General features: G+C 41.6%; 1 protein-coding gene across 1 annotated transcript; it reads left to right on the top strand.

Moving 5' to 3' along the window:
• The first annotated feature begins 22,529 nt into the window (after positions 1-22,529).
• On the top strand, positions 22,530-111,003 carry LOC122759970 (protocadherin-16-like). The gene is made up of 21 exons (XM_044015003.1): positions 22,530-22,598; positions 29,520-31,340; positions 89,190-89,378; positions 90,076-90,307; positions 90,424-90,660; positions 91,722-92,750; positions 93,592-93,779; positions 94,203-94,299; positions 94,566-94,723; positions 96,131-96,977; positions 99,796-100,035; positions 100,971-101,096; positions 101,180-101,389; positions 101,661-102,527; positions 102,611-102,724; positions 103,277-103,488; positions 103,825-103,976; positions 104,513-104,643; positions 104,926-105,212; positions 105,795-105,936; positions 106,683-111,003. Exons 2-21 carry the CDS (start codon positions 29,541-29,543, stop codon positions 109,268-109,270), a joined length of 9,846 nt encoding a protein of 3,281 aa, XP_043870938.1. The 5' UTR covers positions 22,530-22,598; positions 29,520-29,540; the 3' UTR covers positions 109,271-111,003.
• The last annotated feature ends 22,327 nt before the right edge of the window (positions 111,004-133,330 follow it).

Consider the following 133,330-nt stretch of genomic DNA (forward strand, 5'->3'; position numbering starts at 1 on the left):
CCAAAGTCTTCTTTTCCACAGCTGAAGTCAGTTTACCGTGCCCGTTTTCACCACAGCGCACCACAGGCCCTTCTGTGAGGTTGCTGTGCTTCCGTTGTGCGCCTCTCACAGGCTCTCCTGCCCTCCTCACAATAACACTGTAGTCAGCACTGCTGGAGGATCAAAGATCAGCCACCCCACGCCTAACAAACAGCTAGACACTTGGCCCATCAGAAACATCTGGGAGTGGTTGGTTGCAGCTGTCGGTGCATGTCCACACCCCTGAAACAATCAGGACTCGGGCCAGATGTGGAGATCATCTCACGTAAGGTACAGATGTTTCTGCTCCTCAGAGCCGTTCACCACAAGAAGAAGTAGGATGCTTCTGAAGTCCTATTAAATTTAGACTGTTTGCGCTGCGCCCAGATTGGGCTTGGTGCCTCGGGACATGCCACCAGCTTGTGGGTTGTCACCATTCAGCAAACTAAATGAAAACAGCACTGCTTGTGAAAATGCTTATGAAAAACAGTGCAAAACAATTTTTTTGTTTTTAGCCCAATGGATTATTGTCGACCACTAAATATCACCTAGTCTGACCCCACTGATGGTATTGAAGCAGGAATAGTTTTCTTTTCTTTGTATGTTTTACATAATAAGCACATAAGTTAGAGTTTCGCAAAAGATGTTGCCAAAATTATTGATTCCCGCTGGAGTAAATTTACGTTTACCACAGGACACTCCACAACATCGCAGCAAACTCGGTGTCAAAATCCCAGCAGCTGTGACTCTGGTGTGTGCGGAATGGAAAGAAATGCGCAGAAAAGTAAAAGTAACAAAACCACAACACAACAACGCTTATGTCGAGCAGTTAAAAGCACTTTATTTTCTAAAACAACAGGCTTTAATGTGACATGTTCCACAAAATGTGTCACTGACGTGGAGATTTCTCACCCTGTTTGGTTTTCACAATTGCTACTTTCATTTTTTTTTTTTATCTGTTTGTTAACAGAGACACAAACGTTGCTGTAAATCTTCTAGAATTAGCCACAAGACTATTTTACATCTGTAATCTAACAGAGAAACTGTATAATGGATATAAATGCTTGAAAATATTTAAGAAAAAACAAGACTATTAATGTTAATGGAAAATAATTCAGTCTTAGAGTCTCATAATACAAGACATACAACGAGGTATATGGACCAAAAAGACAATGTTGTGCTGCAGATACTACTACAAATACTACTGTGTATCTTCCTATCATAATAAATGTGATAAAAGGATAATAAGTAATAACAATGATACATTTGTTAAAGTAATGCATTAAAACAACACATAAAAAACACAATTTATGCATTAAAAGTGGTTTGAAGTAAGTACTAACAAAGAAATAACATTAAACAGTAGAATGAGCAGCAGAATAGCAAATGTGAGGACTGATAATGGAGAGCAAAAGAAGGTCAGCACAGAAAGACCAGAGTGCATCTGAGTTTTGGTGCCGAAATAAATGAGTGTCTTATGAGCGCCAACAATCGCTGGGATGGATTCACCTTAAGAGTGTGCACTCTTTTTGGCTGCTCAACAACACTTAATCTCCACACAGGTCTCAAATTCTAGGTCACAAGTCCAATCTTAATAATCTGAGGATGAAAGTCAACAGTCAGCTTTCCAGCATTCATGCTGTAGGATAGTTTACTGATTGAATATACTATAAATGACTAAAATTACTTTAAAATAAAAACTGGTTTCCGTAGCCATAGAATAAGACATTTTCTTTACGCAAAAACCTTGTTAGCTGCCATCTTTTGGTGTATGCGCAGAACGCTAAGTCCGACTCCAGTCCGACTATAAGCTTATACATCCAGGAGTAATCAGACTATGAATTGCATTATCCAGGTATGTTAGTCCGACTAAGACTAGCTCGATTTTAGTCGGACTAACGTGTTTACGTGACATAAAGAAAACCAAATTATTGTCTTAGTCTAAAGACTAAAATATGACTTAATATACACAGCATGTTAACACACTGATCGGTTTGTATTTTGAAGAAAGAGCTTACTATACAAGGATAATTGTCTCTGTCCATCTAAAACCATTGCTTGAACCAATAAAGGACAAAGAGTGAAAGGCACAGAGTGAATAGAGTTGTCAAAGTGTGTAAACATTCTTTTTTGATATGTGAAGGTCACCATAGTTTCCTGATCTGATGCATTAGAGAGGGAGACAGATTAACAGGGAGACCTTTCAAAAAATGTAAGTAAAAAGGGCAGAGTAATCATACTTATGGTCACTGATGTTGCTGAGTTATATGTACTTTAAAAGCTTGTATCTAATGTCATGGAGGAACATTGCAAAATGATGAATATTTAATGAAGGACCATGGGATCCAAGGACTTGCTTGCATCTTAATACAATACAGTAAGTGATTACTTTAATTTAAAAGTATGTTATTATCTCAAACAACAGGCTTTAATGTGAAATGTGTCACTGATTTTGAAATTTTACTCAAGGGTTCAACATTTTCACCCTTGTTTTTTTTTTTTTTTTAGCATATTAAGATGGTTGCTACTTTCATTTTGTCTTTTTTTTTATCTGTTTGTTAAATGAGACACAGACAATGGTATAAACCTTCTAGAATTAGCCAACAGACCATTTTACATCTGTAATCTAGAGATTTAACTGAGCAATAGAGAAACTGTTTGATGGAGATAAATGCTTGATGTAAATGCAAAAACGATATATCTGTGACAGGAACATACAATATAAAGTTGTGATGCAATTATGTTAAAGCTAAATTAATATTAAATTAAGGAACATGGGATTGCATCTCGATACAATACAGTAGGTGTTTATCTTTGGCCCACAGTCGACCATGAAGTTTCAGTGTTAGCCCTCCAAGGGAAATAAAGTTTTGGTAACCCTGTATTAGAAGTTACACAATTCGCACGGTCCACCAAACTTACATAAAGCAAGGACAGAGGCTCAGGTGTGTGTGTGTGTGTGTGTGAATGAAAGAAAATCCACTCTCCCCCTCTTACAAGGCAGTGATCCATTAAAATGATTTTGAACCTGTTATCGTTGTGTTACTGTTGCTTTAACTTTAAGGCAAAATTGAGTGGACTCGTGTAATCCTCTTTTGCTCTTGCTCAGTGAATGAATACACTGTTGCCCTTGTGTTGACACTTTGGTGAGCCGAGCAGAAATACGTGTATAATCAGACGTATGTATATCATAAAGTTTTCACAGCGTGTGTCCAATGAGCAATGGACACTGACCTTAAGTGCTTGTGGCTTTTTTTTAATCCGTGTCCACTCCTGGACGCGACACGCTGAAATCAGCTGCGGACATGTAAAGTTAATGATATGGAGATACTGTACATGGAGAGTGATTGCAGAGATGACATATTAATGCACTGAATGTGATGCTAATACCAGACCTGAGATGGTCTGGAGGGAGTCTTCCGCTCCTGCAGGCTCCCTGTGGTGATTAGAAAAACACTTTGGTGGATATTACAGGCTGTTATTCTTTCCCTCTGCTGTCTCTGCCTGTTCCCTCTCTCCACACACCATTAAAAAACAACATCTTTGGCCCAGACTCGCTGCATGTGCACAACGTCGGATGCAAAGTTTAGTGAGGCACCCTCACCGCGACCCTGTCCACCCCCGTCCTCCCCCGTCCTCATGAATGAATTGGTTTTGTTCTGCACATCAAAGGGAGGTCTTCTGTTTATACTGGCATTAACTTTTTGTATATATCTTGCCCTCAAGGTTTTCCCTGCAGCGCATGATGAGCTAAAGCCCTCTCGTAGTATCTGACACATCAATGCCCGTCTTACGCATTTGTTTTTTGGTCCAGAACTAGATGAACTCTTCCTGTATGTCTGCCACTACTTTTGTGGTCTCTCCGTCATCATCAGTCTGTCCTCCAGCTGCCTGGTGGGCTTCAAAGACGCTTAATGTGGAACGATGCCATGTACCCGGAGGCTTTTAAATGTCACAGGATGACTACCTGTCATGAGAGGAGGTCACTGCATGTTATTCCTGCCCATATTGGGTTCTTATAGATAGGGCATATTGTCACAGAACAGTCAGTGAGAGCAGGTAGGAGGACAGTTACAGGTTTTCTTTTTTCACAGTCAGCAGATATAGAAATAGCAGCGCTGCTTGACAGTGATGCGTGTAGGAGACTTTTCTGGAGACAAGTTTTAATTATCAGTCCATCATCTAATTTAGATGTAAAAGCATTTCACTTCACACTGTTATCACGATAAGCATTTTCAACTGAGCTGATATTCATACATTTCATAATAAATATCCTTGTGTCGAAGTTTAAAGAATCCTCCAAAACGTAGTTTTAGACGTTTCTTATGAACAAAAAAAAACCAAATGACTGTTAAACATGATATCTTGGTCTATATTGAACTTTTGTAACATTATGATTAACAAGTAATGTAAATATTGAATTATTTGAATTGTAGTATCTCTTTTATTTTGATATAGTGTCAAATTCCCTTCCAGGTCATATGTCTGCCTTTTTCTTCCCAAAACAAAAACCTGGCCTAATCCTATACTTGTGCGGATCACATTTTCCATATAACTGCACACTACTGCAGTGCATCCAGTCTTTATTTCATTACTTGCTTTAAAAGTGACAGCAAATGTTGACTGTAGATCCTCATCCAGTATGTGGGTCTGGACTGTGGTGTCTTGGTTGGGTAACGGGCATGGGGGCAAATTAAGTGTTTCTTGGCAGGTTTTTCGGGTGAAGACCACACAGCAGACTCAGCTGCAGGGTCACATCTTTTTAGTAGACGATCCAGCATAAGGAGAGGGAGGAAGCTGGTAGGGGAAAGGATGTTGCCACAAGGGTAGAAAAAAACCCTCCAAATTGGATAAATGGATAAAACTCCTGTACAATAACACGTCAAGCAAATTTTGTTTATAATGTTGAAATTAGTGAATAAGCACAAGCTTTTAGTCTTATTCTTCTCACCGGGCTATTGTGTGTCTCTTAATTAATGTTTTTACTAATATAATTTATGTGACAATTAAAAACACACATTACTTCGTTCAAAGCCCATTTAAAGAGATGTTGAGAGACGTTAAAAGGAATGCAGTGAAAACTAAAGTCTGTGATTTGTTAACTCAGTTGAACCTTTTTAAGCAAAGAATGGGACAAACAAAGGTTGTTCAGTGTTCAGTGTTTTCACTGACAAATTAAATTCTTTTCATAAAACATGAATTGAGAAATCAGTGCTTGCGACACACTAAATTAAACTAAAAAAAAACGAAGTTGGGACACAGCCAAGTTTACCAGCGACTCACAATGAATTTCTTTTTTTTTTTGACAATTTTGAAACCGTAGATAATAATTGTTGCATTTGCACACAGGAAATGAATGTAAACTCATGCAGAATGAGACCAGGCCATAGAAAAGTTCTGATGGGAGCATGAAACATGTTCCACCGAATTTCCAAAACAAGCATCTGCATACCTGCATGTAAGTATAGAATTCAATCAGGTTTTGGGCTCAGCCAATGCTATGCTTCCAACTGTGTGCCCCAGTGCACAAAGCAAGGAGCATAAAAACATGGTTTGACGAGGTTTTTGTGTGGAAAAACTTGACTTGCCCGGCACAGGGCCCTGACCTCAACTCCATTGAGAACTTTTTGGGATGAACTGGAACAGAGATTGTGAGCCAGGCCTCCTCGTCCAACGTCAGTGCCTGACCTCATAAATGCTCTACAGAATGGGCACAAATTCCCATAGAAACACTTCAATAGGTGCTCTGTTCAATGTCAAGAGTTTTCCAAATTTCTCCAACCAATGTGGCCATGTTCATCACGGTGATATGATAAAAAAAAAAACACACCTGAGGGCTTGGGGTTCACTCAAATTCATTTTCCCTGCTTGGCCATTACACATCAACATTTCCCCTGACTATCTGCATCTTTTCTAAATATATCATAATTGCAAAAGACCTCAAGTCTTTACTCTGACTGACTATTCTCTTAATTAAAAGGATTAAATCTTTTTCTCCAGGTTCCTCCCACAAGTCCAAAAACAAACAGGTTAATTAGACACTCTAAATTGACTGTAGGTGAAAATGTGAGAGTGGTTGTTTGTCTCTATGTTTGCCCTGCAATTGAGGGGCAACTTGTCCAGGGTATACCCCGTCTTTCGCTCTGTGCTCTTGCATTAGCATTTAGGCATTTAGCAGATGCTTTTATACAAAGAGACTTACAATGAAATTGGATATTGAACGGTGGCTCTGGTGCCCCCCCCGTGACCCTCATGTGAAGGGTAAAGTGGTAGATTGAATGAACCTCATGGATGCTGCATTTGTACCCAATTTTAACCAGTTACCAATTAACCTTATAATTGTGGAACCAGCGTTACTACGGTCGTCATTTCGAAATCAGTTTTGTCAGTCAAAACAAGTCGTTTAACAATTTCCATATTTGACTTTTTATTGCATTTTCCAAAAGTGTCTCAACTTTTCTGTAAGTGGGATTTATAGTAAAAAAAACACCATAAAGAATGGAAGCATAAACAAAAGGCTTATCTCCACTGTGGTCCCCTGGAATAACACCACAAGATAAAAACACAAAACAACAAGAAGGCAGCAACCTAAGGACAATACATCAACATATAAATAGCAGATTATGGGGTAGTTCTGTTACCGCTTATGTTTTTTTGGTCATAAAGCATAAGTGTCAGAAACCTTAAGTTAAAAGAGTTAGGCTTAACTCCCTTTTGTGCCTAAGGATATACTAAACTACTGTTTGTAGGCGACCTTCAAATTGCCCATATTTTATAATAAAAGAATGACCTTAGTGACATGCAGAAGCCATGGGCTCTCTCTCTCTCCCCCCATGCATCCTGAAATCATCCCACCCTTCTTTGATCATACAATTACTTTATCTCCTTTATCTCTGACGACAGCCTCACCATTTGTTAATTATTACAGGCGTTGGCTCTGGGTTCTTGATCCGATGAGTCAGAGAGAGAAAAAAGGCTCCCTGTGCTTCAGGAAGAGGATTTATGTTCGAAACCTCAACTAACCATCAAAGGCTGAAAGTGGGATGTGGTTATTGACTAAAACTGAGGCTATGAAATTATTATTTTCATCATTAAAATGATTATGTTGGTGTATTTATGTGTAATTTCTGACGTGAAGCGCTATGTATTTTTAGTCAGCAGCCGCTTTATAGAGTGCGACTGATTATAGTGTTTGTGCAAACCAAAGCACATATGGCTCGGCATCATAGCTGCTCCTACATGAACATCTGTGCGTGACTAACTCTGAAACATGACATGCTGATGTCAGATCTTCCCATGGGCCACTTATATGTTAGATTTACTCCCGATTACTTCTATACTCCATCCCTCTGACTGAGCGTGCTCCGGAAATTCTATAGGCTTTACTACTCAGCTTTGTTCCCAAACTCTTGACAAACATTTATCATGTCTCCCGACATTTTACACAACAGGCCGTGTTGCATGCAATAGCAGTTTTCACTCGAGTGATTTAAAGTCACAGATCATAACTGACCAGCTGTCGAAACGTCAGAAAATGGCCGTTCATGGTCACAGCTGTGCGTCGTGGCCTTTGATGTCACTGTATTTTTTGAGATTCTCACAGAATAAATGTGAGATTCCGGCTCTGAACAGCTGAGCCCGGCTGAAGCTAAGGAACGAGTCTTTATAATTTAAAGACATTGTCTCAAGGTCAAACACTAACAGAGACGCTGACAACTGACATCTGAAAAAAAAAAAACCCTACAAACCTACAAAACATCCAGTGTTGTTGTTGCATATCAGTAATTTGGTATTAGCCATTATACGTTTATATTTTATGTTTTTTGCATTGTCCTCTAAGTAACTAAGAGTTAATCATCAAAGAGGATTCTGTTAAAGGGATAGTTCATGTTTTTTTTTTAGTGCGAGGTACTGGATTGTGCGGTTACACGCATGTTAACAGTCCGATATTAGTCGGACTAAGACAATAATTCAGTTTTCTTTTTCAGTGTAAACAAATCGAGCTTAGTCTTAGTCAGACTATTCATAATCTGATTACTCCTGCGTGTATGCTCTTAGTCGGACTGGGCATTCTGCGCACGCACCAAAAATTCTGCCAATCTTGCAATCTGGCAATCTTGGCTGAAATAGGGCGAAATGATAATAATAATGATACTTTTCTAGTATTTCTATCTAGCATCACTGGGCTCTTGACATCATTTTCTATTACCTCCTGTGGTCTTTTTATTGGAGGATCAAGAAGGTTACATTTACAGGAGGTATAACGGTTCTCCATTTTCATTTTATATTAAACAAATACAAAATTATACAACCCCACCCCCAAAAAATAAATATATATATATATATACACATATATATATACATATATACATATATATATATACATTTATACATACATATATATATATATATATATATATATATATATATATATATATATATATATATATATATATATGTGGGTGGAGTGGCTCAGTGGTTAAGACCCTCCCTTGTGTACCAAAGACATCATGGTTGCAAGTTCGATTCCCACCCTAATTGTACTTGATTCCATTGTAAGTCGCTTTGGATAAAAGCGCCTGTTAAATGACATGTGTGTAATATATATATATATATATATATATATATATATATATATATATATATATATATATATAAAAAATTTGAGGATGACCGTGGTGTATTTTTGAGGACAGCAGCTATGTAGGCTCACTGTAACTTCTGTGTTGACGTCGCGCTCATGACTCTTTCAGTGACGACACTCTCTGACCAATCAGTGGCCGGCAGTCTGTTGACGTCACAATTATAGTTTGAATCTTGCCAGAGCAGGCACCAAAAAAGCACCAGGTACTATCACTAATGGAAAATGACAAAAAACAAGTCAAATCGATTCGAGCCGAGTCGTGCTAGAACCGTATAATGGAAAAGCTCCATCAGCAAGACATCTGAACTTGCTGATGGAGGCAAGGCGGTGTTGCCTGTGTGACATGATAAACAAAATCTTGATTTTATCTATGAAATTTAGTGCAGGGAGAAAGAAAGCAGCTTACAAAGTTCAGTTTTCTGCCAGAAAAAGTTGACTCACAGTGAGGGAAAAAAGCAGAGAACATATTCTTAAGGTATCAGAGACCAAAGCAGAATTGTATTGTATTGGGTGAGCAGACATGTTATCACTGCGAGTGAGTGTCTGTGTGCTTGTATTCTGTTTGATGCTGTGAGGAAACTATTGAGTGTTTTTTTTTTTTTAGAATTTCACCTGCCCCCTTTCGAGTTCTAACATCCCTCTCAAACCTCAATGTAAGAAATACATCAAGTGATTGCTGAATGTTTATTATACTTTTTTTTTAATCAAAAAGGATTCACGTTCGTCTTCAAGACGTAATCCTGTGAACACATGTGTATTTTAGATTTATGGAATATGCATTACTGAAAATTTATGATGGCCAGAGGATGAGCAGACGTGCAGTGAGTTTATTGGACCGTAGAGAGGATGTTGACTCTACCAGGCTGGAGAGAATTAAAACAAAAGAAACCCTGAGGATATGCGGGCTATTAGGACCGACACACTTCAAATAGCCGCTGTTGCTTTCCATCAACCAGACAAGAACTTTTATTAGTAAAGTTGCATGTTGTAGCTGAATATCCCTCACCCTCCCCTTCAAGTATGCTGGAGAATCTATAGCCTTTGTTTATCATTAAAACTCATGGTTTATATGTTGAATTTATAGTTTAATGGTGATTTTGAGAATTTAAGGCCCTACCACACTTAAAGGAACACTTCACCGATTTGCATTTAGCTTTGCATTACTTGAATAGGGGTAGTATTTTTGAAAAATTGTGCTTCCAAACCTCAGTTTCCCCAGAATCGAGAAATATCTTCTTTTCTTTGTTACATGCCCACCACTGCCACATGGTACGAGGCTTGAAACTGCAACGCTAATTCCACACTTTTTAGACCCACTCGTAGGGGGGCGGGACCTCATTCCCAGAATGTAAACAGTGTCCGCCATCTTTGCTAACAGTTACGCTAACAGGACCAGATGTCACTGGTGGGCACAAAACAAAGAAAAGAAGGAAGATATTTCTCAACTCAGGGAAAATTGAGGTTGGGAATACTACCCCTATTCTAGTAATACAAAGCTAAATGCAAATCGGTGAAGTCAGTCATCATCATCATCTCACCGCTTTATCCTCAACCAGAGGGTCGCGGGGGGTGCTGTGCCAATCTCAACTACATCGGGCGATAGGCGGGGTACACCCTGGACAGTTCGCCAGTCCATCGCAGGGCCACACACAGCTAGAGACAAACAAACATTCACTCTCACACTCACTCCTACGGTCAATTTAGAGTGTCCAATTCACCTAATCCCCACATTGCATGTTTTTGGACTGTGGGAGGAAGCCGGAGAACCCGGAGAACCCGGAGGGAACCCGGGCACACACGGGGAGAACATGCAAACTCCATGTAGAAAGACCCTTGTTCCAACCGGGGCTCGAACCCGGGTCTTCTCGCTGCAAGGCGAGAGTGCTAACCACTATACCACCGTGTGGCCCCCAAATCGGTGAAGTATTCCCTTAAATTGAACGAAAACATAAACTAAACGCTGTGTGTGCAAACTTATACAATCACAGAAACAGAGACAGAATGAAAAAAGCACTCACTCATCTTCTACCGCTTTATCTTCCTACACAAGGGTCGCGGGGGGGGTGCTGGTGCCAATCCCAGCTGATGTAGAGTGAAAGCGACGTAGACTGGACAGATCACCAGTCCATCACAGGGCCACATAAGGAACCAGGAGAAAACCCACGTGCTGAACAAATCCAGGGGAAAGAAAATAAACGTTATTAAGCAAACAGACCAAACAATCTCCAAACACATGAGGAGAATGATGACGATGTCATCCAAGATAGTGACAGTGAAGGCCAGCGCAAGACAGAGGTGGGACTCTGACATCATTGTTTTCCCAAGGTAGCATATTGGTTGGATCCCAGCCTTTTGGGCTCCAAAACACAGTTTCACTGTGGATGAAATACCAAGACGATACGCTACAAAACAGGTGATACACTGCGTCCAGTGACTTTCGCGGCGGCCCAGTGTAGCGATATAGGCCGTAAAAAGTGCCAAACTGATAGCGTATACGATATCACAGTACGGAGAATGCTCATAATTACAAAAGTCTTGTAGTTGCACACATCAAAAGAAAGATCTCTCGCTGTGTCAAAAGCCAAGGTGAGAGTTAGAAACAGACACTGAAGTGGCCTGCTTTTTTTTGGTTCTGATTTCAATATTATTTTCAGGGCAACAATATAGCCTTTATATGATGTAGTGTAAAAGGCAGCAGTGTTACTAAGCCACGAAGCTTCACAAAAACATAGGAACAAGATGAAGAAACCATCAAAAGGTACGCGCATGATTCAATAAAAACAGCTTTAATGAAAATTGTGAGGCAATCTTGTTTTGTGAATTGCACTCTTTCAAAATGTATAAAATGATAAGACTATCGTGCCTCCCGCTGTGGTTTTGATTAGCTTTAAAATGAAAGATAGTGAACTCTAAGTGCGCCGCTGTATGTTTTCGGTTTGCTAATGCGCTGCACGCAAGAAGCTGTTTTGTGTTTGCGTCCCCCCATAAGGAACTGTTTACCATTTCTGACCATTGAGCCCTGTTTCTTGTTATGTAAATGTTTGCTCATGAGCATGACCATATGGATCACGTGACCCTCGGACAGAGTGTCGGTGAAGTCAGGAGCCTCGGGCGGGGCGGGGGGGTCACCGGGGGTGCTGCTCTTTCCTTTACCTCAACATACACAACTGGCGACACAGCATTCCGCACACACATGTATCTTTTTAAGAAGGATAACCGCCGTGCAAAACAAATAAATCCTCCTTCTCTGTGCACCAGCGTTGCTCAGAGGATCCACGGCAACCTGCAGTTCATACGGAGCATAATGAGACCGACACTTCTTGACAATTAGGTTTGCTTTCCCACATTGACTGAGTTGATTATATACATACAATCATAATTATGTTTGTTTTTCTGTGCCCTCAACTGCGTCGTCATGGGCTACAAATCATTATTTACTCTTCAATATTTATACTGATTTGTCAGTGTTCTGACACTGATTGACAAGTTCAGTGGAAATTATAAAATGAGACCATTTTATTTTTGACTCTTTCCTCTCCTGCTGCCATAATACGGGAGTATAATTTATTGGTGATAGGAGGGCGTGGGTCATTTATGTTTCCTGTGGAACTGACTGAAAGCGTCGCATGTGCCAAAGAAAACGTTCACTGCAGCAGAATCACGGTGCAGGAGGAAAATACTTTCCAGTGTTTTATATTATTTCAGTTTATCCCGTCACTACATGTGCATGTTTTGAATGTGCACTTTCTTTCTTTTTTTTTTTATAGCAACACTGGCTGTGATCTGCCCGTGTGGTAACAAAACAAGAGTTCAGTAACGCTGCCGTGGTGATGAGAGGCAGGAATTCAGCAGCGCTGCCATGTCCTGACCCTGATGGTGATTGTTCATCTCAGTGCCAAAGCTTATTGCTATGGTGTGCTTTAAAATCACAAAGTATGCAGAGTCAAAAGTTTCTCAAGTGACAGCACTGTGAAGTCAGGAGAAAACGCGATTAAAGAGGGTTTTTTTTTTTTCTTTTCCTCAAAAAGAAGTTTGTGCTTGAACAATTTAATTGTGTTGGGAATTCCAGGACATCCCTCTGAATGCTGGGAATTCCTTTCCTCAAACAATATAATGCATTCCAGGGGAATAAAGGTGATCTCCATCAGAATAAGTCCGACTCCCTACAATGTCTGAGGAATTTCGTCCTGTGGGAGAACGACATGTTGGATTGTGTGATTGATAGTGTATTAATCAGAAGCCATTCAGGGTGAAGAGCCCCAAAGGTTTTGATTTTTGCTGAAGTGGGAGTCATTGTTAGACGTCAGACTGCCTTTTAACAGGGTGAGGACCTGGACCAGATCTGATTCAGAGGCAATTGAGTTTCAAAAATGATAATATACTAACATATTTGTTTCTTTTTTTTAAACTATACATTTGGATTTGTTGTCATGGAGTCAGCTTTCAATTAAAATAGCAGAACACGTTTATTTCATATTTTAAAAAAAAACAAACTCTGTGGCTTTCCATATACAAGTTCACATATATGGTCACACTTAGTCAAGTTAAATCACTTTATTTGTCAAGTTGGCTGATTTGTTTTGATCTTACAGACAACACAGACGTTGAAAGAGTGATATACCTTGATTTTTGGTTGATTTAATAAGCCTATTTTTGATGACAATGTGCCTTCAGGTCATGGGATTAAAATACATTTCAGTGTGGTTATTCAGCATGTTGTATCCATTTTCCAATTCCGAGGACAAACAGAGTAAATCCTTGTGAAATACACAACACATTACAGTTCTATACGTCCTTAGCCTTAGAAGGGGTTAAGCAGGCATCTGGTACCTTTTTCCTATCAAGGGCTATTCCAGTTTTTTTAACGTCCTTTGAGGGCTGTTATAAATAATTGAACACATATCACACTAACCTTTCTAATGCGAGGGCTGGGAATGCATCTCTTTGCTGAGGCGTCTGATGTCAGGTGGTGGTGATGATGATGAAGATGATGATGCTACTGGCAGCTGCTTTTCAAGGCTCGGGTCAGGCCCTCGTGAGTGGAGTTCCTTCCAAGAGTCCTGGAGCATTATGACTTCAGAATGTGGGAAATCTCCGGACGCACAGTTTACAGCAGAGGGAGGTTTGTCCTGTTGAACTCTGACCTCATCGCTGCTTTGCAGCTGATGATGACAATTGTCACGCACATTTTTTTTTTATTGCCATCATCATTCAAACGTCATAGCAGGCTTTTGTTCTTGCAGTGTGGGAAAATTACAATGTTTGAACACACTTCTGACATAGACCCCTTTCTGGCTTGGTATTTGGAGCCGGACTGAGTGATCGGATTATATTTGGACAGGTCTAAATGTCACTAATGCATTCTGAGCGTGATCCGATCAGATCTGATCACTTTTGTAGGGATGCATTTGGGCACATTATTGAGCACATACGTGAACGGTCTGCAGAATCTTTACGCCTCTTTTGCACTAAAATGATCAGCTATAGCAAGGATTTTTAAACCAGGGAAAAGCTGTTAAAAAAAGGCAACAAAATGAGCCAGAAGACAAAAAAACAACTGCATATCGTCCATGAAACATAGCGGCACCGAAAATGACAAAACTATTGTAGATGAAGAACAAATTAGCACGCTCAGTTGAGAAGAATGGAAGAATATGGTGAAACCCAGGATTTTACAGGCTTTTTGACCAGTGGGAACGCGTTATTAGAGATGCATCTGACACACTCTTTTGTTTCTACTCAACAGTGTCATACGTACATTTACTTATCATTAACACTGATCAACACAGGAACACTAAAACTTTCCTTACCTCTCCTCCGGTCTCCTCTCCCCTGTGGCTCACCTGGCCTCGTTGTTACACCTGCAGCAAATTACGAATCAAGTTCCCTTGAAAGGCTCCAGCTCTTGATCCACGTGTCCCTTTCTTAGTGGTAACTCTCCTGGCTCCTCAGTATTTCCACGTGGTCTCTCTCTATAGAGATTCTGAAAGCACCCTGCCCCGCTGTGCCAACCTCTGCCATTGTTTGACTTCACCTGTGTGCCATTCATCGCAGGGATCTGCAATAAATAAAAAAAACACACACACAAACCAATCAGCCGGCCTCTGTCTGCTTTTGTGCTTGAACGTGAACTATAGCCCCCCTGACAATTTCATGTTGCAGCAGCGTGTGTGGGGCTTGTGGTTCCTGCCAACCGAAAAAGGAAGTCAGTGTGTATTTGAATACAGCAAAAATAAAACCAGATTTGCTCTCATGTGGCCACAGGAGTCGCATATTGGATGTACTTTAATGCCATGGGTGTTGAACAGTTTTACTGTTATTTTCTTACTTGTAATCCGTAATCTGACTAATATCAGGTCTGATTGGTGGACTACTGGTGCTCCTCTTCCTTCTGGATTCTACTTTATACAAGAGTATTTGACATGAATATCATTCAGTTTAGCTGTCAGTGTCCACCTCTGCTGCATGTCTTTATCACCTTTCCACTTCTTCACTGTGACCATGATCCTTGTCAGCGATTTTCACACTTTTTTTTGTACTATTTGCTGTATTTTCTTCATCCAGACCATGACCTGACAGGCAGTACAGAACCACCCCAAAGAACATGTCAATCTACAGTAGTTCACATTGTTTTTCTTCTGTGCCTTACTGGATTCTCTTGTGGGCTGGAAGCCAAAAGCTCCCCATCCTTTGCTCACCCAAATCTCTACTTTGTGTTGATGTAGTACTCTATCCACTTTATCCTCACAACTCTGTGTTACACATTAAAAAACACACGAGTGGAGAACCTGAAGCTGGCCAGTGTAAATCCAGTTCAGTGGAGGCATCGCATGCGAGTGACAAACACTGGCAGAGCAGTCAGGGTCGTTGTTAGCACAGCCCAATTTATGTAGGCACACATTCACAGCTGGGACGAGCTGACATCAAACACAGCTTTCCTTGAGCGTCTGCGAATGAAAACATCGAGGAACAGCGTGATCCTGCCAAATTTAGCTCCTGGGTGCGATTCTGCACACAAACACTGGTGTTTTGTAAGTTTGATCTCTTATTTGTGCCGTCTGTTCTAATGTAGACCATGAGAGTGCAGTTTATAATCAACAGAGTGCAGTTGTAAAACAACGTAATCACTTAAAACGATCCATGATTGTTCACGGGGAGGTTTAACCCGGCAGCGGCAGAGTGACGCAAACACTCACACGTGGGGTCAAGTCAACGTTCATTTGAAGATGCCGATAATCCACCTGATCTGAAGCAGAGATTTCATCGTGACTTTCATCAGGATCCTCAACTGTACATACTCATTTTATACAACCACACTGAATGCAGATTATGAATATCAGGTTGTTTGAAACCGAATAACTTGGTGGAACGTGATTTCAAGGTTGAATTGGAGGTTTTTTTTTTGTTTTTGTTTTACATGAAAGAGTCAGGGAGCAGTAGAAACACTAAACAGAAATCTATAAAAGATCTTTTACGTCATGATTAAACAGAAGATGACAAAGAGCTGGTACTCCCACAGGTTTTTTTTTTTCTTACCAAATGAAAACCACATGTGCACTCAATATCTAATATCCTTCAGACAGGGCCGTGCACAGTTGGACAGTAGATGCATGCGAGTACACGTGCGCAGTTTTTTCTAAGTGCTCAAAGTGCAATCTAATAAAAGTCTATCAAACTCCATCACTTTTAATTGGATTCAAATGGAGTGTGCGGAGAAAATAATGTCTTCTTTTTAGGGAGCGTTCAGTAAACCAAAGCTCACCAGGTTTTCTGGTTAGTTTTTTTGTCCCAGAAAAAGTCTCCTGCTTGAGCACATGCACCCCCGCCCCCCCACCTCACTGCCCCAGGTATCCTTCACTGTTAACCTTGAAAAACACTGTGTTCGCTGTGTTTTAAACAACGGTTTGGGCAGAAACGCGGAACGAAAACATTGACCCGGCGCCTCCACAAAAGGTACAAAAGTGAGTATGTCGAGAAATGAAATAGGCCTGGTCACAACATGTCAACGTCGAAGCTTTATTATGAAACGAATCAGAAAAATGCGTAGTTTGCGGCGCATGAAACGCGCTCTCAAGTTTGCCTCGTCGACGTGATAAATAAGAGAGAAACGCTTTATTTATGCAAGTATTTTAAAGCATGTTGTGAATCAGGGCAGCGGGGGTGAGATCATGCTTTTGTTTCTGTAACTCTGTTTTCCATGTTTTGATAAAATTCAGATTTATTCATTTAGATGTCCTTTTCCTCGTTACCTGGAGGCACGCTGGCAAATGCAAACAATGAGAACCTCGTGAGTGAAATAAACACAAGGCAGACCTCGGCGATCTCTGGGTCAAGTGCTGTATGAGTATATGGCAAGAAACATCACATGGAAATCACGAGGACAGTCTTTACGACCCGTAAACGTAGATACAGCTGAACCTCATTCAGCTTCTCGCTATTAATATTGCATGCAACATGCAGCTTAGATGGTTGTGGACCTCGTCGTCTGTGGTGCAAAGCTACATTTATAGTGTTGTTTTTAGAGACCGTGCCTCACATACAGAGTTAATCTTTATTCTACTACATTGTCTGTATCAGGTTGCATCCACTTTTTCTTCCGTCACTATGAACTCCTCTGTCACACATATGAACTCAACTTAAACATGAGCTGTTTATTATTCCTCATTTGGACTCTCAGCGAGACTGGAGGAGCCAAACTCTGTGGCTTTCCCCCTCTAATCCATGTCAAATGTCACCAAAATAGCCATCACAGAAAAATCACCGAGACCGCAACCTTGTGATGTGGAGAGCGTCCGACCTCAAAGAAGGATTACAGAATTATCCACCATTACTGCACCTTGTCTTTTTTTTTAATTCAGGACTCACAGGAGCCAAGATGATTTCAACCATGACTGACCTCAGTGGATTCTGTTAATTGGACAGTTTTGTGTATAGAAACAAATCCTGAAAAATTAATTGAAATAGTAAACCTGGGTAAAACTACTAAGAACACGTACATTTTAAAGTGATTACACACTTCTACACATGTGTAGTATGTGTTCAATTCCTGCCGATAAACCCTCTCTAACTGTTACACACACTGGACTGGATTTGGAAAGCAAAAAAGTCCAAGTTGTGCTTTTTTTGTGGAACAAATGCAATGATGCCAAACGAGCAACAGATGCCCCTCTGATGTTTTGATGCAATTTATCCACAGTACAATACCTAATCTAGTTGTTGTTGAAAAAAAAAACTGTAAATCAATGCATCAGTTTGGAATTTATCTTTTTTATTTTTTTATCTTTTATCTTTTTAAACCAGACCGGACAGTTCTGTGAAGTGTACATTTGGTTTGATAAGAATTCTGTCAGGTGCAGGATATTTGAACATCTACTGTCCTGTCCATGCGGTGAAAAACGAAGAAAAACAAATGGGAAAAGGTGCAAAAAAATGTATCTTGATAAGACAGGATTTATCATTTGTTTTGCTTGATACAATACGGTGACAGACTACACAGATAGAGGGACTGTATGTCCCAAATCGAGTTGAAGAAAATAAACAAAAACGTAAAAAAACAGCACTTTGTCATATGTTAACTCACATATATTTTATTTTTGAGGGTATTTTTTGGGAAATTTCATTTCATTTCATGCATCCTGCAAACAAGGCAGCAATAGTTTCAGTGCTGCAGATTAACTCAAGGTCTCCTTGATGCTCTGCTCTCGCTGCACCAATAACACAACAGCAGAGTTTTTATAATTAGCTACGTTTCTCTCCGTCTTTCGCCAGAACATGTGCCATTAAGGGGCTGATACTGCATGTGATATGGAGGCTGTAGGCTATTCTGAGTAATAAATTGCTGTCATTTGATTGTGTGCGTGGTTTGTAGTGTGTGTGTGTGTGTGTGTGTGCGTGTGTGTGCATGCGAGTCTGCCTCCTCTGCTTCTGCTGTCAGAGTTATAATGAGTAGCTGCCAGCGCTGGAACTCATTGCACTTGGTGATACAGCACTTCACAGAGTGAGAGTTTGGAGACATACGGTAACTGGGTTGCTTGGTGGGAAAAAAAGAAAAAAAAAAGATAAGCCAGCATAAATGTGGAATTGTGGTAGTGATGATTGACCAATCAACTTTCAACCCACTCCCTGAAAAGTTTTATTTTACTTACTTGGCACTAACAGGCTGATACAACCATCTGTCTGACATACGCACTCACTGGCCACTATATTAGGTACACAGGAAACCTAATAAAGCTGCTGTAGAACATCCGTTCCAAGGTCACATTATGACACTACAGCAGATTAGATATTTGGATTAACATGCAGTTTAACTGGTGTACCTAATAAAGTGGCTGCTGAGTGTCTCTTTTTTGTTACTACATCACTATTTGACAGTGCTTCACTCGTCAATCTTAAAACAACAGAGATTATGATACTTGTGGAATACACAGGACAACACTTTAGTAGGTAAAAATAAGTGATGAATAAGTGCGTCTGGGTTACTACAGTGGTCTTCACATACCAGAAGCTGTTCTCCTCAGGCTGCTGTAGAAACATAGCGGGGCAAGATGACGGCGCCTGTAAAGCAAGGCACTTGCTTTACATGGAAAAGGAAAACAAACACATTTTATCGTATATTTCTGCCAATAAACCTGCTAAAAGTTGCACATTTGACCTTTTGAACACATGTACCTCATAAAGTGGCCGGGCTGACTGTCACTAATGAATCCACCAGTGCTGAGTCACTATATGAAATAATAAAACAATAAGCCAGCAATTTAATTAACACAAGATGATTAATGCATGCATGAAAACAGTTCCTCGATAAATAAGAAAAAAGGCCTCCTGTGTCGTTATTGTCTTGTTTATACAACCCGAATGCAAAGTGACAAGCATTTTTCAAATACCTCTCAGAGCTTGCAGTGGTGGACATGAGAAGTGAAGCAGGGTTACGGAGCAATCCAGCACCATTAGACATAAAAGCAGTGTGCCTCTTGGGGCATAAGTGGAGATGTAGGCTATATGCTTCACAGAGTGTGAGGTAAAGTTGGGGCCACTGCCTCTTATTTCTAGTCTTAGATGAAAAATATCCCCCGGAGGGTTCTTTATTCCGAACATCTAAAGGCAAACACAGTCTGCGAAATAGCTATGGGCCTCCTTACGATGCCGAGGTTTTGTTGAGCGTGTTTGGTTAATATATTTTAAGTAGGTGGAGGTAAAATGAGCCGCACTACATCACCTGAGAGCTATAAAGTGGAAAGTGATGATAGTTCATGTATATTTTTGAGAATAAAACAAAGCCCTGAGTGCATGCTGATACAATTAATAAGCCCACTTGAAGGAAATCCGAACCTGTTGGTTAATAAAGCGCTAACATAACTTTACATTTAATGCATTTATGGCGCAAACCACTCAAATCCCTGCCTACAATTGTAATAAATCAGCTTTGAATGACCATCATATTTGACTCAATGCACATTTAATATTTACATTTAAACATGTTCTTGTAATATCTATGTGCTATCATAGAATGGTGTCAAAAGTCTGTTTATGTGTGAATTCTTTACAAAAAAACCCACACATTCTCTAATTATTTCACAAGATACAGTATAATATGTGGAATGTAAGCACTAAAATTGTGTAATTATTGTGTGGTAGTGTTACATGTTCAGCATACGTTTGGAAGGTTTTCACTCCCTGAGCGAGTTCTCTGTAGGTTCTAAAAGGTCTGATCTGTATTTATAGTCCCTTTTTGTGTCTCTTTTATATTTTTTTGTGTCTCTTTTATATTTTATAAATTGTTACATCCTTCATGATGGGTAAAAAAATAAATTGTTCACGAAATAAGTCAGTGGCCTTGGTGGAGGTTTCAAGTTCAAGCTCAGAATGATCTGTATTATGCCAGTGGGGAATTTTTGTTCAACAACAGCCGCAGAAACACTCATATTTCAGTCGCAGTCATAACATAATAATTGTTCAACAGAAAAATTGAGGCAGGGACAAATAAATGCTCCTTTGTGCAGGTGGAATCTGTGGCCAAACACTAGCAACTTGTTTAAAATCAGTTGAATTTGCCCTGAACCTTCTGTAAGCACCAAGCTTGTTTCTTGCGGTTTGCAAAATGTGATCCACAAAAGACGACAAACCAGAACAGAAGGTGAGGATGCGTTTAATAAAACGGGTCAACATTGAAACAGGAAACTACATTGACTGTTTTGTTGCGTCCACAGCGTCCACGTCATGGTCTAAGGAATTGGTGCAGAGATATTTATTCTGCTGCAGCGTTCCAGCGGCGACGCCACCTCACTGAGTGCTTCTCGCGTCTGTTCATTTTGTTAACCTTGATATATTTTTATACACTGGCACAGAACTTAACTTTGTTTGATTATCGTAACAAACGTCTTCAAATCAGTCAACGTAGATAATCATCATGACAAAATAAAGACCGATCGCTGCTGAGTGAACGTTAAAGAGGTTTTTAAACTTTTTTTATGGGCAGAAAACTACAAATAACTGTTAAACACGGTTTGGTGCACATTAACAAGATAGACACAAATGAATAATATAAGATATATTGAATATTGAAAAGCCATTATTTACAACAAGCCAGTGCAACAATAGAGCTATAGTGCAAACTGTTGGAAAGAAAATAACAACAGTAGTCCAATATGAAAACTGCGACCTGTCTTAAACAGCATTGACCTTCTGTTCCATTACACTTTACAATATTTTAGTACAGTATCTGTTATTGAATTATTGCCCAATTCTACTTCTTTTATTTATATACATTTAGATTTGTATATGTTTCATTAAGATATGTTTCTTTTATTATGTATTGTTAGGTTTGTAAGTAATGCTGTAAATCTGGTTAAGAGTGAGCACATGAGCAGCTGGAACCAACCCAAGGTGTTGTTGGGGGTAAACGACATGAAATCACAGCCGGGGCGAGATGATGAAGATAAAAGTGATGATGAATTATTATTATTTTTTTAACACTCCTGGTCTCTATCTTCTTCTCTTTCCTCTTGTTTTGAATAATGTTTTGTTCGTAACCCGCTGAACTTGTTTCTGTACATGTTCTCTCCTAATTTTTCTGCTGTGCAGGGGTTTTCGTGGAGTTTGAGGGTCTAAGGGTCACATGGGCAACATAAGGCTTCCTTACGGTCAATTGGAAACTCTAAATCAACCATAGGTGTGGTTGTGAGAGTGGGTGGTCATTTGTATATGCACGTGGCCCTGTGATGTTCTCACAAATCAGTTGGCAAAAGGTATTTGGACACATTTTCTATTCAAAAATATGCATGGGATTAATTTCTAAAAACAACCCCCATGGTGAATCATCCATCCCCCTTTTTCAAGTGCTGCTGGTCTACACTACAATTCCCCTTCGTGCAGATTGGTGGCACCAAAGTTCAGCAATAATCTGAGGCTTCTCTGCTGCAGATCTGCTGTGGCTCCTTGTGGCAGCAGCAGCGGGATCGGGGGAGCAGGAGGTTGTTGCTCTCCGTCACGTGTTGAATAAATTAGATCTGGAGGTGGGGGACGTCCAGGCAGCCAGTTCTCAGCTCTGCCCCACACTGTTTGATTTCAGTCAGCGGTGTGTGCTGCGGCGGTGCGTGCGTGCTCGTGTGTGTAGTCTCCGTTAGACAAACAGCGGACGCCGATAAGTTGATAACGTCCAGAGGAAAAGAGGACGATTGAGGGGGGAGTTTTTTAAAGTTTGACTGAAAAAAAGTGACTGGAAAGAGTTCAGCACTGCAGGACAATTATTCACTGCGTGCAACAGGAGAGTGATTTCCACAATCACGGGAGGACAGAGCTCCACGTGATTTTCCCTTTTCTTTTTTAAATTGAAGTTGTGAGATGGATGTTAATTCCACTTCGGACTTTATCTTCACAAGGGAATAACACGGAGGCAGTGAGAAGTCTCTTATAACGCAGAGCAGAGGAGCAGATGAATGTGAGTATCTCTCATCCACAGCGCGAGGAAGACGTCCATCACTGCTTTACTTCTCCACTCCTCCAGTGTTTCTGCAGCAGTGGACTCCTGCATGCGTAACTTGCCGTTTCTTTTGCATGTCCAGACTTCCCTGTGGCGCGATAATGGACAAGCCATGTTTCAGCCTGAATAATAAATACTTCATTGCTTTATAAGAACCAACCATATCAAATACGCGTATTTCCAGAGTTTCGTAGCTGTCATTCCGACGAAGTCAAGCGCATTCAATGTAACAGCGTGTGTGTTTTGCGCAATTAACACTGCACACAACTCAAATCCTTTGACTTTGAAGAGCCAGATATTTTAATTGCATGTCATGTCGCACTTTTTTTTTAACCCCCCCCCTCTGAGACATTCTTCTTATTCTACCTATGGAGTTATTGTGTCGTCCACTGCTCTGTCTTCCCCTCTCTGCTTGAACGCATACCTCACCGTTTATACCGCTCTCCTCGTCGCACACTTCATCCTGTGTTCGTCCGCCTCAATTAATACATTTATTAAGTCTCCCTGGGGTTCCATCACGGCGCACTTTAGTTGTGAATGCGATGGTTGCCATGGTGAAGCTGCGTAATTACGCGGCTGCCTCCCTTCCTTTTCTCTTGACTTCAGACACAACACGGGGCGCAGACTCCTCCTTTCTCCTTCTCTTCTCACCACCAACTCTCACACAGTTTGAACGGGGTCCTGCTTTTATGCCACTTATACAGTTTATTGTAAATGCTGCTTTTACTCTGGCACATTGAGTTGGTCAATAACAGCACTTTGCAGTGTTAAAGGTTACACTAATGGTGTCAGTTTAACACCATTTCCAATAATATACTCTGGCATATTGTTAAACTGTTAACTCTAAGTGTTTGAGTTATACTAAATAAAAGTAGAATTTAAAGTTGCAGTGTGTAATGTCTGATCATTTTTGTTGTTAAACTCAAAATGGGCTCAGACAAGCAACTTTCAGAACAGACTGAGGGAGCGTTGATGTGTATACAGCGGCAGCACAGGGACAGACAAGGACAGGAAGTGACCTGAACGACTTGTCTTTTGAGTTTTTTGTGTTTTCAGTTTTTTACTCAAACCTGTTATGTCGCTGTCTCACTTTACTAGTGCATCACTTCCTGTGTGCAGTGTGGAAACGCCACCAGGCGACATGCGATCAACATCGTGTGATCTCATTTCAATAATTAGTCGTTTAAATTATTCGAAAATGATGCACTTTTATTTGAACACGTTTCCAGAGTTTATTTGATTCTAGACTGGCTGCAACATTTGCTATGTACATACCATTGATTTTTGGGCCACAAGGAAGTGGTTAGCACTGCTGCCTTGGGGCAAGAAGGTCCAGGTTCGTGACCAGTTGTTCCCGTGTAGAATTTGCATGTTCTCCCCGTGTGCGTGTGAGTTTTCTCCACGCACAGAGATTGACTGGATAATCTAAATTGATCGTAGGTGTAAATGTGTGTGTTTGCCCCCTGCAATGGACTGGTGACCCTTTTTCTTGCCCTATGTCATCTGGGATTGGCTCCAGCTCCCCTTGACCCTCACATGGAGAATAAAGCAACAAATGAAGACCACTGCTATTTTTAAAATGAAATTGTCAGAGTTTATCCAGTCACTTATCCTTAAATCCTTTTCGTGCATCCACTTCCCACCTGCTTTGTTTTTCTCGGCCATTTTTAAATGTTTGTGATCATTTCCCCCCTTCAAGTTTCTCATGTGCAAAAACATTTCTCTAATCCGTACCATTCCTCAAACTCTGGGTTTAGTTAAAATGTACAAGTCACAGAGAAAACAAACAAACAAAAAAGCAGCATGGATGGCTTGAACCTAAAAAAAAAAAAAAAAAAAAACGGGCCACCCCAGCTTTTATATGATTCCAAGGATTATGTCATAAACCCTCTGCGCAGTGCATGAAGTAATCATTTCACCAGTCTTGTCTTTGTAGCTCGCATATGCTGTTGATGAAGCTTGTGTTCCAGACTCCTAAAAAGGCATGAAAAACAAAAGATGTGGTTCTTCCAGGATGGCCACAGCAGCACCACCCAGACAAAGAGGATCTTGTTGCCTAACATTTACGGCAGTTTTCCTCATTATGCTGAAGTGTCATCATCAGTAACAACTTAAGTAGCTCATCAATAACGACTTGCGTTGTGTTTTCTTTTTCGCGAGCGACTCTGTCAACTAAAAATACAAAGCATCTATGTCTTTTGTGGACACCCGGGTGTTTTTGTAAAAACCTTGTCATCTTTCAGAAACACATGCGTAACTGCTCACATATGAACTTCGACCTTGGTTGTTGTAATGTTGTCCAAACACTCCTTCGCACCCCGGCTACTGTAACTTGATGCACATGTGTTTTCAATGATGCAACCGCTTGTATTGGAAACACAATATCACATGGCGTCATCTTCAAAGACACAAGGTGTACATGTGTTTTTTTGTTTTGTTTTTTTTTTTAAATCTGGAACATCTTAGACAAACAGCTGAACTAACCCATGCTGCTCTTGTTGTGGGAAACAGATCGTCCTTCTTGACGCAAACTCTCAGCAGCCTTAAGCTCACTGTGAAAAAGTAGCCAGTGTGTTTTCCCAATATCGCGTTGTTATGGCCGGGGATCGCGTGCGTATCTGAGGCCTGTAATGGCTTTTCCTGGCCTTTTCTCTTTTTTTTTCCCCCTCAACATGCCCTGGGACCAAAGTTTCAAAGACTAATGCAGAGCACAGAAACGTGGCACTTGGGAGAGGCAATAGTCTGGCAAACATTCAGAGCTTTTTTTCATTTGCTTTGTGCTAAGCCTGTCATCCTCATGTCCAGTCAATCTGCAGTTTTGTCTGTGGTTTCCATTATGGCTCCATTGAGCCTCAGGCAGCCTGGCATGTTTCTGAAACCACAGAAGTTTTCTTTGAGTTAACTGGAATCATGACATGGAATTAGAAGCTCATTTTACGTCGTCTGTCACTACAGTCGTCCCCGTTGGCCTGTTGTTGGTGAAAATGGTTTGATTGTGTTTATTAAAGTTGTGCAGCTGATACTTCAGGGATCAGGTTTTTGATTGATTGGGATAGATTTTAGAGCGTTATTTAGGCCGTATCTCTGTAGTCTGACACTGTGGCGAGGCGAGGAAAGAGGGCGAGCGACTATCTCAAATATCGTGCATGTTTGTTGTCTAAGATATTAGCTCAAGATAAGTATTTGACGTTGATTCAGTGTGAAGGCAGTTCCCAATATGTGTCCTCTCAGATGAAATTACATGACTTGGCTAGTGTGTTGTGTAGAAAATCCACTAAATTAATTGTGATATCCAACATTTTTTTCACTGTACATTGTCATAAATCGTATTTCCGCTTGATTAGAGGTTTGACATCCTCATATGTAATGTGTGTTTCTGCTCAGGGAGAGGGGCGGCCATGTTTGTTCAGATGTACTGTCTATTGTAGGTTTTTTTTTCCCGAACCAAAGGCCAGCTTGTTTTCATAGTGGAGGTAAAAAAAGGACAAAATACTACTTCAGAGGAAGAATAAAATGTAATATATTTTCAGCTCTTAAGAAAAAAACTGTTGCCAAACATGATGTCGAACACAGTGGGGAGGTACTGAAATGCGCCCCTGATGTTCCCAGCATTCACTGCTGCCATGGGTTTTTTTACGCTGATTCCAGTCATGCTAGCAAAGTGCCCGGCAAGATATCCAGTGTAGTCAAACAGAGGTTCCATTCTGCATGTAAATACTTGAAACCTTGGATTTTTCTTGCTTCAGGGGATTCAAAAGAAACCAGGTCAAGCCATCATTATTAATAACAACGAGGTGAACACTGTGTGTTATTCACAAATGCACAGGTTGTAGAAAAAGAAACTGCATGCAATTGAATATTTGACCGTCCTCGCTGAAGGTACACGGGGCTAATCCTCCAGGGACTTACATCATCTTAACAAAAAAACTCTCCACCAATGTTTAACTACCAGTGGGAGGGACTCACCGTGATCTAGGACAATGATGCAAGGAAAACATCTGAATCCAAGCCACAATGGAATTGGCTTACTAAATACAACAGCTTTCAACCATCAGCGGCTATTCTGAACATTTTTTTTTTCCCTTCAGATTACTTTCCCTGAAGCTCCATGCACGAATAGGTTATTGGCTTTTATATCCTGACTACTAACTGGCCTCAAACTTTCAGTCATTAACTCTTCGTGGTAGATGTCTGGGTAGGTGAGAGACAGTTTTTATAGATTTGGTGACAGTGTTAGCTTTGATGTGGTGAAATTTCCCTTTCACTTGCAACCAAATCTTTTTAAACCATATGTCCCTCTCAACCTGGTATTGTGCAATTAGCCCCGCTGAGTGCGTCTGCTATGTCCATTAGGCTGCGCAGCTCTGCAGAGGTCCTCCACTGTAGCTCAACCAGAGAGTGCATTATTTCAGTTGTGGCATTTGGACTGAGATCTTGGCCTTGAGAGTTGTTCTTTGTGCTTTGGAGTGAGATTTGTAAACGTCCACCCCCAGTCTCGCAGAAATAAGAAAATTAATACTGAGATGGAAAGTGCTGTTAAGATGTTTTATGCTTTTACTGATGTGCTTCAGTTTCAGCTGAGCGCAGGAATCAGAAAGCAACCCACCGACATACAGTAAGCAAGTGACTTTAAAGTCATACCACAAGTTGTAGAGTCTCTGTTGAATGCAGCAAATTGATACAGACCTATATTTTTTGTTCCTTGCTGTGAAACTACCAACAAATGCTGCATTGTTAATGCAAATATCTCATTAGCCAATTACCTGACAGCAAGTCAATGCATTTAGGCGCATGGACATGGTCATGACAACCTGCTATAGTTCGAACTGAGCATCAGAATGATGAAGAAAGGTGTCAGACAGTCTGGTCTGTGTATTTCAGAAAATGCTGATATACAGGGATTTTCACTCATCTCCAGGGTTTACAGAGAAGGGTCTGAAGAAGAGAAAACATCCAGTGAGCGGCAGTGATGGTCAGAAGACAATGGTTGGACTGATCCAAAATGAAAATCCCTGAAAAGTGTCCTGTGTACCCAATAAAGTGTCTACACGAGCTCACACCTGCTGTCCGCAGTACCTCGTCTACTAAAGTACCTCGACAGTTTTGAAGTTTAAAAATGCTGCTGGCTCAATTTTTGCTTTGAAAACTCTGGGGCTGTGTCGTAGTCTAGACAGACAATTACAATTACTCTATATGACGCAATTATCCTCGTTCATTTCCTGATTGCTTCTTATCGGCCTGGATCCAACTATCAGCTGTGTGAACAAAAAAAAGCTCCATTAACGCTCAGGTTCAGTTTGACTGTTCTAATAAAATAAATCTCTGCTCTGACTAAAAACTCAGTGAACAACTGAGAGGAGGAAAAAAACCATGTGCATGCCCAGTGTTCATTAATGGTAAATGATACATGTGTTGATACGTGTTAGAGTGGACGCAGACGATACGGATCCGTAACATTCATCTGGACGCAGATCATATCTGAGACTGTAATTTTCAAATTAAAGTAAAGTAGTATGGATGGCTGTAGCCGACGCTAACAACAGTGATTTCTCACCCTAAGTCAAATTCATTAAAGTCAGTATCTTGGGTGTTGGGCTTTGAATCACAGCAGAGTGAAATTAGCTTTGGAATCTTGTGCGCTCATGGCCACCGTCCAGCGGACCTCAATTACAATGCTGCGGAGCCAGAAAAAAGGGAGAGAGGTAGACTGCACGGAGCCCTTCAACTCCGCTGCACAAGTCTCACCCAAGCATGCTGTCACCAGTGAGACAGAGACACACACATCTCCACACTGCATCCAGGGGCACATGAGAGGCATTTACTGCACACACACACACACAGGCAGGCACAGATGTTTGGTGAACGCTTCAATGTAGTTTCCATCTCAGCCACCGGGGGGAGCCTTGAAGAACTTTCAGTAAAAACTTAATGTGTTTCTGTGTTTATTAACTCTAAATAATTAAAGCTGAAATATGTTGCCAGTAAGTCATAATGGTAGTTAGGAATTAAATAAAATATTAGACACAACCACACACAATTGCAAGCCTCCGTTTAATGAAAATGACACAATAACTTTATGTGCCAGACACTTGGTGGTTTTGGATGATTCCACAGATGGTGACAGTGTTGTTGAACAAGTTCCACATTGCTGTACTGTGTTTCTCTGTTTCAATTACAGCGCCTCTGCAGTTGAATTGATTGTTCCATAGCCAGAGTGTGTCTTGTGTTTATGTAACACCCTTGCCACGTTTAAAAATCAATATTTGAATATTATTTTCCTCTGGATTTAATATTCACATCTCTTAATTCTCACAAGTATTGGAAGATGGATATGTTTTCTTGGGGAGAGTAAAATATTTTTAAAGGTTATTTGAGGAGTGTTTGAAAGCTGCTCATTCCAGGAGGGCTAAATGTAGTAGCAGCATGAATAAATATTAAAGCCAGGACTCTGCCTCCCACGTTTTCATGACAAAGTACTGCTTTTGGTTAAAACACCAGGTAGGCTGACAAAAGTGATCCCCGCACCTTTATAACTGGAGCTGAATTGCATCAGTCAAAGACTCCCTGTCTGAAGCAGTGCGCTACAGCCTGTGGTTTCGATGTTTCTTTAGCAAAGGGGAGCTTTCTGGTATGAAGGAGAGACAAGGTGTTGACTTATTAGGTGAACTTAGAGGTGTTGGAAAAAGTTACATGCAGGGCCTATTGTATGCACTGCGGTTTGGAGGGGAGCCCATAAAACATATGGGAAACTATTTGAGGCATATTCTTATATTTCTTAAACTAACTTACTGTGTACACAGAAATAATATACCTTTTCTTCATTTCTGCTGTTGTCAGGTTTTGACATTGCTCAGCTTTTACTTCTTTGTGTGTTTCCAGGTTTAAATAGAAGGAGCCAACATGAAGACAGCTGCCAAGGGTTTCGGGAAATCTGTGATGGACCCTTCGCATTGTGAGGGTTGGTGGAACAGAAGGATAGTGCTCATGCTGTATGTGGCCTTGGAGCTTGTAACAGTCCATTCGACCGTTGTCCTCGGGACCCTTGAGCTACAGCTAGATGAAGAACAACCAGCCGGCACCATTGTGGGTGATATCAGTGCTGGACTTCCTCCGGGCATCACAGCATCTTTGTACTTCATCTCAGACCACGAGGGAACAGGTGTTGGCACAGATTTGGACATAGATGAGAGCACGGGCATTATTAAAACTGCCAAGGTTCTTGACAGGGAAGTGAGGGATCGATACAACTTCATTGCCGTCACTATGACGGGGGTGACCGTGGAGGTGACCATCAAGGTGAATGACATAAACGACCATGCCCCAATGTTCTCAAGAAAGCGTGCAATGTTTAAGATCCCCGAGCAGACAGCCATCGGAACTAGGTTTTCTCTTGACCCGGCTGTGGATGCAGATAAAGGCCTGTTTACTACACAGGGTTATCTTATAAAAGATGGAAATGTTGGCCAGACCTTCACCTTGGAAACCAGGAGGGGAAGCAATGGCGTTCTCTATCTGGACCTGGTGGTCAATGCCATTCTAGATAGAGAGAAAAGATCTACTTACACATTGTCCTTGGAGGCCTTTGATGGCGGTTCACCTAAAAGGACTGATCAGATGACATTAGATATTACTGTGCAAGACATTAATGACAACGCTCCTGTTTTTAATCAGAGCCGCTACCATGCCATAATATCTGAGAACCTCCAACCGGGAAGCAACATCCTGCAGGTGTTCGCCACAGATGCTGATGAAGGTGACAATGGGATGGTGCTGTACGAGATCAACAGGAGACAAAGTGACCCTGACCGCTATTTTGTCGTTGACTCTCGAACGGGCGTCATCACACTCAATAAACCACTGGACTTTGAGATGAGGAGAGTCCATGAGTTGGTGGTGCAGGCGCAAGACAATGCAACGCAGCCAGAAGTGACCAATGCCTTTGTCACCATCCATGTCAGAGACTACAATGACAACCAGCCCACGATGACCATCATCTTTCTTAGTGAGGACGGATCACCTAGAATCTCAGAGGGTGCTCAACCAGGTCAGTACGTAGCCAGGATCTCAGTCACTGACCCAGACTATGGAGAGTATGCCAATGTCAACGTTTCGCTAGAGGGAGGGGATGGAAAGTTTGGTCTGACCACAAAGGATAGTATTATCTATCTGATGTGTGTGGACCAGATTCTGGACCGTGAGGAAAGAGACACATATGAGCTGAGAGTGATGGCGACAGACTCGGGGACCCCTCCCCTCAGAGCCGAGTCCTCCTTCATCATCCAGGTGATGGACGTCAATGACAACCCTCCTCTGTTCGACCAGCCAGTGTACAGACAAGTCATACCTGAAGTTGTGTTTCCGGGGAGTTTCGTGTTACAAGTGACAGCTCGAGACAAAGACCAGGGGCCAAATGGGGACATTAACTACAGCATATTGCAAGGCCAAGGCGCATACTCAAGCTGGTTCACTATAGACGCCATCACAGGGATTATCACCACTCTGTCCCAGCTGGATTATGAAAAGAACCCCAATCCGAGTATAACTGTGGTAGCCAGAGATGGTGGGAAACCACCACTGTCCTCCACTGCTGTGGTTAACATTGTGCTGCAGGATATAAATGACAATGAGCCCGTCTTTGAGAGAAACTTCTACAACGTCTCCATCAAGGAGAACACCATTCCAGGGACCTGCATTCTTGAGGTAGGACATTTTCTTACAGCTTTATTTAATTAGGAGTGTGCGCATTTATTTAGTAAACACACACCTACACTTAAAATCTGAGCTCATGCAAGAGTCTCAACTCGGCTTAGGGTCAGCTGTGAGGAGAATAATAATTGGAAAAGTATTAGACAAATAATGGTGGAATTTGTCAGACTTTGCTGATTCCTTTCATTCTTTTATGAAGAGTTGTTTTAATGGTTAAAGTTATTTAAATTGGACGGCCTTGGTGAGGATTTACCTGTGTTTTTCAGCCAAGATGATCTCCTCTTTGGCTGTCCTGCCTTTCACCTCTCAAAAGGTTGCCAGGGCAACAGAGGCAGTGCAAAGTCCTCTGTCAGCCAAGGCACAAAGGGCTTTTTCACATATTTGCAGCCAGAGACAAATTCAGGGCTTTATCTAAAGAAATAGATGTCACTTCACTCTCAAAAGGCATCCTAATTAGGCTAGTTGAGCGTGAGAAAAAAATAGCTATAGAAGACAAGATGAATTAAAGTTTGGACAAATTACAACAGCCCCCCCTCCCAGTGACTGCAGGCTGACTTTTTCATTAAAACATTGTTTTCTTAAGTTGTTCTATCAAAAAGACAGCGCTCACAAAAAGACGGCTCATCAGCTAAGTCATTAAGTAATTTCTAATCTATTCAGTTCAGTTTCATTTGTGTTGCGCCAAATGACAACATACTACAAGTCGCTGAGTTTTTTTGAAATTCTTTTTACAGTTAAAGAGGTTCTAACAAATTCTATTTCACAAGCGCCTGCAGGATCAAGGAGTTGGATACAGAGTGCAGTCCAAACAGAGGGCCCAGCAGACAGGATCTTGGCCCTGGTTTTAGCCTTGGGAGAGGGAGGGGTGAAGAGAGATGTAGGCTTACACTGTGACTCCTGGCTTGAATGCAGAAAAAGAAGCCACAGCTTCTTATAGGAGGTCCTTATTACACTGTAAATCATAGGAAGCATGCAGATAAAGAAAAAAAGACAACTGTACTGAAACTGATTCCTGAATTTGCAAAGCAAAGCAGAGGAGAATTAAAAAAAACAATGTATGACCTGGAAAACCATAAAGCTCTGTTATCACTCTTTTCCAATGTCAGTCGAAGTTCATGTTCTGGGAAAATGAAAATACGTGTTTTGTTTTTCTTTCAAACTAGACACGGTCAGAATTTCGTCTTTCTTTTCTATTGCATTACTACCTGCGTTCAAACAGCTCTCCCAGTATGACATGCTCGATCGGTGACCTCACACGGTCAAAGGCTGGAGTAACTCTTTAAAGCCACTGCTCTCATGGCCTGACTGGATGCTGCAGTGCTTTGGCGAGGCATGTGAGAACAGACTGCTCTTACTCAGGGTGCCAGCTCTACATCCAAACATCTCAGCAAGACATCTGATGTCTGCCTTTTTTTCCCCCTATAGTTGAAATTCCCAATTCCCCACCACATACAAAAGTGTCCAAAAACCATTACAATAGCAGTGTTGTCAACATGACTTCAAATGTTTGAAGTGTCTCGATTAATTTTTTGTGAAATCTCTGTACGTCACAGCAAAACAATTTGTGGATATTCTTATGCAGTCAGTCATGTGTTTGCACACACTGATTAGTCACATTAAATGTGTGTGTGTGTGTGTGCTAAAAATAATGACTGAAGCATATTAACACCAATCTGTAATCCAATATGTGAGATTCTGCAAAGAAAATAGGTCATCGTTGAGAGTGAATCAAATACGCCATGAAAAGCCTGATTTGAAGCACCAAATAACTCCGTTGTGGCCAGTGTTTCGTGAGCCATTACCAACTCTAGTCTCCATTAATACTTTTCAAGCCATGACCAACTTTTAAAAGTTGTCTGGATCATGTAGTGACCACATTTTTCTCACGCTGTTTTATATCTCTGTTTGCCGCTAGTTGAAAGCATGCATTCACTCTGCCGGCACACTTTCTGCCAGTCTGTGTTTATGGCTGACGTCTTGTTAGAATAAAATCATTATTTCAAGGTCATTTAATGTGGTCATTAGACTCAGGGGCTTTTGATTTTTGACATGGAGGAAGAGGCATGATATAAAATGTCATTAGGGATAATGAGGCACATCAGCCAGCCTTAATATCTCCACGGCGTTTAAAGCAATGCCTGGCTGTGTTGGCTTTGGGAATCATTTGCAGATTATTCTCCTGTGTGGTATTTCACTTATGAATTAATGTATCTTTCCAGTGGGTCATGTCAGAATCCCACATTGGGGAATAATTTACACCTCATATCGCTGTGGCTTCGGTTGGTTTGGAGGGTGTCTGTGCTAAGAATTGTCCCTCTGTCTGTTTTTTTTTTTGGGGGGGGGTTGTTCTGGCTCCAGCAGAAAGGAGAGGGGGTCTCCAGGCAGCTGAGGGGGAAATGAGCCCTGACAAGCACTGGCGTGAGCGGCGGAGGCGACATTAGCAGGGGGGCTTCCTTCTCTGTCTGTTGGTCTTTCCCTCTCCAAATTCTTATCTGATTTCTCTTCCTTTCTTATTAACTGAGTGAGAGGAGAGGCCGGACCTAATTTTTAAACCCCCAACATGTTCATGACAGAATGGACCACTTGTCATCACTGCAGCCACTTAAAAAACATGAGACCAACGCTTGATTGCCACAAGTCAAGGGGGTGTTACTCGTGCTTTTGCATTTATCTGTTGCTTTGCCACCCAAAGTGCTGCCTGCCTCCCTGTCTCGTGACTTTTTGAATAATCACTTCCTTTGACCCCCCCCAACAAAAATAGAAAAAAAAGGTGTAAAGGTTCCTATTACAGCCCAGTAGATTAACATGACGTGCGACAAAACTTAGTGTTCGCAATTGTACTAAATTTAATTTCTCAAAGTCAGACTAACACACTCAGATAATGTGATTGGTAGTTGAATTACTCAGTGACCTCACTCAAACTGGCCTAGGTGCTATGCACATGCTCCAACCCGTGGACCGAGAAAGAAACATCTGAGGGGAAAAACGTGGGAAAAATACAAGCCGGTACATTTTGGACTTATGGGGAGACCGAATTTATGCTCTGTCGACTTAAAAACTTTAATATTTTGAGGTAGCGCAACATGCTAACAACTGGCTGCTAGCGAAAGTGGAAACTGGCTAATACTAGGAAGCTGAAAGGGGTCGTAGCAGCATTTAGCATAGTTGTCACACATTCACTAAATGGATTCCCTGCTAGTGATTGTCTACTGCTTCAATGACAGTTTAAAGGCGTAGTTGAGCTACAACCATATCTCGATTTAACTGTGTGTGGAAAAGAGGCTAAGCTACGTCCACACGACTACATTTTCATTTATAATGCATCATTTCTGTTCTATGCCTGCAGTGCATTCTACCCTGTTGTTTTAGCGCCCCAAACACGCTGCTGGCTCTGTTTTAGTTTTCAAACTTTGGGGCTACTGCGTTTTTACTTTCAGTCATCAGTGTCATTACTTTGATTTTTCACTATCACTATTGTTTCAACAACAACAACAACACAGGCCTGGTCACGTGATGTGCATTTTTAGCTATATATATATGAACACAGATCACTTCTCCATATGACAATGTTGTTTTTGAAAGAAAAAAAAAAGCATGACTATGGATGAGGCCTTAGTCTAGATGATCGTGGTCTTTTAAGTAGGGTAACGTACTGTACAGCACCACTCCAACACGTTCATTATTTCACTGGAATCTTTAAAGGCAGCCTAGTTGAAAGAGGTACCTCACTGAAAGTTGTACCCTCAGTCACTTCCTGCCGACATAAAAGCAACCAGTCTATGGGAGAAAAAAAGAATGCTAACAATTGCATAGGAGAGAACATATGAATGATTAAAAGAAAGTGTTTTTTTTAACGCTAGATTTTCCACCGTCTATTAGACTGACCACCTACTTGTATCCACCAGGCAGATACTAACAACACTTATTCCATTACCTTGTGTCATGTGTCCTTGAGCATGTGTTACCAGATGAAACAGGCTACTGTGGGGAGATTCTTTTTTAGAAAGCCTTGTTTTTCCCGTAAGCGCTGTCTTTTATTGTTTTATGTTACAGCTCATTTGTAATTCCCTGGAGAATGGACTAATTGTTTCTTGTTAAAAAAAGGAGTATTCTCTCACAGTAAATTGAAAAAGTTGACAACATGGTATGAGGGATTATGGAGTTAATTATTTTCTGGTTTATTCAAACTAGGATCCTCATTTAAAGAAATGCAGTATTTATGTTTTGTAGCCCTCTGCTCCTCCCAAGAAAGTTTCTTCTTTCAGGCTTTTAACAGATTCTCTTCGATGGCAGCCTAATTTCCCAGACGTTCTCTGTGTAGTGCATTAAATAGCTCATTTATACCCAAAGTGAGTCTTTGCAGAATAGTCCTCTATAATGTAATGATTTCTCTGAGTGAGGAGGACACCTGATCTCCTCTCCTCATTTCCAGTTTTGACTCGCTGTAATGAACTTTTCTAACTTTTCAAGCAAATAATCCAAATGAGACTTCAACAGCTAAGAGAGAGTAACTCTGAAGATGAGTAAAAGTGCCAGTTTCAGAGTGATATTTTGGTACAAAATGCCATGCAATCAATTCTAACCAGACATTTTTTCTGGGAATGGTTTGTGTGAAATGAAATGTTCACTTGTCTGTTTTAATACCATACCAGTCTGGCTCCTCATGAGACTGGTTTTAGCTTGAGGGGGAACTGACTCTGCCTTTGCTTTCCTCTGTTTCTTTTTCCCTCTTGCTAACTACCAAGCTTCACTGTGGCTCTGCGGTGTAGTAACAGTATTTTTGGAGGATGGTAAAATTGCAGGAAACTGGATGTGCTACTTAATGTTTTTGCAAATTTAATACTTCCTCAAACACTTACTCCTGGGCCTAGCAGGGGCACTGATGCGAACATAAACACCGATGTTCATCTGGATAGAATGTGGGTGTTCAGGTCAAAGTTGCTGGGCTTGAGACAGCTGAACACATTTTATTGTGCCCTGCCACCCCTTAGCAAATCCACTGCCTCATTCTTTCCAACAACAAGTGAAGAGGAGAAAGGGGTGTTGAAACCAGACCTCGGTATTTGAACACCAAACTGTAAATTTGAGTGTGTGTTACATTCATGGAGAACTAAAAAAGTTACAGCCGCATTTGTTCTGGGGCTGCAACTAAACTGTGGTTAATTATTTAATTGTGGGGAAAATATTTTTGAAAGAGCTTCAAATAAAAACGGCAAATCAAATCTTTATGCCCCTGCACCCTCAGCAGCAGGAGACATGGTGGTCAACAAATTAACATTACTATGACCTTACACAACACACATTTGTTTTTACCTAAGTAAAATAACTCAGGAACATCAGAAGGGGATTTACAATATACAAGCATTTACTTGGATTCACGGATGAACTGTTTAGATTTGGGTAAAACTTTATTTTAGGCCCTTTTGAACACTAATTCCCTTTTAACTCAGAAAGTACAATTTATATGAGTCGTTCTAGTTTGTCCAAAAAATATTGATATAATCAAATGTAACATTATATCCATCTACTGCTTCATTCTCCACATGAGGGTTGTGGTGATATGTATGATATATATGATATATATAAATACATATATGTATATATATATGATTTACATCCTTTTGTCATCAGCTGCTCAGGCCTGTATAAAACTGTTGCCGTGATCTAAGTTGCTTTCTATCGTGAGTGCTGAGGTAAAGCACTCCAGTGTTTATATGACTTCAGGGTGACTGTAAAAGGTCAGTGCAAGCTGTGATGCAGCCACGCAGAGTGTTGACTGTTGAGCAAAAGTTGTGCGAGATAAAAGCCTGCTGGAGGGGTTTCCTGCCCACATCTGTCAGGGATTGAAGATGGGCTTATGTAGCTCTCCTGTGGGACAAGAAGTTTCATTACTGTTTGTCTGCTTGACTGTCTGCTGCAGGTGAGGCTGCTTCCAAGTTGTTTATGAAAGAGTGCAAGTCCAGTTAAAGTGGAGAGAGAAAAACGAAAGAAAACAATTGAGTCTCCACAGGGACAGCTGTGACTCAGCAGCTGGATCCAGCTGTTGGTCTCTCCTCAGACTCTGTGGGGTGGCTTCTCTCTCACTCATTCTGTCTCTGTATTTCCGCTTCGTCTCTAACCTTGTTCCTCCAGCTTTCTTATCTTTTCCCTCCTTTCTGCCGAGTCCCCTATGTGATCCAATTACACCTCATCACTTCCTCGTTTCCCCGCCGAGTGGTGACATATGGATCGAAGCAGGTGAAAGCAACACATCAGCCTGTCTGGGGGATGCTCCCAGTGTCCCTGCAGACGGAAATGAACTTCCTTTCGGGTCCCAGTCAGACCAGGCCCTGGCTTAACCAATTTGATGATGCAAGAACAGTGTTGGTTTAAATTACCAGCAGAGTGAAGTCAGGCTGCAGGTGCTTTCTGACACACTGCCACAGTGTTTTTATTCATGCTCAAGAGGAGCGCTTTTGCTTAACTCATAGAGACACATATTCACTTTGCCTTCCCCGCTCCTGCGAGACAACTGAGTGGGGCCAAGAGCGTTGACCGAATACTTGCTGTGACGAGGGCTGCCAGGCCTTCTGTTCTCACATCCTGTGGTCGCCCTGCACATGTGCAAGTTGCAGTTGGCGCTGCTACACAAGCTGGGCATCAGGAAGCATCATCTGCTCGCGATACTCCTTCTTTTCCAAAGCAAATCTGTGCTAAATCATTCGTCCAGTCCCCTGCTGTCCATCAGTAGGCACCAGACTGGAAAGCAGACGCTCAATGACGACTTGCCAGGTAGAAAAAAAACTGTAACCAGAGAAGTTGATGTCAAATGAACAGCAACATATCTGTATTTTTTGGTTTCATGTTGAAGTACAGGTATTGATGGATTCTCCGTTACCAACATGTCAAAATTGTATTCATGACATAAGTACTTCTTCCTAGAACAGCATGCTCTATATATACACAGCCTTAGAATATCTTAACCACTGAGCAAATCATCTCCATATCCACAACTTTACTGTTACAAGGAATGCATCGCTTTCGCCTGCCAGCAACCTCAGCACCCCCTTTTTTCGCTCCAGCCTCTCCACTGCACCGACTGCCAGATGAACTAACGACTAAGAAGAATGTTACAGAGCCCAGCGAGCGCATGGAAAGACTGGTGCATTCAGTTACCGAGCATGTGGTCACATCATTCTATTTCTGCTCTCAATTAGCGTAGATCAATGTTGGTTTACTACCAGGTCTCATTAGGTCTGTGGAGGTAGTGGAGCATGGGGATTAGTCAGTCCCTCAGATCCTCATGTGAGAAATAGGCGGCAGAAATAGTTTAGGGAAAACAGCGGTGAAAAACAAATGCAAAATACAAACAAGTCCAGAGGTAAGGATTCCCAAGCCAAAGCTACTTGTGTGTGGTCAGGAAAATGTGGGAGCTAAACTGAGGCTTCACAAGCAGGATGTTTTGCAGATGCTTGTTAGCAGTAATGATGCTGTGAAAGCTCTGAGCTTCTGTGCGGACCAAATTAGCACTGAGGGCTAAGCATTGAACCTCAGAACATTTTTTGCTATAAATGTGACCAGGGATGTTGTGCGTCTTTCCCCTCTTGTACTTACTCTTTAATTAGATGATTTTTGGCTTTTTTTTTTTTTTTTACATGCATTTTAATTTAAAGTTCTTTTGCATCTGCTTTGTTTGCAAATACTATTATTTTTATGTTTGAACTCCTTGTTGTGCTTAAAGCTGAAATACTGTATATTGGCCCCTTATTAACCTCACTTTCACTCACTTTCATTTATTTCATGGCCACCAGGATGCTTCTTTTTTTTTCCAACAGGCAAATCATGACTTAATTTAAGTCACAAAGAACTGCATTATTCTGTATCCAAAACAATAACAAATGTATTGTTTTTCATGCAGGGATTTGCATGATGTCACAACACATTTCCAGCCTGCATACCTGTAACCTCAAGGGACACAGAAGTTGCTTGTTGATTGGGAAATATAAGTTTTCAAGTGAAATGACTCAATATCTTAGTACTCATATAAGCCCCATTTTCACCAATGGCACCAATCAGTTTAATTTGGTATGCCACACATTTATTTGCACAATAACTGATCTGTACCATCCCACTTTTTGGCATCCTTCTGTTAGGGCAGGGGTGTCAAACATACGGCCCGGGGGCCAGAACCGGCCCGCCAGAGGGTCCAATCCGGCCCACAGGATGAATTTGTTAAAATTTCACACTACGATTACAATCTAAATCTCTTCCAGATACCTGTGACTAAATGTTTGTGCCTTTATAGAGCCAGTGTGATGTGTAAATAGTACATTTGGGCACGATATTGTTGAAATTTCACTTATATTTCTCAAGAAACTTAATGTCTGGTAAAAATATCCTTCATTAAATGAATATTGAAAAAAAGAAAAAAAAAAGGAGTTCTTGTTGTTCATAGGTTATTATGCTATTATTTTACTATTTTTACAGGTCCGGCCCACTTGAGATCAAATTGTGCTGTATGTGGCCCCTGAACAAAAATGAGTTTGACACCCCTGTGTTAGGGGGTATATAGTTTCAGTGTTGTGGCACCGAAAGTAAAGAACTATACCCACTGCAGTCTGATGATTGATTGACAGGGGGACCAGCGATGGGAATAGAAAAACGACACAGGTTTTTAAATACTAGTATAGTACCGGTACCTGTTGCATTCCTTATCCAGACTTTAATGAGCGGCTACTCTGTATTGCATTGTTCTACATAGTCATTACACCTATCGTCATCCTGCCTACGCATCCCGTGGTGGAAATACAAGCCACATCGGGGTTTACTGTTTCAAACTGTACTGGTTGAAAATGCAGCAATCCGGGCTCAAATCTGAAGTAAAGTACGTCGCTTTTTGAAGCCTCGTAGGACTGAGAGAAAAAAAAAAAATAGCAAGAAGGAGTGAACAACAAACCATATGGAGAGGGAGGTTTTTGGGGAGAGACGCTCCACTTTTACATTGCGGTTAGCCAACTTTGTCTGTCTTGGCTTCAGACAGAGCGGCACCCAGGCCTGCTTCAACCAGACTCCCAGTCTGTGTATAACTGTTGCTCCTCGGTGGTCCACCCTCACACTGTTGGTTGCATATCTTAAAACCTTTACCACATCGACCAGAAACGCCCCTTCTGTCATGAAGCCATCTGTTATGCCTTATCTATTCTAAGGTAACGTATCCACCCTGCTGATTAAATGAAATGAGTAGACAACGGAGTCGTCTCTGAGTACTTGGAGGTTATTAACAATTTGGGGGGGGGAACTAATTACCGCAGGGTTATGTACCTCATCAATAAAGCTAATTTGGTGTGGTGCTGCAGAGTTTATGTTGAGAGTGGTGTGCCGCTTCTTTTAAACCAGGGTGTTGAAAGGCCAAATCTTTGTTTAGATTGTCGTGTTGCTGTGAAGAGCCCAGAGGCAGCGTGGGGACCAGTGGGACTCCGCAGTAATTAGGCAGAGCGAGTATGCAGGAGTGCAGGACTCGAGATGTGTGATGTGGTATCAGAGCAGGGTGAACACAAAGCCAGGGACTGGGGTATGTGTATGTGTGCATGTCTCGGTTCAGACAGGGTGGAAGAAATTCTCTAATCAGTGCTCTGGGTTCCTCCCAGGTTGCCTCACAAATGCATCTTGTGGGATCCCTAGTATCAACACGGGATTTGAAGGAGCAAGGGAGTTTATAGAGCAGATAGGATTTTGTCTCCTCACAGATAAACTAAAATAATGCACATCAGTGCTCTCCACCACCATTCCATTACAGCACAAGGTTAATGTTGGACACACAGCCAATCTGATCTAATCGGGCCAGGACCATATTGAGTTGCAGCACCGTGGAAAGTTTACTGAAGATTACTGACCTTACATTTCTGTTTTTTACTCTGAATGTCACGTGCACACTGTGCAGAGGCCCACTTTCACTCTCTCAGCTGAAGGTGATCGCCCTCGGAGGATGCATGAAGAAATACTTCATGTGTAAGTGCCCAGAAAAAGTGCGGACAGTCTTCAGCCGCCTAAGCAAAGTCATCTCATTGCTCACATCGACGCAGACACGGAGCCGGTCAGTGCAGTAGCCGGGATAATGGAGAAACAAGTTGTTGATGCTTTCAACAAGCCAATGCATCATTGCCAGGGCTGAAATCCTCCAGACATCTGGTTTAAGGAGTCTTCTCCAGTCAAACCTGGCTGTGTCTTTAGAGAGGATCCCTGGAAATGATGCACAATATATTTCCTCAGATCTGCGATGGAACTACAAAAGCATCAAATCCCAGTTGCATTTCTGTCTGGTGCTACAGAATACTGTAGTATTTCCCCTTTGAACATGCATCGTATTGGATCCACCTGCTCTCCTGTACGCACACGCGAGCCTTTTAATCACCTGTTCTCAGTGCGTCGGCAATAGCAGGACACTTTACTTTTTTTGTGTCAGTGCTGAGGAGTTGTGTAGTGTAGCGCCGTATTGTCCTGCAGTGGGCGGTAATACTCACATGCAATCTCCCTGGACTCTGGGGGTGTGCAGATGTGAATGATCTTCGCTTGCTGACCTGTGCAGATCTTTGATTCCATGCCCGGAGAGAACTAAAGAGTCACCTGCTGCCAATTTTTACTATCAACAACTCATTGCTTACAGGCCCTGATTAGCCCAGACAGCGGATATGGTGATTAATGTAGCAATTTACCTTTCTGTATGTGAAGTCACGGCATGCTGGAATAACATAAGCCTATTCAAGCATCTGCCTCAAACTGAAGAGGAGAGGAGGAAAAGTAAGGCTACATACATGTTTTTGAATCCATCTTGTGTCTTACTCACTGTTTCCAATACAACCAACGTCTACCACGTCTGGCAGCAGAGCAGGTTTTGCTACATGGTTTTTTTTTTGTTTAAAGACCAGAGTAAACCTAAGCTGGGTTCACACTGCATGGTTTTCAGTCCAATTATCCAGTCACCAATGAGTTTTGCAGCTTTCAGACAAATGGAATCTGTAGCCGTCAGTTGCTCTGCATGAACTCATCAAAAAAAAGCAATGAAGGAGCCTCTTCATCTCCATCAGAGAGACAACGGAGGAGAAGGAGCAATACAATATTGAGAAAAAAACATGGGAAGATCAGCATGGTGTAAAGGGCCGTCCCTTTTAAGATAACCCAATTTTAAGACGACGCAATTTACCCACAGATGAGAACATGCTCTGGGAGTGCACAGATGTCCTTCTCACACACAGATATTTATGAGCCAGTTGCAGTTACTTGGTGCACCCCATGTCTCTCAAACAAAGCATTGGGATGCTACCTGCAGAGAGAGGAGCCTCCCTCGTGTAGGCTTGCGTCACACAGTTTGTACAAGTCCTTCTTGTCCCTCTGTCTTACAGTATGATACTGTAGGAAACCTTACGAGTGCCCTCTGATGGAACCTAAGGGGTTCTACTACTACAATTGGACAATGAGACGGCAGCATGAAGTCCTAACATGGAGTGAAGGAGGCAGAAAGCTTAGAGACTTTTTTTTTTTTATCCATTTTGGGCCCGTGAAACAAAGCATGCATTTTCAAGGAAAAGGGAGTAATAGGGAGATAGCAAAGAAATAGTCACCTGGAGAAGGATCATGTAGTCTGTGACCAAGTTTGCGATCGTACAACTTTTAAAATTTGCGTAGTGTCACTATTCTTACAGACACTTTCCCAGCCCATCAGGAATGCAAATGGTCGCAATTTTCAATCACAGTCTGCTGCTCCTGTGTCACCAGACAATTCCGACAAGCATTTTGTAAGTAGGATGCGGGCAGTTTCATCATGACTGGTTTTACAAAACCTTTGATTAAAAATAAATACTGCTTTGAGCCCTGCTGGAAAGCAGGGAGTGATTTTAAAATTGGTCTTGACAATATCTCAGGTGCCTTGAGGACTATAGATGTGTAGCCTCCAAACAGAATATTTGATACGAAACCTGAGAGATATTGTCTTTTATTATATAAACCGTACATGCAGCCATTCTCATTTCATTCAATAGAAATGTCACTTATTGGTGTGAAATTTTAAATGCCAATTTAAACGTTGCAACTTATCACCAGGCATTTCATTTAAAGTAAATTGAGTCTTTGAGGCTTTAGTTGACACAGTCTGACGCACTGTCAGTCACTCTTGCTTCCAATAATGATCATGTACAGACTACAGTGGAGCTGTGCAGGGAAAGACAAGAAAATAGTCAGGCTTCTTTTTTGGCTTTAAACCTCAGCCACTGAGGTGCTCTTCCTCTGTCACTATCCCTGTCATCGTTGCTACTGCACCATTTTTTATTGATGCTCCTTCCCTTGCATGGGTCTTTATTTTTCACCTCAGTCATACTTATTCTACCATCTAACAGGCTTTCTGGTGTCTGCACAGTTTTTATTTTTTTATTTTATTATTACCTCTGAGTCATCGGGTAATAATTCTAAAAGTGCCCATGTAACCCTTCTGCGTTACCAAGAGCAAAGTTTTCTCCTCCACAAAACCGCATTTTAGATCAGTTCAAATTTCCTAAAGCCTCAGTTTCCACCACTTGTATATTTCTGAAAGGAGGGCCCGCTCTGAGCCTCTCTCCCTCCTGCCGTTCTGTAAACGACTTGTAAACAGGCTGTTTAAGTGTGAAGTCGCCCTATGCCCTGCTGCTTCCGATCTTTATTCATCACACTAACTCGCACACACACGGACGTATAGTGAATGTTTTGCTAAAGAGCGGGGGGGAAGGGCAGCGTTGCTGTTGTGGGACGGGGCCCAGAGAAGCTCAACAGAATGTTTTTTCAGCCTTAAAACATAATAGACAGAGACTCTTTCAGCTGCTCATTAAACGGGACGTTTTGGACGTTTTAAATGAGGGAAGAAACTTGAGGAAAAGTGAAATGTGAAGATGCCTCCTTCTAACCGAAGTTGAAAAAAAGAACAAGAAGAAGACGGACTTGCACTCTTTTGACGTCCGACTAGAGAAAGTGGAAAATTATGGCAACACATGCGGCGCTCAGGAGGAGGATGAGTGAGACAGAAAGCAGACGATGAGAGGGGAAAGGAGGCAATTTACCTCATGCCGTGTGTGTGCAGAAGTGGCTTGTAGTTGAAGCTTGAGCGTTGCTTTGTTACCATGGTGATATTGAGAAACAAGGGAAAGAGGAGAGTGGTGTAAACAAGAAACCCCATTGATTTCACGGGCAAATCATCATCTCAGAGTGCCTGCTATTCTGGTACAATTACGATGCTGCATTTGTGAACTAGGGCAGCCCTGAAATGAATGCTGAATGCTCTGTTATCAAACAGCAGGAAGAAACTTCCTGAAACTTCCGGTTTTGTTTGTTCAAAGTATGCTGGACTGAGCTGTATACCTTCTTGAAGAGGCCATGTAACCTTTTTTTTTTTTTTTTTAAGCTGCCACTCTATCTGCACGTCCTCGAGGTCTGCAGAACATGCAGCAAGTTTGTTTGGAGATAGGAACGTCACGATCTCTTGGCTTAAGAAGGTACATTTATTTCAGCGTATAAACACGTAGAATAAACTGCACTGGAGAATCGGGGGTAGCGGAGGACTTGCTGTGTTTATTCAGCACGCCTCCCCACAAACCCTAACCCACCCACACTTGCACATTGTCGGTGGCTGGGCCTCAGCATCTGTCATGAAACAAGACATGAGCGAGACTTCACAGGACCTCCTCTCTCCCAAGCTCTGCTCGGAGGTCTTTGTCCCTGCTTTTTGTCTCACTGCCTGGACTGCCTGGACTTCCTGCCCCCTACAGCTCTCCTGGGTTCTGATAACAGATCGAGGGGCATCCTTGTAATGAAGTGCCAGCGTGACTAGATTCAATTTGTCCCTCTTTTTCCACTTGGGAGAGAAGAGCTATCAGTTTAAAAAACACTTCCCTCCAGAAACAGACTTATCCCACACCTACATCCCCTCGCTGCCTGCAGTTGCCAGACTACTGCTGATGTTTGGCCTTTATCTCCCTCAGTTTAACCATGTGTAGAAACCAACACACAGCAGTTATCTCAGACCAGACAAAGCCTATGTGGGAAATAATGTAAACACTCAAGGAGGGAATGAGTTTATCTGTTAAAATAGTTACAATTATTATGCGATTGTGGGTGGTGTTACAAAGGTACATTTCACTAGATAGATGCACGCGAGACACTTCCAAGAAACTTTAAAGAAACTCCCTTCTGCTGCAGTTGGACTGACAAAAGTAAATAATAAACTAAATAATAAATGTAGTGCAGTTAAAAATTCAGACGTTTTACTGGAGGAAAGAGAGAAATAAAGTATGTCACAGTTTGCGTTCTAGCGTGTTCTTTTTCCCACTCTGGGAAGGTCGGACAAAGCTGCAGGATTTGGCTGGTGTTTGTGCAGTAAGTGAAGGGTGCATCGCGATGAGGCCAAAGCACACAAGCTGAAAAGATGTTTGGCTCAGGCCGACAAGAGACAATGCCACAATTGCAGTGCATGGAAACTCAGGGACCGGTGGGATCTGAAAGCAGTCCATGACTTAATTGACCTAATTGGTCCCTGTGTATGTGTGTGTGCTCGTGATTGACTTGAAGTCATAATATTGCTCCGCTAATCACATGATATGACAGTACAAGTAGTAAGATGGCGGCTTACTGAAAGAGTCAATTAAGTCATGCTGATACAAGGCACCTGACACACTTCAGCAGCACTGTAGAAACAAGACACCCTTGCAGCCTTAATTCAGTGTTTGTGTATAATTTATGGATATTACTTTTAGCCTTCCAGTTGCTACAGTGGAGACAGATCGGGTTTTTAACTGTGAGTGAGTACATGTATGAATTATTCAATGAATATGTCTTCTTCATGTTCCTTTTACAACTGCACACATTCTACTACCTCGGTTTTTGAGTGCCAGCAATGTAGACGTTTTAAAACCTTGCTGGCTCCAGTTTAGGCTGAAAAGTTTCAAACAACTACATTGCGGTTACTCACGTTTACCTGTCCACATGGCAGAGTAGTGGTTAATCAGTTTGATTAATTGGACATTCCAAATTGACCATGAGAGTGACCACTGTCCGGGAAGTACCCACCCTTCGCACTGTGTCAACTGGGATCGGCACCTACAGCGGCCCCCACGACCCTCACTGATAAATGAATTGTCTAATGAAAAAAACCCTGCCCTGATTTTTCACCATTGTTTCTCGTTAATAGTAATTTCTGAAACTAAGCAGTCTGCAAACTGCAGAGAAAGGAATCAGGCATATACCTTTGGCATATACCTTTTTAGGTTTTATACTTCCACTGACACAGAGTTGAAATAGTTGCCTGGACACTTCCTGTGAGTGAGTTCCAAAAGGTGTTGAATCGAGAGGAAGTGGACTTGGCTGCACCTGATTTAATGCCTTTGGATCTCTCTGAAGCCTCAATGAATGAGAATCTCCACAGATGTCTCGCTGAGCTCTTCGGGAGGAACACCCTCCCTCAGTGTGGTGCAGGAGTTTGAACAGATAGCCAGGAAAATTGAAGACTACAGGAACTCAACCAAGTCCACTTCCTCCTGATTTATTGCCTTTGGACATTTAAGTGTTGAGCTGTCTCCTTGTAAATGCATATTACCCTCAAAATAGTTTGCATCAACTTTCTTTATTGACATGTGCTTACAATCATGACAAGTATACCCTTAAAGGTTGATACAGCCATGTTGTATTTGACCTTTTCTGTACATTTTATGATTTCAAAACTGCCATGAAAAACAGGAATATGGCTTGGACACTTAATGTGGGCTCCCTTATCTAGCAGTAGCAAGGTGACCTTGCAGAATGAGTTACACCTGTTCGGAGGGTGTAATTTCGTCTTGCATCTCTGTTTTGGAACAATTGGACAGATTGGAGCAGGATCTTGCGCTGTCCACATCCTGGTTTGGCTTGGACTCTGCCTGAGGGGAAATGTGGAATGATCTCCTTTAGGTCACTGGCCGTGGTTGTGGGAGTATGTGTACGAAGTACTTCCAAAACTGTCCCAGTGGATATTTTGTGTAACTGTGGCCTACAGCGAGTTGGCTTTGTAACTTCCAGACCTTTGCAAGGCCATTTTAACCACGTAGGTCATTTTGTTATTTTCTACTGCGCTTCCTCTCATCTGTAGGAGCAGCTCTACCATCAAGAGCACTCTCGCTTTGTTGAAACTGGCACTTTAAATGATGATGTATTACAAACGATATTGAAGTGGTTTTCCTTGAAGTGAGTTCACGTTTTCGCCACGGTTCTGTGCATCAGCGTGAATAAGGATTTAACAATAAGTTCTTTGACAACAAATCACGTAGAGTTCAAAATTGTGCTGACAGTTTGCATATGCGTGCCACACAGTGTGATGTCGCCCCCCCCCATTCATTTATATATGACTTGGAAATCAGTCATACGCTTGAAACAATCCACCGCAGCAAACATGTCTGGATTCATTTAGTCAAAGTCACACTGTTGTTTCATGGTAATGAACTGAGTGCAGATCAATGTGAAAACAAGGGAAACAATGGAAAATAACGGAAACCAATGGAGGCGTGGAACAAGGGGAAAACACATTAAAACACATAATTGAAAGCAGCTTTGTTTTTTAAAACGTGTGGTCATGTTTCCATCCGTCCGTATGTTCGTCCATCCATCAGTCATACTGTGTATGCTTTGAGGTTCCCAAGCCCCAGCTGATATTTGTCAAAATGTGAGGACTTCCTGGACAGGTCACCACTCCATCACAGAGCTGATGTTTGGAGACAAACGACCTGTGATGTACATGAGACTATGGCTTCTTTCACACCAAAATGAGTGGGTGTACCCATTGCCAGTGGTTTTGACATCACAAATGAAATGAGTCACAGGAAGAGGAAAACAACAATGATGACACCAAGGAGCTCAGTGCCATTATCTATTTTGTATATTTTAATCCGGTCCTTATTGCAAATATTCATGGCAATTTACATTTTCATGGCTGGAAGATGAATGTGAGTGATAGCATTGAACCAGAAATGACACTGGAATTTGCATCACTGCCATAAATGAAGCTGGTCTATTCCCATCAGAGCTGAAAATGTTTAAAACAGAGTCATTTGACCAGGGAGTGAATGCCAAAGAAACACATTTTGTCAAAAAACCCACCAATAGATACTGATCCTTTGAAGCCAGCAAAGGATGTCAAGATTTCATTCCTGTCCACTTATCCTCTGGAACATAGCCTTCTTTGCTCTTGGAGGGTTGGTCTGTATGAGTCATCACATTTTGGGATTTTTACGAGGGTGAGTCTTTCTTTCTTTCACGAGCTCTCCTAACTGGCAAACAACTGTGGTATTTCGATATTACATCTGCTTTATTAGTGCTTGTGCCTTCTCTGAAGTTCATCACTGGTTTACTGGTTTGTGTAATGAGCCTCGTTAAAGCAGCACTAGTGGTGATCTCTCCACTGCTCAGAGGGGTTAGTTGGAGGATTTGGTGTGGTCTCCCCTGGTTTTGGGAGGTGGGGTGAAAAAGGGATTAGAGGTGTGACATCAGACTGGAAAGAGTTGCATGAGACGCTCACATAACTGCTGTTCATACTGGACAGTAGGTTAGTTTCCAATCCCTGCTTAATCTAAGGAGTCTTCAGATGTGGGCACAGAAGGAAGCCAGTGGAAAGGAACACTGTGGTGGTGGTATGTTCTGTGGATGACAGAGAGGAAATTGGTTGCTCTTACAGCACCAAACTAATTCAAGGTTTTCAAATCCTTTTTCGGCTCACCAGAGAAATCTTTATTATATAACCCTGCCGCCTTTGTTCTCCATTGTGTAGCATGCTGGATTTACAAAAACAAAGAACATAAGGGAAACAGTCTTTTCATGTAAAGCACAGTGTCAGACGAGATTGATGGATCAACCATTTCCCCATATTCATGCTATTATGTAAATGTAAATTATTCAAATTAATTCAACTCGGCTGGGGCAGCTCATAGAATACTTTGTGTCAAGCTCTTTTTTTTGAGATACAGAGCTCATTTAGCTATGGTTGTTAGCAAAGTGATGGGTGATGCTGAGAGAGAAAAGCAGATTGGATCTAAATAAATCAAATAATTCCTTTATTTCCTGCCAGGGATCTACTGACACGTATGAAAGTGTTCAAGAAGTTTGCATAGTTCCAGACCTTTCAAGATGTTTGGGATAATTGTGTCTGTGCCCCAATTTTTCACCTTCACACGACACAACAAAACATACTGTAGTTACTGTTTGTGCCAAAGCTAGACTTCTGCTAACCGGTCCTAATTAAGGCTTTATTTACAAGTACATTAGTATCCTTGTCTCAGTGTTTCTTTTAACCCGGAGTGCTAATGTGAGGCGAGGGTCCCTTTACAAGACCAGTCTAGACCCTTTTCACTCCGTGCACCCGCTGTTGCCAAGCTGTTGAAAAGTTCTGGAGGAATTGCCACAATGTGCTTGTATAGAATGGCTTATGGCACAAACACGGCACTGTCTCCACAGACTCCTGGGACTGTTGGTGTTGGACAGCTGCTTTATAATGGTAAACTCCTTCCCTTGGAGCTGGGGACCCCCTGCTAACTTTGCCAGCATAACCACATTGTACGTGAATTGACTCAACATGTTGGATTAGCTGGTTAAATACAGTGATCCTTTCCCTCACGAGTACAATCCTGACATTTAGGGTATTTAGATTAGCAACAAAGACTGTTAAGTCTTTCTCAGGGCCTGCTTTTCTTATGTGTTCTTGGCCCAGTGTGAGGAAGAAGGCAACCAGCATGTTAATTATTGTTTCTCAGAGAAATATATTTAAGTTGTTGCGATTATAGGAAGACAAAATATAGACACTAGCAGTTAGCTACTAGTCATGGTCAACTCCATTCCACCAAAATAATTCAGTTTGAATGGGAAAATCAGCCAAATTCTCTTGATTTATAACCATTTGGAGTTAATGGTCTCAATCACTAGTCAGGTCTTTTTTTATATATAAAAGTATGTCAATTTTATAAATTATATTACGAATTAGAGCAAAATACACCAACAAAACACGACAAATATGAACGGACATCAGTGTGAGTGACTGCTAGTATTGTTGAAACATTGAGGATTCAAAACAGGACCCATTTATTTATACAGTCTATAGAGAAAACATGACAAAGTTGACAATGTCTGTCTCGGTTACAATGCCTCTGCTCTAGATGCAACAACATGGTTTTGTGCATAAAGGTTAAAGCACTTTGAATATATATACACTGCTTGGATACTGCCAAACCAGTGACAGGGAGCTCTGACCGTTTTTGGCAAGTGTCTGCGCAAAAATAAATACTGCAAGAAAGTAAGGGAAGGAAAAAGGCAAGTGAAAATTGGGATCCAAACCAGAAACCAAGTCGTGTAGGTTGTTTCATTTTCCTCTGTCAAGCATACAGGCTGAAACACTTCAACACCATAGAAGAAGCAGCGGTGAAGAGATAGACAGAGAATGCAAAAGTGGAGGGTTTAAAGAAATAAACCAAGAGAGGACTGAGTAGGGGAGAAGGAAAAAAAGAGAAAGCGAGAAAATGGAATAAAAATAGGCTCATGATGGAGCATGGTGTCTTGATGAGGCAGCCCACTAACCTCAGAGGCGCCACACTCCCTGACTTATCCCAGTCGAGTGAAAAAAGGAGGGGCCACACCACAGATCTTTCTGGTTGCCAAGGCTCCAGCGCCAGGCCGACTCTCTCTTTCTGTCTGGTCGTGGGGGGGCCAGGCATCTGAGACTTTGAAAGGCAAGCAAAAGGGGCTGCCCCACTTTCTTGATGATACAGCTTCAGAGCGGGAGCAGGAACGAGCTCCCAGCCGTGCAGGTATCACTTCAGAGCTGCAGAATTCTTTTCTCTACTCTGTGTGTGTGTGTGTGGGGGACTGTAGAGATGGTTGTGTTGGTTTAGAAAAGTTACTGACTCAGTGTGGGAGCTGGTTGCTACTGAGACAGAAGCCTGACATTTGAACTGCCCAGGCAGTATGACTGCATGTGGCAGTGTAGGTCACATCAATCACAGCAAGGAGGGAACTGATGGAGCAGACATGAACCTGGCAGGAGGTCACTGACCTGGGAGTAAAATATCGTGCTTCTTGTCGTCTTGAGAGAAATGAGACTCTTTGATCAATTTAATTGTTGGGAAAATTTGGAAAGTTTAATTATATTCCCATTATTTTGACAATTAGATGTGGATTTCAGCCACGCAGAGGTCATTCGACGTCTGACGCGGCGAGATATTGTCCAATTTTAGACCAGTTTTAACGAAGGCAGGCAGGTAAATCTTCACTGGAGTCATCTGGGAAATTTTGATGCACAAAAAAGGGAAGAAAATGATAGTCAGCTCAACATGGCAGCTCTACTGGATATTCAGTGAAAAAATATTTTCATAACTTGTTTGAAATCTTACACATTAAGTGGATTACAGAGTTTCTACACATATTATTTTCCTCACTTGAAAAAAAAAAGAGGAACATCTGGATTACATTAGTTGTGTCTTATGAAGACCATTGTTCTTCTTTCGATTTGTTACAAAATAGTGTATATAGAATGTGGAGAAAATGTATTTCATTGTTGGCTCCACCCCCCCCACACTTTTTGCATCCTACCCTTGTGAGGCATGTACAGTATACTGTAATTAGCCGGCCAAGAATCCAAACCTACATTTTCCAAAGCCACTGAGGTTCAAAATGTGCTGAATGGTTACATTGCTGAGTTACCCTATATCGAGATTTTGTAAGTTGAGTCTTCCTTTTGTTACCAAGATTACAGAGTGATCTCACCATTGATCTCTAGATCGCTTCCTCTTTTCTTTTATAGAACAAAGATGAAATGTTGAGATACAGAAGGATTTCATGTTAAATATCTATTATTCTCTTAGATTGAGCTGTTCTTGTGTGATAGCCTTAAATAGGGCCAAAGAACAAACACAAAATAAAACCTTAACACTGAATTAAGTAAGTAGTATTAGTAATACTGGAAGTCAAGGCAAGTCACTTTATGAAAATGGACAAAAAAAAACAACTCAACTGTGTCTTGGTTTTCCATGTCATGATGATATCTGCAAGATAGTCCACAATAATTAGTTTCTTTTACTCTAATTCTCGGAGGAATAAATGGAAGCCAGCAGTAAGTTTACTGTCAGTTTGTTAAATACCTTTCCAAACGGTTCACTTTAAAGTCATTCCATGACAGTTTTTTTTGGCAAAAGAAGCCAAAGTGTATACTTTAATTACAAATGATCATTGTCAGTCCATTTGGAGCAAATTTATTGATAATTTATACCCATGTTCTTCATGTAGTGCGATCGCTTTCTCTCTCTGTCCCCTGGGACAGTGCAGAATTATGGCTTTATTCAAAACTGCCCAGTTTGCACTCTGAGACCTTTTCATCTGGTAGCAATCTCCCGTGAGCAGTTTCAGCCACCAAAAGCCCAATACATCAGCCACTGTCATGAGCCGCAATGAAATGTGAAAGCGAGTGTAAACGCACAGGCATAATGTTCCTCTTTAAAATGGAAAATATCATTTTTAACTTCATTTTGTGCATAATTACGTTTAAGGAAATGAATTCAAATTGGCCCGTGTTTATTTTAAGACGAACACCGTGCCCTAAATGAGACACGTTTTCACAGATTTTGAAGCCTGCAGCCTGCTCATTACTCTTAATATAACAATAGGATTATGGTTACAATGATTTCACTTATACAAAACAGATTGGTCTTAATTGGTTCCTCTTTCATGTTTCATGAGACTGTCACCGCAGCGTGTTTAGGTTTAATGTGGAAAATGAGCAGCAGATTGTGTAAGAGTGGAGAAAAGGTGCTGTGTGCATGCAGTACCAGTGATTATTGCCATACACATACACATGTATTCTTTCTAGAGAGTAGACCATGTCCCCACCCCCCCCTTTATGAACTCCTCCAAAAATCCTCATATATTCACCTGCGTTGGGTAACTGGTTCCGTGCTTTCCAATTCAAATTGTCTCCAGCCTCTGGACAGTTGTTTGCAAGCAGAACGGGTCATAGAAGGACACGACCGCCTTTAGCTGTCTTCCACACAAAACAACAAATCATATCCGCTCGATTCTAAGGAGTAAGACACGGGATAAAGGTAATATTAACTGTCTGTCTCAACAGCAGTGTAAAGGCATGCAGCCTCCTCTCTCCCGCCCCGAGCGTCGGCCAGTGCTGCAGTGCATCCCCCTACGAAGGTCAACGCAGGGCTGCGTCGTGGGATTATGGGATGCAGGATGTCTGCCTTTACTAGACTGAGGGAAGGAAATGAGAGGTGTCTAAACAAAGCCAGTTAAAATGAGTCAGGCACAAAATGAACACATCTCTCTTTCCATTCAGTCGTGGCTAAAGATAAGACGCATCGATAAGACACGTGAGTTACGCCAAAGACCAGAGAGAGCGACGATCGTGGAAGATCACAGCTGTCGGAAACGCAGCCGTCTTCTTTCAACATCATAGGATGTCTCCTGTGTAGGAACGAGGGCTGCAGGGGGAATCCAGGCTCAATGTCAGACTACACTCAAGCAAAAAAAGTCTTCTCGCTGTATGCCAGTATATGGCACTGCAGTTTCAAATGTCTGATAACTTTTTTTTTTGGATTGAGGCATTCAGAAAGTATCGAGACAATAAGAGACGAGATGCAGGCTCGGTCTGTTTCTTGACCTGCAGCTGCAAGCATTTATCACTGCATCAACAAGATGTGCGCGCGTCAGGGAGGATGCTGGGTATTCTACAATTCTGCCCCAAGTGTGTTTTTATTTGTTGCTTTGCAATAAATCTCTACATGCGTGAGGATCCAGCCTAATCTGTTGTTTACGCATGATTTGTTTTTTAACAAAGCGAACACTGGTGTCCAGTATAGGATGCATTTGCATCAGGTTTAATTTATACTTTGTATTGTCATGCAAACCGAAATGTTAAAGAAACTGCTGTGTCATGTGATCCGCTGCACTGGCAAAAATCCCTTTTTCAGGTTGCTTTAGAACTGTATTTGGACGCTGACAACCATATCGGTCTTTCACTACTTGGACAAAGATAAATGCTGAAATTGCAAATAATAAACAAAACAAAAAAAAACCCTGACTGATTATGCATATGTTTAGTCAGTTTTTTCACATGCAAAAATGTGCCCGCCTTGTACAATATGCTGACGGAATTGATTGACCTGTTTTGGCTCCTTTTTGTGTTCTCGTTGTAGCTGTGAGTGGTTTCATCAGGGTGAAGTGAGGCCCAGTGAGTAGCCAGCAGTAAGCAGCTGCTTCTCATCTCTCTACAAGCATGTGTGTTATGGCTCTGCAATGATTGGGTTTCACGTAACCTCCTTGTATCTCCTGAGCCCTTTTGAGACGGTGCTATAGACACTGACTGTTTCATTATTGCGCCGCGGACGTCGCCGCACTTTGAAGAAAAGCTCATGGCGGAATGGATTTGAAATGCAAATCTTGCTGTTACTCGAGTCTCCCGTCACCCGAGCGTGAAATGTGATGTCACAAACGCGCCAGAAACAAAAAAACGGGTTGGAGGAAAAAACAACAACAACAACAACACAATGGAGCTCAATGAAAGTGTTACAGTCATTACCGTTTTTGTATCTTCCACTTTTGGCCCCACATTCAAACTCAACGGCGAGTCGACGGTTTTTAGGTCCTGATATAATGAAATAGGATGCAATCAAGAAATTAAAGGAATGTTCAAAACATTCAACCAGAAATGGTGCCAGAATTTGCATCGTTGCCAAAGTTAAGCACGTGAAATTAACAAATTAACTGAGGTTTATCTTGTTATGTGGAATAAACGCCGCATAAACAACACACATTTCATAAATTGATTTGTTTCCCCGGCTGCACGTGTTGAATTGGACTGTTGTATATCGCAACGTAATCCTGCAGAACTAAACAGACATCTTTTCCAATCTTGCATGTCAGGATCACTTCATGAATTTCAAATGCAATTCAAAAGTTCAACTAAAGCCCACAGGAAACATGGGTTTGTGAACTTTCGTGTATAAATTCACCACATTTGGACAGCAACCTCTCCACCACCGGTCAACATGACATGCTCATCATCATTTGTAGTGATCCAGGATCCCTAAATCCTCTACCCCCCCTTTCTCTCTTGTCAAGGGTCACTCCCTCGGATATAAACCCTGGTCTCATTCCAGACCTGGTCTTGTATCCGTTTCTCTGTTTTGTAAGCCGGCCCTCGCCACGGCTCCTCTACTTCCCGCGTCCTGAGCGACGGTCCTTAGGTTGTTTGTGAAATGGAAGTAGCGCGGGACTCCTTTGGGACGTAACGGAGAAGGGAAGGTCTGGAGCCCCCTCACCTCTGTGTTTCTGCAGAGTCCCCAGTGGCTCGGTGAACACTGGGCCTGCTCTCATGTTCTTCAGGCTTCTTGCGTGTGTTTGTCTTAAAAAGAAAATGTCTTTACGTTTGTGTGCGTGAGGGTGGACTTTTTTTAAAAAACTTTTTTTGCATCAGCAGTAGACGTCAGCTTGAGTTAGTCCAGTGTTCTGCCAAGGTTTGGCTAGACTGGAGAACAATATTTTTCCTAGATTGCCCTGGAGTGCCACTAGCCAAAATGAAGAGATGCTGCCGTTTGAGCTTCTGCCCACTCCTGTAGTTTCTCTGCTTGATCCTTCCATGTCTTTTTTTTGCTCCACCCCTGTAACACATTGCAATGTGCATATATTTTTGGAATAAATCAAATAATTACAGTTGGACTGTGCCAGGCTTTCATTCTCACTTTAGCCCTTTAACAGTGAGCTGCCGCATTGAGGTTTGCATATCCTTATCTGCAGGATGCACCGGGCCCACAGCAGGAATAAAGTCAAAGTGATGGGTGGTGCATTTACCGTCTGTAAGATCTCCAAGAATATTTCTGCGGTATCACTTGTAATTCATTTCAGTTGTCCTTTGTGCAGTTTCTCGTATTACACCCCCATTCCCATCCTGGAGCAGGCTTTTTTGAGCTCATTAGATGTTGCTGTAGATTTTATTTTCTGGGGGAAAAAAACGAGTGTCCATTTATAACAATAAACTAAACATTTTCTTGGATGACACATGAAGCAATGCTTCACTAAAAGGGAAATTAGCCAGTTTAATTTGCTTTAAATGGAAGATAAAGGATGTCCCACATTCCTCTCCAAGGCATTGAATCCATATCATGGGAAACCAGAGAATTTAATTTTGGTATTGCTGGTTTGAATGAATGACGACTTTTGGTTTTGAAGTGAAGGGTCGCTCAGTCATATTGTGCTATGAAATCCAACTATTTGTCTCTTGTAGTGACATCTAATGGTGAGACTGCAGATTGCAACAAAGGGGCGACTCCTCCTCTCATCCCTCCTCTTTTACAAGATCAGAAAGTATGGAAACACTATTTCAAAACTCTTCCTCCTTATTGTAGCAGTAGGTTTCTGCTTCAACATGCTATTCAGTCTGCTGTAGAAACATGGAAGCTTCGTAAAGCAAGGCTTAACACCTTTGCATAAAGTACATATAGTGTAAAAGCCACTAATATTATTCAAGAATAGTACTTTCCGCCAATGAACCCTCCTAAATATAACACACTGGACCTTTACAGCTGCATGTGAGAAAGTGTCACGGGGAGCCATGCACCGAGTGTCCTTGTCAAGGAGGTTTTTCTAAGCAGCTGTCTCAGGCCAGTATTGCACGATGCCGAGACGGGAGTATCCTTGACCAGGCTGCGACAAGAGTGGCACACTTGAGTTGCCAGCTTTAGCATAAATTCCATCAACTCCCACATGTTGCACGTCAGCTGCACTAATCTGATGCTGACAGTTGTAAAAATAAGTCTGTTAGATGTCGCCCTCCCTTTCGCTGACTTGTTCTACAGGAGTCTCTTGGCCTAATCCCACAGTTGTTCCGCTGATTGAAAACAAATGCATCCTTCATCACCGCTGTCCTTAAAACCAACATTCCGATAAAACCTGATTGATCTATGAAAAACATTTCAGCATGTGGAAGCACTGTGAAAATAGAGCAGATGGTAAGAAGAGACAAAATATGTATGTGTGTTTTTCGCATGATAATAAAAGTGCATGAATCAGTTGTTGTAGTATGAATATGAATCAAATAAATGCATTCTGTTCTGGCCACAGATCAGTGGGATGGCTAAAGACTAGTTCATGCTCAATGATGCATACGTGGTAAAGGATGAAACCTTCACTCCATATTCAGCATTTATGTTTTCTGTATTTGTTCATGTCCTCTGAACCAAAAAGACAAATTGGACCGGTGCACTGTAAATCATGTAGGAGCAGTACATGATTTACATTGTAACATTTCAAAAGAACATTTAGACTCAAGACTTAAAAAACAAACAGCCTAGAAGTGCAACAGGCTGTTTAAAGTAATTCTGAAGTTGTCCAGCAGGGTTTGCTGAGGACAGAATCGCTGTCCTCTTTGCTCACTAGACGAAGACATCTTTTTTGTTTTTCAATGAGGATGGAGGACACAAACCAGCTAAAGTGTCGACCTCAAGGCCAATTTATGGGTCAGGGTTCACAGGGTCATGGCCGACAGAAACCTCAGCAACTCAGCAGGACTTGAAACACTACTCAAACGTGTGACAATGATGATTCTCTGTCAAATCAAGTTTCTTCAAATAGGAAAAGTAAAACACTGAGTCGGCCTCTTCCTTGGTCTTCCACCTCTGCTGTTCCACTTTTCCCCCTTTTCATCTGGGTTTCCAGAGATCTGTTATAGCCATCAGTCCGGGGAGGCCCGTAGCTCTTTGTCTGAAGACATACGTCAAACTGTTAGCAGGGTATGGTCTATTGGCACATAACATCACGTAGAGAATTGAAGCATGTGCGGGCTTCAAAAGAGAACGCCGCTAAAAGCTGACAGATAAAGTGAGCAGAGTGCATAAGCCAAAAGCCTTGGAGAATCTTTGTCTCCGCTATGACAGTCAGAAAACCTTCAATATTAATTAGTCATTCTCAGAATTAATTGCATTTTGCTTTTTAATCCTTAGTGTGTAAAACAATTCAGATGATACTTAGAAGAATATAATGTAAGAGAAAACAAGGAGCATGAGCAAGCCTGAATTTCTTAGGGGCCTTCAGTCCTTTGTGACTTTGAGACCATCCCATCCCAAAACTCAGTGATTCACAGTGTCGCTGTGCTCAGAATACAGAGAAAAGTAAAACTACATTGACTTCTTGATAAAATAGCTTGGAAAACAAGTCAGCTGGATCACCATTCGGGGCTGTTTTGACAGACCGTGGTGGCTTTAAGCAAAGTTAGACACAGGAAGTCACCACTGAAAGGGAAGATGGCAAATGAATTGACTGACCCAAAGGCAGGCTGGGACGTCCAAATGACTCTACCAGGAACAGAGTCGGGAGGGAGAGGTCAAGATGTTACTATAAAACCGATTTGACCTTTGGAATTATGCTCTTTATAACACAACACGCAGTATCTGTGAAATCCACTCACTCGCAATACCTGCTGTCCACATATAGCGGTGTTTTGAGAGAAAACAGAGACACATGAAAGGAGGTTTTCATTCCTGTATTTTTCGTCCGGAGTCAGTGGCATGAAGCATTAAATAAAATCTTGACATACTGCAGTGAATTAAGGTGACGTTTGAGCCTGGGCTTTGTGTGTTTATGTATGGCTGGATTGTTTTTTTCCCCGTTGCTTCCTCCGCTGGTTCCAGAGCCACATCCTCTGCCCTGGCTCCATTTGGCACCACACACTGTTGTGTCGCTGGTCATGTCAAGCGGCAAGTCTACCAAAGTCGTCCAGAAGCCAGGCCTGGAACCGTGAGAAAAGACGGCTATGTGATTGGATTACCTTTTGAGCGCCACGTTGCTTAATTAATGAAAATGACCTGGGGGCACAGAGTGAAGCCATTGTCTGCACAGTGACAAATTCCCTGCCCATCAGCAGTATTTTAACAGGATTTCACAAAGTACGCCAGGCGTTCTTAATTTGTTGGCGTGGAGCAGTACAGACAGGCCTTGGCAGTCGAAATGTTGTCTTTCATTTGTTTTGCTGTTGGGGAAAGCAGTTCAATTCAGGAGGTTCCCAAAAAAATAAAAAGGATGAAATGAATTTTTAGAAGCAAATAGCAGGTTTTGACTTTTGCTAAGCCGTGGCAAAGCTTTTTCTCCTGCTTTAGTTCAAACTTAAGGGCATAACATTTATTCATAAATGCACAGCCATTATGTGACAGTGAATGGTTGTTTTTCTGGCCCTGCGATGGACTGGCGAAACTGTCCAACGTGTACCTCGCCTGTCGCCCCGTGTCAGCGGGGAGTCCACACAGTGCTTCTTAAGTCTATTAGATACACAAAACTTTTTCTGGTTATCAGTGTTGGGTTGTTTTTTTTTCTTGTGTCACAACATTGCTCTAGTAAAGCAAGACAGCAACAAATGGGTTGATTATGTCAAAAAATACCCATGAAATGGACTCTTCTGATTAAACACCTTGTTAGGGAGGCGAATACACTGCTTGGATCCAAATGCACAGTTTTTATTGTCCTCTTGAAAAGACAAACAAAATCAAAACCACAAAAAAAGAAGCACAAAAAACCAGAACAATACTTGGCAGTAGAGCTACTAAGCAAAAAGCAAAACAGACTTGGACACTGACGTTATCCCTGCAAGCATAAAAGGCACACTGGCACGTGACAGAGGGACTGGGGACACTATATAGGGAAGAGGGCAGGTGCGAGTGATTACTGAAGGATCACCAGGTGAAGTGCATGAGGGAATCAGGGGAGATGTGTCAAGACAGGTGAAGAAACAACGCGACAGGAAGACATGAACGTTTACCAAAATAAAAGGGGAAGTGAAAATCAACCCGACACAAAAAGTGACGTGAACTTAACGTGACTTTAAACCTAAACGAACACAAGAACTGACTCAGCAAGACAAAACACTAACAGATCTGACGTCTCGTGACACACCTTGAGATTTAGCAGGTTGTCATGTGAAGTTGCTGGCAGTGGTTTAGTAGTTACTCCACGACAGGGAGCTGTAACACTGAAGCAATAATTAAAATTTCCGGAGAGTCCAGTGTGTAAGAATTAGTGACATCTAACGGTGACACTCTATAGTGCGTCAAACGGAGAACTCACCCACTTATTTTCCCACTTCTGCACGTCAGGGAACTACTGAAAGAATGTAAACACTATTTGACATTTCCTCCTTATTTGTTGATTCTGTTAATGCGTCAGATTGACTTGGTTGGAGCCGTTCTTCTTTTGTTTGTGTAGTACACTGGCTGCTCTGTCTGTTGCGGCTGCTGTACAAGCATGGCGCCACAAAACGATGGCTTAAAGCGTAACATTTTTTCTACTTTCAACAGATTACACACTTATATAAACATACTTGGGGGTAGTAACTTGAGTTTCTGCTAATAAACTGTCCTAAATGTGACACAGTGGAACTGTAAGCCAGCGTGCAACTCACACCTGCAGCTTATAGCCCGCATGCTTCAATGCATTCATTGCGCACTTGAACAGTAGCTTTGGTTTACTTGGACAATGTGTGAGTCCTTCCCTCTTCCCATCCTCCCTTCACTCTTCCGTCCTTTAACTTTCTTTTAAAGGGGGCGGACGTAAAAGTGGGCCGGTGTTACGAGGGTGACGACCCCGCGGGGTCTTCTGAGAGGTTCAGCAGAACCAATGTGACCAGATTACTTTTGCATTCCTCAGTGGTGAACGGCTCTCTGGAAACTATTACCTGGAATTACCTCAAATCAAAGACTTCTTCCTATTATCTTTGCAGGATCAGTCAAAGCACACCAGTCTGTGACTTGGAATAACACACACTGCACATCCGTTCCCTTGACAACCACATCATGTTTTAGTTAAATTTGTCAGTCTTTTTTTTTTTGCAATAATCCATAGCGCTGAAAGCTTTTGCGGCAGCAATTTATCGGCCGTGATTATTTTTTATGCAACATATGTTAAAGTCGTTAATTAAAAATACTAAATGTACTCACCGGTTGTCATGATGGCGTATATGAAGTACTTCTCGTATATAGCTGTACTGGGAAAACTTAAACAATAGCGCCACACATGCATGCGGACTGCCGAGTTCCACACCTGTCAATCTCCCCAACCTCATGTTTCAATCACTGCTAACACCTACTGACAGCGGCTAAATATTGCAGATGGCTCACTCTCTCATCATGTCGCTGAAGATGTGTCGGACACAGTGGCGTGCTCTGTGTCTGGAGCCTGTAGAGGACAGGCCGACTCCTGTGAACTAAGGCTTTGGTCCAACAGGACAAAGACAGGCTTATTTCAAAGAGATGGCCGTGTCAAGTCCTCAGCAAGCGTAGTAGACAGTTCCTCCAATTAAAAAAAGTGCTCATTAAATTATGATTGTGGTTACTAAGTTTCTCACACTTCTTTTCAAGAGAAAATGCACCAGATATAACAAACACTTGGAACTGAAGATTGGCCCTTGTGTTTCACAAATGTAAAGCATAGACGGGCTACACTTAACACAACACTCGCTGTGGCCGTGCCTCTAATGGGCCTCCTAATATGTAGGCATATGCTTTAAGTTCCTCTTTGATGTTTTCAAATCTCATCTGAAATTTGGTAAGGCATGAAAACTGCTTCTTTCTTCTCAGTGGTTTTTCCACCAGGGTCTTTTGTTGTTTTTTCTCCCTACACCCCCCCACTCCCCTCTTCCACAAGTGTTCATGGTTTCAAATTTCTCCAGGACTTACAAAGATCTGGAAATCTCTGAGCTTTCGAACGCTTTAAGGACATTGAGTTCACATGCTCTGAGATAAGAGGTTTTTCTTCGGGGTCATTTCTGTGGACCTTTTCTTCACAGCTTGATTTTTGTTATATTTTAATTTTTTGTTTTTTTGTTTTTCCTCAAAGTTCCGGCAATGGATTGAACGGAGTCAAATTTTGGCAATGACAAGAGGAAAAGTAATAAATCTATTAGATTCCCCCACATGAATTCATTTTGACTATTTTGTTGGCTTTTGAAAGTCCTCGTTTTTGGACTGGTGTTGAAGTCCTGAGCTACTTAAAGCTGGGCCCCTCTCTTTAGGGAGGCGAACAACAGCTCAAAGACAAATGATCTACTCACTTCCATAGTAGTACAACCAGGGATCCTGGGCAAATTGCCCATCCATGTGAGTTTCTGTTTTTCTGAGTGCAAGCTCGTTTCATAAGATGTCTTCGTGTGAGAAGGATTTTAAACTTGATAAAGGCCTGGAGCTTAGCCTGTATGCAAGAAAAGTGAACTTTTCACTTTATATAAGTTGATACTAAGAGAGTGAAACAATATGCGGCTAATTCGCCATCTTGCTTCCATTGTTTCGTCCTCTTTATCTGACTTTAAAATAAGTCAGCATAAAAACAGGAATAGTCTTTAATTTCCCCTTTGATTAGATTGGCGGGGCGCTCCGTTCCCTCTTTGGTCTCCCTCCAGTAGGTTTGTTTGATAGGAAAGGTCCTAATCCTCCTGAATAATGGGGTCTGCTGAGGGGGTGGGGGGGGTCTTATGAGAACATATGGTCACAAAGTGTGTGGTTCCTGGGTCATGCCTGGCAGTTTTTAACAGGATCACTAGAGCAAAGAAAAATGTGCATACATCTCAATATGTTTTTTTGCAAAGCGTGACTTTTAACTTTTAACAACATTATGTACCTTGAAGGATTCTTTAACACGTTTTTTGCCCCCCGTATGTAAAGTAATGCGGTTGTACGAACAGTCCAGTGGCTCTTTGAGGGAGAGGCTGCAGCTCCAACTGCACCCTTCTCTGTTGAAATGCGTCGTCAGGACAAGGTGTGAAAATAAGTTTTTTTACTACAGGAACTCCACAGTCTGTGTCCAACACTATCAAGATGGGAGTAGTGAATGGGTTTAATTCCCCCGGTGGTCATTTTTAACTCACACCACACTCGGAGTGGGAAGAGCACGTTAAGCCCGAGCAATGACCCACTGTTTAAAATGTTCATCATAAAAACGTCAGCCAGGGGAAAAGCATTTATCATTAGATTCCCGCAGGAAAACACATTAGAAACAAAGTGGGTTAAGAATCTGGAAGGATGGATGGATGCAGTCTCACACTTTTTTAGGGTTTAAACCTACTCGTAGCCACCTGATGTCCTGGTCTAATCACAACAAGTGGCACAGGCATTACATTTAACAGCCGCTCTAACCCAAGTGTGAAACTGGGTTGGAAGTGTTTTAATGAGCTGAAAACATTTAGGTATTTAAAAACTCGACATGCATCGGAGGAGAGAATTCGGATGACGGCAATTGTGTGAATGTGTTGTTACGGTCTTTACATCTAGAACCTGGTTTTCCACCTCAGAATGTTGCCAAAGTGAGACTGAGGTCATTTACTCAGTTTTGCGGTGGTGCTGTGAAACATGTAATCTGTCTGTAGTAGTCTTTTAAAACGTGCAATTGGAAGGCAATCTACGTCACACGATACCTGATAGCACGCTGTGCATGCCTTGATGTGTATTTAACGCTTATTTAAGGAGAACAGAAAGGAATTTTGGATGGATTTAATTAACTATGATCTTGGGACTTGGAACTAAAGCTGAAAAGGAAAAAAAAAATAAAAAAAATCACCAACACGACTTAGATAAACACGAAAGATAACATTTGAGTAAAAAGGACAGATAAGGTAAGCACACAGATTTTGATTTTACCATGAAAATTGCCAGTCATGGGTAGATGGATGAATAGATAGTTGTGTAAAACACCCCTCAGCTATACAGAGAAGACAAAAACATTATCAATTCAACTCTAGATAAACAACAAAAAATATCAATATCAAAAAAAAAAAGATAAAATAACAACAAAATGACAACAAAGACTTGTTTCATTTGTGCCGATGCCAAATGTAACCAGAAGTCTGGATGGAGGTGAAATTAAAAACAAGTTCTGTGATGATTCATTTAACCTTCTGCTCTGTAAAGAATGTTCTTATCCTAACAAGCTCTCAGACTCACAGTTACATGCTTTTAATATACAAGATCAATGCTGATGTGTCGCCGTTTAATCTTACTGCCGTGTCACGGTCGCTTGAACATAAACACTTGTCACGGCTAATGTGACTCTGTCACTGGTTTCCAAATAGAGCCAACCTAAATATTGCTGTTGAATGTAAACTCTGTCTATCTGTGATCACGGACGTAATCCTCGCCAGGCCGTCTGATTAGCAAGACCCTGAAATAAATACACGTTGCCTTCTGTGTGTCCAATATGGTGTCCGACATAGTGTTTTAATGAAATGCCACTTTTGCGAGCTGCAGTTTACTTTCGGGTCGGATTCAGACTTCCACTTGTTGGAAGTGGCACGGCTGCTGTTTGTTTGTTTGTGTGTTGTGCTGTTTTTAGCCTTGTTTTGCAGTTTGGCCTGCGTGTGCCATCACGGTTTCTTTTTTTGAACCAAAAGAGACCATGTTTGAATGAGAGGGCGAAGCCGAGGAAGAACCAAGCTGTGGGTGTTATTGGGAGCGTAAGGACCAAGGATCAGGTCACAATGCGTGACGTGACATCCTCTGCCAGTCACAGCATATCCACCCCCTAATATCCACCCTGCTTTAATGTGTGTTTATCTGTAAATGTGATCATAATTTATAAAATGGACACCATATAAAAAAAAACATTCAGTATTTCTACATCATGACGAATCCCGAGTAAACATGACACATAATGAAGTGCACTATCTTTGCAAAAGTGATTGTTCAGTTGTGTTGATTTCACGCCATTAAGCGCCATCAGAGCTGATCGTGTGGCCGCCTCCAGCTCCCTTTCAGAAGACCTCTGAAAGTGACCTCTGAAATGCATTTCATCATTTTAATCAAGTCAAGCATGACCCAAATGATTTTCTAAATCAACTTCTTACAAAAAAAAAATCATACAAAAGGGATTCAAAGTGCTGGAAAGTCTTTATTTTTTACCATGGTTACAGTTCCCTAAACATTTTTCTCCATCCAAACCCACCCACAGTACCTGACATCTGAACTATACAGTACATAGAATAATTGCAATTAGACACACATTCAATTTAGAATATAGAATTATATGAAAATATCATCAGTTCTGCTCATATCACAGGTACCACTGTTCACGGCTACATGTCTAAGGTAAGGATGGATAACAGGCCACACACTTGGATGCGTGCTGCCCACTCATTTCCCCCCGCTGCGCCGTGTTCATTGCTAATATTCTCATTAAGGCTGATGGAACAGCCGCCCAACATGTTTTCACAGCCGCTGAGTGACATCATCACATTTTAAAAGCACCTCATAAACACACGATCCCTGACTGAGGTCGGGGTCTGGGAAAGCTTAACTGCCCTTCACCGTCTGTAGTCATTGTCCCCGGAGTGACAGTCATCCAAAAGCATGAATGAGTGATGAATGCACCTGGAAAAAAAAAACAAAAAAACATGAAGTTGAGTAGATTATATCCATATTTAAACATCTGTGCTATATGAACTGTAGTTTCCCAATATGAATTACTAATGAGGAGTAAAGTTGAATTATCCGCTAATTAAAAATGTACTGGAATGTCCATAATGAATCCTTTTCTTCTCTTTTTTTTTACAAAAGGGAAAAAAAAGCGTCAGTGAAATAAAAGCATAAAAATAACAAAAAAACAGTAGGTCTTTGGTCAGTCATCGTCGATTCATTATTCATCACAAAAGTCCAACAGGGCTGTTTGTTAAATGTTCAAACGAAAGCCTTTGAACCGTCTCTCAAACGCAGAGAGCTGTGGTCTCAACAGTGAAGACATAACTGTTTCCTGCTCAATGGTGGAAAACGTGCTGTTAATCATGCCCAAGCACTTTAAACAGCTTGTTACACCGGCGCTGATGTCCTCCGTTGATTATTCGTCACTGATTGAAGCTTTTGGGTGATGGCCAATGGGTAGTTCATATGAATTTCGCAATAAAATCAAATTAATTAAAGTTGATGAATTCAATCTACTTTAAACCTGATTATTTGTGTTACAGCAGGGATTTGACAGGCAATGTAATTGTTTCACATGTTAATATCCTGTACTGAACATAAATCAAATTAAAGGTAATGCTTGTGTTGTATTATGTAATTACACACACGAGAAACACAGAAAGGGCCGATACTTTATTTTCCTTTAGAGTTGATTACCGTATTTTCACTGCAGTGTATTGAGCTCAGACAAACAGCTGTATATCGAGAAACATCGAGAAACATCAGGATCTATCTCATCTATTGATCCACAGCCAAAACAGATTGGGAAATTATCTATAAACCAGAAACGTGATGCAGCATCACTGGTGGTGACTTGAATTCACTTGTTTTCGGAGTAGCAGCAGTTCTCTTTTACACGACATAATATTCCGGGTAAGCTCATTCCTCAGTCGTGCAAATGTTTTACTAGTTCCCTTCTCCTTCGAACAGTTTGCCCTCTGAAATGAGACGTAATCCCTTTAAGGATTGGTTGATCTTCTTATCGGTTCTTACTGCACACACAGAGCCAGTTTCTCCTGCGTAGAAATCTGTCATGTGACATCTGCATATTTAATCCATCGAATCAGCTTAAGTTGCACCAGTGAGGCAAAGTTTGAGTGATCCCATGACTTGCCAATAATCCAGATTCCCCCATCTGCTATTGGCCTTTTTGGATAACAATATGTTTTCTTTGTGCCGTTTGCCCCCCTTTTTAAGCTATTAACACTAAAGCAGCCCACAGCGTTGGGTTTCTTTATGTAAGCCTCACCTAATCCATCATTACCCCACAGCCATTTATTGAAATGTTGGCAAGCGCTGTATGTGGTCCTGCTTGATTAGTGAATGCAGTCTTTTCACATTTTGGACTTTCCAGTGCATCTGCGGTACACATGTAGGCAAAAACCATTAACCTTTATTTACCTTTTGCAATGACTCATGTAATATCGTTTTTTTTATCCTCTTCCATGTGTCTGATCGTGCTGCTCTATCAAAGCCAAACCCCTGCACAGCAGCCAGAGTTAAAGACACTTTCTTGAGATGCTTAGACTGTTTGTAGATGAAGGAAATGGACTCCAGTGTGCTGATGTAATCTGTTTAAGGGAAGGAAAACAGTGTGTAGTTGTTGGTGAATGAGCTCGGCAAGGGCTCGGGCCTCAGAGGAAACTGGGAACAGGGGGGTGGAGGATTAGAGTGTTTTCTTTTTTTTCTTTTTTTTTCTTTGACTTTGGCTTTACTTTTCCCCCCAGTTTCTTTCCCATTCTAAAAAAAATAAGAAGAAAAAAGAAGGTTTTCCTCGGGTCTCATTACATTTCTGGTTTGATGCAAACACAAAGGCAGATCCCGACTCAGGTTTTTACAAAAGAAGAGAAAATATCAACACGAAGATCCAGGAAAGAGCCTCAGACTGAATCTGTAAGCGTGCGGTCGCCTAATGGTCATGCATTATCTCGAGCGGCGTTGGTATTCTTTTATGTGGCTTTAATTTTTTCCAATCCCAGTGCTTCCTATAAAGAGAAGGCATCAGCAGTTTTTTTTTTTTTTTTTTTTAAACCACAATAGATTTCAAAACCATAGTATTGCTGCTTTGCTGTCATGTGGGCAAGAGGCTCATATGAGATTTGATGATTCCCAACTGAAAGCTTGAATATCTCAGGCTATATACGCGATACGTGATTCAACACAGAGATTTACTGCATCGTTTTGATGAGGACAGTTGTTTTATGTGGGCCTTATTCACACACTGAGTGTGTCACCTTGAAAATCACTATACATGTACGTTTAAACGTTCCTCTGTACTCAATATTTCACAATAAAAGCCTTGTGGGAAAAAACTCCCTACCTAAAGCTGCAGTTTGTAACAGGGAACTAAAGTACAGATGTGTTTTGTTTGGGACTTTTTCGACATTGACTCTGTGCTGAAAGATATTTGTCCATTGTCTATTTTTCTGTGAACCACGCACACAAACAGCTCACGGCAAAAATAGGTGAAAGTTTTATCCTGGAGAGGATCGGCGCGGCCCTGCTGGAGACCTGCGTCCCACACGAGTCTCACGCGGGCAGCGCTGACTTTTCTTTTTTTACATGTGTTGCCTATATGAAAAGCAAGACATTGTGCGGGCGCCCACTCATCCAGTGTGGCCCCCAGCCTTTGGATTATTAGCACCACAGTGGAGTCGTGAACTCCATTTGTTTCACCCGGTGCATTTTCTCTCCCAGTGTCGGTGCTCAGCCGGCTTACATTCGTCTTCTTCTCGAAACCGACCCGCGCTCTCGCACAGTAGTGGTTCCCTCCTCAACCTCAGTATGAAACGAAATTATTTCTAGAAACGCTGACCCACCAAATGAAAAATAATGCCCCCTCCCCGTTTTTCTTTTTAAAAAAAGGTGGGAGAAAGAGTCCTGTACACACACACACACACACACACACAAACACTTTATCTTTCCTTGTCATGAATGGAAAAACACTGCTGTGGTTTACTTTCCATCAGAATCAAGTCTGTCTGCTGTTTATTTATTCATTTTTTTATTTGGTTTATTGTTTTCATTTTTAATATTTCAGCACTTCTGCCTTTGTTTGGCTGAGCTGCTCTGTTCATCCACTAAACCCACTAAAGCAGTGACCCTGGGGCAGCCTCACTGTGTGTTCCTCTTGGCTGTTCTCCACCAGAAACACAAGACAGGAGTGGATGGGTCTTTTTTTGTTTTTGACAGCTTATCCTCCCTATTACAGGACGTGGATAGCTCAGTAGTACTTGTCATTAAATAGCCCACATCACGTCTCTTTGATCTGCTCCATGTCTGTGTCCTCGCTCGCTGCAGTGTCTCCGCTCTGCTGCCCTCATGACCCCTCTCCCTGAATTATACCAGGGCTCTGCCGCGTTCCCCCACGCGAGGATCTATCTACAATATACTGAGATATACATTCTACACGTTGACGTCAGGGATAGGCCTGCGCGGCCAAGTGCAGCCTCCGCTTGAGCCGTTTCCCATGCCATGCAGGTGCTGAGAGAAACATGTTCCAATTTCTGTTGACGGAAAGACCTCACGATGATGTATCCGCGGTCGGAATAGAAGCAAAAGCACATGTGTATGAGAGGAAAACATGTATGATCGTCGTTAGCTTCGAAGCGTGTTATTATAGGAAGAAAGGCACAGTTTGAAATAACAGCTTCAGAATCGTTTGGATGGGACTTGAAATAAGAGCGTGGCATCTTTTCTTTCCCTCTCAGCGGCCTGTATGTACTACATGCATATATGTGTGTGACTTAAAGATGTTCTCTGTTTGGTAGCGTTTATAAAGACGCAGCTGTAGCACGACGCCGTATAAGGCTCCTGTGCAATGTCAACCCCCCTGACGAGTGTTGCTAATGCGACTTCTTGTGATGGATGTGTTTCATGCAGAGGTGCTGATTATGATGCAGCAGCCTTGGAGAAAGTTATTCATATCATGGGAGGTGAACCAAACACAGGAAGGCTAAAAAGTGAAGGTATAAGTGTAGTTATATTGGATGTGCAAGCTGTGGGTGTTGCATAGAAATCACACACAGCTTGACTTTCTATTGTTTGGGTGATAGAATGATATAAATGTTGTCTTTAAAGTCAGGTTTTAAGGGTCTAGTGTCATTTTCTATTCTGCAATTTGACTACAGCATCCGTGTTGACATTATAATGACACATTTCAGCCACAAAGTTGTCAGTTTCTGCTTTAATGATCAGTCAGTGAATCAAAATGCAAAAAAAAAAAAAAGAATCAGGCCCAGAAAGTTCAGTGTAATGCTGAATTAAAGGGTCAGTTTAAAAGACCTCCCGTGTGATTTGATTGATTATTCCATTTTCATGTCTTGCACATAAGTGCCCGACGCTCCCGAGTTTACAAGACACCAAAAGTGAGGTTGCTGCAGTCATCCATCAACAAATCATTTCATTATTACATCGTTTGCCATCAAGAAAAAAACCCAGAAATTCTGTTTTCTTTCCCAGGAAAATCCAATCTGTTATAACGAAGCTTCCTTCACCTAATAACTGGGTTATTAATTCACTCTTTGCACTGCTTTTTATTCAGTTTCTTACTCCACATGTGGTGTTCACCACAGTGTCACTTAAAATCTGAGTCAAAATCCAAACATGTCTCATATCAATAGCGATGCAAAACTGGAGCTCATGAAAGAAATGAAAACCTTTGTATCGCAGTTCTTTTCATATTCTCTTTTTATAAAATAACCGCAGTGCAGCCAGAGCTGGTAGGTCATGTAGTTCTCTGCAAACAAAAGAACACCAGAACACTCTCTCAATCAGCCTTCTTTTCCCTGCTGCACAGACGGGACAGTGGTCTCTGACTGTTGTTGTGTCTGTTCGGTCAGTCAGTCCTTCCACTGCGAGACACATTCCACTCTGTCTCATAAATCTCCCCCAGGAATCAACCTTTGATTCATCTCCACCATTGTCACCGGGGTCTTGAGTCAAAGCGTCCAGCGGAGAGTCACAGAGGTTAGCGCTCAGGGTTACACAGCAGGCCATGATACATTAACCCATTCAGTGCCCGCGAAATGTCCACTAACGCTGCTTTAATGGCCTCATTTGTTTTACTTATTAAAGGCGTGTTTGAAAGACTCATATCCAAGACGATAAATAAGTTTGTCAACCAAACAACAGCACAGGGACTAATGTTGAGGAATGAGCTTGTTAACCACACACGGGGCCAGGTGGCTGTGGCAGTCGTGTAATTAGGTTTTTTTTTTTTTATTGATGGTAAGGTGCATGAAGAGTCAAAGTGAAGTCAGAAACTGATATACAGGAAGGAATTCTGTGTGTTGTGTTTCGATCTGCTCTGTATGAGCAGCATTATTGCACAGCTGTCCATCCTGAAGGAGCGATGTCTCCTCTGAGTCTCTTGCTGAGGTTTTCTTACTTCTTCCCCCTGTCAAAAGTTTTTTTTTTTTGATATAGTTTTGGAGTTGTTTTTTTACTCACAGAGAGAGGATGTTGCCACGTGTTTAGTTTGTGAAGCACATTGGGGTTGCACAAATAATATTGGCTTGTTTTGAGGTTTAAGGAGGGGTGTGATGTTGATGCATTGGCGCTTTTTTGTTTTTTCCTGGAAAACCCGCATCTGGCGACGGCATCTTTTCATTGTTTGTAATTAAATTGTCAAGGTGTGCAAATTAATGTGCTGTATTTGTGATGCGGCTGGCGAAAAAGAGCCACGGCGCGGGGCAGGAAACAGGAAATTAAGTCCGCTCAGACCTCATAAATTACGCGTTTGCTTCTCGTTTGTCTCTTTGTTGATCTGTTTGTACGATTTGTTTTCAAATGCTGCTGTTGCCAACGAAAACTATAAACAGGCCGTATGAGTTGTGCTAATTGTCTATGCACCATTTAAAATTCAAGAGTTCAAGATTGTGTTTGTTGTTTTTATACACACACAGGTACAAGATTATGGGATTTTTTTTTGTGTGGGCTTTTAGAGTCTGCAATAATCAACAGAATAAATAGAAAGCAATAAAATATGTGCACACAATACAAATACATGTACTGTAAGTATACAATCTATATGGTAGATTGTATGGTCACATATCTTCATTATCTTACACCTCGTAAGAATGAATATTTTGGATTCAAAGCCCTTTGTTTGTTGTGTGAGATGTGATTACCTTCAGATAAACAAAGATCTGCGAGTGAAGTATTGAGGTGGATCAGTTTCAGCAGTTGGGAAAACATTCAGCAAGCTCCCGTGGAACGAATAAGAAAGGAGTGTTGACGTCAGCAGAGATATCTTGGTGTGTCTGATGTCGATCTTCGCGTAAGGCTCGTGATGATGAAGCTGCACTGGGAGAGGATCTGCGATGAGCCACGACACATGTTCTGCTGTTGCCACAGATACTGTAATACTGAACTGTGTTTGGAGATAAGGAGATGAGACATGATGTAATTGTTCATTTCTGGTAAATATTGTGTTCTTACTCTAGTTCTTTTTTTCAGTTTCATCACTCTTAGAGCAGCTAGCCAGATGAAATGAAACGCTGGAAATTGGGGTTTGACTTGAGCCAATGGCGCGCCGAGTCCAACGTCTAAATGACAGAGTGTGAGTGGCTGCAGAATGGGAGCGCGATGTATTAGAGGATTAAATGAAATGTTGTCTTTTGGCTCAACTTTCTTGTTTAATAAGCGGGTTTGCGCTCGTGGCTTATTTGAAGACGGCGCGTCGGTCGGAGATGCCCTGTAATACCATACCTCAGAACATCAGGACAGTCTTTAATTACAGAGTCAAAACAACATTTTCTTGGATCATGGAAAAACACAAAAGACTCCAGGGAGAGGTTAGGTGCCAATTTATCCGTGATTTATATTACCCTTCCTTTTTGCCTGTGCCGTAAATTCACTTGTCTGCTCTGACTTTGCTGTGATGAAAGCACAAGAACCTCATATACCACCCTGACACACAAGTGGTGGGTGCCTGGCTACCAGATGAAAGAAGGAATGAACGGTCGTCAGGCCGAAGGTCGCGTAGGGCAGCTGGACGTTTGGCTGACCTTTGTCCCCGGACCTCACATGTTTGTCAGAACATTCTGCTTGATTGGATTAGATTAGATATGCTTTGTACCCCTTTTATTGAAACTCAAAGACTCACAAATGCTTGAACTCTCTCAAACATGACATTGCATTGTCTGTATATTTGCATTGCGAATGACACTTGAGACCTCTGAAGTCTGGAACACAAAAAAAAAAACCACCAGTCTGTGCTAGTGTTTTTCTTTTTACCCTGTTTTTTTATAATCAAATCTAAAATGTACAGGAAAAGCAACACTGGCAGAAGGATGTTCGGTTTCAGTTTTTTTTTTTTTATCCCTTTCAAGATTTCAAAACAAGAAAGAACAGATAAAACCTTGCAAAGTTTGTCTCACGCAATGGAGGTGGGATTGGCTCCAGCCTCTCCTGAGATGCTCAAAGGATAAGTGGTATAGATGTACAGTCACTGCAATAACTGCACTAGAGGCTGTTTGTACTTCCATTTCAAAATATCCTGGAGCCCATCACAGCATGCACTGGATAGAGAGAAAGAAAAAATATCCTAACAACATGTTTTTCAGGTCGAGTCCTTCGAGTTTATCTATTTTTGACACGTTTATTTATTATTATAGTTTTTTTATTATTATTTTGGAAATAAAAGAATATTGTTTTAGGAGCATATATGTCGTATTGTTGTATTGGTGGTTATTTTTGGAAGGAATCCTTTCCCCTTACTTTCAGTGAAAACTACACATGGGTGTGGCCTGTGCCTGCCTTCACATGCTCGGTCTGCTGTTGTCATTAGAATCCATCGCCGCAGCTGTGTTGGAAATATCCGCATTCACATTGTTGGACACTTCTGTCGCCAGACGTTCATCTACTTACTGTTGGCTGCTACCTTTACATGGTCATTGATCTTCTGGACGGGTGCGACACAGACATTAGCTGCCATGCTCCTGCTGCAGGAACGGGCTCGGCTTTCTCTGTTTGGGTGAGGCCACTCTCTCACATGCAAACCACTCCGACCACATGGTCTTTAAGTCGTTCTCAGTCTGGCTCCTCACGTGGGACCAATTTGCTATGGAAGATCATGGCAGGAGCTGTTGCCCCTGACAAAACAGCCACTGATGTAATCTCCTCGGAGCAGAAGATAATGAAAACAATGCAGTATTCGTGTGCGTAAATGTGTTCTGCGTTTCACGTAGTGTTATTAAAAGCATAGGAAGTGCTGGCTAAAGATTTGATTGCGTTTACCAGGGCTTTGCAATATCAAGAAGATATCCCATCAGTTTCCTAGTGTTTCTTTGGCTTCACAGAAGCTTTCAACATGTGGCTGCAAACTTCCAATGACTCAAATACTGCCTTTCTGTTTTCTTTCATCTGCGCTTTCCATTCATTTAAAATTTGATTTTCTTCTGCAGTTTTCTTCGCCATGGTTGATGAAATCTTTGAGACAACAGATCGCGAAACAATTCCTGGCCTAACTGCACGTTTTGATGTATAATTGATGTTTTGTACAAAACGGCGGGACTAGTTTCACGGCACAAATCTAGTGGAAGAAGAAGAAGAAGCCTGATGAGTATCATGAGTGACTGCTTTGATCTTCATCCTCTAACAACAGTTACAACTAGATGTTGACGAGGAAAGCTCGTAGCATTAATCACTCAAACAAAGTAGACACGGAAGAAGTTCTTTTTTGCACAGCTGCGCAAGCAATTAACACTGAAGCATATGTCCAGACACTTGGCGATAACGGTCCCCCCCCCAATGCAAGTCTCACTGCTTAGCAAACAGCAGGGACTGTAATCACTGGGTAGATTCGGGGACTTGTGGATAAGTGCTCTTGTGTGTGTGAGATGACTTTCAAGGTGTGTATTAGTCGGGGGCAAACTCTCAGCTTTCTGAAACCCAAACACGACTGTATTTTTCCAAAATCGTCCAAATATGTTTGATTCATACTCGTGTGTGTTCCTTTTCAGGGGCTTGCGTGAGTGTAATCCTGCGGAGGACATGTTTACTGTGGAAGTCCCTTTTTGCTGTGAGAAACAGTCGGAGTGCTCGCTGACTACCTTATGTGTACTCGGAAAAGGATTGTTTGAAATGAATCACACGAAGGAGGAGACTGGACATGTATACAAGATAAAATATAATTACCCTATCACCTAAATATTTTGCAGAGAACTAAATAAATATGTTAGCAAGGAAATGAAACCCGCCTTTGGGTTTCGGAGGCTGAAAGGTATTTTTGTGAAAGAGAAGAAACTGCTTGTGAGTCAGGGTGAACATCCTTGAAGACGTCAAATAAGTAACAGGCTCGAACATCACAGCAAGTGTTGTAGTTTGCGGGGTGACGTAGTTTGACATGCATGTGGAAATATGGAAAAATCCCATTATCACATTTTCCGTCAAGTTTGAAATCAAGATAAAAAGTTGCAATGATGACATGAATGTCAGTATTTTATCCGTCTTGACGCGATGGAGCCAGAGGTTTTATGTGGAGACCAGCTGTTGTTTGTTGTTGGCGGAGAACCCTTTGGAAAAGTCACAGGACGTATTGAATACGGCTGCACTCATCCGTCTTATCTGTCCACGATTCTCCGTCATGCTCTGGAGGAATCTGTGGTGACTGGTAATTACGTGACTCAGCGCAACAAAAGAAAGATTTCTAAACAGACGGCTCGGCTCTCCGGTCTGTCTCGGTCTCCGGAGTGTGTTGTGTTGATGTGTCCGACCCACGTCTGAACCAGAGGCCACTTCCTTCAGGTGTGGGCTTACAAACTTTTGCCGGTCCAAACCACGTGCACGCCAGCACCCAGCCTTCGTTTGTTCGGAGTGTTTATCAGTCAGTGACAGGGTGTGTTTATACGCATGGGTCCAGTATGGCCTCCATGACCCCAGTACTCAGACTCCACCACCGTGACCTTCCCACTTAAACCACAGCCCTGCTCACCTCACAGAGAGTGACGGAGAGTTTCCGTTCAGGACTGATTACATTACTGAAATAAAGCTGTGGCTTTAAAGCTTCTATAGCTGGAGGTGCGCGGACTAAACAGCTGGCTTACAGTGATGCTTGCATGGTCACGTGGTTACAGGGATGATGAAATTCAAAGAGTCCGTCCCTATAAACAACCCTGAAGGACGTGGAAGGGCTCTCTTGAAACCTGAAGTGCAAATGAATCACGAGGGTTTGCATGTTTGATGGAGATAAATGTGTTGGTTGAAAAGATGAGCTGCAGGGATCAGGTATGAGACTGATGAATCATGTATACGCCCTGCAGACAGGGCATATGCATATACATAGCTGTCAGTCACCTCTTAGTTTATTGAGAAAGTCGAGCAGTTGACTGAGTTAGCGGTATGTGCACCTGCAGCTGATAAGAGGCGCCACCTGCTCTGTGATTGGTTTAAATCTCCTCCCAACAAGATTTCCTCAATGCTGCAAACAACCCCCCCGAGGAGAAGTCTGGTTCGCTGTCAGATCACTCGATTTTTACATTAATCTGAAAGGTGAGTGATGGCGTTATTGACAATAAAATAAACATGCTGCCAACTCCAGCTTATAAAATGCAGCGTTTCAGGAAGACATCCAGTCGTCTCGGTGTGTGGCTGAAATGCGGCGTGACGCGAACGCATTATTACGGTCTAGTGATGATATGCAAAAACGTGTGCAGAGAAGATGTAAGCACCAGGCTGATGATCTATTGATTTATTTACATTTTGCGTCACTGTAGTAAGTGGCTCTGTCAAGAGTGGCTCAAGTGCCATCTTTAAAGGCAGCGGTTATTCAGTGGTATTACTGTCATCATATATTAGAGTGTTCATTTCACCCCCCCCGTTGTTGTTTTGCTCTTTTTGATTCTAAGATATAGAACATTTAGTTGTGTTTGACTTGCCCAAGCAAGCATGAGTCCCTATGAATGATAATTAGTTATTGTATTTCATGTCAGTGGTAAACAGACCCATGTAGAAATGTATATTATTTGAAATTATTGAAGACAAAAAAACAACAACCAAAAAACGTTTAAGTGAAAATTCCTTGCCTTTGTTTTTTTTTTGTGTGATCCTCCTATGAGACTGGACAGGTCTAGACTCTTAACATAAGCAGTGGCACACCAAGACACAACACTATCTTTGCCAAACTGTCCGTTTTAATTACTGTTTTTCAGCAAAAGGTGAAGTGAAATTACTGCGGCAGTAATAAACACATCCTTCATACCAGGTGACATTTTCAACCTAATCTAAAAATATCACAGTTTTCTGGAAGTTGCCCTTTTTGTTCAATGCTTTTCTTCACCATGAAGATGGAGCCAGTTGAGTGATGGCGCTTCATTCAAGCTCTGCTCTGGAGGACTTGTTTCTGGCTCCCTCTGCTGTGCTGGGAGATCTGACCAGTCCCAGTCTCACTCTTAAAACTGCTGATCTCAGCGGAGTCTCAGGGACAAGTACAGTAAAATCCACAGAAAGAGACAATGTGAATGTCATTCTCTGTAGAAGGGAGTCTCTTAGGGGCAACCTCTGAATGAGAACATCACATCTATTAAGGCGTCAAGGCAAACTTTATTCAAATTATAGCATTATATAAAACAATTATAGTTGATTAAAATGCTCAACTTAAAAAGTACATAAAAGTGTATATAAGAAATGATCTTATATTTGCCAGAACATGTTACTTCTAGACTATTAGTCAAATATAAAGAAAAACGGTCAGTTGCCAAAATTATGATCTTACTAACTCATTAAGACTAGTTATAAGTACAGAACTTCATGTGGCGCATGCTGTAACTTGTGTGCACAGTTACACTCGTCCCTGTCGACCTTTCACCCCATCACGCGGGATCGCAGACACTGGAAACCAGCGTCCACACCGACTCCGCATCTGCATTTGTGTTGAATCGGTGCAGCACACCGTGCCCAGTGGGCATCCTCCCACCCGCTTGCAGGCAGCTGCAGCATGAGCCCACATCAGAACTCCTGCACCTCCACATGCTGCGCATGTTTCATATTAGCTCCCCTCCCACACACCCAGGAACCTGGGATCCACCGCCTGTCCTGCCTCAACCCTCCAGGGCCCGGTGAGCAGCCCCAGCTATTGGACGACTGGCTGAAACAGAGCCAAGCTGGAGTTTGAGAGAACCGGCGCTCTGTGGGTATCTGATGCGAGGTCACCTCCTCCTGCCGGATGACTTGTACGAGTGGGTCTCCTCTGCAAACTAACAGCATCAGTTCTCCTCCCACACTTGACCATGGGTTGTTCTTGGATGCTTTTAATTGCCTCTGCTGGGGGTTTAGTGGTGGTTACTCCAGCTGTTAAAATCACGTAAGGGTCAGTCATCTTGTAATGTTGTGTCAGATGTTAAAACGGCACTTCAGCTTAGAAAATTTGCATCAATTAATGTTGCATACATTTGCATCTTCTCAGCAATGTGTCCCTTGAAATTTGGAAGTTTGGAGTGCTTATGTTCCTCTTCACTGAGACATTTACTCACACACCACATATCCTCTTCCAAGCAGCTGAGGTCAAAGTGATTATTTCATCCATCATAAATATTAAACAGGGGTAGAGGGTGGACTCATCTTTTTATGCCTTTGCCATCCCAAATGGTTATTCGTCGTTATAAATAGCGCAGACTATTTCCTCTTTGTTTTCTTTCCAACGGCTAAGCATCGCTCAGCATGCATAGGAAAATAATGGCAGGTTTGTTTTTCCCATCTGCCCTTTTGGGAAAATAAACAAGTTAATGTCTTGAGCCGCGGTGTTTCAGACGGGTCACTGAGCAGCCTTTGTCATTTCAGGTGGCCGAGGGTTAACGACACACACACCAGCGCTCTTACACTTCCGGTCGAGTTTTTTTCGTGTTATTTATTTTTCCTTGAGAATTATCTCTGACAGTGAGTGTGTGTGCGGAGATTATGTCAATGGCAGAACACAGCCGCACATTATGGTTAAGTCCTCCGCAGCTGCACCAAGATTAGCAACAGGTCTAATATGCAGGGTTTTCCCAGGACCCCCTGCTAACCTTTCCACATGTGCCTCTCGAAATTAAAATTTTACTACTTTTACACAAGTACTTCTGGACACAAGCTTAAAATTAAATTATCTCAAATGGCATCACAGTTTATATCAAACAGTGACTCAGCTAGAATGCACACACCAGTTTATGTCATTATTCTGCATCTGTTTTGTCTCCTTTAATAGAAATAGTTGCTGTCAAGCAATACTATCAGACCTGACTGAGGGAGCATTAGTGTCTATACGGTGGCCTTTATTCTGGCAACCTGCTGAGAAGCTTGTTTTGAGCAGTAGAATTCATGCCTGAATGTTTTCACTCTTTTGTGTTTTGTGTTTTGTACTCCAACCTGTTTGCAGCCACACATTTACGAGCAGAATGTTGCCGTTGCCTCCATCTGTCCTGAAGTAAAACAAATCATTTCCTGTGTGCAGAGCAGGAATCACGCTGGGCGACATGAGATAAACACGGAGAGAGCCATGTGAACACTGATAGACTTAATCAGCATTGTGTGAACACAATGGCTTGAATAGGAGACCTTTGTTTGTATTTGAATATCACACTCTGCAGCTGCAATTAACCTGCACACGTCATGCATAACTACAAAATAAGAATACGTTATGTCTGGTCTTGAGTGCTGCTTCCACCTCACGCAGCTCTGTTAGTTCAAACTTTTTTTTCCTTTGGCTAAACAATATCTCTCCTCTCTGCTCGTTTGGCTTCTTCTGGAACCCCTTTCTTCTTAAACGGTTTGATGCTTAATCACTTCCAGATGCAAGGTCCAGATGAAAGACAGACACCTCACTTTTAGAGGGAAGCATAATGAGAGTCACCCACCTACCTAACTTCACAACTCTTAAACTGCAGAGTACAAAGAGTAGATCCACATTGTTCTGCAACTTTTGGGAGATCTAAAACAACAAATGTGGGAGTTTTGTGGCCCTCCTGCAGTGTTATTATTAGACTTTACCTTTCTTATGTTTTAGATGTTGAAGTATTTTTTAGTAACAAAATGAATGTGCTGGAAATAATGGAGATACAGCACCAGACCTTGTCAGGTGACACTTTACATTACAGTATAATAACAATGTGGTGATTGTAACTTTGTAGAAAGAAAGTAATATTAGGGCAACATCTTATTTCTGCAGTAGTTACAAGTATGAAGGAGGGGTCTCAACTTTATATGTAATTATTGTATTTCATGTGCAGATATTGCACTGATTGTAGCCCACAGTAATTCACATAACCAAGCTGTTACTTTGGAAATAACTATTAGTATTCTTATTATTACCACATTATAACATTGTTATTACCATACTATTCCCCTGTTGTTACTATGAGAAAAATAGAACACCGTAGTCTGCTGTAATGCCATGACAACTGGGTAAAAATAACTAATGTGTAAACAAGCCTTGTTTTTTGGAAGTGGATCCTCACATAAAACACATTTAGGATTCTGGCGTCATGGTCTGAAATGGCATGATGTTGAGTCTATCATCACACCGACCTTGTACTCGCTTCAAACACAGAAACTCTGTCGTGATGTTTTGACTCGCTCACTTTTTTTTTTCCTCCAGCAGTGTAGTAGTTATGGTGAGTGATTTGTGAGAGGAGAGGAAAAAGTCGGGAACCTTATCCTGTCCCGTGTCTGCACTCCGAGCCCTGACTGAGTGTCATTATATTCCAGTCTGCCATATGACCTCCCCTCTGTTCCTCTGCCAGATATTTGGACCTTACATTTGTGTCAGTGTCGTACACGACCGCAGCGAGATGAAACGCTGCAGTTCATGGAGCAATTGTTGATTTAGAAAATCAATATGTCTTTGTCTTCACTGCGTCAGAGAGGAGTTTATTTTATGCCTTAACAGAGCTGAGATGATCCTCTGCTGAGAGGCTGTAGGGCAGTGGAACCTGCTCGGGCCATAAACTTCATCAAAATGTCACTGTCTTTTCAAATGTCAACAGAAGTTTCTCCGTTTTCCCAAAAAGCAGGCCAAAGTTACTCAGAGTGGGCAACTGAAGCATATCAAGACTTACTGTAAAATATTATCTGTTGTCATGTTTATTCTTCAGTACATGTGTAATGGATTTTTATTAGTCGCTCCACAGTCTGGTCAAACCATTAGCAGCGCGAGGACGGTTGGAACCGGTCGCCGTAGCGAAAGGACAATGTGACTTGGCAACTGGCACACAACCGTGCACTTGTGGAGAAATCAGCGTGATTAAGATGGTTACTGAGCCTGACATTTATATGGTGTTTCACAGGGATACCCCGACTCTGCAGATGTATTTAAATGGACATCTGGACTGAGAAATGACTTGACAAATCTGGGGAACATTGTGCATGTGAAGCCGTGCCAGGATACTAAAAGAGGTTTTGTGAATTTGAATTGCTAATAATGAATGCAGTCCTACATAAGTGTTTGTTCTCTGATCATAAAGAATGTGTGGCTGTGGCAATGCCAGTGTAATGTTTGCTGAGGCTCTCTTTTTTTTTTTTTTCAACAGCCAAAATTATGCAAAGAATAATAGAGACCTGATGTAAAATTTCAGTTGCGAGGAATCATGCCTGAATTGCTATTTGAGAGTTTCCTGTGAATATCATTTATTTGGCAGGGCCACACACAAAGAGTTGCCCCCCAACCAAAAGCATTTGTTCCCATGTCCAGCCAACCCACCAGCTCTTGGAGTTTATATGACCTCTGTGGTCAGCCACCCACCCCCCCACCCTTCTTTTTACTTCCTTTAGAACAACATTTTGGCTGTTTTTCCAACACTGGCACACGATAAGGTGCGTGGAAATATGGAATTCTATTTCCCTTCAATTTGCTGTGAAAATCAGGGTCACCAGTGGGTGAATCACAGTGCCTTTGATGTTCCACGTTTCCTGCGGCATTGCCATCGAGCCTACATTTCCATTTGTAGACGGGAAGAATCAAAATCTATCAGAACGGATGAATAGATTATTGCCTCCATTCATTTCCGAGATGAACCTTTGCAAAATGATGCGGCGCTACTTTCCATTGCACGTGGCCGCAAATGTATGCCTGTGGAATTTTAATGGAACAAGCTATGTTTACAAAACCTTAACAACTTTGAAATCGAGTTCTATCTATCTATCTGTCTATCTATCTAGTGGTCACACCAGGGTTAGGGTTCAAGCATCAGTGGAGAAAGATACAATTCATGAATAATCCTTTTCACGACAGAACAGAGCGCTGTAACCCTTTCAATTAATGACAATATCTCGAGGTGAAGAATGTAACAGTGCGTGGCGTAATCTTTCACAAAAGGTAATAGAGTCTTGTGGGGTTGACTCAAACTCATCAAACACAGCGAGGTAGCTCGGGTGATAAATGGATATCTTTTCTTTCTGTTGTAGCCGGGCCGTGTTTTGAAAAATCTCAACTTTTAATCACGCTCACACAAGGCAACCAGACTTCACAGGCCACAGTTTGGCAGTGTTTAATGTCACCATTTCGCAGATCTTACACGTGTCTTAAACTATGCAGCAAAGATTTCAGCTTTTCGTCTGCTTACTAACCACCCAAAATCTTTCACATATGCTTGGTCGGAATCCAAACAATACTGGCCGCGCGGCGGACGCTTTGGAGTTTTGATATAGTCGTCAACAACGTGTGGGCTCCTTCCTTCCACCAGGCTGGTGTGGTCTCGGTGTGGTGGCGTTAGAGCGGCGGTTGGACGTGTCGCAAACTCTCTGACCTGCTCAATCTGCCGCTCAAGTGTGCAGTGAAAGAGGCCTTTTAGGAGGTCTCCGCCTCAGTCTCCTCATCTCGGCTCTCCTCAGAAGTGATGCCAGGACAATAGAGCAGGAGGAGTGTGCATGGCTTCACACCAGCTGTGAAAGCTCAAAGCAGTGCTCAGTCCAGATTTCTGCAACTCGCCTACTCATTTGATTTCTTTGAGCCTACGCTTTCCTCTTTGCCTCTCCTGTCTTCTAATGATCTACTTGTCACTCAAGCAGTCAGTCACATCCTGCTGCCTCTAATTACTTGTGTGGAAGTCCCGCCTTTACAGGCGTAATTGGTTGTGTCTGTGAAATTGTTGCTAAAATGATGCTGGATATTTATTATTAGACTTTTATGCAATATGATCTAGACATTTTTGGAGAAACAGCTCATGACTTGATGTTGCTATAAATCTGTGAACAGACATTTTGGCAGGGTTGCATTTTAGGCTACTCATCATAAATGTGGCGGCTTAAATTGGATGGAGTATTTAGCCCTCTCACCTTTTTTAATAACACTTCATCATTCAAAAAGCAAGGTTTTCATTAAGCTGGATCTCAAGGGATGGAAACTTGTTCCTGCTCAACATCCGCACTGATCTCCAAGTGCTTCTTTAAACCCATTTCAGCTGCGTAGCTAACCAGCCAATGCATCGCACATGGTGCGTTAAAGTAGCAGCACTCTCCGAGTAAGACAGTCATTGGCAGGGTCGTCATTTTGAGCTGAAAAGATTCAGAAATGACATCCAGTATTTGCTGCATATTTCATTTTGCCACGAAGCTGCAGCATTTAATTTGGTCCAGAGTCACAGTAGCCGCCGCTGCCGCATGTGCGCTGGGTTTGTTTAGTTCCTGCTGAACACAAAGAAGATTCTTGCTGTAATCAGGGTGCAGCATGAACTCGGTTTCGCTCCCTTGCTCCACAGGCATCCCGAGACTGTGATGAGCAATGATTTTATTTCCAGTGTTTGTACTTTTTGCGTCTTTGCTTACTCACTTCGAGGACGTGTGCACGGAGAGTTTGACTGATGTGTGTGATAATTTCCCAGTTGGCAAACATTTACTTGCCCACTCCATCATTTGTGGGCTATTTAGATTGGCAGAGGTGCAGTCCTGATTGGCTGGGTTCACTGAGGGCTACAGTACGTGAGACAGATTTGTTTGACTGGGCACTCGCAAATAAGAGTGATTGAAAACTGCATTGCCTTCATTTCACCTCTCGTTGGCCTCAATGTTCTTCGGCTTCTGCGTCACTCATTTACTTAGTTTTTTTACACTAATTCTATTTCCACTGTGGTGCTTTGTTTTTTGGATGGCTAGAGGAGGAGGAGGAAGAGTTTGGTGAAGATTAGTCCACATTGACGGCAGACCTACTGAGATCTTTGTCATTCACTTTGAACGGAGCCGGATCAAGCGTTTCTAAACTAAATCTTGGATCTGTTCACATCACATGTTTGCATTTTCAAACAATACACAGTGCAAACGGAGCTCTGTTTTCACACGACTGATGTTTTTGGCAGACAATATGCACCCAAAAAAATGGGAAACATCACATTACCATCACTTTAGCAACTCTTGCTACGCAATGTCAACAATGATCGATTCTGCTCTGCTAACCCCATGAGTAAAGCATGAGTCAATAGGCAACTTTGGCAACTTTTCCTCCCCCACCACAACACACCTCCCACAACTGTGGCCAAATAATGGCAAAGCAGCACCCAGGGAAGTTATCAACATGACTTTGCAGATATTAGGAGGAAGTCATAGTTGATTGTAGAGGTTTAAGGGAAGTATTTACAAAGTAATGGGTGTGCATTGTAAAGTAACCACAGCTTGTGTAACTCTATTGCTTCGCTGGGAGGAGTAAAAATGACAGAAGTTGGTTTGTGGTGGGTGTGTGTATTCAAATTACCAATGTAGCTGCGGGAGAAAAAAAAATAAAAAATGGTCGTCTGTAAATCCGTTTAGTATTTTTCCACGAAATCGACATCCCAAGAAAGTAATTTGGCTGAACAAAGTAGGACTTGTTAGGTGGGTTCCTTCTCTTTCACTTAAGTTTTTCCCTAGTGTGTATATAATTTAATGGTATTGTAATTTTGTTGTTTTTTTCCGTTACATTTCATGCACAAAATAGACCTTAATAACCAAACACATAGTGAAAGCAAGGCCTATGGAGGCCCAATATAAACACGGATGGTTCCATTTTTCTATCACTATTATGCTGTGCAATCACTTTTAACATCACACTGACAAGTTCATGCCAAAAAGTTGTCTGTTTCAGCTTTAGGATCCGATACTGGAAAAGCTGCTCTGATAAATCATAAACAATAATTGTCAGTGTAAATTAAACTAAGAATAGAAACCACACAAACCTGGATGTGTTCTCTGGCTAAGCTCCGGCTGTCTCATTCTCTCTCTCTCTCTCTCTCGCTCAGAGTGGGGATATTCGATGAGCCAGAAAACATTAGAGCATCCAAAAGTCTCAGGATCGTTATTCCATTTGAACACATTATATACATACATACATAAAGACACATTGTTTTCCTGTGAGTCCTGATTGGACGTGCTCTGTGGAAAGTTCCCGGAATCTGATTGGAGAGCCACAAAGTGCTCAAGTTATCGTTGGATTGTCCCAGCTTGTTTTACTAAGGACGCGGCCAAACATTGCCTTTCCCCTGCTGATAAGACAGCTCCCATCATGCCTCACTCAAAACGTGGGGTGTAGGGAGAATAGTGCTGGCTGCTGCTGATGATCCCAAGATTACTCTTTGCTTTTGAACTTTTAATCCAATAAAAATACGTAATGCTTGCATAATACCTATACATTGCAGTGAACGGAGGAGAAAGTCAGAGGGAAACAGAAAGAGGGGGCCCTTTGTATTCATGTCATGATGGCTATTGTACAGTTGTTGAATGGTATCTCTCTCCCTCCTGCGGGACAGAGAACTCCTACTTAATTACCTCAGCAGGAATAAATATTCTTTAATCTGGCAAATGCTCATTTGGAGACGTTTGTAACCTTAATAGCTAAGTGTGAGTGGAGAAAACATTTATAAAAACACAGGAGAGAAGTGCACTAGAATAGCATAAGCATTTTAATGAATAATGAATAATGGAGGACTCCTTACAGTGACATTGTGGCTTAAAGAATCACATTTCATATATATATATATATGTATATATGACTCTGTTTTTAATTTACCATAATCATTTTTTAATCAGACTTTTATGTCAGGAATGCTGATGCCAAAGACCACATTATGTTACGTTGTCCTCATTTCTCAGGGTTCATAGTTTGTGGTCAGCTTTAATTGTCCTGTTCGTTTTTCATTTGCATATGGTCTCACACGGGTGGCTGGCAAATTACAATCTCCTGGACAGACGAGCCGGTAAGATGACACTGATACGCTGTGATTAACCTACGAGTGAGAGTGGAAGTGAAATTGCAGTCTCTACAGATTCCAAAATAGCCCAATAGCTTCAGGCATTCTTCTTACCAGTGGGTAGGATTCATGAAAAATACAATTGTGTGGTTTATTATCTTACATTACACCCCCCCCCCACACCGAAAAAGTTCCTCGACTTATGGAATATATTGTTCTCGAATATCTTTACCGCAATAGATCCTGCTTGTGGAAATTAATTTCATATTGTACAAATGGTGTTCTCAGATGAACTCGCGCTCCACAGATAAGGTCAGTATATCTCTGGAGAGCACACAGCACTTTAACTCAGGTTAAAGCTTATTAAAGTCACAGGAAACCGTTTGTGCAATGTGGGCTCTGTGTTCAGTCTAAACATGTCTTTATGCTGCATCATTATAAAAAGTAGCTTTCATTTTCTTTTACTTCCCTTTTTAAGGTTTCGTACTACCATGCTATGAAGTGCTATAGTAGGCAACAGTGCATTTAGATATGGTCAAGATGGCCTGTTTAAGTTCAAACTTTGCATCAGAATGGAAAATAAAAGTGATTTAAATGACATATGCTTATTGGAGTATTTGAGAAACTGCACAACTATCTCTAGGGTTGACAGATGATAGTCTAGAAAAGAGAAAATGTCCAGTGAGCAGCAGTTCTGAAAGTGTTGGTGAAAGTGTCTTGTTGGTGCCAGAGGTCTGAGAAGAAAGACCAAACAGGTTCAAAATGAAAACGGAATAACCACTTGATACAACCAAAGTACGAAGAAGACCATCAGTTATTGAGGTTTTAGAAGTTCTACAGCAGCAGAACACACAGGGTGCCATCCCTGGCACTGTATACACTAAGGTGTCCTAAGTTTCACACAACGTGATGTACTTTTATAAAACTTATGGATGTTCGTTGGTAAAACAAAGAACCATGGATTCTCCTCACCTAAGCTTTTTATCTCAGGTATTCATTTTCAGTGCTCCTTTACCTTCCTTTACCTCCTGATGACACTCAGACGACGGTGAAGACGTGAAAAACAAGGGCACAACGCTGTTCGCTTGTTATAAATAACTTGTCTTCCTCTTTCGAGAAAGATTAAATATTACAGTAAACTCCAGCCTCCACACATTAAAAGATGGAGCGGCTTTTTTGTGTTGCTCTTGGTTTCTCCTTTTTCCTTGTGTGGTTTATTATTCTTCTCTCTGGGTTTTGCATCTGTGCCAGCTTTACAACTGCCTAACGCCACTCACCCTCTGTTAGGAGTTACAATCATGAGTGTAGCATGCCGTCTGCCGAGTCCTCCGTCTGCCATCTGCTCAGGATAGAGTCAGAGCCTGAATTACCGCAGCCCAAACCTTCATCACCTCGAATGAATGATTTCCATCTTCTCACACTCGCACCAATGCCATGAGCTTTTGATGATAAGCATGGATAGCCTTATTTATCTTGGCAAAGTTCCTGATGACTTCACAGTCTTACGCTGAGGAGACTCTCAGCATAAAAGTATCAATTCCGGGTTGTTGGTTTTTTTTCCCCCAATTGGTCCTAAAAACAAATCCATCTTAAAAAGATGGGCGCAAAGAGAATTCTAATCAACCTGTAAGGTTTAATCTTCCTCTAATCTCTCACAAACTGTGGTCCAGACTCAACACTTGCAAACAATTACACCGCTGGCACGCAGGGGCCCGATCTGATTGGTCTGTTTGCCTTACGCTGTCTTGGGAGATCTCGCAATAATTGAGTCGGCACCCTGGCTGATGGCTTGTGAGCTGCTTTTATAGTTCCAGCAGTTCCAGCCCACTGTTGATGTGCGGTATTATTGAAAGCAGACTACAAACGGGACATTGCATTATGGCATAATGTGTTGCACCAAAGCGTACTGTGTGGTATCCCACTGTTCCCCAGCCATCCTTGTCACTGTCCTTCGCAGACAGACGCCAGTCCTGAAGCCGGCAGTTTTCTCTGCTGGCAACTCTCCCAGAGCCTGTAGAAGTCATCCTCCTTCCCGCCAAACTCTTTCATTCCCTCTGAGCCACTGCTCTGCCAAAGGGCCTGTTTGGCTCCCACTCTGCCTCTGATAAACAACAGAACTAGTCCAAAGATGCTTTCACAAAGCACCTGGTATGATGTTCTTGTTACAGTTTACAGCTTTCTGAGTGGTCATTAGTCTCCCACCCCACTTATAGAAATTTGATTTCATCTGCTGCGGCATTAGAGTAATAAATATGGAAAATGCTGAGTTTATCCTGTAATATGTTTCCATGAAATGATCTACTGTTTTCATGATCACTTGAGTTTTTGAGAAAAATTCAATATTAAAAATAAACCATGACAGAAATATGCGGTGTATGCGGTCAACGACGGGTTGCCATCAAAGCATCCAGCTTTACCAACCATTTCATCTCGCTAGTCTCCATATAGATCCTGTCCTGATGGGTATGACAGACATGTGACAGACAGAAGTATAGCACAAGTGCTCTATGACTGTAGTGTTAAGCAGTGGTCATCAAGATGAGATGTATGCTATAAATACAGATCATTTATTCATCTCCATAAATAAAGTAATAAGGAACTCTGTCAGCCAGGTATCAAAATAAGGGTTGTATCTCTTTGTTCCAGACATTATGGATGCCTTTCTTTGATGCAACCATACTGGACTGGAACAATAATGTTTTCCAGTGACTCACGGCAGAGTTGGCTGCTCAGCATTAGGGGCAATTACATGTCCATATACAGTACATCTGAATAGCATCCAAAAATCCTTGAAACTTAGGACTCAAACGAAGCATGTGATTTAAAGTTCCATCAGAGTCAAGATGAAGATGGACAGCATGAATATCAACACAAGAGAAATGAAGCCTCTGTAAACCCTTGTAATGAGTTAACTGGTATCTTGAGTTAATTGAGCGAGAGCGTGAGCCCTGAGGGATTCTGGTCCAGGCATTTTCAGAAATGTACATTGCTATTTCTCTCCTCCATGAAGCCCTCAAGTACTGTGTAGTTGGAGTAGTCCCCTGAAATGTATTCACAAACTTAGAAACTAGTTTTTTTTCATGTCAGACGTAGATAACGAAAGAGACAGCATTCCATCAGGGGATTTGTACATTTCAAAGTTTGAAACTTTTCCTCTGCACTTTTCCACTGTAATAAATCTTAATTTTAATGCACAATGTTTCATGGAAGTCATTCTGTGTTCTCTCCAGGTGACCGCGACAGATGCAGATGGCGGCTCCTTTGGATCCATCACCTACTCCCTTGGCTCTGGCATTAACAGCGCCGTTCCCACCCAGTTCACCATTGGCAAGGAGACGGGCCAGATCTGCACCAGTGCTCCGCTGGACAGAGATCAAGGGCCGTCCGGCTTCGACTTCACCGTTACTGCAGTAGATGGGGTGAGCCGCCACATTTTGAAATCATGCTTAATATGAATCCACTGAGCCACAGAGTATGCCTATAAAAAGAGCAGTCGTGACATGGCCAACCGTGCAGAAAAAAAAGAAAAAAAAAAAAACGGTTCTTTTTTTTGACTGGAGCAGCCAAGTTAAAAATAAAGCTTGAATGGCTCTCAATGGCAGACTTACTCAAAAGTTAGTATAGCATCCTGTTCACATTATTCCAGATAATACTTAAAAAATAAAAAAGGTTAAAAATGAAATAAAATTACTGCGGTCATGTTAAAGCAATCAGATGGAGAAATGCCTCAACTGTCAGGCAGTAATATTTTAACAAGTTGGACTGCAGCCTCCCCCGCTTTCGCCACCTGGTCCAAATGAAAAGCCTGCACTGTATTTTCTGCAAATGAAAAGCCGCCTATGAAACAGATTGTTTGGGCGAGGCGAGCCCTCTCGCCCTCCACGGGTCATGACACATTGCTCCTTCCCGAGGGAAACTATCAATCTGTATCCCTCCACGGACCTGCTGGGACTGTATTTTAGAGGGTACGCTATACATCGAAGCTGTATCAGGGTTTACGGCCACTTTTTTTACTAGCGCCATTAATGTGGCCTAAATCCTGCTTTCAGGTGTGTTTTTTCTGCCCATGATTTAGTGCAAAGGTTTAATAAAAGAGCTTTTTGTTTCCTCCTGCAGGGCGGACTGAGTTCAGTAGCCTATGTGAAGGTGGATCTGGTCGACATTAATGATAACAGACCTGCGTTCTACCCCGTCAGCTATGCTGTTAGTCTGAGCACACAGAGCACTCCCGGGACATCTGTTGTCAGAGTGACGGCCTATGACCCAGACTCAGGCGAGAATGGCAAAATAACTTACAAGACGGTGCCTGGAGGGGCCTCCCCATACTTCACTCTCAACAAAGACACAGGTTTAACATGAATACTTTTCTTCTTCTTCTTCTTCTTCTTCTTCCTGAATACCCTTTAATGCATTATCTGAAGATCTCAGGTAATAATTTCTGTTTTCTTATTAACCTTCCTGTAGGCGTGATCTCCCTGTCTCGGTCTGTCTACGGGAAAGCCAACTCCATTATTCCCATGGTCATCTCCGCTCAGGATGGCGGTGGTCTGGTTGCCCTTGTCAATGCCAGAGTCAACATTAGTGTGGTGGCTGGGCTGGTGGCGCCACCTGTGTTTGAACAGACACAGTACTACTTCACTGTATCAGAGGACGTCCTGCGAGGGACAGTCGTAGGTGCTGTCCAGGCCAGCAGTAAGACAGGTGAGGACTGGAGACACATACTCATACTGACTCACTAGATGTGTTTCCATCAGCCTAAGTAGTACGCACAATAAAACGCCGGAATGGAAACAGAACATTTGAAACCATCTTGAAGTTCAGCATCACATAAATCCTCCAAGTTTGACAGAGTTGGAAAAAGTTGACAAATTGATAGAAATTTTATGTGAATAAGTGCAATGAAAACTGATTTAGGGAATAAAGGATGATGTGTAGAAATCATGTGACTGAAAAAATCCCTCCAGTTTCCAAACCACAAAATTCCCTTTTCTCTCTTTGTGTAAGAAGTGAATATCACTTCAATAAATGTTGGAAGCAGTTATAAAATGTGAACTGTATTCCAGTGAATTAACGTCCAATATTTACTCCAGAGCATTGGTTGGAAGCCCGCATTTAAGCATCATCGTTGTATTTGCGATACATTTTAAATGAAAGCCTACCGACTCACTCCCTGTGGATCAGGAGGTACAAATCAAAAGGCTAGTGTTTTGAATCCCCAGCTCGCCTTCTCTGTGTACCAAAATGTCCTATGGTAAGATACTGAACCCCAAGTTGCGATAAATGGTCAACTCACTTACTCACAAGGTGGAGCTGGTCATCTTCTAAACCCTTGCTCCTCCTGATCTTGGGTAAGACTCTGAAACCCAGGTAGAGGACATAAGATGGCAATTCAAGCTACTCTAATCTGCTCAATGAAGACACTGAGCCCAGAGTTGCTATGAAAAGGCGACTCACTCACTCAGTCACTCGGCCCACCTGAACACCTCAGTATACATTTATCAGTCACACTGGATCGCACGTCTCTCCCTGCACCACTTGTACAAATAGGCGTCGCGCCACTATACACACCTAACTCTGAAATAACATCAATCAAAAATTCCATTACATGACTGTGTTTATGTAGTCATTTTCTGAATCGTAAGAGCTATTACTGTCAGGGAAATTGAAAAATGACATCTTTAGGGTGCACTCTTACTTCTGTGCTTTTAGTGTAGTCTCCTGGGCGGAGGCGCTGACATGGCCTCTGGTTTCTGTCTTCTCAGGCACCAACAGAGACGTCTCTTACACCATCAGCTCTGGGGACCCTGGGGGTTACTTCACAGTGGATCCCGACACTGGGGTCCTAAGGACGAGTCTGCCCCTGGATCATGAAGCCCAGTCTGCACTTGATTTGGAGATTCAGGCCCGCAGCGGAAACCCACCAGCCTTTGGGCAGACCCGTGTCCACATTAACATCGCGGACATCAATGACAACCTGCCCATTTTTCTTCCCTCGTCCTCAGAGTCCCTGCTGCTGCTCGAGCATACAGAAATGGGCACAGTCATTTACCGGGTGCAAGCTGACGATCTTGACTCTGGAGTAAATGGACAACTCAGCTTTGACCTTTCCTCTCCCAGTGCAATCCAAAGGACCTTCAGCATAGATCGCAGCAGCGGAGAAATCCGACTGGTTGGGAGTCTCAACTATGAAATGACCCCTCGGTATGACCTCCAGGTGATTGCCAAGGATAATGGAGCACCCCAGCTTAGTGCCACCTTCATGCTTGTGGTACATGTCCAGGCAGAGAACGACCAAGGACCGGTGTTTGATACCCTCACCTACCGTGTAGAATTAAAGGAAGGCATGCCGATTAACACCCGCTTCCTCCAGGTCAGAGCCCTGAACAGAGAGACTCCCGGCTCGGGTCACTTCAGTCCTATGGCATATCACCTGCGTCCAGACGGGGATGCTGCAGGGTTTGGCATCGCTGCAGACAGTGGCTGGCTGTTTGTGAAGAGTGCCCTCGACAGAGAGGTCAAGGACATGTATCTCTTAACAGTGATGGCGAGCTCAGGCCACGGACAGTTAAAGAAGACGGGCAGCGCGACGGTGCGTATATCGGTGACGGACGAGAACGACAACTCTCCGCGCCTCACACAGGAAAGGGTGTTCATGGCTGTGAGAGAAAACCTGCCCGCAGGAACGGGCTTCGGTCACGTGTCAGCCACAGACCGAGACAGTGGCCATAACGGACGCCTCGGCTACCGCTTTCTGCACCCTGACCGCCACTTCCAAATAAACTCCCACACAGGTTTGTTAAAAATGTAATGCTTGTGCTGTAATTGTAGAAAAATATTTATTAGGACTTGGTGGGTTTGCTTCATTAGGCGGCCGAGGGAAACGCGTTTATTCATGCAGAAAAATAAATACACGCATTAAGTCGTGGAAGAGCCCTGTAGCTCGCTGAAATGTGGTGCTTTAATAAATCTGCTGTTGACAGAGTGACAAGAGAAAGGCATCACGACTAATATTATATTGTGAAGTTTAAAAATATACTGGAGCATGCCCCACTCAAAATAATCACTTTTCTAACATATGACACATCTTTGTATTACTGAGCCAAAACAAATATGTATTCAGCTCCTTTCTTCATTAGTTCAAACATTCCCCGTCATCAGTGTGGAAAACAACATCTCAAAAAAAAAGTTTATTTTTCCTTTGTTATTGAAAATTTCAACTATATGGGGAAAATAAATTAATTAGTGTTTATACAACACCCTGAGTCATCTGAAGAGGATGAGAGACAGTATTGTCATAAATTAGACAGACGAGGGTGACAGCAGCATGAAGCATCATGCTGGGCTCTAATTGGCCTGCTGAGCCTGTTATTCAGTGGGTGGAGATGCAGAGTTTGTGATTTGTGATCAGTGTCTGGCTGCGTTGTGAGTCTCTACAGAATCTGATAAGCATCCTGAATCCCTCCATTTGTCTCTGTGTGCAGATGTGTACGCGCACTATCACGCAGAGTGTGGCTGTTACTTTTGTGTCATTGATCAAAGCGTGCTCGCAGCCAAGTCTCTCATCATTATTCCAGTGCTCTCTGCTTTTGCCTCAGCATTAAATTCCTCCCAAACACCTCCTTTTCTCCCCAGGTGAGATCAGTACAAGGGCGACTCTGGACAGAGAGCAGCAGTCCAGTTACCAGCTGGTGGTGGTGGTGCAAGACGGAGGTTCGCCTCCCCGCAGCGCCACCGGCACAGCCTTCATCACCGTCCTCGATGACAACGACAATGGCCCCACTTTTACCCACAGCCAGTCAGGGAAAAACCTCATTATACAGGTAACGCTACAAGACACTCTTGTCATAATTAAACCATTTATTGCTGTTGTCGCTGGATTGGCCGAGCAGAGAGCACAATGCAAGAAACCTCCATATAGGAGTGAGCCCAAGCAGCAAACGCTGAGCCTGCTAAACTCTGATTTAGAAAGGTGGAGGCTGAAGCTGGCAAAGTTTTGTCAGCAGCACTGGTGTGAGGAAGCATTTGTGTAGCAAGAAATGAGCACAGGAAGAGTGTTATGTTAATGGACTGCCTTGGTATTAAAGTGGCTGTGGTTGGAGTGTGACTAATAGATTGTGACTAGCAGGCCGTCAGCTGATTACAGCTGCGGCGTCCGAGTACCCTGTCCTGCATGAACAAACGCAAGGTTTTCTTTCTTGTGTATAGTGATACATACATTTGTTTGTGTTGTTTTTAACCCACAGGTGACAGAAGGTCAGTCTTCAGGCGTGTTAATGGGCTCAATTCAAGCCAAGGACCCAGATGAAGGAGAGAACGGCACGGTGTTCTACTCCTTGTCAGGTACAGTACCTGCAGGAATAAAGCAAGTTTCCATCTCTGAAAATGTTTTAATATAATATTAGTTACACGTGTCCAAATAAGCAGCATGTGATACTGCTAATACATATAGGGACTTTGATCTGCTTCACTAACGCTCTCGTTAAAGGGAGGGCTGAGCAGATCAGTACACACATTTGAACTGTGTTCAGTGAATAACTCACACTGTGGTAGAGTTTGTGGATTCAGCTCTCCCACACACTCCTAGTGAAGTGTTCCGTCTCCCGCAGGTCCGAGGGCTGAGCGTTTCTCTTTAAACCCAAACACCGGTGAACTGCGTTCGTCATCTCCCCTGAGCCACTCGGAGCGAGCCGAGTACAGTGTGACGGTGACGGCCACTGACAGAGGACTCCCCCCTCGCAGCACCTCCTGCTCCCTCACCATTCAGGTCAGACTTTCACTGGAGCCCGGCCAGCACAAACACCCTCACTACTCACTTATTTAATATCAAAGACATGGACTCGGGGGGCGGGCTGAGAGGATCCGTGTCTCTGGGCCCCTCAGCCTCACTGCAGACTCATATCAGCCTCACTTCTGACAAGCTTCCCTCCCATCTCCTCCCTTTTCTTCCCCTGTGAGTTTTCAAAAGGGAAATTTCTATCAGAGATGGAAAAGTGCGTCTGAATCAAATACTCCCAGCTGGCTCATGATGAGGCCCAGCTGTAGACGGCTCTGATCAAGGTCACTTTCACTGACTCCAACATTTTTTTATACAGTAGCCATTTTTGCAAAGAGCAGCAGGGCTACACACTTACGTAGCGTTGGATGTAATTCACTTAATATTTAATATAGACCGGAAAATGGACAGAATTGAACAAGAGCCCTTGGAAGAAACTTTGCATTTGTAGGTTACAGGAAAATAGGGTCGCTATATAAAAAGCTCTAGTATGTTACGTTTCCCTTTTTTCCAAGGCAGTCATCATGATCAGTTAATTGGATTAAACAGTGCAGTGTTGTTCTTCCCCACTGACACATTTCAGTAATTTCCTTCAATCAAATTTTTAGACTGATTTATTGAATCCATCATTGATTGAATAAGACTACAGCAATTTATTTCTGGAGCCCTCCTTTTTCTCCCATCCAATGTGGAACCAATTGACAGCACGTCATGTCAGATTTCACAAGAATCAGTGTTTGTAAAGTGTCTTCTCACTGTGGGAACCGTGGTGTAGGATGTGGTGCTGCAGTATCCAGATTATCCTTTGCTTACAAAACAATGTCAGGAATGCAGCTAAAAAATATTTGATCAACGAGGCCGTAACATCGCTCCATTCCTTTAACAGCTGCTTGCATTTTTTACATTCTTCTTCTCTTTTTTTTTAAAGAAACGGTGTGCATGTGTTAATTATGGAGCTTTTTATCTTGGAAAGAAAAGAAGCAGTAGTCGATGACTTTGAACTGATCAGAGGAAGACGAGCAATACGTCCCAGTGCTAAATTCAACTCCTCTTACCATATTCCTCTTCTTTTATTGTTCTAGTTTTATCATCTATTATTTTTCCTGGCAGCCATCTAAGTATCAGATTAAGTGTGATTAATGTGAGCGAGCGTGTTATTCAAGTCTATAAAAACCTCTTGTAACTGGTTTCATTTTTATTCCCAGTGAACACACGGAGAACAAGAGGGTGGAGTGGACAAAAATCTGGTTTTGCTTTGGCTAAAAGCCGTGAACCATTTCAATTCTTTGTTTAGAAAATCGTTAACTTTTTAAGTTTCCACCAGGCGTCTCAACAAAGCAGCGGATCCACAGTTCACATGTAGTACATGTTCACATTCCGTGTTTTTCTTTGCTGCAGGTTCTCAGCATTAACAGACCCACGTCCAAAACCAATTCACTCTCCCTATCTTTCAACTCTGTGGAGGAAGCCAAGCCTGGATCTGTTATTGGTTCGGTTCGTCTCCATGACAGAGAAACACCAGAGGAAGGAGAGGTGACCTACACGGTGGTTGGAGGTACGGACCGCGATGGAACATTTGTCGTAGACCGTCTGACTGGAGACGTGTATCTGGCTCGCCCCCTTGACTATGAACGAGAGGCACACTACACCCTGCACATAGAGGTGGATGACTTTTCTCAGGCCCCCCCCAGCAGCACCTTGGTCGACCTTGGCATCGATGTAGAGGACAGCAACGATCATGCTCCTCAGTTCCCTGAAGACCCCATCACCATCGTCATCTCTGAGAGTTTGCAACCTGGTTCTTCCATCTATACATTCCAGGCTATCGATAAGGATGGCAGTGGGCCCAACAGTGAGCTTAGGTACTCCGTTCTCCACCAGTGGCCAAGCACCCCTGGCCTCCTCAACCTGGACCCCTCCACTGGGGTTCTGTCCTTGGGCCAGGATCTTGACCATGAAACCACCTCCAACCTGATTCTGGTTGTGAAGGCAACAGACTCTGCCATTGATGTCAGTCAGAGGCGCTGGGGCTCTGTCACAGTAAGGGTCTACGTCACCGATGAGAACGACAACCCGCCAGTGTTTAGCTCTCCGACAGCTGTCAGTGTAATGGAAGACCAGCCAGTGGGCTTTGTGGCTTTGTATGTCATGGCCAGAGACGCAGACCAAGGAGAGAACGGTAGAGTGACGTACAGCATCCAGTCAGGAAACACCGGAGGAACGTTCAGTCTGAACCCTAACACCGGTAAGTCTGGGCCAGTGTGTGTTTCATGTTGCAATAAGGATGTCGTGTGGTGGATGGATTTTGTTACACAACTGTCTTTGTGAGATCCTCATGCCAAACAGTTAGTGTTTGTTTTGTTAACCGCAACTGCAATATTTTACCAACCACAATACTGTGATTGCCTAGCACATATGGTAGAAATCAGGTCGCTCATTTAAAACAATTTATCTGTTAACAGGGTTTCTGGTTTTCCTGGTGGTAGTATTACGCAAGTCATATGCAGTATACTGTATTATTTGGACAGAAATCTGTGAAATTCCCCTTTCAAGGTGTATTTGTGTGCACCCCAAAGCAATGAATTTGCATATGTGGCTCTGAATATGCACAGATGTCATTCAGTTTTTTTTTACTGGAAACAGCAAAATATTACAATCAAATTAAAATGGCTTGTTAAAATCTGTTGTATCAAAATTAGTCTCCTCCACTCACCCTTTCCCACATGCATGAGGCAGCGCACGGTCACGGATATTGTGATAAAATAATGAGCACAAACACAGACACAAAGTGATAGTGGAGACCATTAAAGTTATTATTGTGTCAACTTGGCCACAGAAAATCCAGCATTTCATAGCTGTATTGAACTCACATGATTGAAAATTCCCAAATCTGGGATTGCATATGATCCTCATGCTATACGTGCATGAAAATCAAAGCATATGCTTCCAATCAGACACGTTAAGGTGCTCACCATTACTCAAAACCTGCTAGATACATAGAACAGGAACATTTTGTAGCCACCTCTATGACATGAATTAACAGAATAATAGCTAGCTTTAAATGATACACTTATGAAAACATACTTGTGGTTAGTAGATCCATCCCCCTAAGTGTTACTTATTGGACCTTTAAGTTTAACATACTTTCACTTTAAATGATAATAAAACTCTGCCTCTGTACACGTGCATTAAAGTTTTTGTATCGACTGTTTAAGCATTTGTGCCACCTCCAGCTTACACTTTACCTCACACGTGTACTCACCTCACCATGTGCCTCACCACCATCGCCCACGCCCACGAGGACTCACACACACTTATAATACTCTTCTTACTTCTAAGTGCAGCACAATTCTTGCTTCACCTCTCATGACTTATTTCTCTCAGTTGGAGGCCAGACAGGCCAGCCTGCCAAATATGAAACACGCACAGACACACATACATCCATTTGCATGCACACACACACACACACACACACACACAAGCCCCATCATCTGTTATTGTGGATCTATTCCCATGAAAGACCAAAGAGCCTCCTGCTTCAGCTTCTGGGAACCATTAGAGAAGGGATCAGTTACGCGTGTTTGTGTGTACACACGTGTGTGTGTGTGTGTGTGTCTCTGTGTGTCGGCATGCACATGTGCGTCTGCGCGCTTGCATGAGACTCTGTCACTTAGTCAGCGCTGACCTTGGGCTATTTGGTTCCGTGAGCTTTGTTGTGGTGTTTGAGACACGTGTCAGCGTTGGCTCCACCCTCGCCTTCTAGTCGCCAACCAGTGTGCCCCCTGGAGCCGCCCAGGGGTGGAAACATGAAGGGTCTGTCATGAATGTCACACCGTCTTCAGCCCAGTGTGTGCACTCATCTTGAAGTGTTTTCATGCACACTGGTTATTTGTTGAAATCATGACAGAGTTAATCCTCTGAGCACCTGGTTTGCTTCTGTTTTGGGGTCAGTGACCAGGGACCTGGGCTCATCTCTGCACACTCTGTTTTCATTATTTTGACACTGCAGTGCACCATAAAAGAGAAACCTGTCAAGTCACACAGTGAGACACATACCCACTACTCTTTGTCATAGGGTAGGTCATTAATGTTCCTCTTTGAGCAACAGGTTGGTGATCTGCCACCTAGGGATTAAGACATCAAATGGTGAATAACAACGTCTGCGTGTGAGACCAAATGTGTTTGTTTGTTGTCCAAACAGCCTCAGCTAACCTTCATACAGCAAACCGATGAATGACGCCACAAACCCCACATAGGCTTAAGATGTCGGAATTGAAACCATTCAAAACAACAACTTTCCCACTGTTGTTTTTGTCTTGCCCGTGTTTTATCAGTGACCAGGGAAACGGCAGGATCAGAGGAGTCAAATTTTGTAAAAAAAAAAAAAGAAAAGAAAAAAGAAAAGTCCAGCCTGTAACTCCTACCAGGTTAAAAGCTTCAGGGCAAGTTATCTCGGTCGTAGCAAAACACAAAGCAAAAAGACACACGCGAAAGTTAAAAAACAAAACAAAACAAAACAGCCATGGTCTCTTCTTTCTTCAACAGTTGCAGCTCATTTTAAGGCATGAAATTGAAATTGAATCAATGCAAGTTCTACTCTCTTCGGGCAAGATAATGAAAAGGCAAGGGTGCCCCTAATTTCGACAGAGCACGGCAGGCCTGGCTGTTGCGTGTCTAGAGCGTGTGTTTACTGCTTCTTTCTTGATGGCTGCGGCATTCTCCAATGGAAAATCTCGTAAACTGTGGCCAGACTGTTGGGTTGTTACAGCAGTGGTGGTGGTAGCACTCAGGTAGGCAGAGCTCTCTGTGTGTGGAGGAGATTAAGCCTTGATTTGGCCTTCACACGGCAAATTTTCACACTTGCTTTTTATATCATCTGACTACACACAATCATGGAAAGTGGCCTGCTTTATTGCCTTTGATAGCATGCTTCCATACTGTAGTCGTCGTGTGCAACTGCCTCTGGGAAACGGGCTGTAATAAAGTCCACCCGACCACGCTGACATACACACGCACACAGGAAACCTCTCCTCCTGTTTCACCTCTGATTCATCCCACTGCAGGCTCTTTGTCGATCTTCAAACCTCTGGATCGGGAAGAGCAAGACATCTTTAACCTCACCGTAATCGCCGTGGATCACGGGACACCCCAGCACTCATCGAGCCAGCTGCTGTGTGTCCATGTGATTGATGTTAATGATGAGGTGCCCTGGTTTGAGGAGAGCCAGTATGAGGCCCAGATCTTGGAAAACCAGCCTGCAGGAACTAGTGTGTTGACAGTGTTTGCCTCTGATCTGGACCAGGGTAAGGCATACCATGTGCACGCACTTATTCAATGTGCCATTTGGTTCATATCATCCATGTTTTTTCTTGCAGTTAAACTTTTTTTCCCCCAGATTTGTCTGGAAAATGTATATTTTTGACATCTAAGTTACACGTAACATTTAGATCATAGAAATGCTGATCATCCAGCGTGGACCTACATGTAGTCTAGAAACCTGTCAAATTTAGCCTGGGTTTTACTGCACCATCTAGTCATGATGTGAACGGCCTCTTTGAAGCCTCACACTTTGCAGTTTGGCCTGCACCATTTTGGTTTCTTGAAACGAGAATGGATGAGAGGGTGGAGCTGGAAAAGAAGTAAAGTGTGGGTTTCACTGAGGAAAAGAGGACCAGCAGGTCATATCCTGCTTTAATTTCTATTTGACTTGAAATGGGACAGTGATTGAAGACTTAATTGCATTACACTGCATCTACAATCAGGTTCAAACGATGCTGTTGCTCTGATGACTTAAAGTGCTCTCAGACGTTTGGGCCTCACTGTATGCTTTTGCGTCATGACAAACACCAAACATCACCGCTTCACCAATTAGGTAAAATGCCTGTAATTATTTGCAGCCCTTATATGCAAAGTACGTGTTCATGCCACAGACATTAACAGTTGTTTTTAATTGAGGACTATACAGGGGAGAGACGACACAGGGGGAGAGGGGGTGAATGAAAAGAGTGGTGCATTCCCCCAGACTTCGTGAGAAGCACATAAAACAAAGGGTTTATAAAGTTTCACTCCAAAAGCAATTAGTGAAGTAAACAGGTGAGGTTGCCAGGTTGCTTTCTGTTAGCACGCAATCTGGCAGTCAGACACCTGAGGGAAAAATGCTCACACAGCAAAATTCCTGACAAAAAAAAACACCTTTTTATTGATATGATTTTGATTTGCTGTGTGTGCCTCGCTGTAGGAACCAATGGGCAGGTGACATACGGCGGCATCTCAGAAGAGAGTTTCCGAATTGACCCAGTGACGGGTGTCATAACCACCATGAAGTTGCTGGACCGGGAGCTTCAAGAACACTACACCGTGACAGGTACTTTCCTGTGACTGCGAGACTGAACAGGACTGATTTCTCATACAAAAGATCACAATTATTAATTTATTCTGTTTTGACAGTTTATGCAAAGGATGGAGGACTTCTGCCCAACTACGCTAAAGCAACAGTGAGGATCAGAGTGATTGATGAGAATGACAACCCCCCAGTCTTTGGACGTCTCTACTATAGCATAGAGGTGCCGGAAAACCTGGACGCGATGCCCCTGTTCACCCTCAGAGCCACTGACCCGGATACAGGAAACAGCGGGGAGAAGAGCTACAGAATTACAGGTTATAATTTGTTTTGATGTGTGTTTTTCAGTTTTAAAACACCCTACAAACTTATTTATACAGTTTAGTACATTTCAGTCTCTTTTGTAATTTGTCTTCATTATCTGTGATAATTAGAAACAATCTGATATGTATTTTTTAATTCCATTAAGGACTACAGATGTAAATTAGCCAATGGCTATAATCTGGCGTATTTACATGTTGATGTGCAATGTAAATGTAAAGTTTTCTAGCAACTCTCAAGCCAAGTTTGTGATTGCTTTCCTTGCAGCTGGAGATCCATCAGGAGACTTCCATTTAGACAGACGGACTGGTGTGCTGTCCACTTCAAAGCCTCTGGATCGGGAAAAAAGGGCTGGATACACACTAACAGTCACGGCTCAAGACCAGGGCTACCCTCCCCTCAGCGGCACCACCACTGTGGAGGTTACCGTTCTAGACATCAATGACCACAGCCCAAAGTTTCAGAGCAGCAGCTACACTGCAGATATTTCCGAAGATGTTCCAATTGGCTCATTGGTTCTGGAGGTGAAAGCCGTTGATCTGGACCAGGGCCTGAACAGTCAGGTACTGTACTTTCTGAGCCGCGGCTCCAAGAGCATGTTCATCATTGACCAGAACACAGGCCGCATCATCACAGCAGCTCCTCTAGACAGAGAGAGAACGGCCTCTTACACCTTTGAGGTGTGTGCTACCGACTCGTCTCCAGCAAACCCACGTAACTCCACTGCTCAGATGACGGTCTATATTCAAGATGTGAACGACAACACTCCCTTCTTCATTCAGGATCCCCTTATTGTGAACGTCTCCTCCAGCAGTGTGTCTAGCCGTCGGGTGTTAGCCACCATGCGAGCGGAGGACAAGGACTTTGGGGCCAATGGCTCAGTTTTTTATCGCTTTGCCAACCCTGTGAGAGGCTTCACGATTAACTCGCTGACAGGAGACATTCAGGCCACAGAGAAGCTGCAGACTTTGACCCAAAGCCAGAGAACCTTGATAGTTCAGGCCATGGACCAGGGAAACCCGGCTCAATCATCCCTTGGAGTGGTTATCATTTACATTAGGGAACAGAGCTACACAGGGATTCGCTTCTCACGCACAGCCCGAGATGTCAGTCTGCAAGAGAACGCTGCTACAGGTTTGCATGATACTAGTGAGTGTCAAAGTTTTCCCATTTTGGAAGGTAAATAGTTTACAGAGCTTGTTGTTTTCTCTTCATAGGCACAGTGGTAACACAGACCCAGGCCCGGTACCCTGATGGCTCCCAAACTGGTATCAGCTACAGTATTTTCAGTGGAAACAGATTACAGTCTTTTGGAATTAACACCATTACTGGTAAGTGCAGAAATGACAGCTTTGGCTATGTTCAGATTAAGTGCTTGGCATCCGACTGCCATGTGACGCCGACTGCCCTCTTAAATGGCATGCACATGCAGAGCCTGAAATCTTCTGCATGTGTCACCGACAGAAAATGTTTTTGAATCCACTTGGTGTCTAAGCCGAGTCAGAAATGGAAGCTCACACAGTGAATTTGTGGGTGAGATTTAGCTCTACAGGATGAAACTCTCCTCCATTGTTTAACTTTTGGTTTGATGACGTCAGCGCTAAGCTCATGAGTATAGGCAAAAAGCCACAAGAATTCTAATGTGACCGTTCTTACTCATGGAGCATGGCCACATATCGGATTATACATGTGACCTAGGACCACACACTGAAGTAACACAAATTTAATTTGAAAACTGGAAGTGGCGTTGAGATTCCTGTGTACACTCCGCTGAGTCACAGCAGTGGAAAAAAGACAGATACAAGTTTCTTCGGCACGGTAATTTGAACGCAGCCACTAAACGAATCGACAGTAACTCATTTTTGTGCCATTTTGCAAAATAGGTGAAATATGGGTCCAGAAATCTGAAGGCATAGACTTTGAGGAGACCCCGAAGCTACGCCTGGTGGTGAAAGCTGAGACGGCATCCTCCAGCTCCTACATGGCTGTCAACTTGATCCTGCAGGACGTCAACGACAACTTGCCACGCTTCCAACTCCAGAACTACGTAGCCTACATTAGAGAGGCACAGGGCCACGATTTCCCCATTATCCAGGTGCAGTAGCCCGTTGCCTCCCGCCAGGTTTATTATGGTTGGCTGTCGTTTAAGTCTAAACTTGTTGCGTAGAAAAGCACTCAAGCATCAGGAACCTGGATGGTTTGTATGGTGTGGAGAAATGACCCTTTGCTTTTGTCTGTGTTCTCAACGTCCCAGCTGAATACAAAAAAAATCATTTTTTTCATGAAGCCAGATCCATACAGGCCATTTTTATGAATTCTTGACTCCAGAGTTCAACATCGCTCATGAGTTCACTGTACACTGAAACAGCTGTTGCAACTATTTCTCCTTTTACTTTTTTTTTTAACCAAAATGGGTCTGTGTTTTCCTTAGGTTGCAGCAGAGGACTTGGATCAGGGTCAAAATGGTCAAGTGACTTACTCAATCAGATCATCATCGATGAGTGGCCTGTTTAAGATAGACCCACTGACCGGCTATATCACCACTGCAGCCATAATGGACAGGGAGATCTGGACGCAAACAAAGTGAGTCACGCTCTTTATTCATCATTTTGCTTCTCACAAAATAATTTGCTGTAATGGTTAGGTTCATATTTTGGGAATTAGCAACAATTTAACAAAAAAAAGTAATTTAAAAACAACTTTGTTCTGGATTCTGTTTTACGTGTTTTCCCACTGCAAAAAGGAAAATAAACGAAACCTTTTACCAACATGGTTCCAGTTATAGAAAGATGAGAGAAAAATCTGGAGAAAATGTAAATTGGTTGTTGATCATACTCAGAGCTTGTCAACGTTATATTAACAAATCATGTTGCCCTAAAGCTAGCATTTTAAAATTGGATTTTAAACACATTTTGTTCCACTGACATTTTCTCATCAGATATTTAAAAAAAAAAAAAATCTATTTAATAGAGTCATTTAGAGATAAATATTGCTTTGAATTCTAATGTTCAGTCTAAAACAACAGGCTAATCCTAGTGTGGTGGTTGAAACAGCATGAAACCATGTGATATTCATAAAATGTACAAGTTCACAAAGTGACCCTCGTTTTGTGGCACCAGGCTTGTTGTTACGGCAACAGACCGAGGAACCCCGCGGCTCGCTGGCTCCGCCACTCTCACTGTGATCATCATCGATCTCAACGACAACAGTCCCATGATTCCACTGCCCCGGGAGATCCATGTGCCTGAGGGTGAGTTCGCTTCACGGGGAAAGTTAGTCCAGTGATTTTATCACAAAGCCTCATATCACCCATGCTGGCAGCTCAGCAGGACTCAGTAAGAAGGGTCTTACACTGTTATGAAACACGTTATTGCCAACTTCCTCTGTTCATTTCCTGTTAGATCAAGGCTTTGCACAACCGGATATTTCTTAATAAAAACACAAAATAAAAGCCCTTTTCTTTTTTCCACTGCTTCATTTATCTACAACCTAAATATTTGTTCTTGTTCTCCTGTTGCCCCGCTATACACAGACACTCTGATTGGCACAGTTATCACCCAGGTAACTGGCAATGATGTGGATTCAGGGCCGGCCCTCTCCTACACACTGCACCTGGATACAAATAGCCAAGGCATGTTTGGGATTCATCGATATGGAGGCGGCGTGTCTCTGACTGGGCCTCTGGACTACGAGGAGAGGACGTGGTACACTCTGACCATCCGCTCGTCAGACTCTAAACATCAAAGTGAGGCAAACCTCACCGTGCTGGTGGACGATGTGAATGATAATACACCCACCTTTACTCAAGACTTTTATCAGGTGAAGCCACGTTTACACACACACACACAACAGAACAGCTTTCAAAAAAGTCAGACAGAAAACCACAAGTAAATAGAGTGAGATAAAAGTCCTCCAAAAGCTTCAATATTCTGATACTATACAATTCTTTGTTTGATATAGACATTGATTTTGCTTTTACGACATGAATAAACCAAATCTATCACTGTATTCCTTCAAAATTAATATTTCATAAAAAGCAAAGAATGCTTTCTTTCAATTTACCACACAAATAATGCACTGCAGGTTCACAGTTAAGACTACAAATCCTTTTTGCAAAGTTAGACAAAGTCAAGACTAGTCTCCTCTTAACTTAAATAACACCTGTCTGCTCATTTTCCAATGTCTTCAGTGCATCAGACAAATCAGACTGTAAGACTACGTCAATTGCTTCAATAGATTCTACAAGTAAAAGAACATTTTCATCAAAGCACATTCACATTGAAACAGTGGTCTGCGTCTGTCTGTATTTATAGCTTTTGTATTTTAACCATTTAGCGATTTGTATCACTTGGTTTTTCCAGCCCTAATAAAAATTAATTCATATTGTGGTTTTATGTTTAGGCAACAGTACCAGAGCACCTGCCAGCAGGCAGTGCCGTCATCACAGTTACCGCCACGGACCGCGACTCTGGAGAGAATGGGAAGATCAGCTACAGAGTGATGTCATCAACCAGGGGCATCTTCTACATTGACCCAAACAATGGTAATATTGTTGTGTGCACATTTAGTCATTTTCGAAAGTAATTATACCTCCCCAAACCAAAATTATTCCCTAAAGCTCTACTCAAATGAACATTTGAGGTTTTTCGACATATTTTTAAGAGTCATTGCCAAAATATTTCATAATTGTGATGATTAAAAGTCACTGAGTGGCACATTTAATGTCATTTGCCTTAGATGTTCTCCTCAGATGCTTGAGATAGCATCTAAAATATGTGTTACAAAAGAGGACTCTCAGCCTTAAGCTGTTCTGTCTTTTATTTTCAATTGCAATCCCTTTTGCCTCAAACATTGTTTCCCAAACACTCATACCAACCGTGTTTATTTCCAACTTGATTATTTATTTAATCACCAATTGGTGTTTTCCTTTTTTGTTAGTCACCCAATGTACCGAGGTTCATTGCTAATCCTTGCTAATTAAAACTATAGTGCATAACTTTTGAAAACAAATTCAACATTATCAAACGAGTTCACACAATGCCAACTAAGCCTATCAGCTCCACACGACTGTTTAGATCTCATTTAGCCCAGAGGCATTCCTGCACTGCGCACAGGAAGTGATTAGTTTTATGTCAAGACAGATGGAGGCCACCGTGTTAGTAAAGCAAAACAACTAAAAACAGAATAATATCCTGAACAAAAAAAACACCATAAGCTATGCAGCTTTAATGTGATGAATTCTATTTATTGCATTTGCCCTCTCTTTAACCATGTTCTGTTTCCTGACAGGGACTCTGTTTGTGAACCAAAAAACGGAGTTTGACTTTGATAATCCCTCCATTTTGGTGCTGATTGAGGCGCGGGACCACGGCACTCCACCTCTTTCATCCATTGCCACCATCCAAGTGCAAGTGTCTGACGTCAACGACAACACCCCCATCTTCCATCAGTCAGAGTACAGAGTCACTGTCTCCGAAGATGGACTTCCTGGATCAACCGTTCTGATTTTAGAAGCTGTCGATGGAGACCTGTCGAGGGACAACTGTGGTTTTGATTTTGCAATCGCCAGTGGCAACTCCGGTAATGCCTTCCAGATTGAGAGCAGTGTGCGTTTCTTGGAGGGGCAGGGATTCCAGACAGTTGGCAGCCTGATTCTGGTGGAAGAGCTGGACTTTGAAGTGGTACCAAGCTATAACCTGACCGTCGTGGTCTCTGATCGAGGAATCCCTCAACGTAGCTCCAGTGTGCCTGTCCTCATTAGTGTCACCGATGCAAACGACAACCCACCAATTTTCAGCAGGGCGGAGTACAGCGTGGCGCTGAGTGAAGCTGCAGCAGCAGGGACGGAGATCCTTCATCTGTCTGCCACAGATCCAGACTCGGCTCCCAATGGAGAGGTGCAATACTCCATAAGCTCAGGAGACGAGACGGACCTTTTCCAAGTGGACCAGTGGACTGGAGCTTTGAGGCTGCGGCGACCTCTAGACAGTGAGAGACAGTTGAACCATATGATTGTTGTTCAGGCCACTGATGGTCAAGAGCACTATGCTTTGGCCCCAGTCAGTATTGAGGTGAAGGATATTAACGATAACCGCCCCTTCTTTCCCCTTAAACTCGTAACTGCGAGCGTCAGGGAAAATCAGCCCCAGAATGCCTTAGTCACCATGCTGCATGCAATAGACCATGACAGAGGTCTTTTTGGACAGTTGAGGTACTACATGTTAGACAGCTCCAAAGAGGCAAGAGATGCTTTCCTCATCGACCAGAGTTCAGGACAAGTGCGGACTCGCTCTACCTTTGACTTTGAGAAAGTAGCCTCGTTCCAATTTGTGGCCGTTGCCATGGACGCTGGGAACTATTCAGCCAGTGTTACCGTGCAGGTTTATGTAACGGGGGAGGATGAATATGATCCTGTTTTCACATCTCCCCAGTTTTCATTTGAAGTGCCTGAGGGAGCAAAGAAAGGTCAGATCATTGGCAAAGTTCAGGCCAAAGATGAGGACGGAGGCGTGGACGGCATTGTTCTCTACACTTTAGCAGACACTTCGCCTTATTTTGAAGTTAACAAATCAACAGGAGCAATATCTTTGAAGATGGACAGCTATAGTAGACACATGAGCCGTTCTAAAAGAGAGCTGCGTCTCATGACGCTGGACGTAAATGCTCACAGCCCTCTGGAGGCGTCCCGCGTAGCAGTGGCTAAAGTTACTGTGGATGTGACCCACACGTCTTTTGGTCTCACCACAGACATGAATATGCTGCTCATCAGCGTCATTGCAGTTTCGCTAGGGACCATAGTCATTCTGATCGTCATAGCTATGGCACTATTTTTTATGAAATTAAGACGTCAGAAGAGGCAACACAAAGGACATGGACGAACGCCAACATCAGGTACTATGCTGCATAAGCTCGAGGAAACTAAAATAACAGCAAATGAAATGATATACCATCAAGCCCTTCCTGGATACACGACTAGTCAAAGTGGCGGCGGCGGTCCGTACACTCGCGGCGGATCCTTGGATCCCTCCCACTCCAGTGGGCGTGGCTCAGCTGAGGCAGAAGCAGCAGAGGATGATGAGATCAGAATGATTAATGAATACCCACGGGTATCGAGCATCTCCTCCTCCATGCAAGAACGTATTTCTGCCCGAGGTCCAGACTCCGGAATCCAACAGGATGCAGATCAGCTCTCAGACGTTTCCTGTGAGCCCTCCATTGACTGGTTCAAAGGGAAGAAGCTGGGCAGTCTGAACAGCACTCTATTAGCTGGTCAGGTGCCAGTCTACAGGGACGAGGGGGGAGGGTACGTGGGTGTTGGACGGGGACTCAGCATCTCCCATCCGAAAGAATATACTTTCCCCGAGGATGGGAAGCCTCCTGTTGATGGCTCCCTGACTGCCATCGTGGCCAGTGATGAGGAGATGAGGGGCAGCTATAACTGGGACTACCTGTTGAACTGGTGTCCCCAGTTCCAACCATTAGCCAATGTTTTTACCGAAATAGCACGTTTAAAAGACGAAACGGCTCCATCTCAATCCCGCAGGTCATTTCACCACAAGGCAAAGGCCGAGTCAAGAATCGACCCGCCGCCTCTCATAACCTCGGTGGCCCACCCCGGGGCCAAAACTGTACCACCAAAACCCGCCGTAGGGAGAACATTCCCACACTTGTCGTCTTTTCGAAGATCTCCCCTTAGCGCTGAGGGATCCATCTCCTCAGCTGCCATGTCTCCGAGTTTCTCCCCCTCTCTGTCACCGCTGGCCGCGCGCTCTCCTGCGATCACACCCTTCAGCGTCTCGCAGGGCCCGTCTGCATCCATGATCAGTGCGACCGAACACCATTTGGAACACATCGAGGAGGCAGAACTGAGGATTTAAACTCTTAAAAATACTTTCACGGTGAATAAAAACTGAATCATTGCGGTCCCAGACTTATTCTACTGTATAACCACAGTGGCTGCAACTTGAAATCTCGTCTCTTTTCTTAAGAGAACAAGTACACAAGGTTACAAGGAGAAGTTCAAATAGCTGAAGCTGCAGTGCTTACTGGAAAACTGAACAACATGACTAACCATGCAGGACAAAGTGGACCATGCCTTTTGTGTGTGTGCGTGCGTTTGTGAGAAACTTCTTATTCCTCTGTTGATCAGTGTTAATTTGCACATTCGAATAGGAATTCATACATGATGTCAATATTTTGTACAAAAGCCTTGTCTATATTTTTATACTTATGTGGTTTCTGACAAGAAATGGCATTAAAGTGTCAAAAAAAAAAAGGTTGCTCAAAACCTCAGAATATATTTCTATATTTGTATATTTGTAGCTTGTACTGTATACATGTTTGTACTGTATGTTTGTTTCATCTCTTGTAATTATTTGCCTTGTGGACTCAAAATGAAGCTCTTCATTAATGCTTTATGAATTGGGACTTTTGTAACAGATTATTGTAAATATTTATAGAAGAGGAGCCTTGAACAAACGAAACATCAGTCAGAATAGCATATTGTTCATTCAGGGTTTTCTCCGGATCCGATGTTTGATCTCATATCAAAGGTAAACGTGAATGTGTTTCTATAAAAGGAAAATAAAACTTGACATCTGCTGATCCTGTTCTTTAGGTTTCCAGGCTTTAATTTCTCACTTTGAGCCTTACTGCATTTCATGTCACGTTGTGGTGATAAAATAATTCACTTGAAACCGAACATTCAGCAGCTATGTAAGTAAAATCGTTTGCTCAATCAGCAGCCTAATCATTCCAGAAAATGTAAGGTCATTTATCCACACACCTAATTTTACTAAGTACAAAATGGAAGCCAGTGCCATCTCCACAGCAGGTTTCTTCATAATCTGTCCAGAGCGGTTTGGATTTACTGACAAATGTAATGAAGGTCTTTTATTTTTACCACAATTTGTCTCCCTTTTTTTCTTTTAGCACCACAAGAAAATACTATAAAAGGACTAAAGGTTGAACAAACAAATAGTGTATATTTGAATATGTATATGAATGTTCACACACTAGAGAATGTTTCCTTGTCATTGAGAATAAATTGTCATGTAAGTCTTCAGCCATAATTCACAATATTTTGTACACCGATGCCTACAACAGAAATATATTCATGGTTATAAGAATTGTATTTTTGACTTTGGGTACAGAAAAAAAAACATTGTGTAAATCTCCATTAATGACTACCTGGAGCTCTGTCTCTGCTTAAATGCTGATCCCTCTGACATATTTTAATTTAAGTATTTTGTTTTTGTTCTAATGCCCTTTTAAAAAGTATATTACGCAACAATAACATTTTCCAGTATTTTTATTTATTACATGAACACCTCTGATGCTGAGAGATGTGTCAATCTTTTTTCAAGGGAGCTATTTAGACCATAGCCAAATGAGCATGAACACTACCTATTTGATATGATGAGGGTACTTTCTTTTGTTTTTTGTTTTTTTTGGTATTGTTTTGTGTTGAACAGTGTTACCTACCTTTTGTTTCATGTTTGTCCAGACTTTGTGTATAAATATGCCATAAAGAAGAGAAATTCCCCTTTCTAGGTTTGTCCAGAGATGTGTCTTGAGCAAAGTGCCTGATTAAAGTACTTACATGAACACATATTTGCCTTATGTTGCGTCTTTCTCAGCTCAGAACAACGGAAAAGACTAAGAATCAAAGACAGTCATTGTGCAAATTTAACAATAAATGTGTGCTGGATTATTTTAAGGACCCATAAAATCAGATAAAACCATGTTTTCCACTAAAGTATTACCCAGTAACCTGAGGCGTTACCTTGCATAAACATTAAAACTCAAAACTCCCTATTTTCCCTCTGGCAGTAGGATAAATGTGAAAACAAAAAAAAACAAATGTGGACCTCACTAAATGTCCCAATCTTAAGAAAATATAATTCAAATTGGACAAGGTTTTATTTAATGACAGCCATTAAGCATTATTTAGACCGTCCTATGTGATGCAACAAAATCACATTACAAAGTAATTTGGCCCTCAGATGTCATATTAAGAGAAATCAACCGTGAGAAAGTCACATTTTCATCTGTCTAATGGTTTTGCCGAATTTACCTGGGCACGGATTTAGACAAAGCACAAGGCTTTGAAATAGCGCCCACTTACCAAGGAATCAAAAAAAAATGCTTCACATTAAATTGTCAGTACAGTTGTATTCAATTTGTAAGATGATTGCAGAGACTTGGGCCACTTTTATTTCCATCCTGCTTTTCAATTCAAATACCAATAAAGATAGTTGGCCCAAAAGTTTGAAATCCAAATGGTTGGTAGGTACTTTAGAGAGAAACCATTAAATTGGAGACTCTACATCAGTCATTTCCACAGAATGGTTTGCAACACACAAATGGGGGTCATGGGAGATGTGTTTGCTGAATGTTCCCCACTATTTCATTCATGAATTATTGAATAACTCTTGCATTCTTCTTATTGCAATCACACAAATTCATGTATAGGTTCATTTTTACATGCTTTCATTTTGATGTCTAATCACTGTCACGATTTGGATGAGGGAACGTGTATCAGATAGTTACAGATGTCAAGATACTGCAGATCTAGAATAATGCCCACGCTGGCTATTTCCATACTTGTGAAAGGCACTGGGGGCATTGTACGGGTCATTCATATTCAGTCTGTCAAATTCAGACATATAGGTCTTACACTGAATTTGAGGTGTGCAGTGAGCTCTGACAGCTCGAAATTGGCACTGGCACTCTTCATTTATGCCGAAGCGTTTCCTGCCAACTCAGTGGTGTAAACAAATTAAATTGTGAAGTCTGAAGCTCTATAGGTTACTGCAGTGCAGTCCTCGGCTAGCCTAAAAGCAGTTGAACCCTGTTGAGGAAACACTAACAGAAAGAACAGTTCAATACTCTTTAAGTATCAGGCATCAGCTAAGAGGATTTAAAATTGCTCACATTTTGTATGTATTTTTTTTTTGCATCCACTCCCACCCGCACATTTACATCACATGTTGCCAAAGGCTGAACAACACACTTCACTGCCTGATGAAACGGAGCTGAAACTGGACCAGCACCGGTTTCCCACTCCAAGGTCTGCCTCGAACAGGTCAAGTAACTGAAACCTAAACCTCATTCTGAGCAATTACAACACTGAGCTGAATTCATGTGCTGTGTTTTTTTTTTTTGTGTCCCTGGCCCTGGAAATATGGGAGGAGTCGGCTGAATTGGACGGTTTGTTGATGATACACACAGTCTGAGTTTCATCACAGACACAGGTTATGAGACGAACGCCGTGACCCAAACCGAGCACCTTGGATCAGAGGCCAGTATATACACAACTGAAGTCAGATTATATGGGTAAGAGGGCAAAAGCCAAGTCATTACTCAAAGCTTAAATTAAAGGCTTGGAGTTAACCAAATGGAATCTATCATTTTCTCGTCAACACAAAGTGAATACACAGGAGGCGACTCAGTTAACATTCAATTATGAGTGCCAGTCTGCCCTTTTCTCTACATCGAGCCAACGTCTTCATCTTTTAGAGACATTTCTTTACTGTCATTACAGTGAAAATCACTGAATTTGATTCCAACTGTCTCAACCTGGCGTCTATCACATCCTGTGTTTGCTCACAGGAATCTTAATTATACCACATTGTCCATCGTGATCATTAGTAATGCACTCGTATCAGCTACAGGGAAAAAAAAAAAAAAAATCGGTAACCACATCCTGTCCAGAGTTCACATAGTGTCGATTAAGCCCATCAGCTCCACAGGACTTAATTTAAGTCTCCTAGCAACATTGCCATGCTGCACACAGAAATGTGTTTGACAGAAAGGCGTTAACAAGATTGTGCTAGTAAAGCAAGACAACTGCAAACAGATTGGTTTATAGCTGAAAACACACAAAAAAGAGCCGGAAAGTTCTGAAAGTTTCAGAACTGCCCAAAAAAACCCCACCATTGAGCAGTTTGAAGGCATAAATACATCACTGCACTGTTGCTGTATACACACAAACGCTCCCTCAGTCAGGTCTGAGAGTATTGCATGAAAGAGCTGGTTTTCAGACGAAGGAAGCGACACAAATAATGCTTCACTGTTCACAGACAGCACACACAAACACCCAAAAAAAGCTTACACACTGAAGCTTTAAAATTCCATTTCAACACCTTCCGTGTGGAGTTTGCATGTTCTCGCTCCAAAAACTGAATAAACTGAAAACACATAAAACTTGATTTTTCAAAATCTGACTCAAACCACACTTGAAAGGGGGATTTGAAGTGCAATTTAAATCAGATTTCTCAGTCTAGACACCAAATCAGATTTTGGGCTGTCTTGTATGACAATCTTAATGCGACACAATACAAGTGCTGCACCACTACTGCAGCAGAAAAACACTGCAATACTGTACTAGTCTTATATAGTACATGAGAAATCTCAGCCAGATCTCAGGTTTTACTCATCTATTTTCAAAAGATGTGTCACAGACACAAATACGTCTCAAACACTACCAGAGCAACATGACAATTTGACAAAGTCAAATTAATCACTTTCAGTTGACAGTGTTTGGTATCTGCCTGAAAATATGATTTGAGAAAGAAAATTGGATTTTCTTGCTGAAGTTAGCCTCTTTCTTTGCTCCCTCCCAAAGGGTTAGGTGAAGGCCATGCCCCTTACTGAACATTCTTCTTGTTATCCACATTTTCCAAAGTTTTACACAGGAGGGTTGGCAGTAAAAAGTTATTTCTCACAGCGGACAATACTGTGAGATCACCCAACACCTAAGTTTACAAAACAGTATTATTTCCCTTACGTTTTTGAAAGCACACAGTGGCCTTCAGTGTGTTCGTTAAACTATCTGTACTCGTCTGTTATTTGTGCCTTAAGTTGCTTTTTCATCAAGCTTCGAAACCCATGAACCCGCTGGAGAACAAAAAGTGTTCATTCATATTGATCAGTTCCACACTATGATCAAAGTGTGCGCTAATGATCTAATTTCATGCATTGTGCTATGATTTCCCTTTGTTATTGCAGCCCAGTGAAACAATAAGTTGTTACTGCTGAAGTGGCATCGTAATTTTTTCAATGACATATTTCATGTTCCTTTATTATTCATGTGCTGCTCTAAAACTTTGAGCATGAGCAATAAAAGTTGAATAATTATCTTTTCCAGATATTAAACTTCTAGTAGTTGTGTACCACAATAGGTGCTAATGAATTTCTGAAGTAGTGTTTGACTTTGAGTGTCTTGAATTATGTCATATCATTAATCAAGAGTTGCACCCATATATATATATCATATATATATATATATATATATATATATAAAGCTTAGAAAAATACTTTGCTTTTCTCATTTTATAGCTCCTTTGACAGTTGCATTGTAGATTATGCTGTGATTCATGACCACTAAGGCAAATTGTTAATTAATGCAAGTACTTGGCCATGTTGTATATGATACATTACTTGTATATATTTAATTTGTAGTGTAAGAAGAGAAGGGACAAGTGTAGCTGCAAAGTAGGAGTGTACTCTCGCTACCAACTGCCCTGTGATTGGTCAAAAGTTTCCTGACACAGCCAAAAGATGCACAAATTAGTTTCTCTTTGACTTGGATTTGTTGCTTATAATAATGCCAAATTATGTCTTCTAATTCAGCTTTAATATGTTTTCATTTGAGAGAACACTTGACAATAGATGCATTGTTGCATGCAATGGGTAGTTTAGCAAACAGTAAATTCTTTTGCCAGTAAAATTGTCCTTAGCACGTAAATGATTCATCTTAGAAGGCAAAACAAAACACAAGTTAGTTACAATTGAAAAGGTCCAGGTTTAAAGCCCACATAGACCGGAAGCTCCAATTAACGCTGCGTTTGTGTGTGTATCTGTGTCATTACCTCGTTTATGAAACCCTAAATTTTCAGAACAAACAGTTCAGCCACTGCTGAGAAAATAGTGTTGTATTGTTTTCCTGGGCTCTGCGAAGCGGATCGGCACTTCCTTAATTTGATGTCGTCATCAGAAATCCTCACCACTCCTCTCACCACCATAGCGCCTCCTGGTGCGGGCACTAGTCCGGGCACATCCGGTTGCGTACATTCAACCGCAGAAGAAGAAGAACTACTCTCGTTGTAGCTGCTGAGATGCAGAGCATCCACCGTGCCAGAGGGGGAGCTGTGTATCTGAGAGCTGGCCTATCTATTACGTCACTTCCAGGTACCTGGCCAATCACAGGACAGTGGGAAAGCTCTCGTTGGCTGACCAATCACAACACAGTCCACATTCTGGGGGTGTGATTTTGGTCTGAAACAGCGCGGCTGACGAGAGCGTCAGTGAGGAGATATTTTGATCGGCTCGTTTGCAGCGATTAGGAGGTTTTTAACCATGAAAACAAGTTAATATATGCAAGTAGACCTCCATAACTAACATATGTGTGATACAAGCATTCTATGTCGCCTTTAAGGTTTAAGAATTAGTCAGTAGGTTTACATGCACAGTTTAATCGAGCTAAGGCCGTAGTCCGACTGGGGACACATTACACAACTTTAATTGAAAAGACTTGGAGTACACACTAACCGACTGATTTCAGCAGATTTTTTATCACGATTGAAAGACTGAGCGATCACATACTACACGATTTGTCAAACCAACTGAACATATCACACTCTCACGCAAACTCTCTCACTGTATTCCTCTATAAGCTTGTGTGTATTGAATCAGTTTCCTGTTTACCTTGGTTTACAAAGTGTGAACGGTACATGATCATCGTGATACAGATTAGATGGACAATGGCTCTAGTGGTTTTGTTGTTCAAAGAAAGATGATTTCCAGCAACAGTACTTCAGTTTCTATGTTGTAGTCCCACTTCAGAGTCAACGTCTGGGGAGGAAATTTGATGCATGCGCATTTCTCCTACCATATTAATAATGTAGGCTTCTCCTCAGGCTACACAACAAATCAATTTGTATTTTAAAAAGAATTTAAACACATATCAGTACTAACTTCTGCCAATAAGCTCTCCTCACTGTTAAACACTGGACCAATTAGGTAACACAATCTAAATTGTTCATGGTTGCTTGTTTGTGTCCGTCTGTGGAGGCCATGCAGTGTTAGTGCGACAGTGAATTTCAAACTATTAGCATATGTACTTTCATCTTTCATTGTCTGACTGACACAGTTCACCTGCACGGGTTAAGAGCTCAGACAAATTATGGAGTAATTTTGTTTTAGAGTGGCTCATTTAAACACGGACTGGATGCCACAGTGTCACACTGTTCATGCAGTCTGATGACCTGTTCCAAAGTTTATCTTTACTCAGACTGAGAACTTCCATCGCTCCCGAGCAGTAGAAAACCTTTGCAGTCTTTAAAAGATAATGACTGGAGGAATTAATGGTTTTAACATGGGTTCTACAAAAGAACGTCTACCATGGGAGCTTTTCACTGTTGAATGTTAAAACGCCTAAACATACAGTAGCTTTTGATAATAAAGGCAGAGATCTCAAATCAAGGACAAGTAATGGATGAAGGGATGAACAGCTGCAAAGATAAGTGAGGATTGAGGTGAGGTGCAGTGGCTGAAGCGAGAAATGGGAATCTTTGCATTTGAATGTGAACTACTTTGTCTGCAGGTCCTTTTGTAAGGATCAGACACTTCTGTGGAGCAGGCCAGACTACCGTTCAGTCAAAATGAGGCCAGAACAGAGTGAGGTCTCTCTGCTTATGCTTGGATTACCAATAAATCCCTCATACCTGCAGTTTGCATGGAAGTTTCTGCTTCTAGTTCTGAGCAGAGGGCCGGCTCCAGGGATGCTCCATCCTCAGCTTACCACAATCCTTTCTCCAAACACTCAAGAGAGTTCCCCCCCCTTCCTTCAATCCTCTTGTTTCTTACTAGTTTTCCTCCCCTTTCTTTCTCTTCAAGATCTTGCCAGGCTACTTGCGTGACTGGAGGGAGTGGAAAAAAAAGGTTTCAAAACCCATTGGCACGCGAGCCCCGAATCTATTTTTGGAGGGAGTAACTTTTTTCTTTGAAAACAAAAAAGCCACAGGGAGAAATAGGCAATACCGGGGTGAAGTGGGGCTGTGTCTCCTTTGGCCAGCCCAGCCTTCTGTCCTGCCCCGCCAGCGTCAGAACCACAGCATTATGAGGAAAGAGGGCGGCGCAGACTAGGGAGGAGAAGTGTTTTTCCTGCAATACCGCGGCCAAAACTATGGACCCTCGTCTTAGCCCTTGTCACTTAGCAACCATTCCAACCTGCTTCCCATTACCGAGCCATCTGCTTGTGTTCCAGGATTTACTTTGTTTTGATTTGTTTCGCTCCTTTTTAACTTTTGTCTGAAATTTACCATGATTAAATTACTGCATTCAAATTCAGCGCTCATTGTTAATTCATTTTCATCAGTCACTGCATGTTAGCGGGGGCTGCTGTGGAAGTATAGCAAAGCATGCCAACGCTACGTAGCTATTCTGCCGTTCTGTCAGTTGCTGGGGAGTCATTGTTGAAGAAATGGTTTGTTGTGAAGACAGATAATGTGACCTTGGAATGTATGAGGCGTTTGTGTTTGACAAAAAGTAGCAGAACATTTAAAATGTTGGGCTAAAAACAACGTATGTGCGTTTAAGAGGAGGGATTATAATAAAACATGTCTGATCCACTACGTCTAAAGCAGTTTTGGCCACTGTAAAACTATGATGACATAAGATGATGGCAACAAAAATACAGTGAAAAATTCAGATGATTCAGTAAAAGGAAAATTCCCCTTAATTTATTTGACAGCAACAGTATTAAAAATAATCTTTGTATGATTTTACAACTGGCATATGTTATCCTTTTGTTTTTAGTGAGGACATCTGTTCATGCCAAGCAAGGATTAACTTTGTTGTATTACAAAAGAGGCTAGAAAATGCCACGGAATCCAGTCTGAAGAACTGCACGTAAATTAAGATCATGATGCAATGTTTTTTTAAGACTTTTACAACGACAAAAAACAAAACAAAAAAAAAAAAAACAATTAAATCTGACAACTAATCTGGGTTTATAATGACAGGAGTCATAATTATGCCCGTTTAGGCAGGAGATGCTACAGTCTGTCAGTCTGATGGGCCAAAACATTATGGCATGAATGAAAATGGAGAGCTTTGTGGTGGAAGAGGATAATGACTCACAGCAGTGTGTGGCTGCACTGATGACGAAGCATTTCCCGTCACTGATTCGGGGATGGGAAACTTCTTGTAGGAAAACCATTGTACCTTCAACTGATTCTGTCAAAACAAAAGGCCTCTTTTCCCATTCAAATTCACTATGCAGCAGCAGTGTACACGGTTCGATGTCTTAAGGATAGTTGACACTGTAGACTTTCCAAGCCCAGTACAATGACCTCTTGTTACCCACTTGAAAACATCTCAAATAAAATATTGTTCTTGCTGGTGCTTTTTATTCATGTAGAAAAATTAATTTGTAGTGCGCTTGCACGCCAAGTCAAAGAAACCAAATGATTCCAGAGACACTGCTTTTGTTTCACATAAAACCTTGAACGTTCAACAATTATGGATTAAAATCCTCACAAAACTGAACTTTGGCTTCAACAGGCAATCACAATCTTGTCTTAATGGTGGCATCTTATCTGAATCACATCTGGGTAAGAGATGTTTCGCACAATGTCCTTTTTTTTGAGCAGGGGATTTTTTTGTGTAAGTGAATCAGAGAAATTGAGTTTGATTGAGAACATGTAGCCCTCGACTCTATCAAATTGGATTATGATGAGAGAAAGAGTTAGATATCCCATGACAAATCACCTGCATGACTATTTCAACACATTTTATTAGATCTGTTATTGCCAAAACCAAAACCTCCACTGGGAATTATAATGATATCATGTTTTTGGTAAGATTTCAGAAAGACAAAACCAGCTTGATGTTTGAAGAAAAGTATTATTCCCACTGCCTTCTCTACATCTGCAAATGTGTCTTATGTCGGATCACATAATCAATGTACTGGATACAGAGTTTTCTTCCAACTTTAAAGCCCACAATATTTGTTAGAATATATTTTATTTCCGCTGACATTTTCGATGAGAGATGGGATTATTATTATTCTCTTTAGCTCAATATATGGAAAACAACTTGGAGATTTTACTTGTTTGACTGAAAGCAAACAAATCCGGACTCCCTTTTCTAAGTGAATCAACAAAACACCAGTAAACTCTGGTTTAAGAAAGAATTTGCAGACACCGTCAGGGAAAAAATGAGCGTGTATACACTGGAATCTCAGAATTCCCCACACAATGATCAGTCAACATGCATCTCCTGAAGAGGATACAGGTGCTGAGGGAGAAATATTGTAAAATATCCAGGTGGAAAACAGCCTCATTGTGGCTTTCAAACATACTTTGTTGACATATTTGGTCTGATAAACCAACCCCACCGTCCAACTGCTGTAACTGAGGAACTTAGCACTCAACACTTGCTTTAGCAGACACCTCTAAGCTTCCAATATACATCCAATAGGACATAAATCTGGGACTATGAAAACATGTGGCGACAGGTATAAGTAAGAGGACCAAAATAAGGCATCAGTTATTTTCATCATTTCTTTTTAATCAGATAATAAACTGTGTATTTTCTTGAAAATGTTGGAACGTCCAATATGTTATGCACCCACAAAAGAATGAAACCACGGGAATCACTCAAGAAGGGTTGAAGCAAGGGCAACTGGACTCAAATGAAAGGTTAAGCATTCGTGGGATTGTTATCAAGGCTGTTCATCTCAGAATTGTTCAAAAGTGTTTTTTGAGTCATATGAAGGATGACGAGTTGTGCAATTCTCCACTGAATGAACGACAAACTCCTGAGCAATGGTTTCTCTACTTCAATACAGATAACCTCCCTCAGTCCTTGTACAAACCACCTGTGTCCTCAAACCATCCCTGCAGAGTCTTAAATCACACCCCATAAGTTTGTAGGTATCAGACAAGAATTACAAATTAGGATTGGGATACAGAGTGTTGACCAAGACATTGATCGCTTCATAGATTAACTAAAAACTGGTTAAGATTGGTGAGGAGAACTTGGCATCTATGGTCAGTGGTTGGCAGTAGGCGTTTGTTGTGTTAGGCAGAAACATGTCAGCCATGAGCCATGCGTGAAGACACATGAGATGAAACAATAGACACTCAGAAAGGGAGTTCATTTTCCTCAGAAAGCAAACTCTAAACATCCCCAAAGAAACAAAATGAACGACTCAAAGGAGAAATCTTCTTTTCTTCACACAATCAACCCACAACGTTCAAAACAGGAAAACAAAATCAGAGCATCAACTGAAGGTGTTGATGCCTGAGGCGAACTGGACACTGCCTCTCCAACCTTCTTATATAAGCTCCAAGCCTGATTGCCCTCAGCTGCGGGAGAACACAGGTGCGCCCAATAGCTAGTTGATTGACAAACAAACCTTTGAGTGACACAGGTAACTTGGAAACTAAAAGTGTCCCAACTGTGCAAGACATGTTTTCCATTTAGAATGTCCATTTATGAAGCAACCACATTTATATCAAGACAGTTCACACACGAGTGCACAGTTGATAAAGTCTGGAAACCACTCAGGTTTAAAATCTCACCTTATCTCCTCCTGGGTGTTTAAAGGTTAATAAATGATAAACCTTCATTTTTGGCAGATTCATACTTTGATTAATGACTGTTAGGATCTTAGAAAAATAGAGGGCTACATAAAACTTCATGGTTTCTTGAATCCCCGTGACCGCTCATAAAACACTTGCCAATTTAAATATGTCCGGTCACACCTTGGTTGGCTTGAATTCAGCTTGAAAGTGGACTTTTTTTTTTTTCCTGTGACTTTGACTGCAGTAACTGCAGGAAAACTTCACTGAAAAGCAAATTTGACTCACCACATATTTTGCTGTGTACTTTGTCTGAGGTATAAAAGAGGTGACAGGCTCAGATCCACAAATTGTATCACTCAAAGAGACCAAAATTGGATTTTTGTTTTGTACAGAGTTCAGTGCTTCTTATAATTGAGACGAATATTAACACCGATATGGCAGGTACCAGTGTGGTGCCCTGCAATTACCTGTCGTTTACGAACATTAGTAATCATCTCTGATAATTATATCTGAAATTATATTCCAGCCAGCACACGACATGACCCTCAGAAGACATTGACAAATATGAATCAGTTGGTGGTTGACAACAGCCTCAGTCACTTTTATAAGTTTATTTTGAAAGGTTCACCTGCTTCCACTCCACTGCAGACACAATTATTTAAGGCTAAACATTCTTCAGTCAACCACCTGATTAAGAACATAAAGAAATCCCTGACAGCTAATCCTTGAAGCTAATTAACCCCCTGACATCAAAATATACGAAAGACCTGACACTGACTTCCGGGCTATTTGGATTAAAAACCTCACTGGCAGAATGATGGACACATTTCTCTGTCTTTGTTTGGACCTGTTTCCTTTCAGGACCTGTTTTTTTTTTAATAACCGCGCTTTATACTCAGTGTGCAGTGTGGATGACACGGAGCACAACAGTGTTCGGCTGTGTTTGTGTTTTCCCCTGCCACAGGGATTCCGACATGGTCCCATCAGACGCGAGCGTATAGATGCCAGTCTTGAAGTTTGAACAATGAGCTGATACATAGAAACCTCATCAGTCGCTGAACACATTCTCTCATTCACATTTTAAAACTATGGAACAGAAAAAAAAAATGTGGGATACAGTAATAACGTTGCAGCCAAGGGAGCAACAATAATTTATGATGATCCCTGATGATGTTTATATCAAATACACACTCTGTCTCACACTCTCTGCTTTGAGGATTATAATGGCACAAATAATGAATTGAGAACATATGGCAACACTTAGTTGCCAAGTGTTTTTTGTTTGATTTTATAAATTCTTGATTCAAAGGCTTACTATCCTCACAACACGATGGTAATGTTAGCCGAAAGGTGCACAGAAACAGAGGAGATGGTGATTAGCATGAATTTAGCTTAAAGCTCTAGCATTTTGTTTATTATTATCATTTTTATCCAGTGCACGCAACATATGCCGCTTGAAAATAGAAAATAAAAGTAACTTTCCTCAAATAAACTTTCACAAAAAAGTGACTCCTGGCACCATTTTCAACTTTAAAACATATACAATAGAGTTATTTGGCGGCGTTTGCTTTATCCGCCTGCTCTCACACAAACAAAAGCTGAGTTGGGTTTTTCATTCTAATCATGAAACGAGATGCACCTGGGATGCCAAGATCAAGTGGGTGCAGATTAACAACCTTTACGTTGTATGCAAAACAAACGGTTCTCCAGAGTCTCGTTCCTGAGGGTCAGCTCTCAAAACCGTTGTTCTTTATGAGTTCCCTTTCTTACAACACTATTCTCCGCGTTGTCGATCACACTTTGTCATTAGTCTTTCAAAATACCTCCTGTCAACATGTGCCCAAACTCCTTATCAGTTGTACATCATAGTTTTGACAATTTCAAATAACTTTTAACCTATGCCGTTTTATCAGTTATATTGTATGTGAGTGATTGTTTTTTTTTGTACTTTGCAGCTCCCTGTGTAAAATTTATTTCCCTGTTTTTGTCATGATTAACAATCCTGTAGTGCATCAGATAAAATCTAGAGATTCCGATTCTGTTGTCAGAATATGACGTGATAGAAAGCTCCAGGCTGCTTCGTATGTGAAATCTATTAAACAAAAAGTAATTAAAAAGTATGACTCTGATTTAGGGGGGTCATCCTTAGCCTTCCTCCTCTCTGATCAAACATCACTATCATCCTCGTTCTTTTAGCTCAGATTTTATCACTCTATGTCCCTCTTGGGTTGCATTGCTCATTAAGGAGTATGAGGCGATCAATCACGCTCCTTGGAAAATGATTTTGAGGCTAAATGGCTGCTAGGAGAATTGGTTTTGACCTTGGAAAATGAGAATTTGTCTTTCGTGATGTTTTAAACTGAAATGTCAATGCCTCTCTGGTCAAACAGCAGCTGCTGCATTCATATTTTGCCATTGGCTATTTTAGTCCACGCTTTAAACACCCTCTTGTCTAATCGCTGTGAAGCTTGTTGTCCCAGCTCCTCCTCCTTTTTTAAACAGAGGAGAAGCCACCATGCTGTGAAGCAGACCACACCCCCTGCACTGCTCCCCACTCTCCCTCTCTCCTTTAGCTCTCAGAGAGAGAGAGAGAATACTGCAGGTGTGGTGATAAGGACATCCGTTACAAAGATGTCTTTTTGTTTTAATTTGTTTTAAATTGTTTTCATCATAAAGCTTACTTCATTGTCTTAAATTTGTTTGTGTTAAATCTAATTCTGTCTTGTTTTACAGCTCATCTTTCCCTCAAAAGGCCCTGCCTTTTGCTAGCCTGCAGTAAATAAGAATTTGTTCTTATTATGTCCTGCCTGGTTAAAGGTTAAATGGATAAATAAAATACTTGTGAGTCCACCAAACCCGCCTAACCCACAGGTTGTAAGCATCACCTTCAGACACTGTCCCTCCCTGATGTAAAAATTCTGCAACAATCAACAAATAAAGCTGACTTTAAGGTCAAACACAATCGTATCATAATGAGAAATAGATTACATTATATATCATATAGCACACGTAATAGTTCTGTGCTCCATTACCAATAATTATAGCAATCGCATGTTTTTTAAAATGTGGGGGTGGGGCATTTCACCTCTTTGAAAATGTTTTCTGCTCTAATTGAGTTAGTACCAATGATAATTTTCCCCAAGGACAAGAATATGGAGCCAATTTGAATCATAAATCAACAGCAACTGTGTCAACTTTACTTCATCTGATTCATGTGCTAAAAAAACAGCCTTTTTTTCTTTTCTTACATGGGTGTACCTGGCACTACTTTAACTCAAGGCCTCGTACGCTGTACTGCCATAGAGCTGAGACCCACATAAGGCGAGAGCTGCTTCAGGGGACTGAGCGGCCAGATACCCTTGTCTGCTTGTTTTTATGTCCATTTGCTTTAGTGCCGTGCTTGTTCCCTGGTGTGTCTTTTTACCTCACCAGTCTGCTCCCCATTAAAAAATTCATTTAGGTAATGCAGAACAGCTTTAATAGATTAAATGAATTTAATAATCGTCATGCCCTGCCAATACCCCGGCACGACAGGTTCATCTTTCAAAGCAGAGGCCTTTGAAACCAGAGTAAGAAAAAAAAAGTTGGCCATTTTTCTTTGTATATTAATTCCATTGAATTTTGGAGCTGCTCCGAACCAAACTCATCAATTAAACATGGACTTTCTGAGGGTTAAAGCATTTCGGTGTATGGCTTTATCTGAAAAAAAGACCTGTTTTTTCTTTTTTACCAGGAAGCATATGATACTGTTTTACTTCAACTGATTTATATTATGCATGCTCTAGCACTTTATTAAATGTAATTGCTGAATATAAATGTAGGTGCTGCGTGTAACCTCAACTGCAAAACTTTGTTTGGCAGACAGTTGAGATTAGATTGATAACAGTAATATTATTTATTCTCTGATGCACCAGACCTGGGAAACTGTGACATCAGAAAGTTTAATTCCCACATGTACATTAACATATCGTATATAAATCATTTACTAAAAGTGGTAAAATGTCAATAAAAGTGCACTGCCAGGGCTGGAATATATAAGGAATAGTTCAGAAAAAAGATTGATTTGTTTAGATGTCGCTAATTCTTACACATTGGACCTTTAAGGGGAGGGATGTTATAGCTAGGGTTTGTCCCTTGTCTACTGTGTGTCTAAAGGCCTGTACATACTCTGCAAGAACAGAGATATGTGTTATTTTTCTCTGTCATAGTCAAAATGCAAATAGAGCATGATGATGTCACAAATGTGGTAATATATTTTATAGAAAATAAGTGTTTAATAACTTCTGTAATTTTGTTGTACTTTTTTATTATACCAGTGCCAAAATCCTTCACCAGGTCAACTGTTTTCACTTTGTTGTATTTGGTAGTGAGAGCATTCTTGTGATTTTACTTTTCATATTTGTTTTATTTTTGTTATTTTGGGCTTTTATTGTGTTCCTATCTCTCGTCAGCCTGCATTGAACTTGACTGCGAGAGGTATGTATTCAAGAGGGAGTGATTAGAAAATCCTTCTGGGACCTTCAAACCGCTAATTCGGGTATGATGTGTTCTGGTGACATCTAGCCAGTTTTCAAGCTGGCTTTAATTTAGTAGTTGGCAACACTAAAGCAATGTTTTAGTTTTTGGGACTAAAAAACAGTGGAATTATGAATGGCAGGTGCGTGAATTTCAAGGGTTTGGAGATGAGGATGACACCAATAGAGGAGAGGAGAGGACTTTAGGAAGGAAAGAAAAAAAAACAAAAGAATCATGATATTATGTGGTGGAAGTGAGACGCTACGTAAAAAAGAAGCATGTTAATAGGTGTGTGTAAACCTAGACTAGCCAAAGCCCTTAGGATTGGATCTCACAGGACTGATGTTACAGCAGGTCAGATATGACATAGAGTCTCTTATATCTAAATACCTAAAGCTCTCTATAGATGAAAAAGTCATGCATCTAAAAATCACACTTAGGAACAGACTGTAAGAAAATCATCACTTGTTTCATACCCCGAGTCTGTGCTAACAAAGCCTCTGCAGCTTGTGCATTGAAGTGGCAAGTGAGGTGAGAAAATATCACCTCTGCCTTGTAGCACTGCATCTCATCAATGCTGCATGCAAAAACCCAACACTTTTTTTTTTGTTACTTTTAAACCACTAAGCTGATGTGAGAATGTGTTATTCTCTGAGCCTTCAAGAGCCTGATGTGTCAAAAACCATCATATTTACTGAGTCTGAGCTAAGACAGCAGGTATAGCAGAGCTAATAATAGCTATGTGTACTAATTCAACACACCGTGCCTGACATACAGTCTATACATTATCCACCAAAAACTCTAGGTAAAGTATGTTTCATTTGTGTCTTTCACAGCTCAAAGTCTTCAGTTTTTAGTGTTTTCGCAGCACAGTTTGATTTGTTAAGTTGTTAAGTCAACCAGTTGATTTATTTCCTTTCCAAACACTTTTTCTTATTGATTTTATGCCAAATACCATACATATCAGAATGGAAAATAGACTTTAAATATTGTTTCAATCCTTAGCAAGTTTTTTTTTGGTTTTATGTTTTCTTAAGTTGCCCATATAAGTTTTGCACTATTCCTCATGTTTCTATGAATGTTTTATGAATGACCACCACTGTTGGTGCAGACAGGAAGGGACTTTCTCTTGTTGACATCGCTGTTGCGGTTCACAAAGTGTACCGGGAAAGGTCAGTCAGACGGAACTTTACAATACCGTGGATGCATCCATAATCACCCATCTCTGAACGTATGCAAGAAGTGAATTTTCCCCTATGATTCCCGAAGTGAGTATCTAATTTTCTCTAACTGCCCGCAGGTTTAAAGGCACAGTTCACAGCCTGAAATACAGCTCTCCAGAATTGTTTAAGGCTGGGACACAACTAAAACATATGGATTAATGAAGCATTTAGGCATTTTCTGGTGGGTAGGAACTGTTGGGTTCACAAACTGTCGTGACTGACACTGAGAGTTGAACTGCATTTGCTGTGGGTTGAGGAAGAAAAAGGAAAAAAGAAATACGAGCTACTTCGCACTCGAGCAACGTTCTTTCTCTTTCCGTGTGTGCATGAGTAAGTGAGTGTGTAGGGCTGCAGTTTTGTGTAGAGTTGAAGTGTATTATGTGTTGGTAAGAGTATAGTGGTGGAAAAATAAGAAAGAGGGACTTTACCACAGAGCCTACAGGGAATTTAGCTGTGGTCTTATAGCAATATTACAGTACAAGTCAATTTAGTCAGATTTTTTTTTTCATGGTTATTAGTTCTTTTTGACTCATGAGTAAAGGTCATACGGTTAATATCCTTTGAGAAACTATTTGGTATTGTGAGGGGCGTTATTTTGCATTATTTGTGTTTCATTTATATGAAAAAAGACTATAATTTTTATATCTAAAAAAGGGTAAATATTTGTTTCATTCTAAAAATCCATATGTGCACATTTCATAAAATCGTTCAGTAAACATTTTTACAAACATTGGTTATTGTCTTTGTATGTTGGCCCTGTGATGGACTGGTGACCTGACCTGTACCTCATCTTTTGCCAGCTGTGATTGGCTCCAGCTCCCTGCGACCCTCATGTGGAGGATAAAATGGTAGACAATGAATGAATGAATGAATGAATGAATGATCTCAGCAAGGAGATTTTGGTGGTAGTAAAACAGGAGCACAGGAAAACAGGCTTCTCTAGTCACCATGCTAATGTCTGATGGTATAAATGCAACACAACCTAAGCACACAGCAACTGAAATTAACACCAGAGGCAGATGGTGCTAGTTCTCATTTAATTCATGCAACCATGAGGGAAATTATTCAAACAATGAAGCTGTTTCTATGACAACATCAGTCTTATTAAAGCTGCAGTGGGTGGGATCGTTGGAAAAATAATTGATTGCCGAGTTGAATCTGCAGGTTGTTAAAATGTTAAAATACAAATGTATTTGGATCACAGGGCACTTATTTCACATGAGACAGGTGATCTAAGACAACATATCCATATCTGAAACTCTGTGCTGATATTGACACAGTTTATTGCATTTATTGTCTAATTCTCTTTTTGACCTTTTTTTGAGGTTTCTTTGGCGCATTAGCAGTTGTTGCTGGGGCTGGAGAAGAAATCACTCCATTGAAGGAACCTGTATCAGCCCATTCACTCCCTAAAACTGCCTTGTGATTGGTTAAAGTCTCTCGTGACTAGGCAGAATAAGCAAAAGGCTGTCAACAGAGACCAAAGGCTCAGAAATGTAAACCCCTCTCTCAGATCATTTGATTTACTTTGCAATATTGGAATTATTCACCATCTCCCTGTTGCATCTGTTGTCACTAAGCAACCAAAACCTAGTAGCTGAGATGACCAGCCTCAATGAGTTAATTAACACAAGCCACACCTCTCTTTTCCTTGGCATACACTATATAAGTCAATTCCATGTTTTATGTACTTGTGTGGCTTTTATTCATTGTTCTGTACAGCACTTTTGTCCACTGTGGTAGTTTAAAGTGCTTTACAAATAAGGTTCAGATTGAATTGGATCATCAGATGTGGGTTGCGACCACACTGTGCGCATAAAGTATTATGTATTTATGCATGCACTGTGCGTGAACCGCCCCTGAAACAACATGAGTCACATGATTACTTTGCAGCAGCCCAATGTCATTTGCACTCTCAAACCAGAGGTTGCAGCCACATACTACCATTATGTGGCTGCTTTTCAAGCTTTCCACATCTAGTACTTAGCAGCTGTGGAGAACAAATACTATAAGAATTATTCATTTCATGCTCTGCAGACCCGTTTCTTGCTTAAAATTATTTTTCATGCTTGTTTACATGCTCCAACTCACTTGGGGGCAATTATGTCATAAAAGCTTATTGACATTATTATAGCAGTATACCTCATTGCTGCAAAATATTGTGTATTGTTCTGAAAAAAAAAAACTCTATTCTCATTGCAAAGTTAAAGACAACAGTTTGTTTACACCTCTCCTCCTACATTTGCAATGAAACAAAACAAATTCCAAGGTCGGGATTTCATCAAATTGCTCCATCAAATAAGGCCCTTAGCCTCGCATCTTGAGCAGGTAATTCAAGTTTCATAGGAATCAGCATTGTCAAACTATTTTTGAACCAGCAGCAAAATGAGAACAGTGGAGGGGAAAGCATCCAACAGTATTTTGTTTATTGATTTCATTTTCTTATCTATTCAGGGTCAAACCTCTTGAGTTGTTTGAGTAAACACTTGAGACAATTGTTGACTACAGCAACCTTGAAAATGCCAGCTGAGTAACAGAAGAGAGGTAAGAACAGTGAGTGTGCGTGTGTGTGTCTGTGGACTGACTTATCTATCCATCAGAGGGCCTTGGTATGTAACACTCAAAATCCAATGGGGAACATTTTAGAGGTTCCAGGTTTTTGATGATGCTCAGGCAGAAGATAGGCAGAAGATATAACAGCACCCATCTCTTTCATAAATGTGTCAGAAATCTATGGTGGCCTTAACATGCTAGAGAGGATGTTCTGGATTTGGGTAGTAAAGTTTTGCTTAAAAATTGGAAATGCACATGGGCTGGTTTGTCTGTAACATGGCAGCACAAAATGGTGGCCCCTGTAAAGCACGGCTCTTGCTAAAAGTAAAGACAAAAGGCTAATTATATATGGCAACCAAAACCAAAACCAAGCATTTAAACACTTCTTTGCAAGCAAACTTATTTGCAGTGTATTCAATTTCTGTTGATAATGACTGACACAATGGAACATGTCTGTACTCAGCACTGCCCCCTGCAGGCTTTGGCATTATTTGCAATAGCTCACTCACCAATTAGGTTTTGGTTTTGAACACTACCACACACTCACTTCCATGAGGTGTTGCCAACAAATGTAGATCAAAATGCCTTTTTTATGCAATTAGATAGATCTACAACCAATCAGAGTGACAGAAACGGTGCCAAAAAAGTAGTTTTTTAGGAGCTATCTATTAATGGCGTCTAACGACTTTTGCCCGAGGGAGTAAGTTACTTAACATGGAAGCAGCCAAATTGGAAAACAGCTGCTAGTTGTTGATTCTCTGTTGTCATTAAGCCCACCTCTAGCGTGCCAGGGGGGAAAACGGTTTGTGATGGGTTTCCTTTTTTTTAGAGATTTGGCCAAAACGGCATCCTAGAGAGTGAAATGTAATTGATATATAAATATCAATTAAAAACTTGTGAAATTTGTTCAGCATCAGTTTTGCCTTCCCCACTGCTGTTTTAGTAGTGATTGATAAAAAAAAGGGGTTGTCCACATTATTGACTATAAAAGTGGCACTTGTGAAGTTATGGAGAAATAAGATATTTTTTTAAAGAAAAAATAATATTAATAATAATTATTATCATTATCAATATTAGTATTATTATTATCATATTCATCAATAACAATAATAATAATAAAATATAAATATTTTTATTATTTACATGTAGAACAGCTAGCTATACTTGGACAAAATGCAACAGCAATTTCAACAAATACAATGAAAAGTGTTTCATAAACAAATTTATAAAACTAAAATAATTTCAAATGTTCTATATTTATTACAAACGATTTGGGGCTTCAGGTTGTTGTAGTGGTTAGCACTCTTGCAAGAAGACACAGGTTCGAGCACCAGTTGGAACAAGGGCCTTTCTGCATGGAGTTTGCATGTTCTTCCTGTGTGTGTGGGTTTTGATTAGGTAAATTGGTCACGCTAAATTGACTGTACGAGTGAGAGTTATAGTGAATGGTTGTTTGTCTCCGGCCGTGCGATGGACTGGCGAACTGTCCAGGGTGTACCCCACCTATCGCTCTATGATTGGCACAGCACCCCCCTCGACCCTCCTGTGGAGGATAAAGTGGTAGAAAATGGATGGATGGATTGGGCTTTGATATTCTTCATCTGCTTATGTGGTGATTATATTGACTTGCTTGCGATTGATTGCAAATTTGACTTTTTGTTTGTTGATTGATGATAATGAGTCCAGCATAATTTGCATGTCGATAGATCATCACTAAACCAACAGAACAGCAATGATTACATTTTCTTCATTGAATAATTTATATTTCCTTAATTATGTGGATTGATTGTTTAATTGTTTGATTATTTATTTAATTTATTTTGTGACTTGGGTAAATCTGAACATACAGTATTAAAAAACAAAGTGACACAAACTTACCAAATGAGGCAGCACTAGACCAGTAGCTCCTGTGTTGGGAGAGTGAACCGTTAACAAAGTGACACAAACCTGATATGTTCCTGTCCACCGTCACTATTCTGGGACTCTCTATGTTTTAAAGACTCTTTACTTCTTAAAATATACACCTTCCTGGCAGGCAAAGTGTGGAATCCTTTACAAATGAGGAAGCAATTACAAGTAGATTCACCATTACTGAGACCAGTTCGAGTATCGGGTCCCATGCTGCCCACATCTTTATTACACAACTGTATTCATACTACTCCACTACTGCTGCACCCAATAGTGAGTTGAGTAGGGGTGTGGCAATAGGCGGGTGTTTCACACAGCGGGTGTTGGAAATCCTTTAAGATAAGCAATGAAGAGGCAAAAAGTTGCTCCTTCAACACAAGTAATTCACAAAACATCTAAACATTTTAAACATGATGAATATTACATTTTATTCATTTATATGTAATTCAAGTCTATCCGCTCCTACACATTTGCTGCCCTGTAAGTGGTGTTCCATTACAAACAAGGCAATATTCATATTTGTTTAACATAGCTGATACCTGGAAATAAAAGCTGAAATATTGATCTCTTGTCTTATATTCATCTATTGATGTCAAGCCCTAATGTTTTAAAGCAGTGGTTCTCCCAGTAAAATATTGAGCTCTCGAAGTAACGCCATTATTGCCAGCATTAAAATACAGTGGTATAAATAGGCTGAACAAAGTCAGCTACGGACCTTTCACAGGAAGCAGATTTATTTCTCTATAGGACAATTTACTGTCTCATCATCCTCCTCTTTCTCGCATATATTTCAGACACTGGTGAAGCAAAATTAGATTAAGATGGATTGAGAGATGACTCTAATTATTATTATTTTGTCATTGGCTTCATAGGAGACAGTAAATGTTTCAACAGCAACAATATTATCCAATGTATTTTGTCAAAGTGAGGCAAATAAAAATGTATTTTTGTTATAATTGTATTATACCCAGTATAGGCAAGTACTCAAATTTAAGTAATCAGTCTAAAACAAATGGTATCCGTGCAACCCTACTTTACAAATCCAGTACACGTTTTCTGCTGTGACTCTATGGAAGCTAGAGGAGGTTCTGTGGTGGTTCAGACCTTGAATAATCATATTTCTGAGGCTATATGACCAGCTCCATCCCTGGGTGGAGCCTGGAGAGTGAATGGGTGTGAGAGGCTGGAGAAGAAAATCTCTGGAATTTCTGCAAAAGATGTAATTTTTGAAAAAAAAAACATAAATATATTTCCTTTTAAAAGCAGATTTGTAGAGTTTGTGCTTAAAGAGTCAACGTTACCCATGAGATGAGATGCTGATGTCATGTTCAGGCCCCATCTGTGTGTGAATTTGCATCCAGAAACAGCATGGCTCCCTGTGGGTGGTGTCAAAGGATGACACAGACATAAATAAGTGATGGGGATGTTTTTAAACCCTCCGTGTGAAATCGGAGATAAATTGATTTTATTTCTGCCAGGGCCATCAACGATGCATATCCTCCATTGATTCAGGGTGGCAGCCAGTGAAGCTGCTGATTAATTTTTCATTGTTTCAAAAATGGTGCCCCACCCTGTCACACCCCTCCTGGTTTCTTCCCTCATCTCTTTCTCTTTCTTAGTTTTTTTCTTAGTCTTTGTGGCTATTTGTCTACCTTTTCCCATACACTTGTTTAGTGGTCTTTTTTACTGGTGCTGCTACTGATTCACCACTTTGTTTTTTTTTGTTTTTTTCATGCATAATGGCATCTCATTAATTTGCATTATACTAGTCATCCTTTTTATGAATGCCTCTTGTACCTGCATACTATCATTTTCTCTTTGTCACCATACTTGAGTCACTACACAGTTTACCCGACAGTAGAAGAAGACAAAGCAGCAAATTACCTGGGAGGGGGCATGTATTTTCTCAGCAATTTCATGAGAACATCCATGCATCATTCATTATTTCCATGATTGCTTGTTATTTAATTATTAGTTTCATAATCTCAAATTTTTCATAATTTTGATTCTGTGCTCAAATAAAATGTAGCAAATGGAAAAAACAAAACAGATTTTGGCTGTACCTGATGTGTACTTGCATATGAAACAGAAGTCATGAACTTGCTTGATTCAGATTTAGAAACAAACAATCCCACTACACTAC

The sequence above is a fragment of the Solea senegalensis genome, unplaced genomic scaffold (genome assembly GCF_019176455.1).
Source record: "Solea senegalensis isolate Sse05_10M unplaced genomic scaffold, IFAPA_SoseM_1 scf7180000012729, whole genome shotgun sequence".
NCBI lineage: Eukaryota > Metazoa > Chordata > Actinopteri > Pleuronectiformes > Soleidae > Solea > Solea senegalensis.

Bases quoted from the DNA above. Each gene is read 5' to 3' on its own strand.
- LOC122759970 (XM_044015003.1), top strand. From the start codon at position 29,541: ATGAAGACAGCTGCCAAGGGTTTCGGGAAATCTGTGATGGACCCTTCG. The intron at 103,489-103,824 runs GTGCAGTAGCCC...TGTTTTCCTTAG, and splicing joins ACGATTTCCCCATTATCCAG to GTTGCAGCAGAGGACTTGGA. The intron at 104,644-104,925 runs GTGAGTTCGCTT...CGCTATACACAG, and splicing joins GGAGATCCATGTGCCTGAGG to ACACTCTGATTGGCACAGTT.